This window comes from Dipodomys merriami, unplaced genomic scaffold (genome assembly GCF_024711535.1).
Source record: "Dipodomys merriami isolate MVZ:Mamm:240054 unplaced genomic scaffold, mDipMer1.0.p SCAF_143, whole genome shotgun sequence".
Taxonomy (NCBI): domain Eukaryota; kingdom Metazoa; phylum Chordata; class Mammalia; order Rodentia; family Heteromyidae; genus Dipodomys; species Dipodomys merriami.
Window position 1 is genome coordinate 10,001 of NW_027202749.1, and position 101,489 is coordinate 111,489.

Below are 101,489 nucleotides of genomic sequence, written 5' to 3' on the forward strand. Positions count from 1 at the left end.
CTAACACATATTCTAACATGCACTCTAACACATTACCATGTACCATAACAAGTACCTTCATATATACTCTAAGCAGGTACATTACCCTAACATGTACCCTAAGCGAAAGCCTAACCATGTATCCAAACCATAACATGTATCCTAAGATGTACCCTAACACTACCATGTGCTCCAAACTTTACATGCACCCTAAGTACCCAAACTATCTATGCATGAATTAACACATACTCTAACCCTAATCTAAACCCTAATACCCTAACACATATCCTAACCACAACACAAATCTTAACCACTACCACATACTCTAAAGCTGACATGCATCCTAACAAGTGCATTGTATGTAACGAACAATACCATTACAAATAGCTTAACCCTAACCTGTGCCCTCACACAAGCCCTAACCCTAACAAATAGCCTCACTATTAACACATATCCTAACACACACCCTAACATGTACAACAACAAGTACCTAAACACACACTCTAAACCTTACAAGCACTCTAACATGTCCCTTAACATACTCCAATGCATATCCTAACACATGCCCTAACCTTAACTCAAATCCTAAACATAACATATTCTATAACACATACTCTAACATGTACTCTAAATCCTAACGTGTTAGGTAAAAAGTATGCTAACACATGCTCTAAACCATATGGGTACCCTTACGTGCATCCTAGCATGTACCCTGACACATAACCTAACCCTAACACATACTGTAACCACTAACATGTACAATAACAAGTACCTTAACACATAGGCTAAACCATACAGGTATCTGACATATGCCCCAAACATACACCAACACATAAAATAGCACTGTAACTCTAACATGAACACTAACGGGTACCCCAACATACACTCTGAGCCATACTTGCACTCTAAAAAGCCCACACCCTAACACACCAAAAGCCACTCACCAAACTTTAACCCTAACCTAAACTGTTCAGTAACTCAAATTCATATGAAACCATATAACATGTTCAGCAATCATAACCACTCCCAAAACCTAACACAGTACTTAACTGTAACTCTTACCTCTTTCCTAACAGATCCCCTAACCATTACCTGTTCCATAATCCACTTCATAAAAAGTCCATAATCCTAAACCATCCCAAAAAGTTCTTCCTCATTCGTTACCTAACCCTGAATCTTTCCTAAACACTTATCCTAACACTTCCCCTAACAGAGTTCCCAACCTCTCCCTTTCTCTGCCATGTTCTCTATTCACTTCCCTAACCCTCAACCTGACATTCCATAACCCAAATGTGAAATAACCCTTTCTGTAACTCCTAACTTCACTAGATCCCTAATCCTAAAACATTCACTAACCATAATCCACTGTCTTTCTGTAACACTGACCCTAATCATAACTTTTTCCCTATTCTAACCAGTTTATGAACCATAACTAAAAATTTAACCTCCATCCCAAGTACCCTAAACAACACCCAACCTTAACCCTACCTGTACCATCAACAACCCTACACTTGAACTCTAACCTCAATCACACCAACACTAAAAACAGTAGGCCTAACAACCCTAACCACTAACATCACCCCTGACCACTAACAACCCTATTCCTTTACCCTATTTCTCAAAAACCCTAGTCCTTAAGTCTATTCCTCCCCTAACTTAGGAGGATGGGTTAGGGCTGCTGAATGTATTAGGTACACAGTTATTCTATGGATCCGAGTTAACAAATGGCAATGGGTTAGGACTAAGATTGGTGAGTGGCTTAGGGAACATGTTAAGGGTACAGGTGCCCTAAGCAAAACTTGACCCTACCATTAACATCAACAACCCTATACCTGAACCCAAACCCAAACCAGACCAACCATAACAGTAGCCCTAGTAACACTAGCCCCTACTGTCACCACCCCAGACTCCTGGCAGCCAAATTCCTTGACCTAAATCCCAACCCCACCCACACCCTGATACTTACCAGACTTACCTGCATCCTGGGAGGTAGATGGCCTTCTTTCATCAAACCTGCTTAAGCTGGGTCCAATTTCTAGAGATACATAGCACACAATTCCCACCCATATCCTCACATGTACATGCATGACAGGTGTGTAAACAGAGTGAAAGCACAGCTGACTGCTCATTCCAGTCTCTAGTCTCCCCCAAAGTTAGGCATAGCAGGGCCCACACCATTGAGCAGGGTAGGGCAAGGACTCTGAGCAAACGAACCCCACAACTACTGAGGCCATGGAAGTGGCCTAACATATACTCTACACCATACAGTTTGGGAATCCTGAACACTGACATGTGACTCAAACATGCCCTAACTCCAATCATTGCCCTAAGAAATACACTAACATGTGTGCTAACCCTTACACGTACCTTAATCCTAACATGTACCAGAACCCTAACACATACCTGAACATGTACTATAAACCACACAAGTATCCTTACATGCACACTAACATGTACCCCTAAATGTACTCTAACATATACTCTAATATGCACTCTAACAGACAGCTTAAACCTAAAACATACCCTTATGTGTACTTTAACACAGCACCCTAACATCTATCCTAGCAAATACCCTAATCACTAAGACATACAGTAACAATTACCCTACCAATGCTCTAAACCATACAAGTACCCTTACATGCACCTTAATATGTACCACCAATGTACCTTAATACATACCCTAACACACACCCTCATCCAAAGCCTAACCTACATACCCTACCACAAACCTTACCACATACTCTAACACGTAACCTAACAAGTACCATAACCCTAATACATACCCTAAACATGTATTCTAAACATTAACAATTATCCCAACTGGTACCCCAACATGAACTGTAACTCTGCAAGGATCCTTATATGTTTCCTAACAGAAGTCATTAACATGTACTCTTATCATACATAGATCTTAATATATCCTAACAGGTGTGCTAACCTTAACCAAAACAATAACTCTAACACATACCCTACCATATAGTCTAACCTGAACCCAAACACATACTCAAAGTCTTAACAACCTAACAAGAACACTAACAGGTACTTTTAAACATACATGTACCCTAATATGAACCCTAGCATGTACTCTAACACTAATGCACCCTAGCTAGTACCCAAACAAGTACTCTAAACCATGCAGGTACTCTTACATGTACCCCAAATCCTCATACCCTAATACATGCCTAACTTAATGCATATCCTAACATGTTCTAAACACTCAATATACCATAGCAAGTACCCTCATATATACTCTGAACAGGCACATTACCCTAACATATACCCTAAGCCAAAGCCTAACCATATACCCAAACCATAATGTGTATCCTAAGATGTACCCTAACACTACCATGTGCTCCAAACTTTACATGCACCCTAACAAGTACCCAAACATATACATTAACATATACTCTAACCTAAGGCAAACTGTAACAAATATCCTAAGACATATCCTAACCACAACACATATCTTGACCACTACCACGTACTGTACATCACATGCATCCTATCAAGTATCTCATATTTACAGAACCATACCAAACACATGGCTTAATCCTAAACTGTACCCTCATACGTGCCCTAACCCCAAAACATAACTGAACCCTAACACATAGCCTCACTCTTCACATAGTGAACAAGTACTCTAAACCTAACATGCACTCTAATATGTCCCCTAATGTACCCCAATGCATATCCGAACATGTGCCTTAACCTTTACTCAAATCCTAACATATTCTCTAACACATACCCTAACCCTAACACGTATCCTAACACATACCCTAACACGTATCCTAACACATACCCTAACATGTACTCTAAATCCTAACATATAAGGTAAAAAGTATGCTAACACATCCTCTAAACCGTACAGGTACTCTTACATGTACCCTAACACATACCATAACACATTCATGTCCTAACCCTTTACATGTACTCTAACCACTAACATGTATGATAACAAATACTCTAACATAGTCAGTACTCTAACATGAACCCTAAATATACCCATAACATCAAAAACCCTACAATTGAAATCTAACCTCAATCATACCAACCTTAAAAACAGTAGACCTAACAACCCTAAACATTAACATCACCCCTGACCACTGACAACCCTATTCCTTTACCCTATTTCTCAACAACCCAAGTGCTTAACCCTATTCCTGCTCTAGCTCTGGGGGATGGTTAGGGCTGCTGAATGTATTAGGTACACCATTACTGTATGCATTTGAGTTGGCAAATGGATTCGGGTTAGGCCTAAGATTGGTGAGTGGCTTAGTGTATATGTTAAGGGTACAGGTACCCTAAGCAAAACTTGAATCTACCATTAACATAAACAAACAACTCTATACTTGAACCCAAACCCAAACCAGACCAATCCTAACAACAGTAGCCCTAGTAACACTAGCCCCTATTGTCACCACCCCAGACTCCTGGCAACCCAAGTTGCTTAACCCAATCCCAACACCACCCACACCCTGATACTTAACAGACTTACCTGCATCCTGGGAGGTAGATGGCCTTCTTTCATCAAACCTGCTTAAGCTGGGTCCAATTTTCACACAGAGATACATAGCACTCAATCCACACCCATACCCTCACGTGTGTATGCATGGCAGGTGTGTGAACAGAGTGAAAGCACAGCTGACTGCACATTCCAGTCTCCAGTCTCCCCCATAATTGGGCATAGCAGGGCCCACACCATTGAGCAGGGTAGGGCACGGACTCAGAGCAAACCAACCTCACAACGGCTGAGGCCATGGGAGTGGCCTAACATACACTCTAAACCATACAGGTTTGGAATCCTGAACACTAACATGTGCCTCAAACATGCCCTAACTTCAATCACAGCCTTAAGAAATACCCTAACTTGTGCGCTAACCCTTACATGTACATGAACCCTAACATGTACCCAAACCCTAACACATACCTGAACACGTGCAGTAAACCACACATGTACCCTAAGATGAACCCCCCAATATACTCTAACATGTTCCCAAACACATAACAACCCTAATATGTATCCTAACACATACTCTAACCCTAACATGTACCCTAATTACTAACGTACAGTAACAATTACCCTAACACAGTCTAAACTATACACGCACCCTTAAATAAACCCGAACAACAATGTGTCTTAACAGTACCCTAACATGTGGTCTTAATATATACCATAATCCTACCAAACATACCTAAAACCTAAACCATGACATACCTAAACCCTAACACATACACATACCCGACCTCTAACACAAACCTGCTACATACTAAAATTTTACCCTTACACTAACACATATTATAACAAATACTCAAGATACTAACATGTATGGTAACAATTATTCTTACATGAACTTTGAACAAAACAGTTACTCTTACATGTACCCTAGCATGTACCCCAAACACTCTAATGTATACCCTAAGATAGAAATTAAAAGATACTCTGACATGTAACCTAAACATAACATGTACCTTAACCACTGTCACGTACTGTAAACCTTACATATACCTTAAGAAGTACCCTAAACTTATGCCAACACACATCCTAACATGTTGCCTAACCTAAACCATAACTGTAACCCCAACATACTCAAACATGTACTCAAACACACACTCTAAACATGTGCACATTGTCTTACAACGTAATCTCATGTATACTTCAAGTCATAAGTGTACTCTAACACGTGCATAACACATACCGTTTCCTAACATATACTCCAAATAATAACTCATATCCTAACAAGCACCCTAACACTTATTCAAAACCATGCAAGTACTCTTAAACTCACTCAAACGTGTACCCCCAAAGTAACCTAATATACACCCAAATATGTGCCCTAACTTTACCAAGTATTTTAACCCTAACAGATTTCCCAATAGTACTCTAACACATTAAACATACTCTAGACACTAACATAAATGGTAACAAGTACCCTAACATGTACTCTATAAACCATACAGGTAACCTTACATGTACCCTGAAATCACCTAATATACTCTAACCCTGACCCTAACATCTATTCTATCAAGTACCTTGACATGTACTGTAAAATATACAAGTATCCATACATGTACCCTAACATGACTCAAACATAAGCTAGCATGTACCCTAACATGTGCCCTAACATACCCTAATAAGTACTGTAAACCACACAAGTATGTTTTTATGCACCCTAACATGTATCCCCAATGTTCCATAACACAGCCTAACATGTGCCCTAACCCTAAAAGATCCCCTAACACATACCATAGTATCTGCCCTAAGACACACTCTAACAAGTGCCCTAACATGTACCCTAACCCTAACAAATCCCCTATAAAATACCCTAATTCTAAAACATACCCTAACATGGACCCAAACACATAGCCTAATGTGTGCCATTACTTTACCATGTATATTAAACCTAACAGATTTCCCAATAGCACTGTGATGCACTAAACATGCTCTGGACCCTAACCCATATGGTAACAAGTACTGAAACATGTACTCTATAAACCGCAAGTGTACCCTGAATGTACCCTAACAAAATATAATCCATACTCTACTAATATATATGGTAACAAGGACCCTAACATGTACTCTAACCCATAGTTACCCTTACATATACCCTAACTCACACCTTCACACAAAAACTAACCCAAACCTTAATATCCTTACACATACTCTAATCCTAACATGTATATTAACATGTGCCCCAACCACTAACACACACAGTAACAAGTACCCTGACACATACAGGTACACTTACAAGCACCTTAACATGTACCCCAAATGTACCCTAACACTAACCCTAAGCAATACCCTAACACACGTCGTAAACCTAACACAATACTGACATGTGCCCTGAAACATCATAGCCTGCATAGTTCCCTAACATGTGCTCTTAAGCCTAGGTACCCTTACGAGCACCCTAACATGTACTCGAAATGTAACCCAACACATACCCTAACACGTGCCCGAAAAATAACCAAAACCATAACCTTAACCAATACCCTAATATATGTCCTAACCCATGTCCTAACCCAAACACATACTCTAACACATATCCTAATAAATACCCTAACCACTAATACATGGTCTAAACCATACAGGTAACCTTCATGTACCACAAATGTATAACCTGACACACAACCTAGTGCTGGCTCTAGTCCTAACATGTATCTTAACCCTAACATGTACCCCAAAATGTTCCCTAACATATACTCCATCATACACCCTAACTCTGGCCCATACTCATACCCTAACATATACCCTAACCTAAATCCACACACAAATAAGTACCCTAACACTTTATGTACCTTAAAGTGTGCCTCAACCCTAAAATGTATGGTAAACATTAACATGTATCCTAACAAGTACCCTAACATGTACTCCAAGTGATCCTTACATGCACTCTAACATGTACCCAACATGCATCCTAACATGTACCCTTACATATACCTTACATGTACCTAACAAGTACCCTAACACATACTCCAAGTAATCCTTACATGCACCCTAACATGTATCCTTACATGCACCCTAACATGTACCCTTACACTTACCTAACCCTAACACATAGCTTAACCCTAACAATCCCAAACACTTACCATAACTGTATCATGTACCCTAATGTATACCCTAACCACTAATATGTACAGAATCAAGCACCCTAACATGTACCCCAAACCTACCCTAAATGCATGCCCTAACATGTGCCCTAAGGTACCTTAAACCCAAACACTATCTTAACATGTTCCCTAACATGTACCCCACCATACACCATAACTCTGAACCCATACTCACATCTTAACATGTGCCTTAGCCCACACTCATACTCATACCCTAAGACATACCCTAAGCCACTCAGCAATCTTATGCCTCACCCTAAACCAGCTGCTAACCCAAATCCATAACTGTATGACTAACACTTTCTACAACTCCCCAAACCTACATTAACCCTTTACTAATTACCTAATCCTCAATTGTTCCATACCCACTCTGAAGACCACTCCATAACATATACATCATCCTAACCCATCCCACAAAGCTCTTCCTTGCACGTTCCCAAACTAACTCTGAACCTAACTTTCACATGTATTTTAACACTAACAGATTTCACAATAGGACTCTAATACATTGCACATACTCTAGACACTAACACATATGGTTATAAATAGCCTAACACATACTCTATAAACCATACAAGTAACCTTACATGTACCCAGAATGTACCCTAGCATACTCTAACCCTGATCTTAACATATACCCCAACATGTACTCTAACAAGCACCCTGACACATACTCTAAAAAACTGTAACCCTAAAACACATCCAAACATATACTCTAATACAAGCTCTAAACACTTACATGTATCTTACAAGTACTCTAACATGTACTTCGAGTATTACATGTACCCTAAAGTGTCCACAACACAGGTAACCTTACGTATGCCCCAAATGTATAAATACCCAAACATGTTCTCTATAAACCTAACCTTAGCCTGACCCATTCCATAATCCAAATGCTAATCCCTTCCATAACTCCTAACTTCACCAGATCCCTAACACATTCTCTAACCAATCCATTATCATACGGTAACATTGACCCTAACACAAAATTAGCTCTTCATACAAACCTGCTCTGTTTGGCTAATCGAAAACCCAGCACCTGATCTAACCTAGTTCTGATCCATAACAAAAAATTTAATTCTAACTTCCACCCTGAGTAGCCCTAAAACACCCAAACTTAACCCTACCCTTAGCATCAACAACCCTACACCTATAACCAATTCCTCAACAATTCTTCCATAACCTTATGCCTCTCACAGCTTTGGGAAGTTGGTCAAAGCTCCTGAATGTGTTAGGTACACACCTAGTGAATGGATTTGAGTTAGCTTACAGCTCAGGATAGAGGGGCAGGGTTGGGGCCTAGAGTCATCAAAGTTCTTCTGACAAGTAACAACTTACCAAGCAGGAAGGAAGAGGCCTCCCTTCCTCACAAATGCCTTCACCCAAAAAATAAAAATAACAAAAAACAAAAAACAAATGCCTTCACCCCTTCTCCAAGTACCATAAGCACAGATGAAAGCATGGTAGAGATGAGGATGGAAGCCTAAGTTGGGACTCAGTCTGCCAAAGCATACACTGAGTTGTAGAGCAAGATTCTATATGCATAATTCAAAGTGTGCAAACTATCCCCAGCTTCTCCTGACACTCAGTACATTTTCTCCTCAAAGTGCCTACAGGCAGAGGCAGGCAACCGGCAACAAAGGCTAGGCATCCAGGAGCCCTGTCACAGACAAGTGGGACCTGGTATGTCTGACAGGGAAAAGAAAAGGCTATGTTATGCCTTCTGCTTCCCTCAAAAGATCCTTATCAGAATGTTGACATGATTTCAGTCTACAGGAACTGATTGGCTTCAAAGGGGTAAAATGGAGAGCTTAGTGTTGAGGTGTTGCCCTAGCCTGTGAAGAGCCCTGAACATAGTATCACCAGAATTCAACAAAGCAAAGTGAAATACCTTGGAATGCCTGACAAAATGTCTGTAAGGTGTATGGAATGAAAACATAAACACGTATCACACATCCTCTCACCCCCTAACCACCATACCTTATGCAGGACATAGCTGAAAGCTCAATAAAGACTTGGTGACATGGATACAGGGCTGGGATGAGCCTAATGTGATCAAATTTGTTCTGACAGGTATCGACTTACCAAGCAGGAAGGGAGAGGCTTCACCTCGTTCTCCAGGCCCAAGTGTAGACATGAAAGTATAGATGAAAACTGGATGCAGACTCGGAGAAACACCAGTGGCGAGAACAAGTTCTGATGGGATCCGATCCGTCCAGACCATCCTACATTGGTCTATACACCATGAACCTGTATTTGTGATTCCAAGCTTCCAGGCTCTCCCCATTTTATCCTGACACTCTGCGTGTTTTCTTCTCAAAATGCCTATAGTCAGAGGAAGACAACATATATCAAAGGCTGAAAATCATGGAAAACAAAGGCTAGAGAGAAAGAACCAGGGCCAAGAGCTGAGGCACTTCCCTAGCTTGTGGGAGGCCCTGGAACACAATACCACTGGAATTCACAGACAGTAAATTGAAACACCTTTGTGTACCTAGTAACATGTAAAAGAGGGCTAGGAACATGGCTTAGTGGCAGAGTGGCCTAGCATGCATAAGGCCCTGGGTTGAAAAATCTGGAAGTGGTGCTGTGGCTCAAGTGGTAGAGTGCTATCCCTGAGTGAAAGAGCTCAGGGACATTGCCCAGGCCCTGAGTTCAAGCCCCAGGACAGGCCAAAAAAATGTATTAAATATCTTTGTTATGGAAACAAAAATCTCTTTGGGCTGGTCCTGGGGCTTGAACTAGGGGCCTGGGTGCTCTCCCTGAGTTGTTTTTGTCCAGTGCTGTACCACTTGAGCCACAGCTCCACTTCTAGATGAGCCAGATTAAGAATTGGACATCCTTTAGAGTAAGCCTAGTCAGAGTTGGTCGAAACTGGAGCTGTTGCCGACAAGGGAAAGGCCCAGACAAGGAGAAAGCCCAAACCAGGCGCTCAGGGAAGGCCCACACCCAGGGAAGGACGAGACCTGGGGAAGGCCGAGACCCAAGGAAGGCCTGGACCCAGGGAAGGCCTGGGGGAAGAAAAGGACCCTGGGAAGGGATGGACTCAGGGAAGGCCCAGATTCAAGAAACAATGGGGGGGGGGCTGGGAAGGTGGCTCAGTGGTAGAGCCCTGGGTTCGATTCCTCAGCACCACATAAGCAAAAAGAAAAAAGCCCGAAGTGTTGCTGTGGCTCAAGTGGTAGAGCGCTAGCCTTGAGCTGAAGAGCTGAGGGACAGTGCCCAGGCCCAGAGTTCAGGCCCCACAACCAGACCCCACCCCCCCCCCAAAAAAAAAGAAAAGGAAGAATGGGACTCAGGAAGGCATGGACCTAGGGAAGCCCTAGACTCAGATATGTGGACTTGTAGCAGCCCAGACCCTGAGCTGTCAGCACGGATGTGCTACAGAGGCCTGGTGTAGGGCCTTCCTGGTGCGGGGCCTGCCTGGTGCGTGGCCTGGTATGGGGCCTGGCGTGGGGCCTGGTGTAAGGACTGGAGTGAGGCCTGGTGTGGGGCCTGCCTGGTGTGGGGCCTGGTGTAGGGCCTGGTGTGGGACATGCCTGGTATGGGGGCTGCATAGTGTGGGGCCTGGTATGGGGCCTGGCATGGGGGCCTGTCTGGTGTGAGGCCTGTTGTGGGACCTGGTATAGCCTGGGGTGGGACCTGCCTGGTGTGGGGGCTCCCTGGTGTGGGGCCTGGCATGGAGCCAGCCTGGTATGGGGCCTTCCTGGTGTAGGGCCTGGTATGGGGCCTGGCGTGGGGCATGGTGTGGGGCCAGCCTGGTTTGGGGCCTCCCTGGTGTGGGGCTTGACGTGGGACCTGCCTGGTGTGAGCCTGCCTGGTATGGGGCCTGGTATGGGGCCTGGCGTGTGGCCTGGCATGGGGGTCCTGGTATGGGCCTGGCGTGGGGCCTGCCTGATGTGGGGCCTGGCGTGGGGCCAGCCTGGAGTGGGGCCTGGTATGGGGCCTGGCATGGGGCCTGCCTGGTGTGGGGCCTGGTGTGGGGCTTGATATGGGACCTGCCTGGAGTGGGGCCTGGTGTAGGGCCTGGTGTGGGGCCTGCCTGGCGTGGGGCCTGGTGTGGGGCCTGGTTTGGGGCCTGCCTGGTGTGGGGCCTGGCGTGGGGCCTGGCGTGGGGCCTGGCGTGGGGCCTGCCTGGTGTGGGGCATGGTGTGGGGCCTGGCGTGGGGCCTGCTTGGTGTGGGGCCTGATGTGGGGCCTGCCTGGTGTGGAGCATAGTGGTCTGGCATGGCACCTGGTGTGGGGTCTGCCTGGTGTGGGGCCTGGTTTGGGGCATGGTGTGGGACCTGCCTGCTATGGTACGTGCTTGGTGTGAGGGCTTGTGTGGGGCTGGCTTGGTGTGGGGCCTGGTGTGGGGCATGGTGTGGAACCTGCCTGATGTGGGGGCTGCCTGGTGTGGAGCCTGGTATGAGGTCTGGCGTGGGGCCTGGTGTGGGGCTGCCTGGTGTGGGGCCTGCCTGGTATGAGGCCTGCCTGGTGTGGGGCCTGCCTGGCATGAGGCCTGGTGTGGGACCTGCCTGGTATGAGACCTGGTGTGGGGCCTGCGTAGTATGAGGCCTGCCTGGTGTGAGGCCTGGTATGGGACCTAGTGTGGGTCCTGCCGGATGTGAGGCCTGCCTGGAGTGGGGCCTGGTGTGGGGCCTGCTTGGTGTGGGGCCTGGTATGTGGCCTGTCTGGTGTGAGGCCTGGTGTGGGGCCTGCCTGGAGTGGAGCCTGGTATGGGACCTGGTGTGAGGCCAGCCTGGTATGGGACCTGGTGTGAGGCCTGCCTGGTATAGGGCCTGGTGTGAGGCCTGTCTGGTGTGGGGCCTGGCATGGGGCCTGGTGTGGGGCCTGCCTGGTGTGGGTTCTGGTATAGGGCCTAGTGTGAGGTCTGCCTGGTGTGGGTCTTGCCTGGTATGGGACCTGGCATAGGGCCTAGTGTGAGGTCTGCCTGTTGTGGGGTCTGCCTGGTGTGGGGCCTGGTGTGGGACCTGGCATAGGGCCTGGTGTGAGGCCTGCCTGGTGTGGGGCCTGCCTGGTGTGGGGTCTGCCTGGTGTGGGGCCTGCTTGATGTGGGGCCTGGCATGGGGTCTGGTGTGGGGCCGGCTTAGTGTGGGGCCTGCCTGAAATGGGGCCTGGTATGGAGCCTGGTGTGGGGCCTAGTATGTGACCTCGGGTGAGCCATGCTATGAGGCCTTCCTGGTGTGGGGCCAGGCTTGGGGCCTGGTATGGGACCTGCCTGGTGTGAAGCCCGGCATGGGGCCTGCCTGGTGTGGGGCCTGCCTGGTATGGGACCTGCTTGGTGTGGGGCCTGCTTGGTGTGGGGCTTGTTGTGGGGCCTGGTGTGGGCCCTGGCGTGAGGCCAAGAGTGTGGCCTGGTGTGGGGCATGCTGTGGGGTCTGCCTGGTATGGGGCCTGGTGTGGAGCATGGTTTGGGGCCTGCTTGGTGTGGGGCCTGGTGTGGGGCCTGCCTGGCGTGGGGCCTGCCTGGTGTGGGGCCTGCCTGGTGTGGGGCATGGTGTGGGGCCTGCCTGGCGTGGGGCCTGGTGTGGGACCTGGCATGGGGCCTGGTGTGAAGCCTGCCTGGTGTGGGGCCTGCTTGGTGTGGAACCTGGTGTGAGGCCTGGTGTGGATCCTGCCTGGTGTGGGGCCTGGTGTGGGGCATGGTGTGGGGCCTGCCTGGCGTGGGGCCTGGTGTGGGACCTGCCTGGTGTGGGACCTGCCTGGTGTGGGGCCTGGTATGGGGCCTGGCTGGTGTGGGGCCTGGTGTGGGGTCTGCCTGGTGTGGGTTCTGGTATGGGGCCTAGTGTGGGTTCTGCTATGGGGCCTGGTGTGGGGCCTGGTGTGAGGCCTGCCTGGTGTGGGGCCTGGTGTGGGACCTGGCATGAGGCCTGCCTGGTGTGGGGCCTGGTGTGGGACCTAGCATGGGGCCTAGTATGAGGCCTGTCTGTTGTGGGGCCTGCTTGGTGTGGGGCCTGGCATGGGGTCTGATGTGGGGCCTGCCTAGTGTGGGGCCTGCCTAGTGTGGGGCCTGCCTGGGGTGGGGCCTGGTGTGGGGCCTGGCGGGGGCCCTGGCATGAGACCTGAAGTGTGACCTGGCATGGGGCATGCTGTGGGACCTGGTGTGGGACCTGCCTGGTATGGGACCTGGCGTGGGGCATGGTTTGGGGCCTGCTTGGTGTGGGGCCTGGTGTGGGGCCTGGCATGGGGCCGGCCTAGCGTAGGACCTGCCTGGTGTGGGGCCTGCCTGGTGTAAGGCTTGGTGTGGGGCCTGCCTGGTGTGGGGCATCCCTGGCATGGGGCCTGCCTGGTGTGGTACCTGGCATGGGGCCTGGTATGAGGCCTGCCTGGCGTGGGGCCTGCCTGGTGTGGGGCCTGGTGTGGAGCCTGCTTGGTGTGGGGCTCGGTGTGAGGTCTGCTTGGTATGAGGCCTGGCATAGGCCTTGGCATGAGGCCTGGCGTGAAGCCTGGTGTGGGGCCTAGTGCATGACCTGGAGTGGGGCCTGTAGTGGGACCTGCCTGGTGTGGGGCCTGGTGTGGGGCCTGCCTGGCGTGGGGCCTGCCTGGTGTGGGACTGGTGTGAGCCTGCCTGGCGTGGGGCCTGCCTGGTATGGGGCCTGTTGTGGGGCATGCTTGGTGTGTAGACTGTCTGGTGTGGGGCCTGTTATGGGGCCTGGAATGGGGCCTCCCTGGTGTGGGTCCTGCCTGGCGTGGGGCCTGGCGTGGGGCCTCCCTGGTGTGGGTCCTGCCTGGCGTGGGGCCTGGCGTGGGGCCTCCCTGGTGTGGGTCCTGCCTGGCGTGGGGCCTGTTGTGGGGCCTGTCTGGTGTGAGACCTGCCTGGTGTGGGGCCTGGTGTGGGGCCTGCCTGGTGTGGGGCCTGTCTGGTGTAGGGCCTGTCTGGTGTAGGGCCTCGTGTGGGGCCTGTCTGGTGTGGGGCCTGGTGTGGGGCCTGGTGTGGGGCCTGGTGTGGGGCCTGGTGTAGGGCCTGTCTGGTGTAGGGCCTGTCTGGTGTAGGGCCTCGTGTGGGGCCTGTCTGGTGTGGGGCCTGGTGTGGGGCCTGTCTGGTGTGGGGCCTGGTGTGGGGCCTGTCTGGTGTAGGGCCTGTCTGGTGTGGGGCCTGGTGTGGGGCCTGTCTGGTGTAGGGCCTGTCTGGTGTGGGGCCTGTCTGATGTAGGGCCTGTCTGGTGTGGGGCCTGTCTGGTGTAGGGCCTGTCTGATGTAGGGCCTGTCTGGTGTGGGGCCTGTCTGGTGTAGGGCCTGTCTGGTGTAGGGCCTGTCTGGTGTGGGGCCTGTCTGATGTAGGGCCTGTCTGGTGTGGGGCCTGGTGTGAGCCTGCCTGGAGTGGGGTCTGGTATGGGGCCTGTCTGGTGTGGGGTCTGGTATGGGGTCTGGCATGGGCCTGGTGTGGGGTCTGCCTGGTGTGGGACCTGCCTAGTGTGGGGCCTGCCTGGTGTGGGACCTGGTGTGGGGCCTGCCTGGTGTGGGACCTGGTGTGGGGCCTGCTTGGTGTGGGGCCTGCTTTGGGGCTTGCCTCATGTGGGGCCTTCCTGGTGTGGGACTGCCTGATGCGGGTCCTGCCTGCTGTGGGGCCTGGTGTGGGTCCTGCCTGCTGTGGGGCCTGGTGTGGGACCTGCCTGGTATGAGGCCTGGTGTGGGGTCTGCCTGGTGTAGGGCCTGCCTGCCGTGGGGCCTGGCTTCATCAAAGTCACCTCAGAATGTGTTCAAATGACACACCGGGAGAAGCAGGCCCCACACACTTCATACACTTCCACAGACACCCGCACCCAGGCCTGGGCCTAGACAGCTCCGGACACCTGGCTCAGGGCCTGGCCACACCGAAGTCACCTCAGGAAGGACACAAATGACACACTGGGAGAGGCAGGCCTCACTGCTCCACCCAGTCTCCCACCAGCACCACCCCAGGCCCATCCGCACCTGGCTGGAGGCCGCTCGTCCTCCGCAGTCGCCTCAGGGTCCGCTCAGCTCCGCTCGTCCTGGCTCAGCTCCGCTCGTCCTCCACAGCTGCCTCACGGTCCGCTCAGCTCCGCTCGTCCTCCGCAGTCACCTCACAGTCCGCTCAGCTCCGCTCGTCCTGGCTCAGCTCCGCTCGTCCTCCACAGCCGCCTCACGGTCCGCTCAGCTCCGCTCGTCCTCCGCAGCCGCCTCACGGTCCGCTCAGCTCCGCTCGTCCTCCGCAGTCGCCTCATGGTCCGCTCAGCTCCGCTCGTCCTCCGCAGTCGCCTCACGGTCCGCTCAGCTCCGCTCGTCCTCCACAGCCGCCTCACGGTCCGCTCAGCTCCGCTCGTCCTCCGCAGCCGCCTCACGGTCCGCTCAGCTCCGCTCGTCCTCCGCAGCCGCCTCAGGGTCCGCTCAGCTCCGCTCGTCCTCCGCAGCCGCCTCAGGGTCCGCTCAGCTCCGCTCGTCCTCCGCAGCCGCCTCAGGGTCCGCTCAGCTCCGCTCGTCCTCCGCAGTCGCCTCACGGTCCGCTCAGCTCCGCTCGTCCTCCGCAGTCACCTCACGGTCCGCTCAGCTCCGCTCGTCCTCCGCAGTCGCCTCAGGGTCCGCTCAGCTCCGCTCGTCCTCCGCAGCCGCCTCATGGTCCGCTCAGGCCCCGCGTCCCGCCTTCTCCACAGACAAGCTGACCCCGCAGAGCCCGCGTCCTCCAGGCGCTTCCTCCAGAGAAAAGCCGCCTGCGCCTGACAGGACCGGGTCGGAAGCCCAGCCCGCCACAAGACCACAAGACCCCAGTGCGCCGCCCAGCTCCGCAGGCCCGAACACCGCGCGCTCAGAGGAAGGAGCTGCCGGAGCCACCCAAGCATCTGCCGCCTCAGGCAGAACCAGCCCAAACTAGTCCAGCCCTCCGGCCCGCCCCCGCCCCCTCACTTCCTCTCTCCTGCCCAGCCCCTCACGCGCTCTGCCCCACAAGCCCCGCCCATACCTGCTCACTCCCAATCTAGTTCCGCCTTTCCCATGCTCTGTCCCCCGAAGCCCCGCCCATGGAGCACTCACTTCCTCTCTCTAGCCCCGCCCCTCCCCGTTCTCCCGCACAGGCCCCGCCCAGGGCTGGGCTCACCTCGGGCGGCTCCCTTCCAGGCTGGGCTGGCGGTGGGGGTCTGGCCACAAAGCTCAGTGGCGGCCTCGGGGCGTGCTGCACGGCCCTATGGGCCTGGAAGCAGGGAATCAATCACCCGCAGGAACCAGCCTCTGTGTCAGCACAGCCTGGGGCTCCGGGGGAGGGTCGGGGTGGCCGTGTCTGCATGTCGAGAACCCCGCAATAGCCCTGCAGTAGATCCCCAGCCCCGCCCCGCTCCTGCAAAGTGCCGCTGGCTCCGCCCTGCTCCCCACAGGCCCCGCCCTGGTCCAGCAGAGCCCCGCAGGCCCCGCCCTGCTCCCGGCCCCGCCCCGCTCCTGCAAAGAGCCGCTGGCTCCGCCCTGCTCCCGGCCCCGCCCCGCTCCTGAAAAGCACCGCTGGCTCCGCCCCGCTCCCCACAGGCCCCGCCCTGGTCCAGCAGAGCCCCGCCGGCCCCGCCCTGCTCCCGGCCCCGCCCCACTCCTGAAAAGCGCCGCTGGCTCCGCCCCGCTCCCCAGAGGCCCCGCCCGCCCTGCTCTGAGAGGCAACCCAGCAGCAGGCGGCTGACAAACTGTGGCGGGCCAGCGCTGCAGGATGCGCTGGTGATGGTCATGGGAGTCCGCAGCCACGGGGCTCAGGGCCAATCTCGGACGAGGAGTGGCAGAGGGGGAGGAGGAGGGGTTAAGGCGAGCACCCGTGGGCGGGGCCAGCGGGGGTGGGCTGCGGGGCGGGGCCGGGATTTCCCGCCAAGCCGCGGGGCTTGCGGGGAGGGGCGGAGCTAGGATTTCCGGGCGCGGTGGCCCAGGCAGTGGCGAGAAGGCGGAGGTGCCAGAGCCCAGGGGCACAGCGCCTGATGAGGCGGCACCACCTCAGTTCGAGACCATACAGGAAAAAAAGAGCAAAGAAAAGCCCCCAAAAAAGTCCCGAACCTGCGTGATCCGATCCCGTACTGGAACTCAGCACACGTGGGGGGGGGGAGGAAGGAGTCTGTGCCTGTGCAGGGGTGAGGGGAGGGGTACTGGGATCAGGAGGGCTCAGGGAGAGGAGGGCTCGGGTGGAGGAGGGATCAGATGGAGGGGGGCTCAGGTGGAGGGGGTCAGGAAAAATCATATATATATGTATGTGTATATATATATATATATATATATATATATATATATATATATATGACAGCACCTAACAGCCATTTTTGCTTCTGTGCGAATTGCTTTGTGTTAGATGATTGTATGGTTTTTGTATGATTTTAACTGTGACTGATTTTAGTTACTCAGTAGTGGAATGTGAGCCTGGGAGCCTAGAGTTGCTTAGTAAAAGACTTCAAAGGGTTTACAGCCCTGACCAAGGGGGCAAAGTCCTCAGAATCATCCCCACAGCTGCAACGCCCCTCCCGGAGGCCAAGGCAATAAGGCCCTAGGGAAGAAATATAATGTTTTAAGAAACCTAAGCAACTCCATTTTTGTTTAACCCTCCATCTCAGTTCTGCAACTTGACTCATGATCTACTTTAGCCCCAATACTAGGAATTTATGACAGAAAGCCACGCACAATCTTGGAGCCATAGATGGTGTTTGCTTAAGGCAGGTGTTAGCAGCCCCCAAATGGTGTTGCCCCCCCCCTTAGCAACCTAGGACTGGCTAAGAGTTTCTAACCAACCAGTTCTTCAGAGCCCGGGGCGAAACATGCCATGCATTCTGTTGGTCCAGGTGTGACTGGTAACCTTGGGTGTGACTGGTAACCTTGGGTGTGAATCGTAACCTTTTTCTGGTCAAGCTATGGACCAAGAACGTTTTTCTGTAAAGGTCAACCAATCATTATTTGCCCAGTTTAGCTTGCTTTAAATGTAAATGTTAACCAATCATGTAATTTCTTATGTAAAAGTTCCTTAAAGTTGTTTGTTCAATACTATAAAAACTGCACTGATTCTATGCTCAGGGCCTCTTAGTGTCACCGGAGGACCAAGCTTGAGCTTGCAATAAACCAGCTCTTTGTTGCTTACATTGATCTTGGTCTCTGGTGGTCTTCTGGGGGTCCCTGAATTTCAGTATAACAGAGGGAGGTCAGGTGGAGGAGAGATCAGGTGGAGGAGGGCTCAGGTGGAAGAGTCAGATGGAAGAGGGGGTCAGGTGGAGGAGAGATCTGGTGGAGGAGGGCTCAGATGGAGGAGTCAGATGGAGGAGGGTTCAGGTGGAGGGGGGCAGGAGGAGGGGTCAGGAGATGGGGGTCAGGTGGACAGTGGATGGTAGAAGGGGGCAGGGTCCCCTCCTCTGAGCCCAGGGGCGTTTAGGGACAGGGACGAGTGGCCGTGGGGTGGTCAGAACTTGAGGACAAGGGACCGGGCAGGGGCTGAGATAAAAGGCGGCAGCAGAGATGTCTCCTAGACCTAGGGGACAGGGTCTCCTGGGGTTCAGGTCTCCTAGACCTGAGGGTCAAGGTCTCCTGGGGGTCAGGGTCTCCTAGGGGACAGGGTCTCCTGGGGGACAGAGTCTCCTAGACCTGGGGTCAGGGTCTCCTGGAGGTCAGGGTCTTTCTGGGGTTTCATTAATGTTCCTGGGTCTTCTTCAGTGGCCTGAGGTCTGCAGTCAGTGTCTGCACAAAGAGCAGCAGAGGCTGAGTGGGTACAGCAGGTGGCTGGCATGTGGCATGTGCTGGGGACCCAACCCTGCACCTCAGGCTGCCCAGGATTCCTCACAGATGACGGCTGCTGGATGTCGGGGGGGGGGGGAGTGCTGAGTGTTCCCATGGAGGGCCTGAGTGCTGAGTGTCCCCACAGTGGGCCTGAGTGCTGTCCCCATGGTGGCTGAGTGCTGAGTTTCCCCACAGTGAGCCTGCACACTGAGTGTCCCTGTGGTGGCTGAGTGTCCCCACAGAGGGCCTGAGTGCTGTCCCTGTGGTGGCTGAGTGTCCCCACAGTGAGCATGGATGCTGAGTATCCCCACAGTGGCTGAGTGTCCCCACAGCGGGCCTGAGGTTACATACACATGAACACCAACATCTTTCATAATAGATACCCTAACATGTACCCTTAATATATACCATAACACATACCTAAACCCTAACACATACCCTAACTGTAACACAAACCCTGCCACATACTATAAATTTTACCTTAGCCTAATACGTGCCATAACCTGCACTCTAAATATTAACATGTATCATAGCAGTAACTCTTATGTGAACTTTGAACCATATAGTTACTCTTACATATACCCTAGCATGTACCCCAAACACTCTAATGTATACCCTAACCAAAGATAAAAATTAAAAGATATTCTAACATGTACCCTAGACATAACATGTACCCTAACCACTATCACATACTGTAAACCTTACATATACCCTAACAAGTACCCTAAACTTATGCCAACACACATCCTAACATGTTGCCTAACCGAAATCATAACCATAACCCTGAGACATGCCCAAACATGTTTCCTAAATCTAACACATTAATGTGTCTCCTAACAAGTACTCTATCATGTACTATAAGTCATACATGTACCAGTATATTTACCCTAACATGTGCCAAACATACCATGTATCCTACTATGTACTCAAAACACTTATTCATATCCTAACAAGTACTCTAGCACGTACTCAAAACCATACAAGAACCCTTACATGCACCATAACGTGTACCCCAGAGTAAACTAATATACAACATATGTGTCCTAGCTTTAACATGTATCTTAACTGTAACAGATTTCCCAATATTATTTTCACTCTAACACACTAAACATGCTCTAGACACTAATACATACAGTAACAAGAACCCTAACATATACTCTATAACTCATACAGGTAACCCTTACATGTACCCTGAATGTACCCTAACATCCTCTAACCAAAACCCTAATCCTGACCTTAACATATACCCTAACATGTACTCTAACCACTAACACGTGCTCTAACAAGCATTCTAACCCATACTCTAATAAATACATGTGTCCATACATGTACTCTAACATGTACCTCCAACATACCCTAACATGTTCTTTAACCTTAAGGTATACCCTAATATACACCCTGATATACCCTAACAAATATTCTAATCTACACAGGTACCCTTACATGTGCCCCAGTGGGTACCCCTAATGTACCATAACACATATCCTAACATGTACCCTAGCCCTAACAGTAACCATAACCCTACCCCAATTGAGTACCCTAAATCTAACACATTCTGTAACATGCCCTAATGTGTGCTCTAGCCCTAACCCAGACCATGACGCCAACAAATCCCTTATCAATTATCCTAACTCCAACATATACCCTAACACGTACCCCAACACATACCCCTGACACATATCCTAACACATACATAACATAAATTTAAAAAATGTACTGTAAACCATAGTTACCCTTACATGTACCCTAACTCATAACTTAACACAAAAACTAACCCAAACCTTCACATGCCCTAAGGCAAACGCTAACATGTATACTAATGTATACCTTAACCACTAATACATACAATAACAAGTACCCTAACACATACAGATACTCTCACATGCACCCTAACATGTACCCAAATGAACCCTAACACTAACTGAAACTCCAACCCTAAGTAATACCCTAATACATGCCCTAACTGTAACATATACCCTACCCATGTACCCTAATCCTAACACATCATCTAAACCCATATCCTAATTAGTTCCCTAGAACATACTCAAAACCATGCAGGTACCCTTACAAGCACTCTAACCCCAAATGTAATCTAACATATTCCCTAACACATGTGTTAACATTAACAAAACCATAAACCTTATACCCTAAAACATGTCCTAAACCTAACACATACCTAAAATATGTCCTAAACCTAACACATACCCCATATCCTAACATGAACCATTAACATTAGCACATATCTTGATATGTAGCCTAACTATGAAAACATACTCTAAATGATACATGTGCCTAACATGTACTCCAAATGTATGGCATAACAGTAGCCTAGAACTTGCCATGATCCTAACATGTATCCTGACATGTTCTATAACATATATACATACCCTATCTCTGGCCCATATTAACCCCCTAATTTGTAACCTAACCATAACCCATACCTTGACATGTACCATAACTAACACATATCTTATCATGTACCTTAAAATGTGCTCTAACCTTAAAATATAATTTCAACATTAACATGTATTTTAACAAGAACCCTAACAGTACTCAAAACAAACCTTACATGCACCCTAATGTGTACCCCAAATGCACCCTAACAAATACTCTAACATGCCTTAACCCTAACAGGTACCTTAACCCTATAATTTCCTATGCTAACATATACTCTAAATCATAGCACTACCCTTACATGTACTGTAACATGTATCCCAAACCTACCCCAATGCATGCCCTAACATGTATGCCAAAACCTAACACCCTAACATGCACCTTAAACCCAAACACTATCTTAACGTGTTCCCTAACATGTACCCCACCATACACCCTAACTCTGACCCATACTCACATCCTAGCATGTGCCCTAACCCAAACTCATACCCTAATATGTACCACAAGCTACTCACCAATCTTATGTCTCACTCTAAACCATCTACTAACCTCAATCCATACATAACTGCACAACGAACACTTTCTGCAATCCTAACCCTAACAAGTTCACTAATCCTCACCTGTTCCATAATCAACTTTGAAGACTACTCCATATCCATACCACATCCATAACCCCAATCCATCCCACAGAGTTCTTCCTCACACATTCCCTAACCCTAAACCTTTCCTGGACCCTTATTCTAACATTTCCTCAAGTGCGTCCCCAACATCACCCTTTGTCTACCATATTCCCTACACCCTTTCCTGACCTTAAGCCTGACCTATTCCCATAATCCAAATGCTAGCCCTAACCTCACCAGATCGATAACCTTAACCTATAATCCTAACACTGACAACGACCCTGACTCTGACCCTAACCCACAACCCTAACCCATACCCTAGCACATGCTCCAACATGTACCCTATCAGTTATCCTAACACATACCTTTACTCTAAAACCCTAAACTGTAACACATACCCTAATAAGTACCCTAACAAATATAGTAAACAGTGTCACATTCTATCAAGTACCCTAACAAGTACTGTAAACCATACAGGAACATTTACATACACCTTATCATCTACCTGGAATTCACCTTAACACATACCCTAACACTTGCCCTTAACCCAAACCATAACCCTAATATACACTATAGCATATACCTTAACCCTAACACATACCCTAACTCTAACACAAACCCTGACATATATCATAAACTTCATCCTAACTCAAACACATGCCATAACATATACTCTAGACACTAAAATGTGTGGTAACAACGACTCTTACATGCCCTCTAATACATGCAGGTACTCTTATAGGTAAACTAGCATGTACCCCAAACATACCCTAATACATAACTTAACCCTAAGCCAAACCCTAACAAATACTCTAACATGTACCCTACTGGTTAACACAGACCCTAACCATTATCATGTACTGTAAAGCTTACATATACCCTAACAAGTACCCTAAACTTATCCCAACATACTTCCTAACATGTTGCCTAACCCAAACCATAACTGTAACCTTAACACATACCCAAACGTGTACTCTGACATGCACTCTAAACATTTACATGTATCCTAACAAGTACTCTAACATGTACTTCAAGTCATACATGTACCCTAACATGTGCACAAAACATACCCTGTTTGCTAACATGTACTCTAAACACTAACTCATACCCTAACAAGGACCATAACACTTATTCAAAACCATGCAATACCCTTAAATACACTCAAACTTGTACCTGAAAGTAACCCAATCTACACCCTAATATGTGCCCTGACTTTAACATGTATTTTAACCCTAACAGATTTCCCAATAGTACTCTAACACATTAAACATACTCTAGACACACATATGATAACAAATACCCTAACACATACTCTATAAAGTATACAGGTAACCTTACATGTACCCTGAATGTACCCTAACATACTCTAACTCTGACCTTTACATATACCCCAAGCACCTTGACACGTACTCTAAAAAATAAATGTACCCTAACATGGGACTCAAACATATCCTAACATGTACCTTAACCCTAACATGTACCCTAACATGCACCCTACCATCCCCTAACAAGTACTGTAAACCACACAAATCTCCTTACATGCACCCTAACATGTACCCTCAATGTTCCCTAACACATAGCCTAACATGTGCCATAGCCTTAACATGTACCTTCCCCCTAACGAATCCCCTGTGAAGTATGCTAACCCTAATAAATACCATAATATGTGCCCTAACACACACTCTAACATGTACCGTAACCCTAACAAATCCCCTATCAAGTACCCTAACTCTAACACATACCCTAACATGGACTCAAACACATACCCTAATATGTGCCATTACTTTAACATGTATGTTAAACCTAACAGATTCCCAATATACTGTAATACACTAAACATGCTCTGGACATGAACCCATATAGTAACAATTACCCATTCACATACTCTATAAACTGTACGTGTACCCTGAATGTACCCTAACAAACTATAAGTTAACATGTACCCTAAACATAGCACATACCCTAATAAATAATCTAAATTCTAAATTGTCCAAACCATACAGGTAACCTTATGTGTACCTCAAATGTGTAACCTGACACAGGCCCTAGTCCTGACACATACATGTACCCTAAAATGTTCCCTAACATATACCCCATCACACACCCTAACTCTGGCCCATACTCACACCCTAACATGTACCCTGACCGAAATCCATATGTCAGCATGTGCTCTAACTCTAACACCCTGTGAATCTCAACCCTAAAACTTATGGTAAACATTAACATGTACCCTAACAAGTGCCCTAACGTGTACTCTAAGTGAGCCTTACATGCACCCTAACATGTACCCACAATGCTCCTGTGCTCTGCTCTTCCACAAGCCCTGCCCCTGGGCTGCACACTTCCTTGCTCTAGGCAGAAGGTGATCTAGGCAGTTGCACCATCCATGGAGGACACTGGGTGCAGTGAGGGCTGCTTCCCACCAGAGGGCGCTCTAGGTATGCACACTGTCCTCCTCACCACCAGGGGGTGCAGTGACCACTGCTTCCCACCAGAGGGTGCTCTAGGTGTGTGCACCATCCTCCTCAGGACCCCGGGGCCTCCCACAAGCTCCGCCCCTGGCCCACTCACTTCTCCTTTGCCACACCCCTCCTGTGCTCTGCCTCTCCACAAGCCCCGCCCCTGGACCACTCACTTCCATGCTCTGCTCCTCCCACAAAACTAGAGGGTGCAGTGAGCACTGATTCCCACCAGAGGGTGCTCTAGGCTTGCATACTGCCCTCCTCCTCTCAAGACCTGGGGTACATTAAGGGCTGATTCCCACCAGAGGGCGCACTAGGCAGGTGAGCTCCTTGCTGCTCTCCTCAGGACCCAGGGTACAGTGAGAGCTGATTTCCCCCAGAGGGTGCTCTAGGCAGGTTCATCTTTATCTTCTCCTCAAGATGGGGGGTGAGGCGGGTGGGGGTGCAGTGAGGCTGCTTCCCACCAGAGGGCGCTCTGGGTGTGTGCACCGTCCTTCTCAGGACCAGAGGTACAATGAACACTGATTCCCACCAGAGGCTGCTCTATGTGTGTGCATTGTCCTCCTCTTCTCAGGACCAGGGGTGCAGTGAGGGTTGTTTCCCACCAGAGGGTGCTCTAGGCATGCTCACCGTCATCCTTTCCTCAAGACCAAGGGGTGCAGTGAGTGCTGATTCCCACCAGATAGTGCTCTAGGGGTGTGTGTGCACTGTCCTCTTCTTCTCAGGTCCAGGAGTTGCAGTGACCACTTATTCCCACCAGATGGTGCTCTAGCTGTGTACACGATCCTCCTCGTCTCAGGACCAGAGGGGTGCAGTGACCACTCATCCCCACCAGATGGTGCTCTAGGTGTGTGCACCGTCCTCTTCTCAGGTCCAGGGGATGCAGTGACCAATGTTTCCCACCAGATGGTGCTCTAGGCCTGCACATGATCCTCCTCATCTCAGGACCAGAGAGGTGCAGTGACCACTGCTTCCCACCAGATGGTGCTCTAGGTATGCACACTGTCCTCAGGACCCTTGGCCTCCCACAAGCCCCGCCCCTGGACCGCTCACTTCCTGCTCCTGCGCCACCCCTGCGGTGCTCCACTCCTCCTGCTAGCCTGTAGCTGCAGCTACTTCTGCCCAGGACAATGTAAAACTTGAAGCCCTGATGAAGTGTCCCAAAGCCTCAGTGCCAAAGACAGACTAGCCTCTGTTTGGTCCTGCTGCAAACTTTAGTGTCCGAAGCCCAGAGCAGTCTTGTCCCAGTGTTATGGGGAAAAGAGTCCACCACTCAGCCTCATGTTAAAAAAAAAAGGCTTCATTGGGGAACTGGAGAGCTAACTGGCCAGGGACACAGCACAGACTCAGGAGCTGAAACTGCGACCCCGAATGGCCCACAAGCTAGGGTTTTTAAAGGCAACATCCACGTGGTCCAGCCTGGCCACGCAGATGTGGCCAATGGGATTGTAACACCACATAAGGGTTGCATGTTTATGTCCGTGGCCGGTGGGTTACAGTCTGTCTCCTAGGAACTGTTTGGACTAACCTATCATTCTGGCTTGAATTGACGGGCAAATTTGGGGTCCCCACACAAAGCAGGAGGATATTCTTACTCTTGGGGTTTGTATATTCTGGCAACATGATGTCCTATGCCCCTGCATCCTTGAAGCTGGGGGTTGTTACAAAGACAGCTACAGGAGATTTATTACAGAGATAGCTACAGGAGGATACACAATGTGCACACCGAGGCATCGGCTCCCTTGAAGCAGGAGGCAATCGATCACCGGGTGGGATGCACAACTTTGCACCTCAGGCACGGTTCTAATTGGGCAGGGTATGACATAGGGTGTAAGTCTGTGTGAAATATGTTCTAAGGTCTCCCTTCATGGCCTCTCTTTGTTTTTAGTAAAGGGTCAACTTCTCGGCTTAGTTTTCCTCACTCAGTCTGGGACCTTCACAGTCTAGGAGACCCTTCGCCCTACACCAGCTCTCAGTGAATTCTCACAGTGTCAGCTCAGGCCAGCAGTCACGGCCAGCAGTGATCTGCTGGGTGCAGGAAGGAGATGGGGCCCCAGAGGAGCCACGAGGTCAACAGGGAGGTAGAGGCTGCTGGCAGAGGCAGGAACATTGTAATGGGCTGTGTTCCCAAAGTTCATATATGGACGCTCTCATCACCTGGTACCTGTGAATGTGACCTTATATGGAAATGGGCTCTTGGCAGGTGATCAACTTCAGTTCTTGTTGTTAGGGTCATCCCTAACCCGCTATTATTGTGCCCCTAAAAGGGAGAAATTGAGTCCCAGAAATGCACACAGGGATGATACTCTGTAGAGACTTCACTGTGCTCTCGCAGCTTTAGAAACTGAGAGAAGACCATGCCTTGTACCTCCTGGGGGAATGTGGCCCAGAAGACACTGATTCCATGCCACTCGACTTCAAAACCACCCAGTCTGTAATGGTGTGTCAGAGCAAACCTAGGGAAATAACACAAATATTCTGCTCTTTCCACATTATTTTTTGTTGGTTGTGGGGCCTGAACTCTGGGTCTGAGTGCTGAGCTCTTCAGCTCAAGGCTAGCATTCTACCACTTAAGCCACAGTGCTACTTCCAGCCTTTTCTGCTTATGTGGTGCTGAGAAATGGAACCCAAAGCCTCATGCATGCAAGGCATGCATGAGCCACCTTCCCAGCCCTCCATACTCTTTTCTCCTCCTCTCCCCTGGAGATCCCCCTGGAGGAATCTAGGGATATGTTTGCTTGCTTCCCTCGGGAGCTAGTGACACTCAAATGGCCATATTACCCAGCAGTGCTGGGTACAGGCAGCCCTGAAGTCTGTTCCTGGATTGGTTTACCATTTCAGGATAGGAGGAGTCTGTGTGGAGGGCCCTCCTCAGCTCTGGACCCCCGTTAGCAATGAGCTACACTATAAGGCCACATAAAGAGCAGCCATCCTCCAGAGCTTTACCCTCTCGTGGATGAGTCCTATGAGCTCTGGCAGAGAGTAGGCAGCCAGGGGACCTGACATGGATGTATGTGACCCCAAGGTGCTTGGTTTTATTTTTTTGTCGGTCATGGGGCTTGAACTCTGGGCTTGGGCGCTGTCCCTCAGCTCTTCAACTCTAGGCTGGCACTCTACTGCTTGAGCTACAGAGCCACTTCTGGTTTTCTGGTAGTTTACTGGAGACAAGAGTCTCACGGTCTTTCCTGCCAGGGCTGGCTTTGTACCATGATCCTCAGATCTCAGCCTCCTGAGTAGCTAGAATTACAGGCGTGAGACACCAGTGCCCGGCTTAGGTGCTTGGTTCTTACAGGGACTCTTACCTGGTGAGAACAGGATAGGGTCCTGCCAGGTAGTGACTTCCTTAAGGAAGGGTGATGGAGGGACTGCACCCAGTCAGAAGCTCCTGGCAGTATTTGTCCAGGTTGTACAAAGCCATCAGTCATGAATGGTTCTCAACCAGGGAGGTTTGTTCCCCAGTTGATACTGGCAATTTAGGTAGACATGGCTGCTCTTCAGGCCTGGTCAGGCATTGCTGACACCTAGCAGTCAGAGTTGGGAATGCAGGTAAACATCCTGCCTCCACCAGCACAATCTAGGACCGCACATAATGGCCTCATGAACCGTGTTAATTTTGTAACCACCAATGTGTGATAAACTGAATTAAATCTACATATTGTGGTGTGTCACTTCTACTAGCTATCTTAACTTTCCAGTCTCATATCTCTCTACTATTCTCAGTCTACTTTAATAATCTTGAACACATTTTACTGTCTCTTACATTGCAATTATTATTCTTACATTGACAGCCTGTGAAGCTGCTGTGGGTTTGGCATTATTACTATTATTGTTGCTGTTGTTATTGTTATTATTATTATTGTTGCTGGTCCTGGGACTTGAACTCAGGGTCTGGACTCTGTCCTTGAGCCTCTCTGTGCTCAAGGCTAGAGCTCTACCACTTGAACCTCAGTGCCACTTCCAGCTTTTTCTGTTTATATATACTGAGGACCCAAACGCAGGGCTTCATGCATGCTACACAAGCACTCTACCATTAAGGCACATTCCCAGCCCTGGCAATATATATATATATAAATTTATGTAATCACTTAATCATATATATATATATATGATTAAGTGATTACATAAATTTTACAACTTTCACTTAAAGTCACAAACACACTTTTTTTTTTTTTTTTTTTTTTGGTCCGGTAGTGGGGCCTGAACTCTGGGCCTGGGCGCTATCCCTCAGCTCTTCAGCTCAAAGCTAGCGCTCTACCACTTGAGCCATAGCGCCACTTCCGGTATTTTTCTTTTTGCTTATGTGGTGCTGAGGAATCGAACCCAGGGCCTCAGGCATGCAAGGCAAGCGCTCTACCACTGAGCCACCTTCCCATACTTCACAAACACATTTTAACCTTCACAAGGCAAATTGTCATTATCATGGTCTATAAAGTTTGTGAATTCTGTAAGCTTTGAGAATACAACTATTTCTTCCACATCAGGTAATATGTACCTTTCCTTTTGCTTAGTGTAAGCTGTTCCCTCTTTCCCTCTCATTCCCTCCCTCCCACCACTGCCCTTGAGTTGCTTAGTTCATTTTCATCAGTGTCCAGTACAGCTAATGGGCCCCTCTGTTGTATATTTTCCCGTTTCCCTCTGATTCTGTGTCCTCCTAGCTTCACTCAGATGTACACACACACAGACACACACACACATCTATCTATATATCTATATCTATCTGTCTAGAAATAGCTATAGATATACCATATATGAGGTCAAGAACATGGAGTCATTTAGAAATGATATGACAAATTAAGTAGAGGTTCTTTGTTTCTTGAGTCCTGTTTACTTTGTCATATCTCCTTGAATTTTGAATTTAATTTGCACATATCAGGGAGACCATGTGCCATTTGTCATTCTGATCTTGGCTTACCTCACTCAAAATGATTTGTTCTAGGGCTGGGAAGGTGGCTCAGTGGTAGAGCCCTTGCCTTGCATGCCTGAGGCCCTGGGTTCGATTCCTCAGCACCACATAAGCAAAAAGAAAAAAAGCCGGAAGTGGTGCTATGGCTCAAGTGGTAGAGCGCTAGCCTTGAGCTGAAGAGCTGAGGGACAGTGCCCAGGCCCAGAGTTCAGGCCCCACGACGGGGTCCTGAGGAGGACAGTGCGCACACCTAGCACGCCCTCTGGTGGGAATCAGTGCTCACTGCACCCCGGGTCCTGAGGACAGTGCGCACACCTAGCACGCCCTCTGGTGGGAATCAGTGCTCACTGCACCCCGGGTCCTGAGGAGGACAGTGCGCACACCTAGCACGCCCTCTGGTGGGAATCAGTGCTCACTGCACCCCGGGTCCTGAGGACAGTGCGCACACCTAGCACGCCCTCTGGTGGGAATCAGTGCTCACTGCACCCCGGGTCCTGAGGACAGTGCGCACACCTAGCACGCCCTCTGGTGGGAATCAGTGCTCACTGCACCCCGGGTCCTGAGGACAGTGCGCACACCTAGCACGCCCTCTGGTGGGAATCAGTGCTCACTGCACCCCGGGTCCTGAGGACGGTGTGCACACCTAGCACGCCCTCTGAGAGGAGTCAACGCTCAAGGCACCCTCAGACCCCACCCAGCTTCCCAGCTGCACCCTGGTCCCACAGAGGCCCGCAGGCCCCGCCCCACCCCACAGGCCCCAGCATGTGCCGAGGGGCGACCCAGCAGCAGGCAGCCCAGTAACTTGTGTGCAGGGGCAAGGGGAGGGGTACTGGGGTCAGGAGGAGGGGTCAGGTGAAGGAGTCGGGTGGGGGGTTCAAGAGGGGTCAGGTAGCCAAGCGCCGGTGGCTCACGCCTATAATCCTAGCTACTCAGGAGGCTGAGGTCTGAGGATAACAGTTCAAAGCCAGCCAGGGCAGACTCTTATCAATAAACCACTCAGAAAACTGGAAGTGGTGCTGTGGCTCAAGTGGTAGAGTGCCAGCCTTGAGCTGAAGAGCTGAGGGACAGTGCCCAGGCCAAGTTCAAGCCCCACGACTGACAAAAAATAGAGGGCACGGGTGGAGGAGGTCAAGTGGAGGGACAAGGTGGAGGAGGAATCAGGGGGAGGAGGGTTCAGGTGGAGGCGGGGTCAGATGGAGGGGTCAGATGGAGGAGAGATCAGGTGGAGGAGGTTAGGTGGAGGATGTCAGGTGGAGGAGGAATCAGGTGGAGGAGGGTTCAGGTAGAGGAGGTCAGGTAGAGGAGGAGTCAGCTGGAGGAGGCCAGGAGGAGGAATCAGGTGGAGGAGGGTTCAGGTGGAAGGGTCAGGTGGAGGAGGCAGTCAGGTGGAAGAGTTCAGGTGGAGGGGTCAAGAGGAGGTGTCAGGTGGAAGAGGGGTCAGGTGGAGGGGTCAGGTGGAAGAGGGGTCAGGTGGAGGGGGGCAGGAGGAGGGATCAGGAGATGGGGGTCAGGTGGACAGTGGATGGTAGAAGGGGGCTGGGTCCCCTCCTCTGAGCCCAGGAGTGTTTAGGGACAGGGATGAGTGGCCGTGGGGTGGTCAGAACTTGAGGGCAAGGGACCAGGCAGGGGCCAAGATCAAAGGCGGCGGCAGAGATGCCTCCTAGACCTAGGGGACAGGGTCTCCTAAACCTGGGGTCAGGGTCTCCTGGGGGACAGGGTCTGTCCCCTGGTTAGTATAACCCAAACTGTCCCCAGAATGCCAAACGCAGCCTGGAATACACAATCACCAACAGAAACACACAATTGTTGCCAACTGCTTTACATGCACAGTAACATTTAACCCTTCTATTTGTCTATATTATCAATTTTGATTGTTTACTATTCATCATACATTCGGTATATAACGTAAGTTCTACTGAAAGTGACAATGATACCTATAAAAATATACTTTACTCTCAATGTTTGATCAGCTGTCCTTCCTGACGAAAGCATCCCCAAACGTGTTTTTCCTAAGGTGGTCTGTTATTGTTACATAAAAAGGTGACGACACAAATTCCACTCCTCTGTATGTTCTCTACTAACCAAGAAATGATAACATTCCTCCGACCACACACATTCAAAAACTAACCTGGCCAGACACTGGTGGCTCACATCTGTAATCTCAGCTTCTCAGGAGGCTAAGATCTGAGGATTGCAGTGCAAAGCCAGCCTGGACAAGAAAGTCTATAATACACTCTTATCTCCAATTAACCCCAAAAAGCCAGAAGCAGAGCTGTGGCTTGAGTGGTAGTGTGCTACCCTTGAACAAAAATGCTAGGGACAGCACCCAGGCCCTGACTTCAAGCCCAAGGACCAGCACCCACATGGACACACGTGTGCACGAGTGTGGGGAGCCGGGGCGAACGCCATTACAAGGCTCCGCCCACTCCCTTCCAGCGTTGAGGTAAACAACTCCATATTAGGCAGTGCTTGGCGGGACAGTGGGTCCTGGGCTTTGCGCATGCGCGAGCCACGTAGAGTCCCCAGCCAATCCCGTGGCACTTGGTGACGGTGAAAGGCAGACGACCAATGATAGGACGACACGTGTTCCTGTTCCCTATATAAGCGGCCATGTTTTCTGTGCACGCTCTCTCGCGCTCAAGCTCTCCTACAAGTAAGAAGGCTCTCCAATAAAGTGTGATCTGAGAAGACTCCTGGTGTGGTGGTCGTTTTTCCTCGCTGGTCGAGAAGGCGTTCCCCACACACGAGTGCACACACACACACACACACAAGCTGGCAACAGTAGGTTATTTTGATTATAGTACACAGATCACACATACAATGACTTAACAGAAGTAACTTTATTTCTCATTAAAGTGCAAAGGGAGATTTTAGGATGGCAATGGTGAAATCTATGCTCTCATTCCCTTGATTCAAATCATGACAGTCTTCTCCCATATGTAGTTCCCAAAACCACCTTGGGGATTATCTGACTCCAGTCCCTAAGGGTTAGAGCCATTATTTCTGAGAAAGGTTTACAAAATAAACTATTGACTACAATTATAAAGGACAGACATCCACAACTTCATTCTCCTAACCAGAGAATCAGGTGGTCATCTATTGTCAGCTCTGGAAGTAATGTCTATTACTTGTGTCCAAATCCTTTAGATAATGTTCAGTTATATATTGTCCCATTTGAGATAACGAGGCTGAGAAATGTGTGTGGCCAAGAGAATGGTTTTAGAGAACACACAGCTCATTTCTTCCATGCAGGATTTCCCTGTATAAACTGGGTTTGATGAGAAGAAATTTTCTAAAAGTTTTCCTACAGAGGGTTTTTCTCCTGTGTGATTCCCCTGATGCTTGCTAAAATTTGACTTATGGTTGAAAGACTTCCTACATTATTTATATTTACAGGGTTTCTGCTTTATGTTGCGTTCTCTGATGCCTGCTGAGGTGTGACTTCTGGCAAAAGGTTTTCCTACATTTATCACATTCATAGGGTTTCTCTCCTGTGTGTGTTCTCTGATGCACAGTAAGGACTGACTTCTGGTAGAAAGATTTCCTACATTTGTTACATTCGTAAGGTTTCTCTCCTGTGTGTGTTCTCTGATGTACAGTAAGGTCTGATTTCTGGTAGAAAGACTTCCCACATTCATTACATTCATAGGGTTTTTCTCCTGTATGTGTTCTCTGATGTACAGTAAGTTTTGATTTCTGATAAAAAGTTTTTCTACACTCATTACATTCATAGGGTTTCTCTCCTGTGTGTGTTCTCTGATGCACAGTGAGGTCTGACTTCTTATAGAAGGATTTCCTACAATCATTACATTCATGTGGTTTCTCTCCTGTGTGAGTTCTCTGATGTAAAATAAGATCTGACTTCTGGTTGAAAGACTTTGCACATTTGTTACATTCATAAGGTTTCTCTCCTGTGTGAGTTCGCTGATGCCTGCTGAGATTTGACTTCTGGTTGAAAGATTTTCTACATTCATTACATTCATAGGGTTTCTCTCCTGTGTGAGTTCTCTGATGCACAGTGAGATCTGATTTGCGATAAAAAGATTTGCTACATTCGTTACATTCATGAGGTTTTTCACCTTTGAGAGTTTGAGGTTGTACAGAGAGATCTGACTTCTGACAGAGAGATTGCACACACTTGTTACACTCGTAGGGCTTCTCCTGTAGATGCTTTCTCTGATGTTTTCTAAAGTATGGTTTCTTAAAGGATTTCTCACATTCATTCTCTTCGGTGTGGATGCTCTGATATGTTTTTAGTGTAGGTTTTATGTAGAATCTTTTCCCACATGCAGCACATTCTAATGTTTTCCTCCCTACATGAGTTATTTCTTGGACAATGAGAGCAGGCTTGTCATAGTCTTCCCTATATTCATTGTACTTATAGTATGGCTCTCCCAAACAAACCCTCTTCTGTATAAAGAATATGGTCTCTGAGTTTAATACCTTACGTTCTCCACCATATTCAAGATCCTGCTGACCATTTGGACTCTCATGAGGCTGACTAAGATGCTTAGACTGTCTAAGGCATTGTTCGACTACATGAGAGGCGCCAGGCTTCTCTCCAGCATGCACCTCATCAGGCTCACTATGGAGAAGCATGTTCTGATGAACAATAAACTCCTCAGTCCTCATCCCTAAGTAGTTCCCATTATTCATTATCAGCTCTGACTTAGGGTTTGAGCTCAAATTAAAAGTTCTTCCTAATCTAACTCTTTCCTCCACTGTGTTGCTGCTGGTGATTACAACTTGCCACAGATGTCTGTCTGGACTGCCCTGGCACATCTCAATCTGGTCATCTACTTGCTGGACATCTGAAATGATTAACAAAAAGGAAAAAAAAACCATAAATGATATCCAAGCATTTTTTAAGGAATAATCATGTAAAGGTAAACACGTTTCCTCCCATCCTACTTGCTAAAGATTTTAAAATAGCAATACTAGGGACTGATTTATTAAATCTATATGTGTTTCTCCCTAATGAGTTAATTAACAAGGTAATATTTTACATGTAAAATCATGTTTTTCCTCTGTCTCAAGATTTTTTTTTCCTCTTTTAGTATCAAGGGAAATATTCAGTCAAAATACTCATTTACTAACTATAGCTTTAAGCTAAGTACTTACCATCTGCTATTTGTTTTCCTTGAGTTGTTTTAATTTGTTTTGTTTTCTGAACAATTATGAATAATTTATGCTGCTTGTCTTCTCAACCTATAGCTTGGAAAATATGAATATTTTCTAGGATCTAAGACCATAAGGGCATATAATGAGGTCCTTTGCCTGTTAAGTAAACAGTAAGAATTTATATTTGTTTATATGTTTATATATTTGTTCAGTTCTCATTTCTCCCTCAGAATGACTATAAGGCATCCATGGGTATTTTCCTTTTTTTTTGGTTTTGGTCAGTCATGGGGCTTAACTCTGGGCCTGGGCACTGTCCCTCAGCTCTTCAGCTCAAGGCTAGAATTCTACCACTTGAGCCACAGCACCACTTCTGGCTGGCTCTGCTCATGTGGTGCTGAGGAATCGAACCCAGGGCCTCATGCATGCAAGGCAAGCAAAGGAGACACCAGCCCACCACCCTGAGTGGCCATCCTCTCTTGTCTAAAAGCTTTGGTTCTGAATGCCAGGCTTTGTGGCAGCTACTTTTGAGAAGCCTTTTTCTCTGGATTATCTGGGCCCAACATCCCTCCTCAGTTCCCAGTACATGCATGTTCCTAGGTTCCACAGAAAATAAGGCCTCCTGAACATTTCTCATTTTTTAATTTTAGAATGATTGCCACAAAGAGAAAAGGAAAAATGCCAACTTTAACTCTACTCCCACACAGAATTCAAAATGCCTCCATATGAATTCTTGGTTCACTTGGCCTTGAGACCAAGGACATCTTACTCCTGCTACTCCCAGGAATTGGAGGAATGAGACATTGCTAAGAATAGCTCAACACAGCCATACTAGCATGGATCTGCTCTTTTCAACATCCCTGTCCAGGATGCACTGACTCACCTGGGAAATTCTGGTCTGGGGCTTCTCCCACTTGTGGCTCTGCCACGTGCTCCAGTTTGACAATCACTTCAGGTTTATGAACACAGTATCCTGTTAATGGGAACAGTGCAGAAGTTTTACCTGTGCTGGATTCTCTGTGGTGTGAGGATCTCAGACATTCTGGTATACAAGGCTGCTCCTAAACCTATTTTCTCATTTCTCATCAGCTCATGGAAGACCTTCTCTATAAATACCAGCTTTTGATTTTTAATTACCAGCTTTAAACTACTGTTTTCCAAAGTCATATATCCAATTGTAATGTATTGTATATATCCACCTGTATATTGTATGTCAAATTTGGAAAAGCATCACCTTAAAATTAAGCTATCCTTAGGTAAATAATAATCTCCCTAAAACTTATTGCCCTTATTACCACTCTAGTGTAACACCAGATTTTTTTCTCTGTCTCATCCAGGAAAAATGGATCTTATCTCACAAATAGACATATTTGGTTTTCTTTCTCAAAATAATGTAACTTCTTTAAAAGAAAATACATTCACTTGACTTTTGTTATCCACACAGCCACAAAAGCACCATCACCTGTGAACTACCCAACTAACAAGCTCTGAAAGAATTCATGGAATTTTAATAAATACCTGGTCTTTAAGAATGGAAGGAAAAAGGCAACTGGCACTGGTGGCTCATACCTGTAATCCTAGCTATTCAGGACGCTTACATCTGAGAATAACAGCTCAAAGCCAACCAGGTGGGAAAGTATTCAAGATTCTTATCTCAAATTAACAACCCTTCCCCTCTCCAAAAACAAAAACAAAAACAGAAGTGCAGCTGTGATTCGAGTAGTAAAGCACTAGCCTTGAACATAAAAGTTCAGGGACTAGGGCTAGGAATGTGGCTTAGTGGTAAGATGCTTTTCTAACATGTCTGAAGCCCTGGGTTTGATTCCTCAGTACCACATAAACAGAAAAGGCTGGAAGTGGCCCTGTGGCTCATGGTAGAGTGCCAGCCTTGAGCACAGAGAGGCTCAGTGACAGTGCCCAGGCCCTGAGTTCAAGCTCCAGGACTGGCACAAAAAAAAAAAAAAAAAAAAGAAGAAGAAGAAGAAGAAAGTCTAAGAGTCAGAAAGTAATTGGAGTTTTAGTCTTTAAGAAAAATGGGGAAGGTAGATTTACCCAAGAGCAACCATGGTGACTGAATACTGCAGATGTCCAATGCATGAGAGCTGCTGTCCCAAGCTGCAGAAGCTGGGAACACTGCCAAAAACAGCTCAACATACACACACAGGCTCCACTCTTCCAAATCTCCCTACTTAGAATGGACTGACTCACCGGCAAAGCTCTGGCCTAAGGGTTCTCCTACCCATGGCTCTGCTCCTTGCTCCAGCTTAATAATCGCCTCAGGTTTGGGAACACAGTGCCCTGTTAATGAGAAATAGTATAGCATTTTGGCCAAACTACTGACTTGACTCCTTGAAGAAGGATATCAGGATGTTTTCAAGAGTTGTGAAACCAGCCAGGCAATGGTGACTCACGCCTGTAATCCTAGATACTCAGGAGGCTGAGATCTGAGGATTGTGGTTCAAAGCCAGCCCGGGCAGGAAAGTCTGTGAGACTCTCACCTCTAATAAACCACCAGAATACCAGTGGTAGAACACTAACCTTGAGCAAAAGAGATGCAGAATAGCACCCAGGCCCAAAGTTCAAGTCCCATGACCAACAACAAAAAAAGAGAGTTTTGCAACCATTTAAACTTTTTGTTATATTCCATGGACTGGAGTCTTATATCTAAATATTATTGAACCTGACAAGTGTGAGTTAATGTGACTTGTGCTCACCCAAGGACACCAGGCTGCTGTAGGTCTCCAGCATCACGTCCCTGTAAAGGGTCCTTTGAGCATCGTCCAGGTCCTGCCACTCCTCCCAGCTGAAGTCAACAGCCACATCCTCAAATGACACCAATCTCTGCAAAGGGATATTTCACACATTAGCCCTCAGTCAAGAGAACACCAGTGCTGGGGAAGTGGCTCAGTGGTAGAGCGCTCACCTTGAGCTGAAGAGCTGAGGGACAGTGCCCAAGCCCAGAGTTCAGGCCCCACAACCGACAAAAAAAAAAAAAAAAAAAAAAAAATAGAAGAGAACACCAAGTCTGGGATTTCATTTTTCTGTATGTGTGCTTAGGTCTTACATAAGACGGTTGGAGCTTGCTCTCTTATCTATACAATGGAAGAAATAAAAATCAAGGTAGAAAGATCTGCCTCTGTAGTAATTTGTCAATTACTAAAGTTTCCCTTATAGATCAGTAAATGTCTTTGATGCTAGCAACAGGGACATGATAAAAATTCATTTCTAAGCTGGGTGCTGGTGCTGTGATCCTAGATAGGCAGGAGGCTGAGATCTGGGAATCACAGTTTGAAGCCAGCTCAGGCCATGAAACTCTTATCTCCAATCTACCACGTAAAGCTAGAAGTGGAGGTATGGACCAAGTGGTAGAGATCTAGCCTTGAGTGAAAAAGCCAAGCAAGAGCATGGGGCCAGAGTAAAAGCTCCAATTCTGGTATTAAAATTATTTTTAAAAACTTAAATTATCTTCTAAGGAGCTAAGGATATGGCATAACATTAACTACAAATTGGCGTCCGGAAATAGCATATTGGACTTGTTTAGATATAAGTTCACTAAAAAACAGGGAAGTGGGGCTGGGAATGTGGCTTAGTAAGAGTGCTTGCCTAGCACACATGAAAGGTGGGTTCAATTCCTCAGCATCACATCAACAGAAAAGGCCAGAAGTGGCACAGTGACTCAAGTGGTAGAGCTAGCCCTAAGCACAGAGAGGCGCAGGGACAGAGTCTAGACCCTGAGTTCAAGCCCCGGGACTGGCAAAAACAAAAAAACAACTGAAAAGCCCGTTTAAATCTTCTACATAAAAGTGTTCTCATGAACAGCAAGCCCACTCAGGAAATCACAAAGATTACATGTTACAAGAGATCTAGTGCTGGATGAGAACTGTGCATTGCCCTCACTTTCTCCTTGATTGGGACACCAGGGCTGGTGGTAAGAGCCTATAAGGATGTCATGCGTTTGGCATGCATTAACCACACCTCCTACGCCACTGCCCTGTTACATCAGGAACAGCAGGAACTAGGCAGGCTATCCCTGACAATCGCGCTCCACCATCAAGGGAGCTGCTTTAACTTAACTGATAACACCTACGAAAGTAAGGAACAAATCGTGCATCTCAAAGAACTTGCAAAAAAAAAAAAAATCCAACAAAATAAAGGACCGATCCAGGTGGCTTACTCCCTGGCACATGCCTATCTTGGGTTCCTTAACTGCAATTTTTGCTCATACTAATTGTGCCTTGCCTGCTCAGGTGCATGCAGAACATTGTCATGGGGAAGATGAAACCTATCACCAATCAGTCTGTCAATCAGATGCTCCTAGGAGGGCACCTGGTCCAGTGTTCCTGGCTGACTACTTCGGCCCCTCTCAGCAGGAAACAGCTCTGGTACCTTCACCCATACTCCCAACCTGTTGCCCCCACTCAATCATTAAACCAAAGAGTTGGGAATGTTAGTCCAATAAGCTCCCTTCCCATAGCTTAGCACACTCCCCGCTCCACAGTTTGGCACGCTCCCTTCCTAGGCAGCACTAGGCCCATGTAGTAAAGGCAGTAAATAATCAGCCTCCAGCCCCCTTTGCCTTGGGATGGCACTGCTCTGGGGCAGCTACCACCATAGAAGGCAACAAGAGCCTCTTAAAGTGACCTTCAGATCTGGGCAGTTGCACAGGACCCTTATCTACTACTTGGGCAGCAGCCATCAATCCTAGTCCGCATGATGAAGCCCCTGGTCCTCACACCCACACCGGAGTCTCTGCCTCCCAGCCCCTTCTAGCCTCAGTAAGTTATAGAGGTCACCTCAGACAATAGCCAGCAGATCTTCTCACTCTTCTCTTGCTGGCCCCTTTACTAGCAATAAACCTTTTCTTTATTCTTTGTACCTGGATGTCTGTGTAGTTTTCTGGCAAAGTCTAAAATATTCCAACTCTACATGCCACATTAGCAGAGCAACAAAAGCACAATCCAGGTGAGGGATGAGGAATGATCTGGCACATATCAGACTTAACTTAGTTCCCAAAATAAAAATGTGATGTGTTCATTGTTGTAAGTTCCTAAAGATTAAAATATGTTCATAGGCCCCCTAATACTTCCTCCAAAAATAATAAAGAACTTCTAGCATCACCCACCTCCTACAATATAGCACATGGACAAGAGGGGAATAATATACTTCTTGACTAGATTAGCATTCATGGAATGATATAAGGGAAATGGAGAAAGGCTTAAGAGACAGTCAGACAAGAAAAGCAATGTGAAATATGGTCACTGACAGCAGGATACAGAAAAGTAAGAATAAGAAACAGCTAAGTAATTCCAAAAAACAAGGAAGACGATAAAAGAAGTTGGAACAAAGTTTGGTACTAGTCTGTTATGCAGAGGGCACAGAGGAGTTTTTGAGTCTCACTACAAATGAAGAATGGCCAACCACCCCCCATCCCCCCCGCTTGACAGTACCAGAAAGGCTGACTCCCCATTACACAAAAAGGAAATGTATGTAGTGACCGAAAGAAAACAACCTTCAATTCAGTTCTCTGTCAGAGAAAGTGTTCTACAAATTCAGACTGAAGATACTTTAAGATAAAGGTAATTCATTAATGGAGGCTGGGAATGTGACTTAGTGGTAGAGTGCTTGCCTAGCATGCATGAAGCCTTGGGTTCGATTCCTTAGTACCACATAAACAGAAAAAGCTGGAAGTGGTGCTGTGGTTCAAGTGGTACAGTGCTAGCCTTGAGCACATTCCCAGACCACAAACCATCTTTTATTTATTTATTCATTTACTTATTTTGGTCAGTTGTAGGGCTTGAACTCTGGGCCTGGCACTGTCCCTGAGCTCTTCAGCTCAAGGCGAGCACTCTACCACTTTGAGCCATAGCACCACTTCAGATTTTCTGGTGGTTAATTGGAGATAAGAGTCTCACAGACTTTGCTGGCTTTTAACCGAGATCCTCAGATTTCAGCCTCCTGAGTAGCAAGTGTGAGCCACTAGTGTCTGGCTCATCTTTATCTTATTTATGAACATTTCCTTAAGGCTGAATCTTAATTTTCAATTTTTCCATTTTAATTCTTAGTTCCACTAAAATTCATAAAATACAATGTAGAACAAACAATAATAATAACACAACTCACCAGAGATCCATTTGATTTTTGTTGTTGTTGGCAATGTATAGACAATTCTGGAAGCATATCTGGGAAAGAAGGCAAATGAAGTACAGTCAGGAAAGAACAAGTGTGGGTTTGTCACAGATTTTCCGGCTCAAAACACTACATATGAACTGGAAAAGAACAAAAGACTTCCTATGGGAGAAGAACCTTTTATGTCTTAAGTAGAGGCACAGTCCCTATGAAAGATGTATCAACAGTCCATCTGTTTGGATTACTATTACCTACAAGAACTGATAACAATTAATGTTCCCTTAAAGAAAAAACTGAGTAATTTAAATTAAATAATATTATGTCTTCATGAAAATTAGTATTACAGAAATACACTTAGGAGTTTATAAATTAATTTCCTATTAATGCAAGAATATTACATGGGATTCCATTGAGTTTTTCTAATACCTCTTTGCCCTGAGTTCAAGCTCTGGGACCCACATCAGAAACAGAGGAGGGGGGAGGGGGAGGAAAAGAAGAGGGGGAGGGGAAAAGAGGAAAAGGCAATGTGGGCAGGTTAATTTTAATTTTTTCTGTATCACAGTAAGTTTTTTTTTTTAGTTTACAAAAACAATTAATTTATTATAGGCTGTGTCCCAATGCTTAAGATCAGAAATGTGGCAGATGGGAGGGGGGATTGGAATATTTTCACAGACACTACCAGCTAATATCTCCAAAAAAATTTAAATTTCTTTTTTTTGTTTTTTATTGTAAAAATACTGTACAGAGGGGTTATAGTTACATGAGTAAGGTAATGAGTACATTTCCTTCCAAGCACTATTACTTCCTCCTTTTTTCCCCCAATTTCTATAAGTTTCAGATTTCAGAAGTTACTAGAAATAAAACCTCTGTATGTATAAGAGAGCATGTACTATATTTTATTAAGAATGAAACAAGTATATACAACCTTTCAGACTTCAAGAAATGTAAAATAGGCTCATTGTACCACAGAATGTCATTTTTCAAGAGCTGGTTAATAAAGTGGCACACATCCATGTTAATAATATTTTGAAAGTCACAAAAGTCAGAGGAAGTGCTGAGGATAAAACAACGACCTGCCTGTTTCATGTAAGGTATTTTAAAGCAATGTTTGTGCTACATTGGCTGCGATTTCCAAAATGAAATCCGTAAGTGGAAAAAAAAAAAGCTTCTTTGAGTAGAGAGTGGCACAATGGCTAACACTAGCTAACAGGTCTGCGAATCATGCGGCCTGACCCAGACCCCTTCACGGGTTTGTGCTGCCGTTGCCGGTTTCAGGAGGAACCTCCAGGCTGGAAGGGCACCATTGTCTCTCCGTGCCGCGTTTGAGCGCCCGCATCCTGGAAATGATACCGGGCAGAGAAGGGATGCGCGGGAAGGGGGCGGGGCTGGGACGTGGCCGTGACAGTCACCCCTGCACCCAACCTCAGCCTCCGGCTGAAGCGGGTCCAGTGGTCGGGAGTCTGGAGGACGCAGGGCCCCGTGAGCATGGTGCTCTGAAACGTGGGGTCGCTATCAGCGTAAGGAGATCCCCAGTCCACGCCGCCCTCCTTCAAACTCTGCCATGCTTCCTGAACTCAAAGCGGGGAGGGCCAGCATCCGGGGTCACAAGGCCCCGTGGAGCTATCTGTGAACTCCAGTCAGGAGTGCGAAGCAGGTGCAGAACGGCCCGGAAACGAGCGCAGGAGGGACGACGCGGGGCCCTCCAGCACAGCTGCCCGGAGCCCAGCCCGGGCCAGGAGCCCAGCCCTGGCCAGCGCGCGCACCTGCCCGCGGGGGACGCACCTGCCCGCGGGGGACGCACCTGCCCGCGGGGGACGCACCTGCTCGCGGGGGACGCACCTGCCCGCGGGGGACGCACCTGCCCGCGGGGGACGCACCTGCCCGCGGGGGACGCACCTGCTCGCGGGGTGGGGGGGGAAACACGCACCTGCCCGCGGGGGAGGGGGGGCGCACCTGCCCGCAGGAGGGGAGGAGGAACACGCACCTGCCCGCGGGGAGGGGGAGCACGCACCTGCCCGAGGGGGGGGCACGCACCTGCCTGCGGGGGGGGGGGGGGGGAAACACGCACCTGCCCGCGGGGAGGGGGAGCACGCACCTGCCCGCGGGGGGGAGCACGCACCTGCCCGCGGGGAGGGGGAGCACGCACCTGCCCGAGGGGGGGGCGCGCATGCACCTGCCCGAGGGGGGGAGCACGCACCTGCCCGCGGGGGGGAGCACGCACCTGCCCGCGGGGGGGAGCACGCACCTGCCCGAGGGGGGGGGCGCGCATGCACCTGCCCGAGGGGGGGAGCACGCACCTGCCCGCGGGGAGGGGGAGCACGCACCTGCCCGCGGGGAGGGGGAGCACGCACCTGCCCGCGGGGAGGGGGAGCACGCACCTGCCCGCGGGGAGGGGGAGCACGCACCTGCCCGCGGGGGGGGGGGGCGCGCATGCACCTGCCCGCGGGGGGGGGGGCGCGCGCGCATGCACCTGCCCGCGGGAGGAGGAGGCGCGCACCTGCCCGCGGGAGGGTGGGGGAGTTACGCGTGCACCTGCCCGCGGGGCGCGCTCACCTGCCCGCCGGGCCCCGCGGCGCGTGACGGGCCGGCTCCCCAGGTCCTAGCAGGCACACGCGGGCGGGCCTCCCCGCCCCGAGGGTGGACGGTCGCCCGGCGCCACCGACTCCGACAAAGCAACCGTGAACCCCCGCCCGGGACCAGAGGGAGCCACGCGGGTCGTGCCTGCACACCGGCTCCGCGGCCGGCGATCCACTGGCCTCCCGGCTTCCGAGGCCCGCGGAGGCAGGGCGGGAGCCTTGCGCCTCCATCAACCCCGAACGCAGATCCTACCTCAGAGCCCCGCGGCTGGAGCCCCAGATCCAGAATTTTAGGACGGGGAAGCGCATGCGCAGAAGGAACCCGGAAGACCCTCCCACGGGTGGGTGCTCGACGGAAGACTACATTTCCCACAGCGCGCTGCGCCGCCCGCCCGCTGCTGGGGTCGGAGCCGGCGGGCTGGTGGGGGGGACGCCGGGCTTTCCTCCTGAGACACTCAGCCGGAAAACTCCAGTGTGGACCAGCACTGGGTGGTGATGCCCCTCCGCAAGGACCCGGCCGGACTGGACGGCCCCTGTCCTCCCGGTGGGGACCCCACGCGGCGCCGGCTGCCGTCCCAGCCCAGCCTCTCGGCGGGAGGCACTCAGTGCCGCCCAGGCTGTCTCGGGACTCAGACTGGATCTTACCAGGTGACTTAGTAGCAGCGAAAAGAAGTGTAACCGGCGTGGCTGCTCCGAGGAATCGGGGACCCAGGGGCAGCCCCGAGTGACGGGGTTGGGGAGGGCGCGTGGGTCAGTGAAGCGTTTAGAACTTCCTGAGGTTATACAAGCCCAGCATATACAGGGCCAGAACACAGGGTCGCCAGCAAAATGTAGGTGCTAAGCTCATTTCTCAGAATCGGCCGCCCACACTCAACACCCTGTTCTTTTTCTAGGGGGTTCCGCAGGTTCACCTAGCAGTGGCTGACAGGGCTTCTAAGTGCCTCCTTTCATTTCAACATGAAGTGCGCAACCTCCAGGGTGTCATAAAAGTAACAATCAAAATGACTTTGAGATTCCACCTTTGCTATAGTCAGAATGGCTATCATGAAGGAAAAAATCAAATATCTGCAAGGGTGAAGCTTTATAGTCCCACTGTCGTTGGGAATATGAATTAGCCCAGCCACGATGTAAATTCTTCAAAAAACTAACAATGGAGCCTCAACAAAATAGTGACATGCCACTACTGGGCCTATATCTGAAGGCAGGTAAGTCAGCATACAATACAGACACCTGTGCACTTGCTTATTATACAATAGCTGTGTCATGGAAACATCTTACATGCCCATCACGTGATACGTAGATGAAGGTAATTTGGTGCATATATATATATATATACACACAATAGAATATTATTCAAATAAAAACAAAATTATGTATTCTGCAGGAAAATGCAACAGTAGACCATCATATCAGTGAAACAGACCAGACTTAGAAAAATGATTATCACATATTTTCTTTCTCACATATCTGGAATCTAGACTAAATATATAAAATAGAAATCAGGGAAGGAAGAAAAGTTCCTGGGGATGTGAATATGATTAAACTACTTTGTATGCATGTATGGAAATACCACAGTAAAACCACTTTAAGCAAGTAATATTATTGTTAAAATTATATAAGTGTAGGGGGTTGGGAAGGTGGCTCAGTGGTGGAGTGCTTACCTTGAATGCATGAGGCCCTGGATTCTAGTCCTCAGCACCACATAAGCAGAAAAAGCCAGAAATGGCATTGTGGCTTAAGTGGTAGAGCACTAGCCTTGAACTGAAGAGCTGAGGGACAACACCCAGGCCCAGAGTTCAGGCCCCACAACCAACAAAAATAAAAATTAAAAAATTGTAAGTTTAAACTAACTATATAATGTTTAGACTCACAATAATAAAAAGAAGAATATTTAGAGATTAAACATCAATGGAGGTAAGATTTCTCTCCACCAAAAAGTGTGAGATGTTACAGAAAATGAAGCAGGGTAAACAGCAACCAAAAATTCAAAAACTCAGCTTAAAGCAAATACAGAAGACTGATCTTCACCCATCAACTTCCCTTAAGATTAAAGAACCAAAGTTGTTTTAGGGGAAAATGAGGCAGGACAGATTAGGGAGAATAAGGCCTGGTGAATAGCAGCCAAGAATTTAGAAATAGTGTATTTAGAAACATAGAAGCTCCTCTTCTTTATTTTAACCCTTGTACTCCTTCATAAGCTTTAGTATTATTAGAACAAGGAAAAAGAAAAGAGCAAGAGGAGCCTTCTCTATCTGCCCTTGCCTGCTGGCCCCAATTAGTATGCTCTAAAAACTGAAGGAAATATATAATTTTAAAAAGATATGTATTTTAAGTGTCAGTGGCTCACACCTGTAATTACCTACTCAGGACACTGGGATATGAGTACTGTGGTTCAAAGTCACCCCAGGCAGCAAAGTCCGTGAGACTCTTATCTCCAATAAACTACTCAGAAAAGGCCAGAAGTGGGGCTGTGGCTCAAGTGGTAGAGAGCTCAGGGACAGTGCCCAGGTCCAGAGTTCAAGCCCCACAACTGACCGGAAAAAAAAAAAAGCAAACAAACAAAAAGAAATATAGTCTGGAGAAATAAATACTTGGAAAAAATGGCTCCAATTGGCACAAATAAACACTTTGTGGCAGGGTGTATTCATCTCAAGGATAAACATGTGTTTATGGCATAAAGGGGTTGCCCAAACATACTTGTCATGAAGAGAGGTCAGCCTTGGAGACTTTGAGCACACGTGGTAAAAGTTTGACATGAACAGTGATTAAGAACAAAGGTAAATACTATTCTTTGCATAACTTTAAGTCAGACACTATCATATAAACACCCCTAATGTCAAAGAGCCCAGGGTCTCTCCCTTCGAGAACCCACGCTGTTTGTGTGCTACCTTTTTGCTTGTCTGTTTCTTGTCTGCTTGCCTGCTTACTCAATGAAGCTCTGCAGTTTTCTTACCATTATGACTTGTCCAGAAATTCTTACTTTGTAATCGAAGTCAAGGATCCTAAGTGGACAGTTCCTATTTTTACAACCCTCCCACCTGGATGCAGTAACCACTCCGTGTTCATTTCAGCATTATCTACAATGGTCAAGGCATGGAAACATGCTAGGGCTCTCTCTCTCTCTCTCTCTCTCTCTCTCTTTCTCTCTCTCTCTCTCTCTCTCTCTCTCACACACACACACACACACACACACACATACCATATCACTGTAACAAGGATCTCTTGCGTTTACAACATAGATGCTAAGCACAACAGGTTGGGCACCTAAAAGACAAAAACAAAATGATCTCACTTATGTGGCATCATCTAAAGCAGTCAAGACTCTGAGGAAGGTAGGAGAATGAAGGCCAGGCAGGCCTGCGGGCAGCGGCCCCGCCTCCAGCGCCAGGAGGCCAGGCACCGCAGTCACAGTCAGCCCCGGGAGTTCAGCCGGCCTCCCCAACAGTTATTCCAGGAGGAGGGAGGGGAGCTGTGCCCCAGGACTAGAAATTCTCTTTCCAGGCACAGCTCCGAGCTCGTGGAGTCTGGCGGGAGGGGGAAAGCGGGGGGGGGGGGGGGGGGGGAAGGGTGCGGGGACCCCAGCTTGGGGCCGCCCCCCCTCCGGCGTGCGGGGGCGGGGAGGACAGCAGATGGGGTGCGGACTCGGGCGGCATAGGGGACAGGGGGGCGTGGGGACTCTGGCAGGGGGGACAGCCCGGGAGGGGCCCCGGCGTAGGGGGCGCAGCCCGGGTGGGGAGGGGTCCCGGCGTGGGAGGGCGCAGCCCGGGTGGGTCGGTGTCCCGGCGTGGGGGGGCGCAGCCCGGGTGGGTCGGGGCCCCGGCGTGGGGGGGCGCAGCCCGGGTGGGTCGGGGTCCCGGCGTGGGGGGGCGCAGCCCGGGTGGGTCGGGGTCCCGGCGTGGGGGGGCGCAGCCCGGGTGGGTCGGGGCCCCGGCGTGGGGGGGCGCAGCCCGGGTGGGTCGGGGCCCCGGCGTGGGGGGGCGCAGCCCGGGTGGGTCGGGGCCCCGGCGTGGGGGGGCGCAGCCCGGGTGGGGAGGGGCCCCGGCGTGGGAGGGCGCAGCCCGGGTGGGTCGGTGTCCCGGCGTGGGGGGGCGCAGCCCGGGTGGGTCGGGGTCCCGGCGTGGAGGGGCGCAGCCCGGGTGGGTCGGGGCCCCGGCGTGGGGGGGCGCAGCCCGGGTGGGTCGGGGTCCCGGCGTGGGGGGGCGCAGCCCGGGTGGGTCGGGGCCCCGGCGTGGGGGGGCGCAGCCCGGGTGGGTCGGGGTCCCGGCGTGGAGGGGCGCAGCCCGGGTGGGTCGGGGCCCCGGCGTGGGGGGGCGCAGCCCGGGTGGGTCGGGGTCCCGGCGTGGGGGGGCGCAGCCCGGGTGGGTCGGGGCCCCGGCGTGGGGGGGCGCAGCCCGGGTGGGTCGGGGCCCCGGCGTGGGGGGGGGGGGCGCAGCCCGGGTGGGTCGGGGCCCCGGCGTGGGGGGGCGCAGCCCGGGTGGGTCGGGGCCCCGGCGTGGGGGGGCGCAGCCCGGGTGGGTCGGGGCCCCGGCGTGGGGGCCGCTGCCAGGCCGGAGCGCACTCCTGGAGCAGGCCCCGGAAGTGAGCCCGCCGGAAGTCGGCGGCGGAAGGCCGGCCGCGCGGCGCTGGCGCGTTTCCGGCGGCCCGCGCCGCTCCGGAAGGTGTGCGCAGGCGCGCGGCCGCCGCGCCGGTCGGAGCCGAGATGCGGGTGGGCTCCGGCGCCTTCGCCGCCTGCTGCGTGGCGGTGGAGGTGGTGGGACTCGCGCTCTTCCTCCGGGGCTTCTTCCCGGCGCCGGTTCGCTCCTCCAGGGCCGAGCGCGGACTCGAGCCGCCGGCGCCCGAGCCCGCGGCCGGTATGCACCCCTCCCCGCCGCCCGCCGCCCGGGCCTCGCTCCGCCTGGCCCCGACGGGCTCCGCTCTGAGGCCGGTCCCGCGCCCGTAGGCCCCACTGCGCCCGGCCCCTCTCCGCCGGGCCTTTGGCCCCGCCACAGGCCTCGTCCCTTACTTCTTCTGTAATCCCTCCGTTTACTTTGCTATTTTTTGTCGGTCGTGGGACTTGAACTCGGGGCCTGGGCGCTGTCCCTCGGCTCTCCAGCTCAAGGGGAGCGCTCCACCATTGAGCTACACTTCCACTTCCGGTTTTCTGGTGGTTCATTGGAGATAGGAGTCTCAAGGGGTTTCCTGCCGGGGCTGGCTTTGAACCGTGATCCTCAGATCTCAGCCTCCTGAGTAGCTGGGGTGACAGGCGTGAGCCACCGGCACCGGCTACGCCCCTCCTCTTTCATCCCCAGTGGTTAAGGCCATTCTGCCTTAGAACCTTCCTGGCTCTCACCCCACACGTGAGATAAAGTCTCTGGACAAAGGCCACCGAATGGCCATGTAAACACCCTGTAAGCCAGTCCACCCCCCACCTGCAAAGCCATGTTTTAAGTTCAGGACCCTCTTGTAAGGACTTCCCTATACCAGAACTCCTCACCACAGTTCACTACATGTTACTGGGGGTTATCTAAGCCTACTCATTGCAAATACTCTTTTCCTTTACCAGCCCTGTCTTATCAAGAACAGGCCGGCTTTTGGATGGGATACATAGATGTGACCACATATGTGCTAGAGAAACAGGAAGATTATGAAAGTGCTTGTTTAAATTTTAATTTTACCATTTTCGAACACTTTTAGGTACCAGTTCCAACTGGACCAAACTACCGCCACCTCTCTTCAGTAAAGCTGTTATTATGCTTATAGATGCTCTGAGAGATGATTTTGTGTTTGGGTCAAAGGGTGTGAAGTACATGCCTTACACAACTTACCTCATGGAGAAAGGGGCATCTCACAGTTTTGTGGCTAAAGCAGAGCCACCCACAGTTACTATGCCTCGAATCAAGGTAAATTTCACGTGATGTTTTATAAGCTATAGTCTGGCTCTTCTACTTTTACCTCTGGAATTTACTTTGGCACTGCCATTTTTCTGGATCAGTACAATGCTAAAGTTACCACAGACAAGATGGAGCTGAAATCCATGACTTGTGCACCTTGTTGAACAGCCAGAGCTCTTCAGCTAAAGGCTAGCGGTCTACCACTTGAGCCACAGCACCACTTCTGGCTTTTTCTGGTTGTGTGGTACTGAGGAATCGAACCCAGGGCCTCATGCTTACAAGGCAAGCACTCTACCACTTAGCCACCTTCCCAGTCCTTTGGTAATGTTCTTTAGTCATCTGTTGGTTAGTTCCAACCCTGGAAGGAAATATGGTTGTCCAGTCTAGTATCCTGACATTATGCATAAGAAAATAAATGTAAGTAAGTTAAATGGCGTGCCCAAAACTATGGTATGCTAATGATGAAACAAGTATGATCTGGCCTCTAGGAGTTCATTCTGGTGAGGGTGTTTTTGAAATTAATGGTTCTTTGCCAAAGAATTATGAGTAAATGAAAAAGTGGATTGGCTTAAGAAGTGCTTATTGAAGGAGGAGGCTACAAGGCTTAATAAGAAATGTACTCATTATCTTGCCCATGTAATTGTAACCCCTCTGTACAGTATTTTCACACACACAAAAATCCAAAAAAAAAAAAAAAAAGAAGTACTTATTGAGTACATACTGTGTGCTCATATTGCAATGGATGCATATTTGGAGGAAAATGGTATTTCTGCCTTACTGGGGATTTATTCTCCAATGAGGTATATAACCATTAAAGACAAGTGAGCAAACAAGTAAATTCGCAGTTCTTGTGTGATCACTGCATGACTGAAAAACAGAACACTGATACTCAATGCTGGGTGTGGAATCAGTTCAGATTGGGGACAGTAGATCCTTTCTGAGGGACTTACATGCACTCACAGACTGGCAGCATAAGTAAGAGTGTTGGGGCAGAAATGAGCAGAAACCAATGATTTTCCTCCTGTTTCTTCACTCAGAGGACATTAGATTTGCTGGACTGTTAAAGGCTGGAGTGTGGTAGACTTCAGGAATTTGCTCATCCCATGGAACAGATTTGAATCAATAGGAACCCAATGGAGTCTGAATATACAGGTTTATGTTTTCAGCACATATCACACAGCCATTTAACTCTGTTACGAACCCCTAGTTTCTATGGCACTGCTGTTGTCTTAACTGTCCCTGTCTCCTCCTTTACCCTCTTACTCTCTGAAATGATGAGCCATGTTTGTTAAGTCTTCATTATTGAGTTTGCTGAGTTTTGCAGAATCTGTCTCCTTTCTCCATTCTCATGCTAGTTGGTGTCCTGGCATTGGTTTATCCTCCAGTACTGCTCAGGCCCTAGTTCTGTGCCTGCCTGTTTCAGCTGCCAGATGATCTTTCTGCTTCCCATATTGCATTGTTTGATTCATGTTCTAACATGAATGTTTCTTCCTGCAGGCATTGATGACGGGGAGCCTCCCTGGCTTTGTTGATGTCATCAGGAACCTCAATTCTCCTGCGTTGCTAGAAGACAATGTGATAAGACAGGCAAAAACTGCTGGGAAGAGAATAATCTTTTATGGAGATGAAACATGGGTTAAATTATTCCCAAAGCATTTTGTGGAATACGATGGTACAACCTCATTCTTTGTGTCAGATTACACTGAGGTCAGTCTTCAAAATAGAGAAATATGTTACCCTGAGTGGAGCCTGGCACTGCCATTTCCTGCTGAGAAGCAATGCTGCTATTTGTGTGTCATTAATTTATAGAATAGTATAGAGAGACTGTAGAAGTCATTTATACACATAATTATTTACAAATGGAGTCATTAACCTTGATGCATGTGTGAGTCGAGATCTGCAGGTCCCACAGTGCAAAGCATATTGGCACTCACTGAGGTCACGAGATTCAGGAAGAAGGGCACTTCAACAGAGTAGCTGTGGCAGTGAGGTCTGCAGCTGAGCAGGCTGCTGGCCCTGTGGAAAGATGCTTAACTGATGGTGTCTCCATGACATGCTTTTCAGATATAAAAGAATTTATGAGTGTTGTTTCTTGCCTCAAAGAATACTCTTTTTATAGGACTGCTGGTTAGCCTAACTGTGGGCACTGTGCTGTCCTTTGCCCTTTATTACCTGACAGAAACTTGGGCCTGTTTAAGTTGCTCATTTAGTTAAGCCCAGTAGTAATTTCACAGAAAAAAACTTCTTGTCAGAACAGCCCTTACTTATTTTAATTATATATGTGTAATGTCTACAAACTAGAGACATTTGAAAAAATAACCACAAAACCCCACAAAACACTAGGCATAAAAGCTTAATGTAAGCCACACAATGGTGGCTCACACCTGTAATCTTAGCTACTCAGGAAGCTAAGACCTGAAAGATTGTGGTTGAAAGCTAGGCTGGGGAAGAAAAGTCTGCATGTCCAGTTAGCCAGCAGAACAGTGGACTGGAGGTATGGCTCCAGTACCAGAACACCAACCATGAGCAAAGAAGCTGAGTGAAACATGAGACCCTGAGTTCAGTCCCCTGTACCAGTAGGGGGAAATTGCATCATCTTAACACTATAATGTTCATTTATTTATTGATTTTTAATAACAGGATTTTTGCTGTTTGTTGTTTGCTTTGGTTTGGCTATTTCATATTTTCAGTTCCTGTGAGTCCTGTTATCTAAGATAAACTCCTAGATTTGGCTGTTGCTCTTTCCTTGGGAGTAAAGAGCTAGAGAAAATTGGACATGCTATCTATATGTACTTTTCTTCTTCAAAGGTGGATAATAATGTCACAAGGCATTTGGATAGAGTATTAAAAAGAGGAGACTGGGACATCTTAATCCTCCACTACCTGGGACTAGACCATATTGGCCACATTTCTGGGCCCAACAGCCCCCTGATTGGACACAAGCTTAGTGAAATGGACAGCATCCTGATGAAGATTCACACCTCACTACTCTCAAAGGTGAGGCTCACTGGGATGTGTTGCATTGTGACAAGAGTTTCATGTTGTCGATATTTCCTAAGAGGACAGGAACTGCCTGAACGAGCACCACTTCTGCTATCAGTCTGCCAGCCATGTTCAGCTACAGGTGTTGCCACCTGGACTCCCTCCGTTTTCCATGCAGCCCAGGGGTACCTTGTAGATTACTGTTCTTAGGCAAGCAGTCTCTCCTAGAGTTTATGTTCTCACCAGGAGAGGCAAATAAAAACACAGTAAGCAAGAACTCAAGTATACCAGAAAGCTGTTGGTGCCACAGAAAAACATGGGCAGGAAGAAGCAACACCCCTGTTCCAAAGAGGCCATATTTAGAGCAGTCTTCTTGGAGGATATGTACAGTGTGAGCAGACTCGAAGCAGCAAGGGTCAGGTGGAGCCCACCTGGCACAACAGGTCAGCGGAGGTCTGGGCAGAGAAGCCTTGTACATAACTCAAGTCCCTATCTGAGTACTGTTTTATTCTCAAATAATCCTGCAAGATAGATTCCTATAGTATGTCCATCAACAGATGAGAAAGACGAGCCTAGAAGACTTGGGCTCAAACTCTCATAGCCTAGAAGTGATAACTCCCCTGTTCTCAGAGGCCAGAACATAACCCTGCTGTGTCTGAACTATGCACAATTCTTTTTTCACCTGTGATAGGGTCTAATCTTAAGATGATGTGCACTCCTCTCTCTTAGTATAGCCAACAGGTTCTCCTTTGCCTTCCAGGAGAGAGAGACTCTCTCACCTAACTTACTGGTTCTCTGTGGTGACCACGGCATGTCTGAGACAGGGAGCCATGGGGCCTCTTCCACAGAAGAAGTCAGCACACCTCTGCTCTTAATCAGCTCTGCGTTTGAGAGAAGACCTGGTAAGAATTGGGAATCACTGGCTTTTCAAAACTTAATTTTTTAAAAACCATGCTGCAGAAGCTGTTTGAAATATTCTGGGCAATGTGAAAATGAAAATTACAGAGAAAAATAAATCAGGATTTACAGCTTCTTCCCTTACCTTTTTTTGTCTTCAGAGGTTGCTGTGGGTTTTTGTTGTGCTGTTGTTGTTGTTGTTGTTGTTATTTTGTTTGTTGGGGAGGGGGGGTTGGCCAGTCCTGGGACTTGGACCCAGGGCCTGGGCACTGTTCCTGAGCCTCTCTGTGCTTATGGATACCACTCTACCACTTGAGCTTCTGTGTTACCTCTGGCTTTTTCTGTTTATGTGGTACTGAGGAATTGAACCCAGGGCATCATGCATGCTAGGCAAGCACTCTACCACTAAGCCACATTCCCAGCCCAGGTTTTTTTCTTGTGTGTTGTTTTTTTTGGGGGTCCGGTCACGGGGCCTGAACTCTGGGCCTGGGCGCTGTCCCTCAGCTCTTCAGCTCAAGGCTAGCGCTCTACCACTTGAGCCACAGCGCCACTTCCAGCTTTTTTCTTTTTGCTTATGTGGTGCTGAGGAATTGAACCCAGGGCCTCATGCATGCAAGGCAAGCGCTCTACCACTGAGCCACCTTCCCAGCCCCCCAGCCCAGGTTTTAGTCAGTTTGTTTTGTTTTTGGTATCAGTTGCATAAGGGAGGCTTTGTTGTGATACTTCCCTACAGACATACAAAATCCCTTGATCAAACTCACCCTCTATGTGACTCCCTGTCCCACTCCCTCCACCTACACAATTTCAGCAAGTCCAGGTTTTTATACACGCATAAAAAAATACCTCAACCATATCTCCCTTATTTACCCTTTAGGTTGGCCCTCCCCTTCCTGCTGGTGCCTCCTCCCTCCTCACAACAGATCCTGCTATACTTAAACGTTTTCCATTTTTAGTGACAATTAATTGTACAAAAGGGTTTCACAGCAATACTTCATACCCACACACATACACACTATCGTGTAATTGGATTGGCTTCCTCTGTTGCTCTGTCCTCATTCTTCCTATTCTTGCTTTTCTACAATAGCTTTCAGTGAGATTCCTCATGCCACCTAAATATAGGTGGCATAGATGTATTCCAGTATTACTTGGCTTCCATCATTCTCTTTCCAGCTCCTCTTTCTCCTCATCCACTCATCCCTCATCCACAATCCCACAGTTACAATCAGGGGGTATATGTGATGAGTAGCTCTAGATTCCACAAATGAGTGAACTCATGTCATATTTGGTTTTCTGAGCTTATATTATCTCCCTCAACAGGATAATCTCTAGCAGTACAAATACTTTTTTGAAGGAATTTCATTTTAGGTATTTTACTGCCTCAGTATCTGGAATTAGTAAAAGAAAATTTCCAGTAGCTTACAAACATCAGAACTGCATATGTACACTGAAGAAAATAAACACTAGCTTTTCTCGAGTCCCCACTATTCAAATCCATATATTGAATAGCAACATCAGCAAGAGTCAGGGATTGAACAAAGCAGGGTTCACTAATACACTATTCATCAGAGTCAGCACAACCCATACTTGACTCATTGGCCCATCATCCCTACGTAGCTGCCTGGGTCTGGGCCTCTGCCTCCTTCCTGCTGACATGCTAACGGCTCACATGCTACACCAGAAATCAGCCTGTTCTAACAGTTGTCTGTTTTGGTTTTTTAAAGAACCCTTGTCTTCTCATTATGCCCATTTTATGAGCCAGGACTATACTCTTTAGTGTATTCAGAGTTGGGTGACCATTGTCATAGTCAGTTTTAGGACATTTTCAACACCTCAAAAAGGAACTTGTTAGCTTCCCATTCTCCACCTCTAGGCATTTGCCAGTCTGCCTTCTGTGTCTGTAGATGATATTTCATGTAAGTGGAATTTATAGCACACTGGCCTATGTCTGGCACTTTTCAGTTATGATAATGTATTTCCAGTTTCATCCAAGCTACAGCATGTCAATCCTTCACTACTTTTATTGTTAAATTATGTTTTATTGTATGAATAGACCACATCATTTACCATTCATTGGTGGAGGGTCAAATAGATTGCTTTCACTGTGAACATCTCTGTCCTGTGACAATTTGTGTTTTCTTCTGGTGTAATTTTCTCATTCCAGTACAGCTCTGCCCTCACCTCTACCTGTTAGGATTAAATATGTTGCATTTCTATGGGTTATAGGCTGGCAACATAATTAAATGCACATGGCTATTGTTTTTTACTTGAGAACAGAACAGGAAAGAGGGGCTTTGCACTGTCTTTTAAATAGGTACTGTAATGGTGCTCTTTGACTTTTTGGTAGACCCACATTATTGTCTGGAGTCACTTGTTTCAACCAGAAAACCTTGTTTCATGTTTCTTGTAAGGCAAGTTTGCTAGCAACAAATTGTTTTCTTAAAATCAGATGATGTCCTTTTTCCATCTTCTCCATTGAAACAGTTTCACTGGATATATGATATCTAGTTGACAACCACTTATACTCTACCAAAGGCTCTGCCTTTGGCCTCTGGGTTCTAATGAGAAGTTACCAGTATCTAATTGTGGCTCCTGTATCTTGGTCTTTTTTCAGTTTCACTACACTGTCTTTTTTTTTTTTTTTTCTACAACTTGAAGTTTAAGCCTTTTGTAGATACTTTTTTCATCCAATTTGGGACCTTTACCCTCTGTTTTTCTGCTCATCTTTAACTGTGTGATTTCTTTTCTTTTTTTTTTTTTTTTTGGTAGTTTAAAATCTGCTCTTGAGTGCCTTTGGTAATTTTTTCACTTCCATTATTTCCTTTTAGTTCTTTCCTGATAGTTTCTTACTCTACTGAAATGCTATTATCTTGCCTCCTTTGATTAACACATGATTTGATCAGTTCTTTGACACATTTGCTGGGCTACTTTGAAGTCTTTATTAAATCTGCTATTTGGATTCTTTGGTGGTAGGTGCTTTGTTTCGTATTTGTCATACCATTTCTTTGAAAACCTCCATATTTTTGATGAAAACAGAATTTTTATTTAGTTATTTATTTTTTTGGGGTCCGGTCGTGGGGCCTGAACTCTGGGCCTGGGCGCTGTCACTCAGCTCTTCAGCTCAAGGCTAGTGCTTACCACTTGAGCCACAGCGCCACTTCCGGCTTTTTTCTTTTTGCTTATGTGGTGCTGAGGAATCGAACCCAGGGCCTCAGGCATGCAAGGCAAGCGCTCTACCACTGAGCCACCTTCCCAGGCCCAAAAACAGAATTTTGTAAGTGATAAATTGCAGCAAATCTGGACAATAGTTCCTCCTCATCCAAGACTTTTTATTTTTCTATTGACTTGAAGACGGTTGCAGGAAATTCTCTTTTCCTGCAGTGCTGCTGCACAGGCCCAGCCTGAGCATGCACACAGTCAGTCTTCAGGGAAGGCCTTGCAAGCTACTGCTTCTGTTCTCTCACCCCACTATGAAATTCCACTAATTGCTAGCCGATTGTTCTCTTGTTTGTGAAAAGAAAACAGGAGCATAGGAAGGTAAGAGATGCTTGTGCCTCCTCTTCAGCAGGCAGACATCACTAACAGTTCAGCTGTAGGGTAGCAGATGCCTGTGTGCCTGGCTTCTACTGCCCTGTGAAGTATGTCCTGGAGGACAAACGTGGTTATTCACAGGCCAAAAAAAAAAAGGTTGTGTGTGTGTCTGTGTGTGTGTCTGTGTGTGTGTCTGTGTCTGTGTGTCTGTGTGTACCAGTCCTGGAATCTGTACTCAAGTCTAGTAGTGCTCCACCATTTGAACCATAGCTCCACTTCTATTTCTTTTGGTAGCTAATTGGAGATAAGAGTCTCACAGACGGGCTGGGAAGGTGGCTCAGTGGTAGAGTGTTTGCCTTGCATGCATGAGGCCCTGGGTTCAATTCCTCAGCATAAGCAAAAAAGAAAAAAGCTCAAGTGGTAGAGCGCTAGCCTTGAACTGAAGAGCTGAGGGACAGCGCCCAGGCCCAGAGTTCAGGCCCCATGACTGGACCCAAAAAAAAAAAAAAAAAAAAAAGAGTCTCACAGACTTTCCTGCCCATGCTGGCTTAGACTCAGAAATCAGCCTGAGTAGCTAGGATTACAGGTGTGAGCCCCTATACCAGCTAAAATTGGCATTCATTATTTTGGAGGTGTGTATTTCTGTTATTGTGAAGGTGATGTACAGTGAGGTTACAGGTACATAAGTTTAACTTTTTTTTTTTTTTGCCAGTCCTGGGGCTTGAACTCAGGGCCTTGGTGCTGTCCCTGAGCTTCTTTTGCTCAAGCCTACCACTCTACCATTTGAGCCACAGCACCACTTCTGGACTTTTCTGTTTATGTGGTACTGAGGAATTGAACCCAGGGCTTCATGCATCTGAAGCAAGCACTCTACCACTAAGCCACATTCCCAGCCCCAGTGTAACATTTCTGTTTGAACAGTGTCAGTTCTTTCCTCATTTTCTCCCAGTTAAAATTGACATTCTTAAAACATCAAAATGTTCTCAAAGAATATTAGTGTTTTTACCAAGATTTAGTAGATTTTCTTTTTTTTTTCTTTTTGCTTATGTGGTACTGAGGAATCGAACCCAGGGCCTCGAGCATGCAAGGCAAGCACTCTACCACTGAGCCACCTTCCCAGCCCCTAGTAGATTTTCTTGAATAAAAGTTTTTCCTTTGTTTATGTCCTTCAGCAATTCCCAGACTATAAATGGTAGTTATTGGATTTTTTTGGTTTTGGGTTTTTTGTTTGTTTGTTTTTGATGCTGAGCCTGGCGTTTGAACTCAGAGCCTGCGCACTGTCCTTGAGCTTGTTGTGCACATGTCTAGTGTTCTACCACTTTGAGTCACAGTGCCATTTCCAATAGTTAATTGGAGGTAAGAGTCTCAGGGGCGTTCCGGCCAAGGCTGGTATTGAACTGCAATTATCATATCTCAGCCTCCTGAGTAACTAGGATTATAGGCGTGAGCCACCATCACCCAGCTAGATTTTATTTGTTTGTTGTTGTTGTTATAAAGGTGATGTACACTGGGGTTACAGTTACATAGTCAGGTATGAGTACATTTCTTTTTGGACTGTGTCACTCCTTGCTCTTTGTTTTTCCCTCCCATCCCCTCCAACAAGTTGTACAATTCATTTTCAACATAGTGTCTTGTGAGTACTACTGCTACATTTGTTCAACCTTGGTCACTCTATTCGGATTTTTTTTGTTGGTTGGTTGTGGAGCTTGAACTCTGGGCCTGGGCGCTGTCCTTCAGCTCAAGGCTCAAGGCTAGTGCTCTACCACTTGAGCCACAGCACCACTTCTAGTTTTCTGGTGGTTTATTGGAGATAAGAGTCTCATGGACTTTCCTGCCAGGGCTGACTTTGAATTGTGATCCTCATATCTCAGTTTCCTGAGTAGCTAGGATTACAAGTGTGAACCACCAGTGCCCAGTGTGTGTGTGTGTGTGTGTGTGTGTGTGTGTGTGTGTGTGTGTGTGTGTGTGTGTGTGTGTGTTGTTCTTTTATTTTTTTAATGCCAGTCCTGGGACTTGAACTCATGGCCTGGGCACTGTCCCTGAGCTTCTTTTGCTCAAGGCTACCACTATACCACTTTAGCCATAGTGCCATTCTGGCTTTATCTGTTTATGTAGAGCCGAGGAATCAAACCTAGTGCTTCATGCATGCTAGGCAAGCACTGTACCACTAAGCCACATTCCCAGCCATGTGTGTTGTTCTTCTGGGTTTATTTGTTTGTTTTTTAAAACTGGGTCTCACAATGTAGGCAGTCTGGCCTTAAACTTCTATTTCCACTGCTGCCTCCCAGTTTTATCTGTTGTCTGTTGAGATGTCCTCTGTCATCCTGTGAATCTCCTCTTAACACACAGGTGTGAATAGATATGCCTGGGTTCAGGCTAATTGAATGCTTGGGTTCAAGCTAATCTAGTTTGGTTTGTTATGGTTTGATCTGGTCTGGGCTAAGCACAGCTATTTCTTGTTTTTGTTTTTGTTTGCCAGTCATGGTGCCTGAACTCTGGGTCTGGGCGCTGTCCCTCAGCTCTTCAGCTCAAGGCTGGTGCTCTACCACTTGAGCCACAGCACCACTTCCAGCTTTTTCTGCTTATGTGGTGCTGACGAATCAAACCCAGGGCCTCATGCATGCAAGGCAAGCACTCTACCACTGAGCCACCTTCCCAGCCCCAAGCACAGCTATGTCTTAACAGGAAGGACTTTATTGTGATGTTAGCAGCTGTTGATAACCAGATCCATCCATTAATTCAGTAGAATTTGCAAAGAGTAGTGTTTGAATTCTGTAATTCTTTTTTGTTAGTTAGCCAATGTATTACCCTATTTGTGCTGCTATAACAAAATTCCACAGACTGGGAAATGTATAAAGAAAAGAAATTCATTTCTTAGTTTTGCCAATTGATGCTGGCATCTGGTGAGGGCTGCCCCCCTCTGAAGTGGTGCCTTGATTGTTGTGTCCTCCAGAAAAGGGGAGTGGCTGAGGAGGAGGGACAAGACAGACCAGACTCTCTGTCCCATCCTTTATAGCAGCATTAAACACTTGCCAAGAGACTACCTCACACCGTTGGCACTTTAGTGCTTAAATTCCATCTCATGAATATTTTAAGTGACACATTCAAACCAGAGCACAATAATTCTGTAAAAAAAAATTCCTCTGTGTGCTTTTAGGTTTCCTAGTGGCACTAATTTATATAGGAGATATGTAATAAATGATGGATTGTTCTTCCCACTTAATCTACCAGTTTCAAATCATAGACTATTGCTTCCAATTATGACCAAATAAGGATCTTCTTCTTATGTAATACTGTGAAGTCATAGACTTAATCATATTGATTCATATACATTCACTGTAGAAACTTTTTAGTACCCAAAGTGCCACATCTGTGACTGAGTGCATCCTCATATCACCATCTCTTGAATCCTTTAAAGCAAAACAGAATGGTCTCTACTGGCTCTGCTGTTTTCTGTCAACACAGAATTCATGGCTACGTAGCCTTCTTCCTTTTTTATTTATTTATTTATTATTTTGGTCAGTCGTGGGGCCTGAACTCTGGGCCTGGGCGCTGTCCCTCAGCTCTTCAGCTCAAGGCTAGCGCTCTACCACTTGAGCCACAATACCAATTCAAGCTTTTTCTGCTTATGTGGTGCTGAGGAATTGAACCCAGGGCCTCATGCATGCAAGGCAAGCACTCTACCACTGAGCCACCTTCCCAGCCCCACCTTCTTCCTTCTTGGGGTTTGACCGGCTTCTCCAAGGTAGCCAGGAGTAGTGTTTGAGAACCACTATCTCAACAGGAGGTGTGTATACTAATCTTGGACCTTTAGGGTTAGGTCCAAGATTCTTAAGATGATCTTGAGTTTGTGTTGACACTTCTAGCTCACATTCATGACTATAAAATCAACTCTAGATCTCATCACTATACTTACTTCCTCCTAAGCCTGTAGATTTGGTAGAGTTAGTGCATCACACGTGAGATGCTTGTATTATCACACAGTAGACCTGCAGCAGTATCAGACTTGTCCCTCTTATGCCTGCACCCACCCAGCTGAGGATAGCCTCACTCTGCTCTACTGGGAGAAGCACCTGCTACTTCTGAAGCAGCTGAGAGATCCTGGGCCAGGTTTCTCAGGTCTACGTGAATGCCAGAAAGGAGAGCTTAGCACGTTCTGAGTCCAGAAGATCCGCCCTCATTTTTGTTCAGAGTTAACAGTAGGTATCATCACAATGACCATCCCTAGGCTTCTGCTGGGCTCCTTGCCACCTCCATGGCTGACCTTTCTCAGCAGTCACTCTGTTCATAATCATTTGCCTTACTTGCCCTCTGTATACTATAAGCCACTGAAAGGAATGGGACACTCACCAAATCTGTCGACACTAAGAAGTTAATATATTGTTTCTGTGTGAATCTACCTCAAATGGTTTGAAGAGATGGGTATTTTGACCTGTATTAGCTATAGAGGTTCATTTCAAGAATAACTACCATCTCCTACCTTCTAGAAGCCTTTTTTTTTTTTTTTTTTTTGTAAAATATCTTCTTTTTTCTAGGGGATATCCGACACACAAAGCACGTCCAGCAGACTGACTTGGCTGCAACACTAGCAATAGGACTTGGCTTGCCAATTCCCAAAGACAGTGTAGGAAGCCTTTTATTTCCAGTTGTAGAAGGAAAACCAATGAGAGAACAGCTGAGATTTTTACACTTAAACACAGTACAGCTTAGCAAGCTGTTGCAAGAGAATGTACCATCCTATGAGAAAGGTAAGCCAATGAATCCAGCTTGTATTAGAATTGCATGTCTCATTGTAGTTCACATTTTCTGGATGTGTTCTGTGGTATGCAGTTTGTCATGGTACTGTATTGCAGTCATTATTCTTCAGTTATATATATATATTGTGTTTCTGGTTTCTTAGACCCTTAACTGTCACCATTAGCAATACCACAGATGCAGTTAACTACATGAAATCTTTCATAAGTGTATGCTGTCAATAAATTCTCTTCTTTAGAACCCAGGGACTATTAAAAGCATTGGAAATAAAATCATCAAGAGGTATAGTATCTCTGTCTGAGATCCTCCAGAGGGAAAAGAAAAAAAAAATAGTAATAGATGCCAAATGGTAAGAAAGACCCTAGGAAATTATCAGACAGAGAAGAGAGGAGATTGCAGGTAGATTGGGTGTGTTGCGGGCTGAGAGTCAAAGAGACACAGGGCCTTGCAGTAACGATGTCAGAGTGGCTAGGGGAAGGCACAGGAAATGGTAGGGATGTATAGGGGCCTTCTAGTTGCCAGAGGGGTTTTCAGTTTTGTCCCAGGTGAAGTGTAGGGGACACTGCAGAGTTTTCTGCATTCTCAAAGGCTCTCTCAGATTCCCTTGGAGAGTTCTTCCCTATGCTGTAACAGGAGACTGGTTGGCCTATTGCTCTAGTGAGGGCCCTGTACACCAGAGGAGCCCCAAAATAATTGTATTGTGGATATGTTTGAAATAGCAAAACAGGATTTGCTGGCACACCAGAGTCTTAAGTCACAGGAAGACCTGCAGCCTAAGGAACAATTCTGGAGTTTCAGCCAAACAGAGAAAGAGTAGATGACCATGCACTAAGGTAGGTAAGACCAGAACAGGAGCAGAAGAAGGTTTTCAGGGCAAGGCAAGGTAGTAGCCTGACAAGGACTCAGGAGACCATGCAGAAAAAAAAAAAAAATTCAGTAAGGAGGGGGTAAAGAGCTGTGCTGAATACTAGCAAAATAAAGTGAGAGATTGCAAACTCCCTGAGAGAGCTCTCTGCTGAGTCTGGCAATGTGCAGCTCACACAGAGCGTCAGGAGGAAGCCCAGTTGGGATGGGCATGGGTGCGGGTATTAGAGAGAACAGGGAGATGGAGGGCCAAGAGCAGATATTTTATCTTTTAGCTAGCAATACTGTTAGGTGTTTATCTGCTAATAAGAATATTCCCTGGTGGGGAGTGTGCCTCCTTGTGAGCCTTTGTAGGTCATTCAGACTGTGGACTCCATATACCAATGAACACATCTGCCCTGAATCTAAAGGAAGCACTACTTGCTTAAGGCAACATTTAATCGGATGCAGCAGGCTGTGGGAGATACAGCCAGAAGGGCAAGCACCATGAGTGTCACATGACAGTTGTAGACTGTAGGCTGTGAGCATGTGTGATCAGGGACAAGCGGACTTGGTACTTAGCCAAGGACCCAGATGAGGCCTGGCCAGTGCATACTTCAGGCTAGACTAGGCACAGATGTTACTTTCGCTTTTTTTCTTTTTCAAAAATAACTTGAATGGCCTTGATAGTTTTCTTACATTTATTGTTATTAATATGTTCTGTTATTAAGAAATCACCAACCAAAAATGATTTTAACGCATAGATGCTTTGCTTACTTCAAAAATGAGGCCTTATAGCTGGGCACCAGTGGCTCACACCTGTCATCCTAGCTACTCAGGAGGTTGAGAGCTGAGGATCGCAGTTCAAAGCCAAAGTCCATAAGACTCTTATCTCCATTTAACCACCAAAAAAAAATGGAAGTGGTGCTGTGGCTCAAGTTGTAGAGCACTCGTCTTGAGCTGAAAAGCTCAGGGACAGTGTCCAGGCCGGAGTTCAAGCCCCACAGCCAACACAAACAAACAAAAATATGGCCTAAGAAGAAATCAAGGACTGATAAGGGAAGGAGGAAAAGAGCCTGCTGGGATGAGGAAACTTTCATAGGGTCATCTACCCCTAGGAGGCCTTTGTCTGCACTCTGTACACCATTCAGACACAGTGTACATCTGCTTCCCATTCCACAAGGCCTACACACCTCTACAACATTCAGCCAGGTCTTGCCATATGGCTTTCAGTTGTGCCAGGAGCAGCTTTTTCTCACTCCAAGACTGATCTTCAGTGACTGGATACATGCTCTCCCAGTTCTTTGCCTGGTTAATTCTGTATCTTAGCCCATCCTTGCCCTCTCTACCCACTCCCAATCAGTTCCTTCTCATTACCGAGACACTCTCATTGTACTCCAATCTACTTTTCCTTCATGGTGTTCTTCACAGTATGTGAAGAACTCATATGTCCATGAGTATCGACTATTTATTTTTGTGAATACTACTGGATCCAAGCCCAAACAGGTAGGAGTTCTTCCTGTTACTCAATATTGTGTTTCTTGCCTAAGACAGAGTATAGACAAAGCATTTTTTTTTTTTTGCTTTTATAATTCACAAGAAGGAAAAGTAGAAAGGATCAAGAATAGGGAGGAGAAGGTAAGACTAGGACAGGGAAGTAGGTAGGAAGGGAGTCTGTACTGAGCAGTGGACAGATAGATCTGTTTACATTGTATGTGCTGAGTAACCAGGCCTTGGCAGTGTGGTGCTAGTGTTGGCTGGATGTCCTTCAACTATACCTTATATCTAATGTAGGCAGCAACTTCCCTGAAGAAAAATACTGCCTGCATAAGGTATAAGTTGTAAAATCTTGTGCCAGGAATAACTGAATATTCAGAGATTATAATTATGCATGCCCATGATGTATATGTGTAATTTTTTTTTGTCCTGGTAGATCCTGGATTTGAGCAGTTTAAAATGGCAGAAAAGCTACATGGAAACTGGGTCAAGTTGCACTTGGAAGAAAACAATTCAGATGTTCTGCTTGGCCTGGGCACCAAGGTGCTCAGGCAGTACCTGGGTGCACTGAAGACCTTGAGTCTGTCCCTGAGCACACAAGTGGCCCAGTATGACATCTACTCGATGGCAGTGGGGACAGTTGTGGTTTTGGAGGTATGGATGTTTGTGTAATAATGGCTTAGGTATTAAATTGATTTGGTAACTCAGTCAAAACATAGTACTTGTAAATATATACAGTATTAGCATTACTGCCAGGTGTGGTATCCTATAACCCCAGCACTTGGGAGCTAAGACCAGAAGAATGTTAGTTGGAGGCCAGCCTGGGTTCCACAAAAAAACCCAGTCTCAAAAAAAAAAATCGGTATTACTATACACAGAAAATATGAATTTTCTTAACTATCCCATTGTGTTTCCTAGCTTATGACAAATCATAAAGTACTGTCAGGTATTACTGCACACATAAAATAGCCTTTTCCTTTTTTTTTTTTTTTTTTTGGTCAGTCATAGGGCTTGAACTCTGGGCTTGAGTGCCGTCCCTCAGCTCTTCAGCTCAAGGTGAGCGCTCTACTGCTTGAGCCACAGTGCCACTTCCAGTTTTCTAATTGTTTATTGGAGATGAGAGTCTCACAGACTTTCCTGTCTGGGCTGGCTTTGAACCATGATCCTCAGATCTCCTGAGTAGCTAGGATTACAGGTGTGAGCCACCAATGCCTGGCTTAAGCTCTGCCTTTTTGGCAGGCAACTAGAAGGAATCTTTCCTTGGGTCATTTTTCCTATCCTCTGTGTATACAGAAAGGAGCTGCTCATTTTAGGTGATTTCACTTGGTGTGGCCATCCACAGACACTGTTGGTGACTGGTTTTTGTTTTTATTCTAGGTCCTCACCCTGCTCCTCCTCAGCACCCCACAGGTGCTGCGCAGAAGAACCGAGCTGGATGTCGCTCTGTCATCTCCTGTGTTTTCTCTGCTCTTTTATCTGATATTCCTGGTTCTTTCGGCCATCCACGTCGTAGTTTGCACCTCAGCTGAGCACTCCTGTTACCTCTGCAGCCTCCCCTGGCTGGCAGCAGTGGGAGTGATAGTGCTAGTTTCCATGCTGCTCTGTGCAATCGTGTCTGCTCTTGCCGGGCCTGTCCTTGCTGGTGCTCTGCTGGTGAAGGTATGGCTGCTCTGTGTGGGATATTTTGTTACGTCGTCTCATCTTTTGTTTGTCAGGCTTGAGTTGAAACAGCAGTTAGCAGTGCTGCCAGCTTCCTGGAAGACCACACACCAAAGAAATTATGTAACAACTTCAGCAGCCTGTACCTGTCTCTGCCCATCTTGGCTCTGGTGTTCTGATGTGTGGTCAGGTCACACACGTGTGTTCTCCGTTGGAAAGCTGGTTCTTGGAGTGGAGGTGATGGTAGAGCTGCAGGGCATGGGGGATGAGAATGAGCTGCAGCCGAGGACAGCTGTGGGCTAAATACTCAGGAGATTCCAAAGGAGTTTTGATGTTCTTTTCCTCTGTTCTGCCACACAAAATGCAATTTTCTTTTCAAGACACATGTTTTCCTTTGGAAGTCTCCATTTGCATCTCTAGGGCCTACACAGGCTCATGCTGTTTCTGGGTGCCTTGCTGCACACAATAGTTACCAGAAAATAAATGACAGCAATCTCATCTTGAATGGTTTTAAGTTAATAGTTCACTGTTGTCTCTGTGAGTAAGCACCTTAAGGGAGAAAGAATTTATTTTAGTTCAGTGTTTCAGAAGTGTTAAGTCCATTGTCAGTTGGTTGTATCCCTCTGAGCCTGTGGCAAGGCAGAAACATCATTGTGGCTGGAAAGGCTTCTCAATGGAACTCTGTTCTACTCATGGTAGCAAGGAAACAGAAAGATGCAGGGACAAGATATACTCTTCAAGGCATAAGCCTAGTGACTCTCTAGCTAGGCCCTATCTACTAATAGCCCATTGAGTTTTGAACACATGTATGGACTGATCCATTAGTGGAGAGTATAGTGCCAGCTGAGCACCAGTGGCTCATACTTGTGATCCTAGGTACTGAGCAGGCTGAGGTCTGAGGATCACAATTCGAGGTCTACCCAGGCAGACAAACTCAAGACCCGTATCTCCAACTAACCACCAAAAAGCCAGAATGGAGCTATAACTCAAGTGATAGAGTATTAGCCTTGAGAACAACAACAACAACAACAACAAAAAAAAGCTCAGGGACAACATCCAGACCTTGAATTTAAGACCCAGGACTGGTTAGTGCCATCTTGATCCACTTATCTGTCAGTATTACCATAAGCTGGTAACTAGAACTTCATGTGTGTTTTGGTGGGACATTCCATATTCAAGCCATAACACAGTTTAAGGAATGGTACTGTGGTGCCACCTGTGTTGTTTCAACAGAAGTGACCATTGTAGTGGATACCGAACATTTCAAGGGAAAAGGAGCTGTCATGGAAAGGGGCATGAAAGCTGGTTTAGTTCTTGGGCTCCACCACTGACCTAAGGGCCTAACCACTTTCATTCTCTGCTTCTGAGTTCTCAACTTGCAGTCCAGGGTAAGGGCCACTGACAGATACTATCTCCATGGCTCCTAGCTGGCAGAAGGGCATCTTGACTCCCCCAGTCTGTGCTGTGTGAAGAAGAACCATGTCCCCAAGGCAGGAGGCTCTTCAGAGTAGGCAGTGGACACTGGGCATGAGGAACAGCACATACCTGTCTTTGGACGTTAGCACATATAGGGAGATGTGTGTCATGTTCAGGTTGTTTCTCATACAGTATTTCCTCTTACAGAATGTAGCTCACCCCAGCTCTGGATGGTCAGAGGTAGACCACCTTCTTCTGCTGGGCACAGTGGGGCATGTCCTGAGTCTGGGAGCCAGCAGCTTTGTGGAAGAGGAGCACCAGACCTGGTACTTCCTCGTCAACACCTTGTGTCTGGCTCTGAGCCAGGAAACGTGTCGGAGCTACTTTCTGGGGGACAGCTGCGAGCCTCCACGTGCCTTCCACGTGGAGCAACAGCCTGAGGGTGCCATTGTCATGCTGCGGGAGAGCACGGGTGATGAGGGTGCTGAGCCTGTCAGGGAGGGCGAGGGGCCCTCCCAGCCCAAAACACTGAGAGGCCACAAGCAGTGGGCAGTGCTGGCAAGCCCCTGGCTGGTGCTGATCTGCTGCCGGTTGCTGCGGTCCCTGAACCAGACAGGTGTGCAGGGGGCCCACCGGCCTGATTTTGGCCACTGGCTCACCAGGTAAGCACAAGCCTTGGACCAGGGGCTAGACTCTCTTGATTGAATGATTTTCTTTTTCTACATTTAGTCCTGGTTTCCATATTAAGGATAGGATAGTATTTGAGATCTGAAGAAATAGAAAAGTAAATCACAGCTCATGAGTCAGTGTAGAAAGGTGAACTGTGTCGAGGCTAGCCAAGCAAGCTGATCTGTGTGTGAGAAAACAGCACAGGCCAGGGTGCAGATGAGGGCTCCCGGGGCAGGGCTGGTTGTACCGCGCTGCCCTGCTTCTGAATACATCCATGAGTAAGAAGTTAGACTTGATCCCCATGGTCTTACTTAAGACATTTTCAGAACTTTTGTGTGAATTTTAATCTACATTTCTTTTGTGCTTTCTAGAAAAATCAGTATAGATTCATACATCACTAATTCCTTTTTGTCATCACTGTGGTATTGTCCATCTTGTTTCAGCTCTGAACACAAAGTGCAGCTCTCAGGCCTGGCTGCCCTCTCCCTGCTTGCAATCTTCATGTTGGTCCAAAGGGGGTGTTCCACTGTGTCCAAAGCAGCCCTGGCGCTTGGGCTGTTGGGCGTCTTCTGCTACAGGGCTGCCATAGGGAATGTGCTATTCCCATGGCAACCAGACAACAAAAGCATTACAAAGTAAGTACACTGGAGATATGAGGGTCTGTTTACTGTAGATCAGTTTTAGTCTTACATGTACTAAAAAATGCCATTCCTCCTCCCTCCCCCCCCAAAAAATACCTTATACCAATCTTTAGAATAACCGAGTTTGGTATTTATGAATGGTGATTTCATTAGCAGTTATGATAAGCCTGATTAAGAAAACCTTAATGAACCACTTTGTTAGTATTCTCTTAGAAGAGAGAAAAATATAAGGTCTTTGAAATTTAGTTTTTAAATTAATAAGTAAAACTTAAGGGATTTTGTAGGACAAAGAGTGAGGAATGAATGCATGCATGCATGCATGATACCTGACTTACTGCAACAGCAGTTCCCAGGACTTGGTTTTGATCAGTTGTGGTGTGGCTGCAGAAATAAGGATGATAATATTGAGTAGATACTCCCTAGCAGTTGGGAAAGGAAGCAGAACATCTCCATAATTTACCAAGAACATACGCTTTGACAGTCAGGAAAGCTTAATCATGAGACTGAAGACCAGTTTTCTGTTTGCTAATAATATGGTGAAATGCTGGGAGTAGCTAGGCAGAGGGCAGGGTGCAAAATGTGTCTGAATCTTTCAGTATTGTCCATTCTCTTCTCAAATATATCTCAAGAATACAAGCAGGCAATGCAGGATTGAGACAGAAGCATGCTCACTGAGGCATCTTTTTTTTTATTTTGGTAGAAAAAGTAAAGAACGGGCTTGGAATGTGGCTTAGTGGTAGAGTGTTTGCCTAGCATGTATGAAGCCCTGGGTTCGATGCCTCAGTACCACATAAGCAGAAAAAGCCAGAAGTGGTGCTGTGGTTCATGTGGTATAGTGCTAGCCTTGAGCAAAAGAAGCTCAGGGACAGTGCCCAGGCCCTGAGTTCAAGCCTCAGGACTGGCAAAGAAAGACAGGAGGAAGAAAGAAAGAGAGAGAGAGAGGAAGAAGGAAGGAAGGAAGGAAAGAAGGAAGTAAGGAAGAAGGGAGGGAGGGAGGGAGGGAGGGAGGGAGGGAAGAACAATGCAGCAATAGGGATGTGGCACTTGCAGTTCAGTTGAAGCTCCACCATGGCATCTCACTGCCATTAGTGAGTTTTCAGAGAACTGAGGAGGACATTTGTGAACAATAAGCGTTAGGGTTGTTGGATGACTCCAGCTTGCTGAGTGTGTTTTGCTTTTCATACTGATGTGAAAGATTAAAGAGATAAAATAGTGGTGATTATAACCCAAGATTTTAGGTGGGTTGTGGCTTTACCTGTGTGCGTGTGCGCACACCCATGTATATGTGTATGTGTGCCAGGCCTACGGCTTGGAATCAGGGCCTGTGTGCTCTCTCTGAGCTCCTTTGCTCAAAGCTAGCACTCTATACCACTTGAGCCACAACTCCATTTCTTGTTTTGGGGGTCCTTTATTGGAGATAAGAGTCTTATCGGGATTGGGAATGTGGCTTAGTGGTAGAGTAACTTGCCTAGCATGCATGAAGTCCTGAATTTAATTCCTCAGTACCACATAAACAGAAAAAGCTGGAAGGGGCACTGTGGCTATTGTAGAGTGCTAGCCTTCAGCAAAAGAAGAAGCTCAGGGACAGTGCCTAGGGCCTGAGTTCAAGCCCCAGGGAGGGGGTGGGGAATCCTGCTTGGGCTGGCTCCAAACTGATCCACAGATCTCAGCCTCCAGAGTAGCTAGGATTATAAATATGAGCACCCAGTACCTTTTTTAAAAACCAGTACTAATTTCTGTACCTTACAATTATCTAGAATTAACCAATACCGCTTTTCTAGTCAAACAAAGGGTCTAAGTGACAACCAAGAGCTGTGGCTACGCCTTGTAGCTGGTAACGGGTTATACAAGGAAACACCTGCTGACAGTGGTGGAGCGTTAGGGGCTGAAGTGTTACCCAGTGCCTGCCGTGGGTAACAGCAATGTGGTGGAGGCCAGGGGAACAAGAAGAAGGGGGAGCGGACGTTCGGAGAGTCATCTAAAGGCTTTTTGATTTTTTTGTGTGTGTATGTGCTGGTCCTGGGGCTTGAATTCAAAGCCTGGCACTGTCCTTTAGCTTTCTTTTTTGTGCAAGGCTTGTGCTTTATCACCTGAACCACAGTCATACGTATGGCTTTTTGTTAATTAGAGATGAATCTCACAGACTTTCCTGCCTGGGCTGGCTTTGAACCTTGATCATCACATCTCAGCCTCCTGAGTAGCTAAGATTTTTTAGATATGAGCTACCAGTGCCCAGCAAGATGTTGGCTTTGAGGCATAAGCCAAGGTAGTTGTCCTAGTTTGATCTTACATATGATGGTATCTCAAAGGACAGTGTGCAAATGAGTTCCTCATTATCTCCCAGACTTGACTTCAGTGTCACCCATCTAGACTATGACCATCTTTCCTTGCCTTCCCTTCTTTTCCTGCAACATGCCCTTTGTTCAATTAAAAAAAAAAAAAATAGCCCAGGTGCCTTTTTCCTCAATGCAGTAAAATTCTCCACTTTCCAAGCAGTCTCACCCAAAATATGTCCTTGTTCCTGATCCAACAGACTCCAGATGTGCTCCAATTCTGGATCCATCCATCCTGGTTCTGGACCTGTCCTGGCTCCAGATCTACCTAGTTCTGGATCTTCTTTGCTTCTAGGTTCAGTTAGCATTCTCAGACCCTTTGCCTTCCACACCTCCTTTCTTTTCCTTTTAGAAGCCTATTTGTGGCTGGCACTGAGTACTGGGAACTTATTGGAGATGTCTGCTGATGCTGTCCCTCTGTTCTCCATCCACTGACCCTGGCAGCATCTCCTGGTACAGAGCCTCGTGTCTTTTCTTCCTTGAAATGTCTTCCCTGGCTCCAACCTTTGCTGCTTCTGCATGACTGGAATCATGTGGTCCTTCCTTTGCTTTCACATTAGGGCACATGGCCCAGGGTGCTAGGTACCTGACCCCAGATTCTCAGCTAGGCCACACTGCATCCCATGTGGTACATACACCCACATTGTGTTAATTAAACCGTTCATACTGAAGAAAGGAGTGTTTTTTTTCTGTCAGTCATGGGACTTGAACTCTGGGCCTGGGCGCTGTCCCTCACCTCTTCAGCTCAAGGCTAGTGCTCTACCACTTGAGCCACAAGCCACTTCCAGCTTTTTCTGTTTATGTAGTGCTAAGGAATCGAACCCAGGGCCTCATGCATGAGAGGCAAGCACTCAACCACTGAGCCACCTTCTCAGCCCCCAGGAATTTTTTTAATGAAAGTATATACCTAAGAAAATACGATACAGGAAAATTCATTTTTTGAAACAGATACATTATTATATTGATATTTCATTTAAAGTTTACTTAACATTATTTTAGATGACCATCTTTTGTAGTATATTTTAAATATTCATTTATGAATCTGCTAAAAATATGTTTTAGGAATAAATGTTTTATAAGATAAAATTCTTGAGCATATATCCTAAATTGTACACTTCACAGACTCAATTGAAGAACTAAAGTACTTATAATAGTACTTAGTTTTTACTGAATATTTGCTGTGTAGCAAACACTTTATGTGTATTCTTCCTAGGATAATCATGTAAGGTGTAGAGTTCACCTTTTGTTCTTTTCACAGATACATTGTCAGAGATGTTAAGTTTTCCTAAACAATAAAACTAGTGAACCAAAGAGCCCAGACTGAACAGTTTGGCCCACTGCATGTTGTCCATGTGTACACACATAAGTAGTCACACCCTTTAAAAAATCTGCTTCACCGTGAACGTGCTTGGTTAGCACAGTCAGCATTTTGCACCTACAGAAGTTTCAGACAGTTGGATTTTATACTAGCATAATTGTTTTTACGTTAGTTATGCAAAGCAGGTAGATGATTTCCCTGGCATACTGTCAGGCCATAGCTCTGGTCCTGTAACTAGGTGATATTTTGTCTACATCAGCAAGGTTTCTTCAAAGACAGCTCCATCAGGAAAGTGCACTCAAAGACACACCTGTTGTCCTGGCAGGGTGCTCCTCCAAGGCACAGGTGAAGAGCTGGCATGCCACCTTCCGTGATGCTAGCTGTCTACAGGAGGGCACTGTGGCTCATTTAGTCCCTTCCTAATTAAATGCACTCTTTAAATGGGAAAATTATGTATTTCTATTTTTCTAGATGGCACATATGAATCTAACTTGTTTTGCTTTTTTTTAGGGGTATTATTGAAGCTCGTTTTGTTTATGTCTTTGTCCTTGGCATTCTGTTCACGGGTACCAAAGACTTGCTTAAGTCTCAAGTCATTGCTGCAGACTTCAAAATCAAGACTATAGGCTTATGGGAGATATATAGTGGATTAGTTCTTCTGGCAGCTTTGCTCTTGAGGCCACATAATCTTCCGGTGTTAGCATTTAGTCTCTTGATTCAGACTCTAATGACTAAGTTCATCTGGAAGCCCCTGAAACACGATGCAGCCGAGGTCACTGTTATGCATTATTGGTTCGGTCAAGCATTCTTCTACTTCCAGGTAGGTTTTCATTATTATCATGGGTAGAAGACTGTTAACTTTTCAAGTCATTTACCTTGTACTATTTTTTTGAGACAATTTTGTAAGTTAGAAAGATGAATTTGCTCAGTGAAAGAATTGTCAGTAAGCATGAATTATGCTTAAATCTCATGTGTATTTAATAAGATAAAGTACAGTCATTTGAGAAAGACATTCTCAGTATGGATGGATAGGTGTGTGAGACAATGGATTGTTGCATTGCAGAGTGAGGTGAAGATTGCTTTATTACATGTAATTAAGGAAATGCTTCAAGTGTTCCATGTACTTGATGAATGTAGTAAGAGTTTGCTCCCTTATACCTTTGTGCCATTCTTTATGCTGTCTCCACTGTCTGATGTCCCTGTGTGGCTGTTAGTTCCCCAGGGCCTAAAGGACTGCCACTCTTCTCTCTAGTGTTTAAAAACTCATTGAAAACAGCCTGGAAACCTGGAAACTCACTTATGGTGGATATGAGGTTATCTTAGCACCGGTGGTGGGTCTGGGAGTAACCTAGTTCTTCCCACTATCCCCAGAGAGAATGAAACTCTCCATAGAACCCCTCAGCTGGACTCTCTGCTGAGTATCTACCAACTTTGGGAGGGCTTATCCATGTGTACCAGCTTCTCCACCTGTCCGGTCCTGCGTTCTTTTGTGGCTACGGTGAAGAGAGTAGCCTTTTCACTGTTAGGTTTCTGTGAGCCTAGTCTTGCCCTGGGAACAGCTGTAATTATGTGGCTTACCTTGTCTGTGCTTCTGATCCCAAAGCCAAATGGTGGTCACAGGTGAAATTCAAGAAACATGTAAGTCCTGCTGGCTGCTGGTGGCTCTTGCCTGTAATCCTAGCTGCTCAGGAGGCAAACATCTGAGGATTGCAGTTCGAAGCCAGCCACGGCAGGAAAGTCTGTGGGACTCTTTATCGCCACCAAACTACCAAAGGAAGCCAGAAGTAGAGCTCTGGCTCAAGTACCACAGTGCTAGTGTTGAACAAAAGAAGTTCTGGGACAGTGCCTAGGCCCTGAGTTCAAGCCCCAGCACCAGCACAAAAGAAAAAAAGAAATATCTAAGTCCTTGAATAGCATGACCAGACTGGGCTGGTCCTGGGCTCAGCCTGTTAAGGCTCCCCTGGCCTTCCCCACTGTCTCCACCCTGGTCTCCCTCCGGACCAGCTCAGCCCCCATAGATTATTAGTAATCTGTGGAAGGTAGAATCACACAAGCATCATTAGGATGTAAGTGGCTACCAGCCTGAACTCTGGGACCCAGCAGTTTCCACCAGATGGTCTTTGACAAGTGCTTGCTATGCTTTAGTTTCCTTTTTGTAAACTGGGGATGGTATATAGTGCCCTTCTCCTGGGCTGTGGTAGGGTCAGAAGCCTGGCTTAGCCTGACCCTGCCACTAAGCTGTTTTGACACTTATAGAGTTTGCTTTGCCACAAGGAATGGTCCCATTTCCACAGTGTTTAAGGTGCGGATCAGTGTGTGGTCATACTTGCATTACTGTGCACCTGCAGGCAATGGCCGGTCGCTGTAGTGGGCACCCATCTAGATGCCAGGGATCAGACAGACACCAACTCAGCAAAGACTTGAGTCTCATGCAAATGAGCTGTGAGTCTCTCTTTCTGGGAACCATTTACACAAGGTTTGGCTGAGCTCTGCAAGCTCAGTAGTCAACCCCATTTCACCCCATTCTCTCTCCCCCAAGCCTTCAGCTCCCAAAGGCCCCTTTCCTCAGGTTGAGTCCCTTTCCCTTCACTGTTCCTTCCTGAGGGAAGATCTGTAGCCTTGCCGCCACTGGATTCTGCCTTCAGTGCTGAATTTCCTCAACAACATGGAAATTGGGCATGGACGCTCCACTCTGGTTGCTGGCCTCCTCGTGCACTAAGTCTCTGGTCTGTACAGTGATAGTGTACCTTGTTAGTACGGTTGAGGATGATGTTAATGTGACTGTGCATCACATGTTACCCGCTGCTCAGCCACATGGTCCCCTCTTTACTGGTCTATATTATTTGGGGGCTGCCATCAAGCTCCAGGAGCCACGTCTACTTCCATCCGCACCAGGCCCCTATCCCTGCACCTTGCCCTCCCTTACTCTGATGGCCCCGCTACCATCTCACCAGAAGGTCCTGAGAGCAGAATCCTGAGCATAGCCATTTCAGGGTAATGCTCGGGTAAGCCTAAGGCAGAGGTGAATGTGAATTCAAGGATGCAAGAGAGAGAGAGGTTTATAGAGAGGAGGCATTGTAGATGTCATATCTTCCTGACCCCATAGGTACCCCTGGAACCAGATATCTGCCACAGGGAGGGGCAGCAAGGAATAGGGCTGACTACTGTGGGGCTTGCAGAGCTCAGCCAAGCCTGTGTAAGTGGTTCCCAGAAAGGCCTGTGCTGAGCCTGGGGTAGCCTCAAGTGCCATCAGAGTGTCAGAGTGTAAGTGGCCCATAAGCATCAGAGTAAAGTTTGCATGTGCAGCTGACAAACCAGAATCAGTGGACTGGATCTGCAAAGATCATTTTCTCCAGTCCAAAATACCACCACACAGCACAGGTAAAGGGTGTGGCACTAACCCTTCTCTCACACATCATTTCACTGGCCAGGTTTGGTTGTGACCAATCAGTCTCTCAATATCAGTAGAAAGTCAGTCCTCAGTGAGCAGTTGCTAAACTATGAGAGACGTCAACCATGTAACTCACAGCAGCATCCATAGGACTTGCTATATGGCCAGCCATTGTCCATTCCCCTTGTCTAGACCATACGGCAGTGTCTCCCGGAGCCCTCTGAACCATACTCAGGCAGAGGTCCTCAAGGAAAGATGGCTGTACTTTTGATGTGAGAGAGGGTTCTGGCCTGAAAGTGTGAGATGCCCACACAGTCAGTCATCAGACTGGCAGAGGGGTGCTTTTCTGCAGGCCACTCCTCTTACCTTCTTTGCCTAGAGAGACACAGCAGTCAGGTAGGTGATTGATCCATGGCTAGCCCAGTGACAGGAAGGAAAAGCCCGGTGCCTGCCTCAGACCATGGGTTCACAATATCACAGTCATCTGGCTCTTGTGAGTGCTTTACACTAATATAGTGGCTCCTGTATTCCAGGGTAATTCTAACAACATCGCCACCATTGACGTCTCAGCAGGCTTCGTGGGCTTAGACACCTACATGGAAGTTCCAGCCACGTTCCTGACTGTGTTTGGGACATATGTGGGGCCTGTGCTATGGGCCAGCCACTTAGCACACTTCCTGAGCTCAGCGACAAGCAGGTGACACATCTTTGTCTTTTACCACAAATCTGATGGCAGGGTGACTGATTTAAAGAGTACCTTTACAGGCACTGATGGTTCACGCCTGTAATCCTAGCCACTCAGGGAGCTGAGATCTGAGGATCACAGCTCAAAGCCAGCCCAGGCAGGAAAGTCCATTTACCCACCAGAAAACTGGAAGTGGAGTTGTGTCTCAAAATGGTAAAGTTCTAGTCTTGAGCAAGAGACCTCAGGGACAGCATCCAGATCGTAAGTTCAAGCTCTACAACTGATTTAAAAATAAATAAATGAATGAATGAAAAGTACCTTATTATAGATAGAATATCTGAACTCTAAAGATCACTGCTCGTCTTTTCCTTACGTAAGAAGCATGGTTTAGGGCTGGTATGTGGCAAAGCGCTTGCCCACCAAGTGCAACACCTTATGGCTCAAAGTCTCATCTGAGGGGTTTTGTGTACCAGATTCAGGACCAAGTTCAAACCACACAAGAAGAACTGTACTGTACTTCCAGCTGAAGTTTTTCTGTGACGAGGGTTAGGAAAAGTAGAGGCATAGTCACAGAGAAGAGGGGGTCAGCATAGTTTTGATACTCATGTTTGGCTTCCAGAAACCCTAGTGGAGATACAGGGACAGGCCCTAAAAGGAGCTGTTGGCCATGCAGGTTCTGGGTCACTGCGAGCCGCTGGGGCCGCCATCTATCCGCAGGAGGCTGACAGCCAAGTGCAGAGATGAGGTGTCACGTTCAGGAACACGTGAGCGTCACCCCCTAACCTCGTCGGTCTTGGGCCTGAGGACCCTTCCCAGGACCCAGTTTGCTCATGAGCTCACCTCTCTTGGGACCCTCAACAGACCCTCAGATGTGCCTCAACAGATAAAGCTTTCCAGGCCTACCCAGCTTGAGTCAGTGCTCCTTGCCTAGGCTTCTGCAGCATCCCACTGTCTATTCATCGCCTCTTTACTATTACTCCATGAAAGAGGTGTCTTCAGCGGGGACTGTACCAGTTCTGTTCTCCAGGCAGCTCTCATGTTACCCAATTAGTTGACAGCATTATGTGGTGTTTTGCTAATTAAAGAGTATTCCTGTAATTTATTCATTTATTTTTGCCAGTCCTGGGGCTTGAACTCAGGGCCTGGGCACTGTCCCTGAGCTTCTTTTGCTTAGGCCTAGTGCTCTACCACTTGAGCCACTTCTGGCTTTTTCTGTGTATGTGGTACTAAGGAATTGAACCCAGGGCTTCATGCATGGTAGGCAAGCACCCTACCACTAAGCCACATTCCCAGCCCCATTCCTCTATTTTAGAATATTTTTTCTTCTTTTTTATTTATTTGTAGAACTGGGGATTAAACCCAGGATCTCACACATGCTAGGCAAGTGCTCTGCCACAGAGCTGCTTTTCCCAGCCCTTTTTAGAAAATGACAGGGGCTCACTGAGTTTCCCAAAGTAGGCTCAAACTTCCTATTTTCCTCCCTTTAGCCAGGTTTACAGGTGTCTGCTGCCCCACCCAACTTCTTCTGTGATACAGAAGCCATAGTGCCATAACCGTTTTCAAAGTAAAAGTACTGGCGACACATATGTTTGTTGTAGGTACTGATGCATGTTTTCTGGTTTATTCACAGTGGCTCAGCACTACGTTGTGCATGCTTCTGCTATGCACTGATTTGTTCTGTTCCAGTTGCCACATATATCATTCTCGTGACATCCCTGCGCTACCACTTATTCATATGGAGTGTCTTTTCTCCAAAGCTTCTCTATGAGGGGATGCATCTGCTCATTACAGCTGCTCTCTGTGCTCTGTTCACGGCCATGGACCAGACGGGCCACACAAGGATGTACATGAAGACAGACACCCGTAGCTGATGTGTTTTTACAGTTCCTGTTTGGGTCATGGATTTGAGTATTGAAAAATCTGCCCCTGGGTTGCAAACATGGCTCAGTTGGTAGAGCCTAGCCAGTGAGCAAGAATGTCTGGCAAGGAGTTGAAGTCCCAGTCTATGACCTGAAAAGAAGAGAAAGAAAAGTCTGCCATGTCATGTTCTGGAAGGGAAAAAAAAAAGTGAAGCCTATGAAGTTGATGAAGAGATTCAGTTGCACTGGAATTTAAATTAAATAGTAAGCAGTTTAATAAAAGATTACTTTAAAATATACTATATCATATTTTCTGTGTTGCCAATCATTCCAGAAACTTCTGGACTTTTAGTTTCCTCTGGATAAGTTATGAATCTGTGTGTTTAAGATTCTGGCCTTTGGACTGGCACGTATGACTCTCCCAGGAGGCCAGGAGCCTGTGGAGGAAGCACATCTACTACCAGGGTCTAGAGCTCAGCCCCTGCATAGCACTGGGAGCCCAAGGCACTTCAGCTTAACACAATACTGATGGCATTTGAAATGAAAGTTTAAAAGCATTTTTTAAAAAGCATTCATTTAGCCAGTTCCTGGTGGCTCACACCTGTAATGCTAGCTACTCAGGAGGCTGAGATCTGAAGATCATGGTTCAGATCCTGCCCAGGCAGAAAATTCCTTGAGACTCTTACTTCCACTTAACCAGCAAAAAATTGGATGTGGCCAGATGCCAGTGGCTCCAGTTTATAATCCTAGAAACTCAGGAGGTTGAGATCCTAGGATTGTGGTTTGAAGCCAGACCAGGCAGGAATGTCTGTGAGAATGTTATCTAATTAATTACCAAAAAGCCGGAAGTAGAGCTGTGGCTCAGGTGGTAAGAGCCTTGTGGAAAAATTAAAAAAAAAAAAAAAAAAAGGTCAGGGACCATGCCCAGGCCCTGAATTCAAGCTCCAGGACTAGCATACACACATACACAGGAAGAAGAAGGAGGAGGAGGGGGAGGGGGAGGGGGAGGGGGAGGGGGAGGGGGAGGAAAGAATCTGGAGACCGGGCACCACTGGTTCCCGCCTACAATCCTAGCTACTCAGGAGGCTGCTACTCAGGAGGCTGAGATCTGAGGGACAGCGCCCAGGCCCAGTAATCTGGGCTTGGGATGTTGTTCAAGTGATAGAATGCTTGAGATCCTGAATTCAGTTCTCAATACCACCAAAAAATAAAAAGTTGTCAGGTATGGTACTTCACATCTATAATCCTAGCGCTCAAGAGTCAGGCAAGTGTGTAAGATGGAAATAACACCTGGGCCCACCACAGGACTGGTCTAAGGATTTAGGAAGAGGTTCCTAAACCATGTACATAAACCTCAAACCCGCTTTTTCTAGCTCTTTACTAGCTCTCCCACCTCTTTCCCAGCTCTCTCTTTCGCACCTCTTTTCCAGCCGCATGGAGGACCAACATGGCCTGGTGCCAGCCAGAATGATGAATAAACCTACCCCTTACCTGAATACCACGTGCATAGTGTGGTTTTTACTCAGCTACCTCTTTTTAAAAACCTAACATAAATGGTGCCATGACTCGGATAAAGGGCTTAAAGTCAGGATAGCTGGGATTCCTCTCCGGTTTTTTTTTTCTTTTTTCTTTTTTTGTTTGTTTTTCCCTTTTTGCTCTGAGGAATACCTACAGTTCTGACGGCCTTTTCTGAACCCGTCTGTCTGCTGCGGACACAGCACATCGATACCATTGCTGCCTTCACGTCCACGTCCACACCACTAATCTACTCTGGTGAGTGAAACTACTCTCTACAGTTCTCTGTCACTCAGTCTCTATCCAGACATGGCACCACGCCAGAGAGCGCCTACGGCCTTTAGCTGAAAGGCTGGTCACCTCTGAAGCCGAGGACACTTGGTTTTGGGGGCTTGGCCATTTCTAGAGGGCTCTGGGGGAAGTTGGGGCACCGCTTCTGCCTGGTCAGCTCTCCTTCACTCACAGAACTGACTCTCCTACACATTTAATGGGGTGCTGTGAGTCACGCCTGAGCCGTGAAACCCTCCTGCGCTCCCTGGAAAGCCAGAGAGCCTAATTTTATGCAATTCTCAGATGTAGACAGTTTTTGCTACTGCAATGGTAAATGGTCAGAAGTCTGTTTACTTTCAGGCTCTCTTTGCTCTCTCTCTGCCATTCATGTCCAAGTTTCCCTATCTGTCCCTTTCTCTTTTCTACAACATTTTGGCTTGTGCCCTGAAGAGTGCGACGCAGGCTGGGTCCCGGGGACCCCGTCTAGGTTCCCTCTCAAAGGCTAGCCCATGTAGGCTTGGTCTATTTGTTCAGGGTTTCTTTGCATTCTTTCAGAAATTCACCATCTTGAGTTCGCCATCTTGGCCACATGGTGGGTTAAGGGTTTGGCCTCATCTGACTCTTAACCTTACACCAAGCTTACTACTCCATCTATTCTAAGGTGCCTTGCTAACAAGTTGCTCTTTTCACAGTCCCTGGTAAGTGAGGCCCAACAATCTGATGTGCTTTGCTTTGTTAGCAAAGATGTCTACACATTGTTGTCAAAAATTTTAGGTTTTGAGTTTTGCCTTTTTATTTTGTGTTGTGTATTCTACTACTGACTACGTGGTGCTAAAATTCTCATCACATCTAACAAGTTTTGTCATTGCAGAATATTTGTTGGCAATTCTTGATAAGGACCAGGTAAGCTCTATTTGATCTCTTTGTTGCTTTCATTGGAAATAATAAAGGCTGTTGTGGCAAAGATTGCAGTTCAAAGCCAACCCGGGCTGAAAAATCCCTAAGACTCCCTCTCCCAACTAACCTGCAAAGAGTCAGACTGGAAGCATGGCTCAAGATTCTTATCTCGAACCAGCAAACGCTGCAAGTGGTACTATAACTCAAAGTGGTTCAGTGCTGGCCTTGAGCAGACGTGCTCAGGGACAGTGCCCAGGCCTTGAGTTCAATCCTCTTTGAACACCAACTGGGACAAGCCATCCCAGCAACGAGCACCTAGACTCAGCCAGTCTGGGGAACAAGGGAACATGGAGAGGAGTAAGAGGAGATGATGTCACATCAGCTACTTTGTGCCGGCCCTTTCAAAATTAACCAGAGCCGGGAGGTCAGTAGAAGTAAGAAGCCTGCCCATCCAATGTCTATACCTATCTACCTATTAACTGAACGGGAATTTATATTCTTGCCTTTGTCACCTGACTTCTCTACCTCGTTGCCAGATGTCAGAAGTAGCTAGGGACATTTCTACCAACATTTTCAGCCCCAAGTCCTTCCTCTTGCCATTTATTTGCTCTCTAGTATTTTTTTCCAGCCCCTCAATGCCTCATGAGACTTCTCCAGACTTCAAGAGACTTGCCTCCTCTAGAATTCATCTAAGGACTCATGCCACCAAGGGACAGCTGCTGCTTGCTGCCTTCTCTGGGAGAAGACCAAATTCCAGCCTTTTGACCCTATTGTCAATGCCCCTTGTCAGCAGGAAGTAGCCAGAGAGAATCTGAACCCAAAAAAAAACACAACAACAACAACAAAAATCCCTCCCAATATCACAAAGATAGCCATTAATACTTTGGACAGGTACCAGTAGCTCTACTATTCTGTTTTTTGTTTTTTGTTGTTGTTTTTTTTTTGGTCCAGTCGTGGGGCCTGAACTCTGGGCCTGGGCGCTGTCCCTCAGCTCTTCAGCTCAAGGCTAGCACTCTACCACTTGAGCCACAGCACCACTTCTGGCTTTTTTCTTTTTGCTTATGTGGTGCTGAGGAATCGAACCCAGGGCCTCAGGTATGCAAGGCAAGCGCTCTACCACTGAGCCACCTTCCCAGCCCCTATTCTGTTTATTTTTATATAGGTTTGAAATTATCCATAAGAAAAAAGGGAATTAAGTAGGAAGATATTATATTGCTACCAACCAACATCAATAAATACAGATTCACTGGAATAACAGTGATAAAAAGTCAACCAAAAAAGTTTTGATATTATAATAAAAAAAAGGCAGGAAAATCTCACATTTCCAGGCCAGCCAGGAATACAATAGCAAAAGCCTGTCTGCCAAAATTTTGAAAATAAAATTTGCATATTAATAGAACATTTTAAAGAAAACTACTTTTTCTAAAATGACATTTGGTGAGCAGAGTGGCATTGTTTTACATTTTTGTAAATCTTTTTAGTGTCTGGCTAAAGATAATCATGGTCCACATTTGGTCCATTGTGATGTGTGTTTTTGAAGAACCAGAAGCAAATGACCCTCACATAGATCCATGGTAGGGAAGCAGCAGAGTATCACAATACTCATTCTCCCTCCTCTGACCATGTGAGTGTTACAGAATGTTTTTGTTGTTTTTTCAACCCCGTACTGACCAAGGTTTGAACTCGGGGCACTCGTTCCACTGGCTTGCTACCAGATGAGCCTCACCACTAACCATTCTGCTTGTGATCCTGGAGATAGAGGCCCAAGGACTCTTCTGCCTGGGATGGCTCCATCATGAGCTTCCAAGACTCAGCCTCCTGAATAGCTAGCATTATAGGTATAAGCCACCAGCACCAGCCAGATACTCAGTTTTGACACAACACAAAAACTTGACAAATGCTACTTCTTCCCCTGCCCTTCCTTTTTAATATATCATCTCAGGAAATGGAGGCCTGGCTCTCATGGCAGAGTACTAGCTTTGAGCAAAAAAAAAAAAAAAAAAAAAAAAAGCCAAATGAGCATGAAGTCCTGAGTTCCAGTCCCAGTACCGGCAAAAAAAAGGAAAAAAAGATACACTCTCACTGTGTTAGCCAGGCTAGCTCAAACTGACCATCCTTCTGTCTCAGTTTTTCCAAAGCTGGGATTACAAGTGTGTGCCTGGCTTCAAATGGTAGTTCTTACAGGTAAATTAGACAAGAAGAAAAGAGTGCATGTAAAACTACTGATGTGAATCAGAACCTTCTTATTCACAGTTTAAACAATGTCTGGAATATGTCATAATTCAAGCCTATTCTTGAACCAGTAGACTTGTACCCACATCATTTTCCTATAACTTCCTAAGGTATCATTGGTGGAAAGCCAAGGAAAGGGGACATAGAATTCACCGTACTATTTTTGAAACTTTTTTTGAGTCTTAAACTATTTTAAAACAAAAAGCTCTAATTTTACAACTTGCTGGTTAGTTGTAACTGCCTGTGAACTTCCGTGCCCCTCTGAGCTCAGACCCACTGCCTTACACCTGAATGGTCTTTACCTGGATGTGACTGAATTGTCCGCATCTCCTTGCAGGATGGTGCCGAGTTATACCGATCTACAAATGCTGGGACAGTAAGCACCCATCTCATCTGAAAAGTCCTATGTTCAAATGGCAAATCCAAGTTTGCAAAAACATGAAATCTCAACGTTAATCACCACCATCACATCACGAATGGCTTTTCCCCCTAAACTTACTGTCTTGCTTTCTTTTCAAGGAAAGGTCTGCCAAATGCTCAAATCCAAATTTCTGGTATGTCATTTTTTTTCCAGGAAAAGTAGTGCTGCATGTATGGCAGGGCTGGTTCAGCCACACACCTTTTCACTTGTCCATTCCTAGCCTACTCATTTAAAAGACATGCTCAAGCCAGGTGCCGGTGACTCACGCCTGTCATCCTAACTACTCAGGAGGCTGAGATCTGAGGATTGAGGTTCAAAGCCAGCCCAGGCAGGAAAATCTGTGAGACTCGTTCCCAATAAACCACAAGAAAATCGGGAGTGGTGCTGTGGCTCAAGTGGTAGAACACTTGCCTTGAGCTGAGGAGCTGAGGGATAGCACCCACGCCCAGAGTTCAAGCCTCACAACTGACCAAAAAAGAAATAAAAAAGACATGCTTGCAGGTCAAAACCTATTAAAATAAGTCACTGTCACCATTGCTGTAAGGGCGTCCCGAGGGAATCGTGTAAGATGTGTATGGCAGCAGCCACACACAGCCACAAGGCCAGGCTTTGGTCAGCACTTTGCCCACTGCTGCCTTTGCAACTCTTCTGATTCAGGAAAATACTGTAATCTGAAGGAATTAGGAAATGGGACTCAAAACACTTTTAAAGTGTCAGCATACAGAACCAACAATCAGCATTCAGTGAATACAAATAAGGAAATCTCTGGAAAGGAGAATGTATGGGAAGGACAAATGCCTAAGGATCATGCTAGAATGCTTCGGCTCCCAGCCCAAAGTATCTATGCTTTCCTGACATTAACAGAACAAAATTCAAGTGAAATCAAACAAAATTCCATACTTCATAAATGTGTTTTTGTTTTAAGAAAAAGACTATAAGGAATGTCCAGCCTAAAATAATTCTGTTCTCTAAAATTTAGCTACTTTCCTATTTCAGTCACTCTCTCCTGACTCACAACTGTAAAAGGTCGCCGAGTTTTCATACATTCTCCTTCTGTCCCAATTAACCAGATTTGCTATGGAATTACCATCATTTGTGACACATCTGCAGTTTACACAACTAGGCAGTTTTGATCTCTTAAGAAATGGCCCACTTGCTTACCCTTGGTTTTTCCGCAATGGCTATATAATTTAAACTCCTATTTTCTTTTTAAAGGAAGGAAGGGAGGGAAAGGAAGGAAGGAGAGAAAGGGAAAAAAAGAAAGAGACAAGGAAAAAAGACAAGCATTAGGTCGAGATTTCATTGAGTCTGTAGATCACATTGGGTAGGATGGTTGTTAGTTACTATGAGGTGGATCCGTTATTGAGGGTGAGTAAGCTATGAGAACAGGTTCATTTTCACATGCCACAGGAGTTGGTTAGTTATAAGACGTTCGTTATTCCATGAGGGGCTCCTGGTACAGAAGGCACAACCCTCTCTTACTCTCTTAACCTTGCTTTCTGCCATGAGATGGAACATCTCACATCAAGGGCTGGTGCCTTGGTTTTGTTCTTCCAGTCTCTAAAACAATCAGTACTCATGCTCCGATATTCTCTTCAAGCTACAGAAAATTGACTAAGAAGCAAAGTGCCAGTGGCTCACAATTGTAATCCTAGCTATTCAGGAGGCTGATATCTGAGGATTGCAGTTCAATACTAGGCAGAGCAGGAAAGTCCATAAGAATTTTATCTGCAATTAACCACCTAAAAGCCAGAATGGAGATGTGGCTCCAGTGATAGAGCATCCAAACTTGAGTGAAAAAAAACTAAGGGACAGTGCCCAGGCCCTGAGTTCAAGCACAGGAAAGAAAAAAGAAGAAAGAAAGAAAGAGAAAGAGAAAGAGAGGAAGGAAGGAAAGAAAAAGGAAGGAAGGAAAGAAGGAAGGGGGAGGAAGGGAAAGAAAGAGGGAGGGAGGGAGAGAAAAAGAGAAAAAAAAGAACAGAAAGGGAAAATATACTAAGACAAGTGGTATCTAGAGCATGTATAGTAAACCTCTAAACATCAACCAGAAAGTAAAAATACAATTATTTTGAAAGCAAGGGCTAAAGAATGCAAAAGACCAAATACACAGTAAAGACACTACCCTAGCAATTGTAGAAATGCAGGAAACCAATCTACCATTTCAAAGTAACCACCAAGGATGTGAGGGCGATCTGGCTGCAACATCTGTCACCCCATTGATGGCCAGGGTTGATTCGGCTGATCTGGCTGGCAGGGCGGGTGTCCCCTTCCTCCCTCAGCACTCCATGTGCGACCCTCCCGTCCCTCCCGAAGCTGCGCGCTCGGTCAAAGAGGACGACCATCCCCGACAGAGGAGGACCGGTCTTCGGTCACGGGTATACGAGTACTGCACTCCCCGGCTAGAACCTCCAAACAAGCTCTCAAAGTCCACCAAAATGACAGAATTGCTGAGACCAAAGATACCCACTGCTGAGAGGAAGGGAGACTCTGCTGCCAAATGCACCTTGCTGGTGACTATTTTGGAAGCTCCACTGTGCACAGTGAACCTGAAGTGGCTGGTAGAGAAAAAACTGTGACTTAACCTTTTCCTGGGGCTGGGGCCCAGAAGACTTGCCTTGTGAGCAAGATGGCTGTTGAGTGTTTTCTGCTGACAGCAAGTACAACAGGGGACTTCCCATGGTGAGGCCGAAAGGGGTCAACCAGGTTTTTAATAACCCATGCTTAACAGAATTCACTCACTCTGCAAGACCACTATTAATCTCTCCCAAGTGTAAGGTGCTCCTGATAACCTAATTATCCTGCATTAACCTGAAGGTTACAACACTAAGGACTTAGCACAGGAGCTGTTGAGGGGCACTCAAACCACATCCAAGCCATAGCCATTATCTACTATGTTCTCTTATATCTCACTTATTATTATTAATAATATCGTTATTATTATTATCGTGGGACTTCAACTCTGGGCCTGGGCGCTGTCTGTCAGCCTTTCAGAGTGATCACACAGTAGACAAGTGGACACCGATCAGGGAGGAGCCAGTTTTGCTCTTTTGTAACAACCCATTCTCCTGGGAACTATTTCTTCAAGGCCAGGGTCAATCCCTTCCCAGGGCAGTGAGGACTAGCTTTCCAATATGTGAGCTTCTAGGTGCCACACACAAACTATATCAGAAACCAGATCAGCAGATAAAAGGATTTTCATTGCCACACATTATAATAGTGAAAAAGGAACTATAAACAAACTATAAACAAACTGTGGCTTACACAATGAAACAAAATACCAGAATCACATGAGTGAATCTAAAAACTATAATGTCTGAGTACACAAAACATAGTTACTAAAATTAAATGCAATATGGGTGCATTTATGTAAAGTTTTTTTTGTTTTTTGTTTTTTGTTTTTTTTTTTTTGGTCGGCCGTGGGGCTTGAACTCTGGGCCTGGGCGCTGTCCTTCAGCTCTTCAGCTCAAGGCGAGTGCTCTACCACTTGAGCCACAGCGCCACTTCCATTATGTAAAGTTTTTAAAACATACAAGTGAACGCGGTATTTTGTATGTGGACATTCCAGTTATACACAGCCCAAACCTGTGTCTGGAGCTCACTCAGCACTAACTTCAGGTGAGGGTGACCTGCAGAGCCAGTGGAAAGGGGAGGGAGACCTCATCTGTAAGTTTAGAAACAAAATCGGAGCCAACTTTGTAGATGAAATTTAAACTTAAATGTTAAAATTGCTTGTGCTGGGCTGGGAAGGTGGCTCGGTGGTAGAGCGCTTGCCTTGCATGCCTGAGGCCCTGGGTTCGATTCCTCAGCACCACATAAGCAAAAAGAAAAAAGCCGGAAGTGGCGCTGTGGCTCAAGTGGTAGAGCGCTGGCCTAGGACCCTGGGCTGATCTCCAGCTGACAAACACAAAAACAAACACAAGCAGAGAACCTGATGAATTTGAGTGAAAATCCGTGAGACTCTGATCTCCAATGAACCACCTGAAAAGTGGCGCTGTAGCTCAAGTGGTAGAGCGCCCGCCTTGAGCTGAAGAGCTGAGGGACAGCGCCCAGGCCCAGAGCTCAGGCCCACGACCGGACCCCCCAAAAAATAAATAACTAAAATTGCTTGTGCTGTAATGACAGTGCCTAGGGTATGTGTGTGCTCATGGTATCAGTTAAGACAAGGTTGCTGTGGGTGGACTGGCCCCCAGACCTGGACGAGTTCTCAACATGCCGGTCCGCACTGCGGCGTGCTGTGATGGAGAGCATGACCACACTCCCAGAGCAGTTTGAAACAACGGCTGTGAAATCTCTTCACCCTGCAGTTCCCAAGAGTGGCTTGAAGTAGGCTTGAATTTGGGGGAGATGGGCACCAGTGGCTATGCCAGGCATCTGGCTGTGCCTCATCTTGATGACAGCTGCTGGGGAAGACTGAATGGGATCCATTAGCAGAGTGCTGAGTGGAAGGGTTTGGTAGCAGGTGTGTTCAGGGCTTTGGGACAGGATTCGGGCCCAGTGGGCAGTGAGTGGAGCCATTTCTCTGGAGGAGAAAGATGAGGCGCTGAGGGGCTGTCAGCAGCAGGATGTCGGTCTGAAAGGCAACCAACCGTGTCCCACTGCACTGCCCACCTATCACCTGGACTATAAAATTCTCACACGAGTCACTCCGGGACTGACCTGCATCCTGTCTTGTTCCAGGTCTCAGGAAAATGACCGATTCCCCAAGCTTGCTGTACATGGCTCAGGCAGCCCTGTCCTGAGCACAGAAAACTTTAAAGGCCTGCTTATTAGTAGAGGCGCTCACCTGCCCACCTTTGGGTAGGTATGTCAGCCCACAGACCCTCTTGCTTTGATGAACAAATCTGCTAGTGTGCACTGCCAGTCCTCTTCTGGGACCCTCAGAAACAGTGCCCTCCCCTGCACCAGGTGACAAGCCTCAAAGGCAGGCTGCCGTCCTCGGTCCTCAGCCAGGCCGAGGGGAACAGAAGGGCAGGCAGGAGGGAGGGGCCCGGCGCGGAGGAGCAGCCGCCGCCCTGCAGCGTGTAGGCGGCTGCACAGCAGCAGCAGAGCTTCAGCGTGGGAGAGCGCGAAGTCACGCATGTAAGGAAAAAATAACCTGCGTTATGCTTTAAGAAGCAGGAGGGGCTGTCGTGGTAGGCCCCACAGGCCTCGGGGGCTCCTGTCCCACAGGGCGCTCTAGAATACGAGGTGGCTCCCTACAAAGATGACCTGCAGCTGGGGGGAAGCGAAGGCAGCAGGGAAAAAAACCTCCAAAAGCAGGAAGCAGCCAACAGGCAGGACGGCCAAGGGGCCCAGGCACAGCACGGGGTGGGAGGCGTTCCAGGCAGAGCCGCTGCGGCGCCCTGGAGAGCACCATCCTGGGCCACAAACAGCTCCCTCATCTGTGGCTATTGAAAATTCTGCATATAAGCCAAATGTAATTAATTTTCAGAGGTTTTTCCCCTTCTGCAAGTACTTTTCTTCATGTTTCGTCTTGAAAGAATAGTTCTCTATCTGGGTGGCTGCCTGGGGCCTGCTGGGCACTTGATCCTGGGGCCCACTTGGGTAGTTTCTTTCCTGTCTGCACCTGAGGGAGGCCCCGGGCACTAAATGGCCGCACTGCTGGGGGAAAAGAGTGCTTCCCACAGAGGCACTTAGCCCACCGCTACCATCGTGGGAGCAGAGGTCCGTCTCTGGCGCTGTGTGTTCTGTGGTCCTCTATACACTCCAGCGCTTGCTTGGCACACTTAATATCCCCTGCCTCATGTGCGCCTCGGTGAATGAACAGGTGTGGGTGTGCTGCCAGCAACAATGCCCCAAGTCCATGGAACACTGGGAGCTCCAGAGGCCGGGCCCAGCGAGGGCCCACCCATCCCTTCAACCTACCGTCTACATCCAACTGTCTGCACCCTACAATGTACAGCCGTCCCCTTGTTTGCGGAATACAACCCCTTAGGGTTGTATGCATGTATTTCATACATGCATAGCTATGATCATTTGATTTATAAATCAGGCATAGTAAAAGATTAACAACAATAACGAATCTTCAATTCAAAAGTAATCATCTTATTTCAAATGAATAGTGAGTGCCACTCTGGCCAGCGGTGACTTGCTGAACTCTATACAGGCACAGAATACCTTGCCACTGGTTGAAACATGTTTTTTTGTTTATATCTTCTACCGACAAATGTAATGCCTTTTCGATCTAAATTAAGCACATTCTAAATAAGCCATAATGTTTAGAGTTTGAGATATAACAGCAAAAGCAGCACAACTTTTTTTCCTGTTTGACAATCTCATGAATAGATTTGTTCTCAGTGTAGATCTTAGAATGTTTTCTGAAGACAAGAGCTTTCACTTTTCACTTAAAGCACTGTACAACTCTTTGACATATCTGAATTGTCAGCATCACTACTCTTATGCTTTGAGGCTGTTAATAGGTAAAACCTGAATGAGCTACTGGAATCCAAGCACTATAAAACTGCGGCAGTCCATCTGACAACCTGCTGTCTACTGAGTGCCGAACGGTTAGGCAGGGAAGATAGGGTGGTGTGCTGGATGAAAGGGTGATTCATGTCCCAGGGAGGAATGAGTAGGCCGGTGCAAGATTTCATCATGCTGCTAAGAAAGGAACATAATTTAAAACTTACAGATTCCATCTTTTGGATTTTACATTTAGCATTTCAGACTGCACTTGACCATGGGTAGCCAATCCATAGACAAGGAAACCGAGGGTCGGGGGGCTGTTGTACGTCTGGCCACATGCCCCCATCTAAGCCCCCGCACCCCACCTCCGCACCCCACTGCCCGTGACTGCCCGCCACTGCATGCGATCCAAGCCTCCTCCCCCTGCAGCTTACTGTGCGGGGACACACAGGTCCTTGTGAACATCCTACTGCTGTCTTGATTTTGGTTTTGTTTCTGGTGTTTTTGTTTGTGTGTTTGTTTGTTTTGCAGTACTAGAGACTGAATCAGGGACTTGTGATCAGGCACATGCTCTACCACTTGAACCACTTCTTGCCCCGTTTGTGTTGTTTCCAAAGTAGAGTCTCACTTTATTTCCAGGCTGGCCTGGACTGCTTCCCTGCATCTCTGGGGTGACAGTGCAGTCACCACCGCGGCCGCCATCACACTTCCCTCCACAGAACACCACGCTCAGCCACAGGCGAGGTAGAGTTCTGTGAACTTCTTTAAAATGATGGGAGTGCCTGTTTCGTTAGTCTTCCATCTCTGCCTCTCAAGTCGCTAGGATTTACACGGCTAGAATCACTATCTCTAGGTTGTCTCTTTATTTTTTTTACTTTATTTTTGATGGAACTAGGGTTTAAATGTATGGCCTTGCACCTTATTAGCTTGTTTACTTGCTTGGCTGGCACTCTACTACTTGAGCCACACCTCAAGCCCAAATTTTTGCTGGTTATTTTGGAGATGGAGTTTTGCAGACTCTTCTGCCTGGTCTATCTTCAAAGCACAGTCCCTGAATCTCAGCTTCCTGATTAGCTAGGATTACAGGCACAAGCCGTCAGTGCAATGTCGCAGTTTGCTTGCTCCTGACGGAGAATAACTTAGCATGCATGTGGTCAGTTCTGCTCATACAGAGTAAAAGAGACACAGGCCTGCCTCAGAGGCTGGGGCTTTCCTGCTCAACCCATGCCACTCTGAGTGGCCTTCCAGTGCTCAGCCCATGCCTCTCTGAGTGGCCTTCCAGTGCTCAGCCCATGCCACTCTGAGTGGCCTTCCAGTGCTCAGCCCATGCCACTCTGAGTGGCCTTCCAGTGCTCAGCCCATGCCTCTCTGAGTGGCCTTCCAGTGCTCAGCCCATGCCTCTCTGAGTGGCCTTCCAGTGCTCAGCCCATGCCACTCTGAGTGGCCTTCCAGTGCTCAGCCCATGCCTCTCTGAGTGGCCTTCCAGTGCTCAGCCCATGCCACTCTGAGTGGCCTTCCAGTGCTCAGCCCATGCCACTCTACTCTGAGTGGCCTTCCAGTGCTCAGCCCATGCCACTCTGAGTGGCCTTCCAGTGCTCAGCCCATGCCACTCTGAGTGGCCTTCCAGTGCTCAGCCCATGCCACTCTGAGTGGCCTTCCAGTGCTCAGCCCATGCCACTCTGAGTGGCCTTCCAGTGCTCAGCCCATGCCACTCTGAGTGGCCTTCCAGTGCTCAGCCCATGCCACTCTGAGTGGCCTTCCAGTGCTCAGCCCATGCCTCTCTGAGTGGCCTTCCAGTGCTCAGCCCATGCCTCTCTGAGTGGCCTTCCAGTGCTCAGCCCATGCCTCTCTGAGTGGCCTTCCAGTGCTCAGCCCATGCCTCTCTGAGTGGCCTTCCAGTGCTCAGCCCATGCCACTCTACTCTGAGTGGCCTTCCAGTGCTCAGCCCATGCCACTCTGAGTGGCCTTCCAGTGCTCAGCCCATGCCACTCTGAGTGGCCTTCCAGTGCTCAGCCCATGCCTCTCTGAGTGGCCTTCCAGTGCTCAGCCCATGCCTCTCTGAGTGGCCTTCCAGTGCTCAGCCCATGCCACTCTACTCTGAGTGGCCTTCCAGTGCTCAGCCCATGCCTCTCTGAGTGGCCTTCCAGTGCTCAGCCCATGCCTCTCTGAGTGGCCTTCCAGTGCTCAGCCCATGCCACTCTACTCTGAGTGGCCTTCCAGTGCTCAGCCCATGCCTCTGAGTGGCCTTCCAGTGCTCAGCCCATGCCTCTCTGAGTGGCCTTCCAGTGCTCAGCCCATGCCTCTCTGAGTGGCCTTCCAGTGCTCAGCCCATGCCTCTCTGAGTGGCCTTCCAGTGCTCAGCCCATGCCTCTCTGAGTGGCCTTCCAGTGCTCAGCCCATGCCACTCTACTCTGAGTGGCCTTCCAGTGCTCAGCCCATGCCTCTCTGAGTGGCCTTCCAGTGCTCAGCCCATGCCACTCTGAGTGGCCTTCCAGTGCTCAGCCCATGCCTCTCTGAGTGGCCTTCCAGTGCTCAGCCCATGCCTCTCTGAGTGGCCTTCCAGTGCTCAGCCCATGCCTCTCTGAGTGGCCTTCCAGTGCTCAGCCCATGCCACTCTGAGTGGCCTTCCAGTGCTCAGCCCATGCCACTCTGAGTGGCCTTCCAGTGCTCAGCCCATGCCACTCTGAGTGGCCTTCCAGTGCTCAGCCCATGCCTCTCTGAGTGGCCTTCCAGTGCTCAGCCCATGCCTCTCTGAGTGGCCTTCCAGTGCTCAGCCCATGCCTCTCTACTCTGAGTGGCCTTCCAGTGCTCAGCCCATGCCTCTCTGAGTGGCCTTCCAGTGCTCAGCCCATGCCTCTCTGAGTGGCCTTCCAGTGCTCAGCCCATGCCTCTCTGAGTGGCCTTCCAGTGCTCAGCCCATGCCTCTCTGAGTGGCCTTCCAGTGCTCAGCCCATGCCTCTCTGAGTGGCCTTCCAGTGCTCAGCCCATGCCACTCTGAGTGGCCTTCCAGTGCTCAGCCCATGCCTCTCTGAGTGGCCTTCCAGTGCTCAGCCCATGCCTCTCTGAGTGGCCTTCCAGTGCTCAGCCCATGCCTCTCTGAGTGGCCTTCCAGTGCTCAGCCCATGCCTCTCTGAGTGGCCTTCCAGTGCTGCCTGCTCTCAGCCTGCAAACCCCCCCCCCCAGCATTCCCCAGCATCCCAGTCTGCCAGCCTATCCCTCTCCTTCCCTTAGGGATATGTTCTTCAAGTTCCCAGATATCCAGCCTGGTTAGGAGCCCTGCCCTCTCAGTCCTTTCCACCCACAGCCCAGCTATTAGAGGGTTCACTGATCCTAAGAAAACATGGCTTATTTGGCAATTCTACTGCTCCATACATAGGATCATAAATTATTCTTAGTAAATTGTTCCCTTAAAACAAATTGTACCTGAAGTGAAAGCCAGACAGAACAAAACTTTGAGAGCACCCAGTGAGAGGAGACCAGGCATCATGGCCACCTTGCCACCAGCAGACAGCTCCCCTGGGCAGCCGGAGCCCTGAGGACGAAGAGGCCAGCTTGGATGAGTATGACCTGTATAGCCTGGGCCATCCCTATGTGGCTGGTGGAGGCCGGAAAGGTCGCACCAAGGACAAGCAGCCGCCAACACCAACCGCCTCAGCCCTGGTGGGCACGAGAGAAAACTGGTGACCAAGTTCCAGAACTCAGAGAGGGAAAAGGCCCAGCGCTGACAGACTTACAGATGAGGCCAACCATGACTGCACCCACCATGGCATCAGGACTATGAGGGAATGAGGACCTGGAGGAGGCAGGACCCAGGCCCATCCCCCCCTTGTATCCCCTCCCAAGACTTATCCTACCTAAGAAAGGACCCAAGGGGGGAGGGGCATCAGAAGTGCTTCTAGGCCCAAGCAAAAGAGCAAAGGCAGAGAATGAACCAGAGAGTGAGGAAGGCACCCCCAAAAAGAAACAGAAGAAACCAGAGCCCCCAGGGCAGCAGCAACAATACACAATTCAGCAGCTGCAAAACAACAACAAAAACAAATTGTACCTTCATGTAAAAATAATTACTTAACAACTCAGTTTAGCTACATTAAAAATGCTACTATGCTTATCTGGTTCTGGTGTCTTGTCATAAAAATTCCGGCAGAAGCACAAAATCCTCTTGAAAGACAAGGAGTACCTTGATTTCCAGGTAGCTAAAGAAGTAGTTCTGAGCTGCTGACTACAGCTTCAACGTGAGGAGAATGTGAGTGAGGCATGACAGGGGCTCTCTGGTTGGAAGGGAAGGCGGATGCCCACACAGTCCTCCTAGTTCCTTCATCTACTGGTCAATTTACAGACAGGGATTCTAATTTCTCTGGTAAGTTTTGTTGTTTTTTTTTTGGGTCCGGTCGTGGGGCCTGAACTCTGGGCATGGGCACTGTCCCTCAGCTCTTCAGCTCAAGGCTAGCACTCTACCACTTAAGCTACAGCGCCACTTCCGGCTTTTTTCTTTTTGCTTATGTGGTGCTGAGGAATCGAACCCAGGGCCTCAGGCATGCAAGGCAAGTGCTCTACCACTGAGCCAGCCCCTCTAGTAAGTTTTAAGAAGTGAAATTTTGGAATCGCACTGTTAATATCCATCTCTGTAATGTGGAGCTTAGAATGATTTTGGAGTTGGGAACATCAAATACTGAAATGACCCATTTAGTTCACATGGAAAAAGCTGGCTCACCCAAGACTGGGAAAAAGCCCCTACCCGCACACCCTAGATCCCTCCTCTGCTCCAACCAATACTGTGCACAGATGGCATAAGCTCTGCCCATCCAACCTGTTGCACCTCATTTCGGGAAGTTTCTGTTCCCACTTAAAAAAGCCTAAAGCTTCATAGCACCACTGACTGTGATTGCAAATCTGAAGGACTCATAAAGCATCTGACATTTTGAGCTGCATGAAGTGTGCAAGAAAACAAAAGGGTCCAAGGAGTATTGATTTAGAGCATCCCTGCATCCATGGGTTCTGTTCTGTCCAGGCAGCTGTGCACGCGCGCGCGCACACACACACACACACACACACTTCACAGAGAGCCACCCTTGCTCACCCCTCAGACAACTCTGGGTGCCTCTACTAGGAAGCCTCTGGAGGCGGGCCCTGAGGCCCCCTTTAGACCTTCGCCTAAAAACTTGGGCATACTTAAGTTGGCTTAATTAGGTAGAGGAAGAAAAGTACTTTAAGTCACTTTGTGCTGCTACTGCAACATTTCTGATTAGTCTGATGGCCAAAATGCTGCTGTCTTAAGACAGGACTTCTAGGTGAAGAGCATCAATAGGACCCTAGTAAGTCTCCCACTACTCCAGGACAGCAAAGGCCTAAGATGCCTTGCAGGCAAGAGCAACAAAGTACACTAGCCATAGTGATTACCTTTACCGTCAGGACTGGGTTCATGGCCTCTTGATCAAGTCCCCGAGTTACACAGGAATTGCTCAAGCATCAATGGGATGGATTTGCCTCACCATAGATTAGCCCTTTGACTGGTGATAGGTCTCACCTTTCTTCATGAAAATAGGCTGTGGCCTTCTCTTCTCAGACTCTGCTGCAGCAGGCAGCAAGGTCAGATGCCGGGCACACAGTAGGGCCAAGGTCAGATGCAGGGCACACAGTAGGGCCAAGGTCAGATGCCGGGCACACAGTAGGGCCAAGGTCAGATGCCGGGCACACAGTAGTAGGGCCAAGGTCAGATGCAGGGCACACAGTAGGGCCAAGGTCAGATGCCGGGCACACAGTAGGGCCAAGGTCAGATGCAGGGCACACAGTAGGGCCAAGGTCAGATGCAGGGCACACAGTAGGGCCAAGGTCAGATGCAGGGCACACAGTAGGGCCAAGGTCAGATGCCGGGCACACAGTAGGGCCAAGGTCAGATGCAGGGCACACAGTAGTAGGGCTGTTATCTCTCGCCAGTGCTCCCATCATGGAGGAAAAGTCCCATCCCAGAGCCTGCACCTGGGAAACATCGATGCACTTTTTTTATTTTTATTTAACAGAAGCAGCTTCCTGATCACTGAAGATGAAACCCAGAATTTTTCTTTTTTCCTTTTTTTTTTTTTTTCTGGTCTTAGGGACTGAACTCAGGATCTGGGCACTGTCCCTGAGCTTTTTTTCACTCAAGGCTGGCATTTTACCACTTGAGGTACAGCTCCACATCTGACTTTTTGTGATTAATAAAGGATAAGAGTCTCATGGACTTTCCTGCCCAAGCTGGTCCTTAGATCGCAGCTCCCTGGGTAGGGAGGATTACAGGCTTGAGCCAGTGCCCGGCTTTTTCATGGTTTCCTGCACTTGCAGGGGCCCATGACTTTCCACCGAGGGCAGGACTCGGCTCCTACCTGGTCGGTCAGCAGCTACATCGGGTACCATCACCCTGGGTACGTGGAAGTCGATCACCGTTTTCCAAGACTTAGAGCCTGCTCCCCACCAACCCACAGAAGGATGAAAACACGCTGCATTCATATGTAACTCATTTCATATTGTGTGTTAATATGCACACACACATATCCTAGTCATTTGAAAGTATATCCTTCACATTCATTAAGGCTATTTAAGGGTATATGTTAAATGAAATGCTATAAGATTCAAAATTACCAGATCAATGAGTTAACAGAAAAATTATCTTTGCAGAAAAACTATGACTGTGATTTTCCAAAATAGGATTCGATTGTTCATATGTATTAACCAAAAATAAACTCTACTGCTTCGCAGTAGAAACCACACAGCCGGTTTCCAGAAACAGAAATGCAGGGGTCTGGCATCAGTGTCGGCACACACAGCAAGCCAGCTCGGAGACAGGCCGGGCTTCGCCGATCAGCGAGGCAGAACACAGCTGCTCAAACTCCACACCTGTCCGACCCACTTCAGCCCTCTCCCCGTGCTGATGGGGTGTGGACACACTCTGCTCCCAACTGGATGGAATTCTCCAAGAGCACAGCAATTGATTTAATAAAGGAACTCACCAATGTCAAATTGCAATAAATTTACCAAACATTTTTCACTGTATGTCGCGCTTTACAGTAAGAAAGTGTGGACAGAAGCAGGCACATCCGTGGACAGAGTCTCGCTGTCGGGTGGCTTCCGTTCCTCGGCTCCTCGCCCCCTCGGCGGAGGCCCCGCGCGGCCGGCCCGGCCGGGGGCCAGCTGCGGTCGCCAGCCCACCCCACACACGCATTGTAAACTTTAAATGGGTTCTGGTACGCACAACACAGGCCAGAGAAACCGCCCGACACGGAAGGGAGGACGCTGGGGCGGCGCGGCGCCGCGCGCTCGGGGAGCGGGCCTGGGGGCCCCGCGGGGTCCCGCGGGCGGGGCCGGCTCAGCAGGCCCGGCTCGGCTCCCAGGGCCGCGCCGCGGCCTCGCACGGCGGCCGGCAGCAGTACGGGTAGGAGGCGTTGAGATCCGGGTCCGAGGGCGCGTACCCCGGCAGTTCCACCGACGGGTGCCCGCCGCAGCACACCTCCACGCCCGCCTCGTCGAACGCGTGGAAGACGCCCACGTTGATGTAGGACACGGCGTGGAGCGAGGCGAAGCCCGCGCAGTCCCCGGGCGCGGAGAAGTCGGACTCCTCCGGGGCCAGGATGGAGGCCTCGCTCGGCCGCGGCTGCAGGCGCCGGCCCCGCCGGCCCCGCCGGCCCCGCCGCGCCCGGGAGGCGGTCGGCTGCGCGCGGAGCCCGGGGCCGGCTCGGGCCCGCGCCGGGCCGCGCCCCGCCCGCCGCCGGCCGCGCCGGCCGCGCCGGGCCTGGGACGACTTGTAGTTCTTGACCAGCAGGAGGCTGAGCAGGCCCAGCAGGCACTCGAGCGAGTTGAAGACGGTGGAGAGCACCAGGCCGCGCTGGTAGTCCTTCAGCTGGCGGCACTTGGCGGACGTGGCGCTGTCCAGGGCGCCGCGGGGGCGCGGCGCGCCGGGGCCGGGGCCGGGGCCGGGGCCCGCGGCCGGGCCGGGCGCCGCCGCCGCCGGCGAGCGCGACGGCAGGCAGTAGTGGGAGTACTTGCGTTCCACCAGGGACACGGTGTCGCCGTCGATCACCGCGCCCGCGAAGGCGCTCAGGACCCCGAGCATGAAGACCAGGACGCCCAGCAGCAGCAGGTTCTGACTGTTGACCGGCCCCGGGGGCCCGGCCGCCGGCCCCGCCTCGCCCGGCGGGGCCTCCGGAGCGCCCGCGGGAGCCGCGGGGACCCCGAGCCCCGGCCCGGCCTCCGGCCCGGGGGGCCCGGCGAGGGGCGCCTCCCGGGGCCCGCAGCACAGGAGGGCGGCGCCGAGGAGCGAGAGGCCGGCGGCCAGCAGCAGCCCCGAGTAGAAGGCGCCGGCGGCCGCCCCCAGCCGGAACGGCTCCCCGCGCAGCTCCGAGCCCAGCGAGAAGCACTTGAGGCCCACGGCGGCGGCGCTGAGCGCGCAGGCGAGCAGCAGGCAGGAGGCGAGCGCGGCGCAGGCCCCGCGGACGCTCCACTTCATCCTCCGCGCCCGAGCCGGCCCGCGCCCCGCGCGCCCGCCGCCGCCCGCCGCCGCCCCCGCCGCCTGCGCCTCCTCCCGGCGCCGCGCGGCCGGACCGCCGGCCTCCTCCTCATCCTCCCGCGTCCTCCCGGGCCCGCGCCGCCGCCGCTAGAGTCCGCATCCTCCGCCGCTCGCCGCCGCCGCCGCCGCGACCCCGCGCCGGGAACCCGGGCGGCGCGGAGGACCGCAGGGCGCGCGCGCCCCCTCCCCAGCCCGCGGCGCCGCGGCCCGGACGCGCGGCTCCCCCGCCCGCTCGCGGCCCCGCGCGCCTCGCCCTGGCGCCGCCCGCGCGGCCCCCGGCCGGCGCCGTCGTCCCCGGGACGCCCCTCGCCGCGGCCCCGCCGGCCTGCGCGCCCCGGGCGCCCGCTGCCGGGGTCCCCTCCTCCCGGACACTCGAGCCCCACCCCCGGCGCCGCCACCTCGCGGTGCGGCCAACCCAGCCGCGCGCGGCCTCCACGCCCTCCCGCCGGCCGCGCCGGGGCGGCCCGAGGGCCGGCCGGAGAGCGCGCCCGCGGCGCGGGGCAGGGTGAGTCTCCGCGGGCGGAGGGTGCGCGGCGCGGGAGGGGCCGGGAGGGGGGGCTCGGTCTCTGGAAGCCGCTGGCACGCGTGCGTGCGTGCGGGTGTGAGGGGCGTGATGTGTGTGATGTTTCTACCAAGTGCAGGACGGGCTGCGTGCAGCGTCTCTGGGACACGCGTGTGTGCAGTGTGTGTAGAAGGGCGTGTGCTGCGTGCAGAGTTGGCGTTGTCTTTCGGTGCGTGGTGTGCGAGGCGTGTGGTATGCACGGTGGGGGTTGTGGTGTGAGGGGGTGTGCGCATAGCAATGAGCGCTCTGGGGGTGTGGGCCTGTGCTGTGCGCTCTGCGGGTGTGCGCATTGCGCTCTGCGGGTGTGCGCCTGTGCTGTGCGCTCTGCGGGTGTGCGCCTGTGCTGTGCGCTCTGCGGGTGTGCGCCTGTGCTGTGCGCTCTGCGGGTGTGTGCCTGTGCTGTGCGCTCTGCGGGTGTGTGCCTGTGCTGTGCGCTCTGCGGGTGTGCGCCTGTGCTGTGTGCTCTGCGGGTGTGCGCCTATGCTGTGCGCTCTGCGGGTGTGTGCCTGTGCTGTGCGCTCTGCGGGTGTGTGCCTGTGCTGTGCGCTCTGCGGGTGTGTGCCTGTGCTGTGCGCTCTGCGGGTGTGTGCCTGTGCTGTGCGCTCTGCGGGTGTGTGCCTGTGCTGTGCGCTCTGCGAGTGTGCACCTGTCCAATGAGAGCTCTGCGGGTGTGCACCTGTGCTGTGCGTTCTGGGCATGTGCGCGGTGCAGTGGTGTGCACTGGGGTGTGCACCTGTGCAGTGAGCACTCTGCGAGTGTGGGGCCTGTGCTGTGCGCTCTGCGGGTGTGCCCCTGTGCTGTGCGCTCTGCGGGTGTGCGCCTGTGCTGTGCGCTCTGGGGATGTAAGCGTGTGCTGTGTGCTCTGCGGGTGTGTGCCTGTGCTGTGCGCTCTGCGGGTGTGTGCTTGTGCTGTGTGCTCTGCGGGTGTGCGCCTGTGCTGTGCGCTCTGGGGATGTGCACGGTGCAGCAGCGCAGCACAGTGCAGTGGCGTTTGTTCTGGGGGTGTGCACCTGTCCAGTCAGCACTCTGTGGGTGTGGGGCCTGTGCTGTGCGCTCTGGGGATGTGAGCGGTGCAGTGGTGTGCGCTCTGCGGGTGTGCGCCTGTGCTGTGCGCTCTGGGGGTGTGCACCTGTGCAGTAGGCGCTCTGCGGGTGTGGGGCTTGTGCTGTGTGCGCTCTGCGGGTGTGCATCTGTGCTGTGTGCTCTGCGGGTGTGCGCCTGTGCTGTGCGCTCTGCGGGTGTGCGCCTGTGCTGTGCGCTCTGGGGGTGTGCGTCTGTGCTGTGCGCTCTGCGGGTGTGCGCATTGCGCTCTGGGGGTGTGCGCCTGTGCTGTGCGCTCTGCGGGTGTGCGCCTGTGCTGTGCGCTCTGGGGGTGTGCGTCTGTGCTGTGCGCTCTGCGGGTGTGCGCATTGCGCTCTGCAGGTGTGCGCCTGTGCTGTGCGCTCTGCGGGTGTGCGCATTGCGCTCTGCGGGTGTGCGCCTGTGCTGTGCGCTCTGCGGGTGTGCGTCTGTGCTGTGCGCTCTGCGGGTGTGCGTCTGTGCTGTGCGCTCTGCGGGTGTGCGCCTGTGCTGTGCGCTCTGGGGGTGTGCATCTGTGCTGTGCGCTCTGGGGGTGTGCATCTGTGCTGTGCGCTCTGGGGGTGTGCGCCTGTGCTGTGCGCTCTGCGGGTGTGCGCCTGTGCTGTGCGCTCTGCGGGTGTGCGCATTGCGCTCTGCAGGTGTGCGCCTGTGCTGTGCGCTCTGCGGGTGTGCGTCTGTGCTGTGCGCTCTGCGGGTGTGCGCCTGTGCTGTGCGCTCTGGGGGTGTGCATCTGTGCTGTGCGCTCTGCGGGTGTGCGCCTGTGCTGTGCGCTCTGCGGGTGTGGGGCCTGTGCTGTGCGCTCTGCGGGTGTGCCCCTGTGCTGTGCGCTCTGGGGGTGTGCATCTGTGATGTGCGCTCTGCGGGTGTGCCCCTGTGCTGTGCGCTCTGGGGGTGTGCGCCTGTGCTGTGCGCTCTGGGGGTGTGTGCCTGTGCTGTGCGCTCTGCGGGTGTGGGGCCTGTGCTGTGTGCTCTGGGGGTGTGCGCCTGTGCAGTGAGCGCTCTGCGGGTGTGCGCCTGTGCTGTGCGCTCTGGGGGTGTGCGCCTGTGCAGTGAGCGCTCTGCGTGTGTGCGCCTGTGCTGTGCGCTCTGCGGGTGTGCGCCTGTGCTGTGCGCTCTGGGGGTGTGCGCCTGTGCTGTGCGCTCTGCGGGTGTGCGCCTGTGCTGTGCGCTCTACGTGTGTGCGTCTGTGCTGTGCGCTCTGCGGGTGTGCGAGGGCGGGTGCTGTGTGGGGTGTGCGGGGCAGAGGTGCCTCAGGGACCAGCGGGAGAGCCGGAGGGGAGGAGTCCGCTCTCCTGACCAGGCAGGAGATTTCCTGGGCAGCAAGCCAGCAAGCAAAGGGCACGAGCCCCGCCCTCGCCCGCAGCTCCCGGTGGGGGCTCACTGCACGCAGCGTGGGAACTGTGGGGTGGCGCGGGGTGGCGGCTGAGCCCACTGCCCGGAGGGAGGGAGAGAGGAGAGGGAAGGGGAGGGAGACTGGAGAATGCGCCTGCGTGCTGTCACCGCAGGATCCGGCCTGGGAGGCACGCACAGGGCCCCCCCGGGGGGAGGAGCCACCGGTGTGGGGGGCCCTCACCAGGAAGCTTCACGGGCGCGTGGGGTCCAGTCCAGCCCACGGCCACCTGGCGGCCAGCTTGCTCCCCCGCACTTTTAGCAGCGCAGGCGGATTAGGAAGCCACCTGCGCTCCGGTGGAGGGTGGGGGCGCGGGCGGAGCCGGTTTCCAGGGAAACCCGGCTTGCGGGCGCTGGAGGCGGAGCGCCTCTGTCTT

At 49.1% G+C, this 101,489-nt stretch overlaps 3 protein-coding genes across 7 annotated transcripts; 1 reads left to right on the forward strand and 2 right to left on the reverse strand.

Moving 5' to 3' along the window:
* Positions 1-32,473: 32,473 nt before the first annotated feature.
* Positions 32,474-43,781, reverse strand: LOC138826483 (zinc finger protein 717-like). Its single transcript, XM_070021623.1, has 7 exons — positions 43,716-43,781; positions 40,881-40,939; positions 37,684-37,852; positions 37,475-37,601; positions 36,969-37,058; positions 35,644-35,733; positions 32,474-34,453 (listed from the first exon to the last, which is right to left on the reverse strand). Exons 3-7 carry the CDS (start codon positions 37,795-37,797, stop codon positions 33,033-33,035), a joined length of 1,842 nt encoding a protein of 613 aa, XP_069877724.1. The 5' UTR covers positions 37,798-37,852; positions 40,881-40,939; positions 43,716-43,781; the 3' UTR covers positions 32,474-33,032.
* A 142-nt stretch (positions 43,782-43,923) lies between these two features.
* Pigg (phosphatidylinositol glycan anchor biosynthesis class G (EMM blood group)) lies at positions 43,924-78,094 on the forward strand. Of its 5 annotated transcripts, none has more exons than XM_070021620.1 (13): positions 43,924-44,110; positions 49,136-49,341; positions 50,830-51,039; positions 52,141-52,329; positions 53,075-53,216; positions 61,275-61,487; positions 64,271-64,488; positions 65,212-65,493; positions 67,117-67,571; positions 68,022-68,213; positions 72,381-72,690; positions 75,795-75,958; positions 77,577-78,094. In XM_070021620.1, exons 2-13 carry the CDS (start codon positions 49,192-49,194, stop codon positions 77,815-77,817), a joined length of 2,766 nt encoding a protein of 921 aa, XP_069877721.1. In that variant the 5' UTR covers positions 43,924-44,110; positions 49,136-49,191; the 3' UTR covers positions 77,818-78,094. The 5 variants fall into 5 exon arrangements, with proteins under 5 accessions (XP_069877721.1, XP_069877719.1, XP_069877718.1 ...); XM_070021618.1 differs by lacking the exon at positions 43,924-44,110 and adding an exon at positions 44,495-44,667; XM_070021617.1 differs by lacking the exon at positions 43,924-44,110 and adding an exon at positions 48,136-48,312.
* Positions 78,095-96,497: 18,403 nt separating this feature from the next.
* Positions 96,498-98,021, reverse strand: Tmem271 (transmembrane protein 271). The gene has a single exon (XM_070021624.1). It carries the CDS (start codon positions 98,019-98,021, stop codon positions 96,885-96,887), a length of 1,137 nt encoding a protein of 378 aa, XP_069877725.1. The 3' UTR covers positions 96,498-96,884.
* Positions 98,022-101,489: the final 3,468 nt, after the last annotated feature.

What these genes read in the sequence shown, in the direction of transcription:
- Pigg (XM_070021617.1), top strand. Translation starts at nt 48,162, where the DNA reads ATGCGGGTGGGCTCCGGCGCCTTCGCCGCCTGCTGCGTGGCGGTGGAG. An exon ending in TTGTGTCAGATTACACTGAG is followed by an intron (nt 51,040 to 52,140) that starts GTCAGTCTTCAA and finishes TCTTCTTCAAAG; the next exon opens with GTGGATAATAATGTCACAAG. An exon ending in CTGGTGCTCTGCTGGTGAAG is followed by an intron (nt 65,494 to 67,116) that starts GTATGGCTGCTC and finishes TTCCTCTTACAG; the next exon opens with AATGTAGCTCACCCCAGCTC.
- Tmem271 (XM_070021624.1), bottom strand. Translation starts at nt 98,021, where the DNA reads ATGAAGTGGAGCGTCCGCGGGGCCTGCGCCGCGCTCGCCTCCTGCCTG.
- LOC138826483 (XM_070021623.1), bottom strand. Translation starts at nt 37,797, where the DNA reads ATGAAATCCCAGACTTGGTGTTCTCTTCTATTTTTTTTTTTTTTTTTT. An exon ending in CAGCAGCCTGGTGTCCTTGG is followed by an intron (nt 37,059 to 37,474) that starts GTGAGCACAAGT and finishes TCTCATTAACAG; the next exon opens with GGCACTGTGTTCCCAAACCT. An exon ending in CCCAGACCAGAATTTCCCAG is followed by an intron (nt 34,454 to 35,643) that starts GTGAGTCAGTGC and finishes TAATCATTTCAG; the next exon opens with ATGTCCAGCAAGTAGATGAC.